Raw genomic sequence first — 121,398 nt, forward strand, 5'->3', positions numbered from 1 at the left:
AGAAGACATCTTCAAGTAATTAGAGTTAAACTTTATAGCAGCAACAAACAAAATATTTTGCTATCCGTATTAGAAACGTATTTAATTTTAGCGTACATATATTTCACACACGTAAATACTGTCTGTCAACCTCTATGATAGAGATAAGTTATATTAAAAGTATAAGTTGTATTCTACTTTTTTCCTATACAAGGTGCTTACGATGTATTAATTGTATTTTTAAAAAAAAATTACTGAAAAACTTTTAATGCTCTTTTCGGAAAGTTACACAAAATGTTAAGTGAGTAGGAGTATAGGACGTGAGCAACTTGCGGTCACGTCCGGAACTAAAGCCGCAAATTACAAGTGACGCAGAAGTTGTGTAACGTAATGGTTGCCGATGACGTTTTCTCAAACAGATGGCCAGAAGTAAAAAAAAAAAAAAAAAAAAAAAAACACTTAAACCCGCAGCATCTCTTCCTCAGAAATGAGTTAACACTTTGCCGGGCTACCGAGACCGCGTCTTACGTAACGATTAAAGGCCTTGGAAGGGGAGAAGAGGAAAAAAGAAAAGACAATACCACTCGTTCTCCTCTGCGCGACCCTGAAACGCCACTGGGCGACGCTTCGAATCCTGGACCGCGTCTTTATTGCACCGGCGGCGGTGCGGGGCTTATAAGGGGCCTGCGGTCGGGGGCGCGGCCACAGTTCCTCGCCAGCAGCCATGAGGACGATACTTACCTTCGGCAGCTGTGCCGCGTTCCTGCTGCTCCAAGCACCACCGCGCGCGACCGCCCTCAAACTACGTGAGTGCACGGTGGGAGGGAAATTCTGTACTTCCACAGAACATTCCTTCAGAAACCACTCGCCAAGAAATAGTTTGTAATACTACAAGAAAGATATTACAACTTTGTACAACGCATGGCTATGTTTAATTTGGCATATCGCACCCTGAGTACAAGACTATCGTAACTCAAAAAATTTAGTTTATGAGATATTTTTACCATAAGCAGGAAAATATCATTATCTAGGCACTGCAAGACTATCCCAATATTATATTTACTTTTACGGGACTTATGGCAAATAATGTAGTGTTGCACTCTGGAAAACATTATATAAGAATATGTGCAAGACTATGGCATCTGAGTTGTGATAGTATTGCACTGATTTTTGAGTTACTATAGTGCTGTACTCAGGGTGCGATATATGAAATAGGTTATTTGTTATACTACTGAGTATTTATTACGGAAATTGGCGTATAATTTAATTTATGTTTTATTTAAGCATATATTTTTTAACTGTGAAAAAAAAATAATCTTCAACAATTTGAATTTATTTTGTTGTTATATGCTTATTATGTCACATCCAAAACTGTAAAGCTATCTAACGATTGGAGATAATTAACAACACAAAGCATAAATACCCGGGTAAGAATACGAACCCAGTATTAGGCTACTGCTGGCACTATTTTGTAGTGATACAGTTGTTTTCATGTAAATGTATAAATAATAAAAAATCTCTTATTGTACATGTACATTTATGCTTTATTTACACACACACACATATATATACATTGTACATAGATTCCCTCTTCAGGTTCTTACTTTCCAAATGTAAAAATATTCTTAGTAAATAATTAAAACCTAAGAATATCGTGTTGGAAAGGTTTCTCAATAAACACAATAGGTAAAAAAATAATTTAAAATTTTATTTTGGTTCGAAAGAGTTTTTAAAATGAATAACTTTACAATTTCAAGTTTACTATGTTCAAAATAATTAGTAATATTTTCTCTTTAAAGGTATTTACAATTAGTGATACTATTTCTCTAAAAATAAACAATACATACATATTTTGTTTGCCTTTCTAAATTGAAATGAAATCATCAACTTATGATATTATATAAAATATCATTATTTTTATTTAGACACAGATATATGGCATAAGGTATGATTATAAAGGCTAACGATTAAATCCAAAACACACTCAGTTGCTGAATTGATCTTTGTATATCTAAAAACCAAAAATTATAAATATCTAACCTAGGTTCATCTTAGGTCATAGAGCTGCACTAATAAAGGATATTTCACACCCTTCATGACTAATGAGCATTGCAAGAGGTTTCTGACTGTTTCGTTCCGAAGTACGGGTGCGTCAAGTGTTACAGAACCGCACCAGTATTCTTCTGGATACTTATTTTACATAATTTTTATTTATATATACACATATAACCAATAATTATATTATTTATATATACACATATGACCATTAATTGTTATTGGCCTATATTTACATATTTGACTATTGCATCACTGACTTTCTTCATCAACAATAGACCAATGTCCAAAATCGTCTCCTCTGATGCTGTGATCAGGAATTACTTTGGTTAGACCACTACATTTATTTTCTTCGTGAATTTCGTTGGTCTGATTTCTGCTTGTAAAATATCTCCCTTGCGTTCTGAAATCTTTACAGTTGTTGCATAGGGTAAAAACTAAATTCATCATGAATCCTAATAGATACAATATTCATTTGGCACCGGAACCAGGAGCTATGCCTATAGAGGAGTCACATTGCCACATTCATTTCATAAACGAAATGGGGGGAAACACATAGTATTTCTGGGATGGAATCTGTATCCTGCAGAAACCTACAAGCCCATTGAGTTGGTGGACTCCTCCCATAAACTTGGTGTAATTCCCGACCGCATGAGGACAGATGATCTATAAAATGTGACAATTTATTCCTTGCTGTCAAAATGTTTTCATTTTCAAGAGTTTATACAGTTTTAGAAGTAGTGTCAAGATGAACTGCTAGGTTATCAAACCATTTAGTTCCAGGGATTTCCACCTGACCGATGTTTGCAACTTTCTCTTTTCGAAATGACGCGCCTCTGACTTTTTTATTCATTTCACTGTCAGAAGTGAAATTCCGGCCAGAAAATTTTGAGGGCCTAATTGCTCCCAAAGCTTGTGTGTGCTTTCTTATGCTAAAGGTGAGTAAACATTCTGGCAATTAATGTCATTTATCGAAATATATGAAACAATACTGTTGACTGCAATTTTTGGTATAAGTAGTTGAAAACCCTTTGAATTTGTCCCTTTATTCGATATTCCTTCCGCTGGGTCAATTCTGGCTGTATACACTTTGTGTACAATGTATTTCAGTATTACGAGGGCAAAACGTTTTTAACCCCATTTATGAGATTTTATTGGGGTTGAACTGCTTGAGGGGTGATTTTCCTTTGAATAGCAATATTTAATCTACCACACGAAGCATCATCTCTTTTCCGGGAATCTCCCGGATTTTTGTTGAAGTGACTGGAGCAGAGGTTTGATTTTCAAAAACCGGTCTCTCTCTTTCTCTCTCTCTCTCTTACACACACTGTCATTTAGAGTTGGCAGCTTTGATGTGAAAGCTTGATTTAAACTCTTCCCAACTATTATCATGCTTCACTTCAGCAACCTTGTCGACTAGAGTGCTTGTTGCCCAGAACAGTCTACTAAGTGGCAAACTATACACACGCATGTAACAACAAACATCTAAAAGCTTTTTTGATTTCTTTGGAAGATGCAGTCGGTGATATACTTACACTTTTATGCAAGCTTTACAAGTTAGACTATCCAACAGTGGTATTAATTTCGTCACCATTGAAAATCTGAAATAATTAGCAGGAAGCAAATGTAATATTTCTTCGATTTGTCGTTTCCACATTGGAAAGGTTTTATCGCTCTCATCATACCAATCTTTTTTTTTCTGGTCTCCTCTTCCTATTTTTTGAAAAGTCCTAAAATTAACTTTCTGAAGAGCTACTGCTAGTACCACCTGAAAAATAATTTTGCAAGAAATTACATGACTAACCTTTGAAATATTAGTTTCTGGATGATAATAATAATTATTACACCCAGTGATAGATGCTTTATTATTTGGAAAGTTGTATTTATTATTATTTATTTCATACGAAGTTCAGTTTATTTGAAATAATAGTTTTGATAATTATTGATACAATAACATTATATTTAATAATATACATTATAATCTTACCAAAACAAAAATATATTATGATTATTCGGTAAAATAGATTATGCTTACCTTCATCATTGCGAGCAGTCCAGGATAATACTCCGGATCATCATCGTTATCTTCAATGAAACTATCTTCATAGTCGTCAGGTGGAATGATGTAAATGTGGAAGATTTTTCTATCTCGTTTCCTGTGTAGTAAATTATACACAACAATGTTTCAAAATATTTTTGTTATAGAAATCTACTAAAATTTATAATTATCGGAAAATTACTACCTACATGCAAATATAATAAGTCGTTTCTTTATAGCCCAATGTGCCAGAAATTACACATAACATGTTTATGAACATTAACTACCTACCTGTGGGACACATCAGGTAAATACCTCAATTATTTGTCTAAGTATATACAAAAATTATATTATGTAAATATTGTATTTATAGTTATTCCAGACATGAAAAAGAATAATATAACATTTCGAATGCATGAATATTTAGCTTATCCAAAACAGATCTACAATTATTGATGTTTCACAACCAACGTTGCCAGACTTGATTGTAAAAAAAAGACACTTTAGTTTATCAATATATTTATTGTTCAGTATAAAGATATATATGGTTAATATAACACGTATTAGCAAAGAGATGCAGTGTTTGTAAAAAGACAAAACTAAAGCTTACAAAACAAAATGTACAATACCGGACAAATATATGTATTAAAAATTTCTTTGTAACATAATTTTCTTACCTTTTTATCAACATAGAGTTTCAATTTCAGGAAGTAGATACTTTTATACTACTTAAACGCTAATTTGTGTTATTTATGATACACGATTACTCCTGAAAATCTCCTTTCATTGGCTGGCACTAAAACCTATATGAGGAGGTCCCTCGTGATTGGTAACCTGAAAAATACTCCTGGCACACACACGTACGCACTCACACACGCACACGCACACGTATATATATATAACCTTATCACTTCCCTACTATTTCTTCATTCTCACCCATGAAGATGCTTGCTGCAATGCAGAGCGAAACGTCGAAAAAAACACTACTCCTGTGACGCTTCTGAACCTCATTAGTCGAAATAGCTTATCAGACAATATCAACAAAAGCCTGTAATGCACTTTCAAATGTTTAAGTTATTTTTAACAGAATGAATTGAATTTGTATTTAAATCTTTTAATTTATTTATAATTTTTTCAGCTCCGTACATCAAGCCATGTTCTGCTAAAGATCCTCTGCTGGACGAGTGTTCCAAGAGACATGGCAACGATGCAATTCCTTATCTCGTAAAAGGTAAATTTAAAGATATTTCAGAAATAAAACATTCTGTTATAAAAATTTGACAACAGTAGAAAATTTGTGTTTTCAAGGCTAGAATTTTTACATAATAAAGGGTTTTCTGTTATTTTAACTATAAGTTTTCGTTTCAAATTTTTAATTTTAAATTCAATAAATCTCTACTCAAAAATTGTTTTCTGAATAACTGATTACATTGATAATATTCTTATGACTAATATAAAAAATTAAATTTTTTTTTGTTGTTTTTGTTGTTTTTCTCCAACTAAATATAGCATATTATTATTTTTTGTCTTAAATAAGTTATATGAACTTTCAGTTTTTTTTGTAAAACTAAACCTCCTACAAATTTTACTGTTGACCATTTCTATAATTATTTCATCTTACTTTTATTCAATCCAGTTGTTAAAAACTTAAAAAATTACGGTTGACTAAAAACGTTTAAATGCTTACCAGAACAAAACTATTTCATTTTCTTAAATACAGCATAATTATGTTTTTTTTTCAACTCCTTAAACTTTTGGAATTTAATATATAATTTATATATTTTACTGTTGTATGTTTTAATGAAATTATGTTCAATTTTTTAGAATTATAATTGTACATCTGTTAATAACTAACATTTAATAAAAAGTCAAATTTAAATTATATTGTAAAGAATTAAAATATTTGTCATTAATATTGTTAAAATATATCTTATATTAAGGGCTTTTTAACATTTTATTTTGCTAATTTCCTGATGGTAGATCAAAGAAATCTATCCAAATATGTTTATTTTGTCCTTGCGGTATTACACACAATACACATTAGGTTCACGCGTATTTTACAGACATTACGATAAGTGAATGAGATTCCTTAGAGCAAGCACGTAGTTCACTATCTCCACTTAAATATAAAACTAATTCTGCATTAAAATATAAAAATATTCCTCATCTCTCAAAGTAATAACTATTTGAGGGTTTCATAACGTTGAAAAAAGGTAAGGTCTAAATATAAGAAATAAACAGAAGCTTGTAGGTAGTTTAATTATTTTTCTAAGGTTAAGATAGAGTACATCGCAAGGAAAATACCTCATGGAACAAAATTTTCTGTACTTTTACACAAGAATTCTTTAGAAACAAGTTGCCAAGAAAATGTTTGTAGTACTACAAGAAACATATTGTAAATTTGTACAAAACATGGCTATGGTTAGTTTTGCATATATTAAATACGTTTTTTTTGAAATAATATTGAGTATTTCTATCAAAATTGGTGCATACTTTATATTTGAATTGAGGTTTCGTTTAAGTATAATTTTTTCAACCGTGGGAAATATAGTGGAAAATTAAACAATTTGATTTTTTTGTTGGTTTCACTGTGATCATTAATGTGCGCAGTTGATACTGGAAAGCTATTCAGGGAACAGTTTACAAATAACTTAAACTGTTGGAGGTACTGGGACAACACAAAACACGAGCACAATATTACTGCGTGCGGACACTATTTTTGCAGCGATAAGTTGTTTTCACGCAAATGTAAAAATGAGGGCAATGGTGTATTGATAATGTGTATCCTCACAAAGGATACGATTGCAAGCAGATGATTGGTCGAAAGATGTATCGTAACAGTGTGAGGTGTGCGGCAAAGGTTTCGACGGTGTTGTTTGCAATTGTTTTGAAATAATTTTTTGAACATTTTAACTATAAATGCAGTTTAAGAGTTTAAAGATAAACATTATTACATCACTTAATTTTTTTAAACGATGAATTTATATTTGCAAAGCATCCGTAAATGCAAAAGTGTTGAGTGGAAAAATTGCTCTAAGGATATATGGGAGTGATTAAAGGAATAATTGTTTAATATAAACGGGAAAACGTATTATGCGGGAACGTCTTAAGCGGGTTTTACTAAATGTGATTTGATTCACAACAATACCATTTCCTGTTTTAAAATACGACGTGTAAATTACTCATACAGACCAAAGCGGCGCCACAAAAGCTCTTGCAAACAGGGCCGTAGAGAGGAATATGTGCAGAGCGCCTCTCGGAGCCGCGCCAAGGGTGGTAAATCAGGGGGCTTGCTTGTGTGACCGCCAGGCGACCCGCAGTACAAGATCCCTGTCCTCGACCCCCTGGTGGTGGAGGAGCTGCGGTTGGAGGACACGTCCAAGACGTCGGCCACCTCGCTGACCATCGTCATCTCCAACATGACCATCCGAGGACTCGCCCGGGCCAGGATACTCGGGAGACGGTGCGTACCTTCTCAGCGCTTTACCGCGAGGCACGCGCGCCAAATCGACGGGGCATAATCCTGGTCATTTAATTTTTATTGTTTTTTTAGATAGTGATGAGTCATAATCATAATTTTTTCGAATACGAATGTCAGATTCAAATCCCAAAAAAGTATTTAGAATGTACCCCTTGAATCCAAATATAAGTCGTAAAAGTCCAAAATAAAATAATGTACAAGAAATGGAAAACGCTTACTATGGTGTTGATAATGTTTTATTAATGTATTAAATTTTCAAAGTAATAAATTTCAATTTTTTTTATTTACATATTTTCTTGCTTTTGAAGAATCGTAACAGGAAAGGTGTGAAAGAAAAAAAAAAATTCCTAGTGAACTTCAGAGGTTATCACTGTAAAAATTTTTATTTAATTTATTTTCTCTAATTTTTTCTACAAATTTTTCCCTTGGATATTTAATCCTTCTAAAATTATATTTTTGATAGTATTTAAAGATTTGAGAATTTTTTTGGACCATTGTTGACAATGTTAAACAATTATTTTGTTACTAATGAATGACAACACAATTCCAAAATTTCGGTACAATAAAAACTTAAATAAATTACTACTAAGTAAAAAATATTTCTAACATATAAATCAAAACATAATAGAGTGTTTCAGAAATTAAAAATTGAATTAAAAAACATTATTACACGCTAGAAAAAGTTTTGTACGTGTTTTAATCAAACATATACAATATTCTAAACCATTAATTAAAATATGTTATGAAAACTAAAAATTAAGAGGCTGCTTTATAAGATGTTTCGTATTTAATTATTTGTAAGTAAAACCATTTAATTATGGTCAGAAAAGGGTTTTATGATGTTATTAGTTTAATGAGTTTCATTATTTTTAATTTTTTATCATTGCCAGATCATCAGTTATTGAAATAATCTATTTATATAGCTTTAGAAGAATCAAAATTAGCAGATAAGCACGTTTCTAATAATTTGAACTCCTTGATGTATTTTAATAATTCATTAATGTAACATATTTTTCTTTTTTTTCCTTTCCTTCCCCTTTTCCTTTCCTTTTTCCTTTCATATTCTTTCATGCATAGAATCATTGTTCTGGCATATTTCGTTCCTTAACACTTGAAAACGGGGTCAGCTATCAACATAAAGCATGTCAGTAACTGAATTCAGTTGTACACACATAAAAAAATGTGAAGTTATGATAAGTCTTATTTGCATGTGATCGATTGGCAAATATTTTCCCCAATATATTGCAACTATACATGTCTAACAGTGTTCTTCCGATTCAATATAAAAGTTTTAGACAATGCATGAATAAAGTTCTAGTTCTCTTGATTTTTCTTGGGCCATGAAATATGCATGTATGTGTGTATATATTTGGGACATGCTCAAGTGTGAGGGAAGAAGTATATGTTACAAACAACAATATTTCAAGCACTAAGTTGCCTAATACACTAAGAAAAATTCGTAAATTGACATGTACAAAACTTAGTAATTTTACATTTTTGTCGAGTAATTTATTAAAACAGGAAAAAATTATGCCATTTTGCATTAGTTTCTAGATAACAAAATTGTGCTACAGACTGAGGTGTTAATTAATTTAGATGTACATGTGAAATTACACGTGAAATTAAATATTAAGTTAATCAATGTCCTATTTGTTTATCATTCCAAAATAGTTTTCAATTTACACTAATTTCATTGAAAAAGTGTAATATTCTTTATTGTAGTATTTGGCTTAATACTTATACATATTAACAAACCCCCATTTATAATACAAACCATTATAAATTATTTGACCAGTTCAAAATGTCATTATGAACGTGGTACTTTCATTACTTTATTATTTATAACTGTGCACAATTTAAAAAAAGTGTTTATTTACCAAACAAATGCTAGTTATTTAAATATTGCTCCAAATTACATATTTTTATTGAAACATATAACCTACATAAAATATTTTATAGGTATATCATTTTATCATTATCGTTTGTGTAAACTTACTAACGTAGTTAATGTAAGTGGTGTTTGTCGTAGACGTAAATTTACACATACAGTAAGTTAACTAACTTACCATGAAGCAATAATCAACCAACAGGGGTGGCATATTTACCAAATAATTGAAAATGTACAGTTACACTTTTTGAAGTATATTTATTTGAGCATAAAAGTAAAAATACACCAACACATGTAATGATAAACATACGAAAATATTTTATATTTTCAGTTGTTCTGAGCTCACTGAAATTTTGTGAAAGTTTCCTACCTTTCCTTGCATTTATATAATTCATTTCCTCGCTAATATTGATATTTGCAGTTATGTGAAAGCTTTGGGAAAATTATGTTTCAGACATAATTTTGAGAAGAGAAGTATATTCACCGATTTCGTCACACCGCAGCTGGATGTTACTGCCGAGTACGATTTAGCCGGAAAACTGCTGAGTTTACCCATTAAAGGTCACGGAGATACCGATCTGACAATTTGTAAGTAATATTTTGCAATATTGTGGTTATTGTTTCATCAGAATATGCAAGTTAATTTTTATTAATATTTCCATGTTAAAATGAAATTTTAAATGTATTTGTATATTTTACTTTACAATCTAAAGATGAGTTATAATAAATGATAACAGATCAATTTTTAAACAAAAAAGTCTGTCTCTATGTCCACCAAGCAAAACGCTCGAAGCCTAGGCGATAAGTTGTTTAGCTACAAATATACGTAGTGTAAGATTTGTAGTTTTCTTTGTGAACTCATTAAATATATATCTTTAAATAATGCATGTATTAATCGGCATATACGACATGTACACAAAAATAAAATGCAGTGAATTTATAATTTCACGATGGAATGCTTTACGGACATATTTTTTTTTTCCTATATAACTAACATTATAACAATTTGAGATATCGAAATAAAAGTTAAGTTTTAATTAATATCTGTGTATCTATTTTAAATTTTTGTGAAATTCGTGTCAATAGCATCTACCGTGTTGTAGTTAAATAATTAATACAGAGAGACCCAAATTGTTGAATGCTATATTCGGTTCAGGTTACATTACTCGCTAACAGGAAAAGATTTTTAAGCGTAAAAAATCTTAAATCACAGACAAAATTTCAGCTCTTTTTATTTGTAACCTATTGATTTCTGCAGCTTCAGGTTAGAGATGGTAGCGTCAATGACATGATGATTTTTAAATATACAAAGACCACGCGAGACTGTTACAATGGTTAGAAACATTAAAACTTTAAAATATATAATGTTACCTTAGTTTGAATAAAAATTACTTATCCTGATTAAAAAATAATAATAACAGCGAAATGTTTCGTTTTTACGATACATTTTGAATTTTTTTTTGTGTATTTCGTTTATTGCAGCCAGCTTTGTTCCATTATATTTAAGTAAGCTAATTCACTTTTGAGAATATGAACATGGTAGGCAATATTTGTTTTCAGATAATTTGAGGGTCCTCTACGACATGGAATATGATCTTATAAAGAAGAAAAACGGGAAGAAATACTACCACATGAAAAATAATGATATGTCCTACAACGTCACAGGAGGTCATATACACCTAACTAATCTGTTCAATGGAGACAAAGAACTTGGTAAGTGCAAATCATTTGAGGCGTTGAGAATGAAAAGGAGGTTAATGCCATTAATGCTTTTTTTTTTTTTCAGGAAAAGAAAAACCAACTGAGTATAAATACACTACCACTTAATTATTTTATTGTATTATGATAAAATTTGTGGTACTTTTGGTTAATCTTCACTTTTGCATCTTCAGTAGATCCTTCTTTTATTGGGGAAATGACAATATGATGAAATATGGCACTTACCTCCTTTAAAATGTCTGTACCTCAGTTGTTAAAAAAATTATATTTTTTCCACTTAATTTGCACTGCTTTAGTTGTGTACATATTTCCATGTACGAAAAGGGATATATATTTGGTTTTTGAAATTCTTTCACCACACAATAAAACTTACACAATAATTCGTTTACCACAATCAATAGAAAAATTATTATATGATATATGTTTGCAAATATACTTGACATCAGGAGAGGAGTTTTACTCGTATGTATAAGCAATGCATTGTATTTTATTCATCATAACTGCAAATCGAACAACTATAGTTATATTTAACAAAAACCACTACGGTCTCCAAACAGTTTCTACCAATTCACCTGGGTAAATTACGTGTCCTCAACATACGAATCATATTAAACAACAATCAAATAAAAAAACATAAAGTCTCCAATAATAAATATGGTTTAAATCAACTAAGGCTGACAGTGTAAAATATGTTATGCAAAACGAAAATTATCTTCATTTATTTAGAAAATATTTGAAAAAACATTTAAAAATCTTTACTAAGCTTTTAAAGCGTTAAAAATTATTCCTTTTCTACACTAGTCATTGAGTCTATGGTAATTACGATTCCAGATTACTAAAACCTGGTTTATGACACCTTCAATCTCCTCCAACATTCGGGTACCAGTTAAAATTGCATTGCACTGACACCGATATTTTAGTCGATTTTCAATTTTTTAACCTTAATATTTTATCTGGGTGGCTCAAAAATATTCATATGTTCACTTGCATCAAAAACCACTCTTAAGAAATTACAATTGTGATTTTGTTGCCAATTTTTTTTGCAACGATTTTGTGTTTTATTTGAAGATGTAACATTAATTAATATTTTTTTGTATAGTTATATGTTGGCTATAAATATAAATTACATTTAAAAAATACATGTTAAATATTATAGCCAGGGACGAGAGAATTCTCTCGGCGATCGAGGCCTCCACACCCCGGGAAAGTTTTGGCACTCGGACTCTGTGTATTCCTCTCGAGACAGGCCTGCGGGACTTTGAAAATGTTTTGCAGGGGAGCCAGAAAATTCTCCCGGCGATCGAGGCCTCCGCAGCCGGGGAAACACCCGGCGCTCGGGCTCTGTGTCTACCCTTCGCAACACCCATTTCGGGTTATACAGGCGGGAGTGGTGTCTCGGGAGGGAAAAATACATGTTAAATATTATAGTTGCTTAATTTATAATAATTTTATCTACTTTGAAAAATAACTTAGGAAATCAAATCTTCATATTAAATATTATTTAACTTCAATTATGGGTACATAAATTAAACCTGGCCGTTAAATTCTTACGTACGTATTCAAGCATGAAAATAAAACAGTCAAAACTTAAAGCTTTCATTCATACGCAAAAAAAAAAAAACAAGTTTTTTTTTCCTTAAATAGTCATACCTACATTGTACTTTTCCGTCCTATAGGTAGCAGGTCAAATTGTATTTTTTTTTTCTTTCCGCGCTTCTTACGGTATGGCTAACGGCCACCTAACAATGAAGAACCACGACACTGTTATGTGAAATTGCATGAGAAAAACAATGAAATTTTAATTACAGCAGCCTTATGATGTTTTTAGTGCATTAATTATGACAAACACTTTATATGGACTACCAAGTATTTAGTTATTCAGTACTTGGATGTTTTATAAAAAGTACGTAAAAAATATTTACACTCTTAATACATAAGTGTGTCAAAAAATAAATAAAAATAAAAAAACTTTAATTAGTTACAGTAGTATGTTCATACCGATTCTGGCACAGTGTTGTTTTTATGGGAGTATGAGGCTTGAGGCTTGCTCATTTCGGGCTTGCCGTTCATGAGAATTTGGCCATGTTTGGGTGCGTCCGCCACCCGATGCTTATGATCAAGTGCTCATCGACCATCTTCGGGAACTTTCATCCGCTAAATCCGTAATCCTGCCCAACATTCAGCTGGTTGTGGACCAGGATACGCTAGTTCCTGACTCGGACCGCGTGCCCGGCCTGCAACGAACCTAGCTCATGCTCATGCCTTGTAACTTGCTTGCCTCATGCACTGCTAACCTCATTCCTTGAATCCCTCCATATGGCAACATTTGTAGCCAAGCTGAATTTTATCACGGCCACATTTCAAGGCTGGCTTCGAGGCTATATCTTTAGTAGAACGGAGCGATATGCGAATCATCATTCTTTACTTAAAATACAGCTTACTGCAGTAAAAAAAAAAAAATTCAAATGAGCATGTGGTGAAATCTGTTGAAAGAAGCGGAACTAGTTACACCATGTGCTATTTAAAATGGAACATAGACTCTTGCTTATTGCTTAATGAAAATTATATTTAAGGTTTTTTTAATTTCAATATAAACTTTCAGTATGCATCTGACATTATTCCAGAAGCTAACACGGATTCCGAATCGTTGCCTGTAGCTATGTCGAAAATTTACCGGAATCAGCTACATTTGTGTTCAGGCTACAAACGGGTCGAGGCAAGTAGGGCAAGTTGAAATTCAGGCATGTGACCAAAGACAGGCACCAGGCAAGACGAGTACGAGGCAACAAGGCATATTGTCAAAGCCAAACACCAGGCTAAACGGGCATGAGGCTGCTGAGTACGTGCTCAGGTGCAGGGCACAGGTACAATGCAAGTTAGGTTCGATGCAGGCCGGTCGCGTGGTTCAAATCAGTGTGCGGTGCAACTCACCGAGTTTCATAATAGTATGGCAGTCTAGTATTCATGTTCAGCCTTTTTTTATGCACGGGGCTTTAGCTATGCGGCTTTGCTTTCTTGCATTTTAAAATATATATTTGACATGCGTTCTGGAGTTTTTTATGCGATTTTTTTTCCAGTTTTGTTAAAGACAGGGTATTACTATGACTACCATAGCTATTTTTATGGTCACTCCCTTCTTGTTTCTTAAAAAAAAGTTTATTTGGGGTCAAGAAAACCAAGTGCCGACCTCCGCATGTGTACAGTTCTTCGATGCACGCCGGCTTCCGGTACGAGGGTTTCTCGGTTCGAGTTCGAGCATGAGTGAGAATCTATATTTGTCTAAGGCCGGTATTCCAAGACGCAAAAATAATGGTTTGGGTGTTGAATATGCTACGCCTTATACCCTAATCGTATTCCAAGTGCGTGATAGGACACTGCCAGTCACTTAATCTTTAGGGCACGGAATTTTGTGTCCTATCTGTTGCCGGTCTCATACCCAAATTCCGCGCATGCGCACAGCTTACTTTTTCGTTGATTTCGTCCAGATAACGGACACGCGTCTTGCGTCATTAACTCGTATACATTAAAATTTAGTGAACATGGGGGGACGTACGAAACATATTGGTGTGCACAATGAAAATTTATTAGAGCGAAACTATCCTGAAATATGTTTTGTACACAATAATGGTCATCAAAAGAAATATTCGCAACTTGGAAAGTTCTTCAGAAAAATTAGAAAGGTGGTTCAATTTTTTTTCTTTTTTTTGCAATTATTCTGATATCTCTAGGATTTTTGGCGTTAGAACTGTATCATTGGATGTGAAAAGTCAGCTATAATGTGTTGGAACAATTTTATAGCCTCGTGCAGGCCACCGTTTATTAAGACGGCTGCCGATGTGTTCCCGTATTTGTATTCGGTTTGGACCCGTTCTGGAAAACAGCCCACGAGTTAGGTTACGGTTGTACAAGGCAGTGCTTATTCGCTACCTCGCCCGAACGTTTTAAAATACCGCCCTAAGTCTCAAACCTTGTTACTGTCACTAAAATTGTCAAACTTAAAATAAAAATTGTTTAAAGTTAGTCAGTAAATTGTGGGTTGGTTGGATCGATGGTTATGAAAAAACCAATGAGAAAATCATATTTTTTTTAGTAAATAAAAAGAAGTGGTCGGATACTTACTGTTAAGTCTATGCGGGTTCTATACCCAGCGATGCTAAACACAGATATGTTTCAAGTGGTAATCGTGGTAGATGTAGAGTATTCCAGTGGGTTTCTTCTGGGCGTTCCTCTCTGTCCCCCTAGTTTAGTCCATCTTACCACATCGATGTCAGCAAAATGTCCAGCCTCAGTTCAAGCATTTATTTGGCAGTTTTAATATTTTTACTAATATTTCGGCACGTTATAAGCAACTGCTAAATAACTATATGAAGATTTTTAAATACTCATTTCGATTAAATTCTTAGTTACATTTAAAATGACCAGAAAAAGATTTTATTAAACATTTCCATTACAGTTTGCACATTTATATTGTTATTGATTTTTTACACATAACTCTATCCAATATATTTTCTTTTTATGTGACCGTTCGAAATTGCATAGCTTCTTAACCATACATATTTTATATTTTCTTTTTATGTGACCGTTCGAAATCGCATAGCTTCTTAACTATACATATTTTATGAATTGGTTTTAATGTTTCTTTAGTAGTTTAGTCAAATTCAAACTTTTATCTGTGACTTGTTGGCCAATAGTTAAACATATTCAGAGGGGTTTGAATAGTCTATTTTTGGCAGTGATACTGAAAGCAAATAGAAACATTTATGTTGAAACTCTACTTGTTCATCTGTGTGATGTCACAGAGACAAAACATGTCTCTGTTCAAAAATTGTAATAAAATAGTACAGGTAGATGTGGATAGATAGTCAAATTACTGGTTTACTGATATTTGGCCTGATTTTTCATTGCAAGCGTTATTTTCCCTTACGTTTCAGGCGATCGCATGAACGAATTCCTGAACGAGAACTTCATGGATGTTTTCGCACAAGTGGGACCTTCAGTTGCCGAAAGCATGAACGAACTGTTCAAGAGACTGAACGGCCACATTTTCAACTTCATTCCTTTCGACGAGTTCTACACAGACTTGCCGTCTGAATGAGGACACGGTGCGAAGACACAGGGAACAGGAACAACTAGTGGAGCGCTGTCTTCACAAACAAGCCAAAGTACAAAAAATTGTTGACTTTTATATCGTTTGGAGCTATAAGAGTAACATTTTGTATTAAATTATTTATAAACAATTTTGTAATCAATTATTTAAATAAATTTACATTAATTTTTATAAAACTGTGTGTATTTGACAATTAATCACATGATTACCTACCTATCAGTAACTCCCTTCTCTTGCAACTTCACTCTTACAAATATGAACTATATTCTATGTTAGTACAGTCACATTAAATGCCTTGAAAACACTGACACGAAGTTAAATGTTTGGTTTTTGAGAGGCTACTTACAAGAATTCCATAAATTCAAAAATATATGTGTATAAATCTTTAAGTTCACTTAATGTATACAATAATTTTTTTTATACTTTTAAACAGATTTTCTTTTAGAAACCGGCTGCCTAAATATGTTTGTGTGTAGGTATATACATATGAGTAGATAAAAATTACAAAATAAAATGTTGAATTGTATATAATACATTCCTGTGGAATATGTATAGATATGATAGTTTTTCATAAGAAGCAATTATTGTATCGATATGGTAGAAAATGTAAAACTTTTACTTGTATAGTCTGTGTTATGTAATTTGACAGTTTCTGAAAGAAATACCTGCCATTAGTACAAGAATAAAAGGTGCATAATAATACTGGAACGTAGACTATTGGTATTCCTTCTGACAACTGAAGAATTTCATAAAAGTTAAATGGCACCGACTATATCACTACAAAATGCTTTGAAAAATAATTTCCTAAAAAACTTTCCTTGTGAAGACCACATATATATTTTACAGTGTAATTAATAATGACAATTTGTTTCAAAAATATCATGTTTTTTTTATATCGTGAGTTTTAAGCTGAGCTTTGCTAAGTAGCCGTTTATTTGGGCAACTTACAATAATACTTGTAATAATATGTAATCTATACTTTCTTGTAACGCAAACTTAAATTCTACGTCTCATTACTTACAGTTCAATCAAGGTTATTGTTCGAGAACTTGGTATTTCAGAAAGGAAATACAGTCAAAGAACAGAAAAATAAGTAATACCCTGCTGAACTTTTGGTAGTAAAATTAATATGTTAAGTAAATTTGTATTTTTATAGACCATCGGAGGTTGAAAAAAAAAGCCCTCGTACATATTTTTTCCTTAGGAAATAAATTTTAATAATTGTAAATATTTCTGGTGGAAAACCCCTACAAAGCTTAAAGATTCTTTAAAAGGAATTCATAATGTTTGACACAAGATAATATGTTATATAACTTAGTCATTTATTATAAAATATTATTGCAGTCGCACCTCATGCCGCTATGTTAGTTTTCTCACTATCGCCTGGGATGTTAGTATAAAGCTGTCCGGTATTAGTTTCTAGTGTTTTTGATTTTAGTACCAATTGCAACAGAGTGATGCGTACATGATATGACATATGTAATTGGGAATTAATTATTCTTATCAGTATTTTTATTTTGTCGTCTCTTATTTCTTAATTGCTTAAAAATCTATTTGTGCTTGTATTTGATTGGCTCATGTTTATTTTCGACGTTTGACGTCTTCGGCATGTTGCGGCAATATAAACTCAGTGTGTGACGCTGGTTTACTTGGATGGGAAGAGGCCAATTCCCAGTGGAATCGGATGCCCCCACTACAAACCAAATAAGATTCTCTACATTTAATAATTAAAATCCAAAAAGCTAAAAATCCTGCCAGTGTATTAATACCGACTCGCAAACAAATAGATTTCATGATGAACCGAGAATAAAAATTGGGACATACTGGATAGTTTGAGTGGCAATCTCTGGGAAATTATAACGAGATCCAATGATAAAGCAGTTGAAAAAAGGACAACAAACAAAATGCAGAAGTAGTATAACATTGAGAAGTCTACAACAGGGTACTAGCGTGTGCTGCATGGTTGGGGTCAATGACCGGCCGCTATTTGGAATTTTTGGGAAAAATATTTCCTCTTATTTCTTCAACAATTACTAAAAATTAGTCAAAATGACTGAAAATTGTTCCTATTTCAAGGGAAAATTTCCCACTTTTAAAGACATTTTCCCATTTTAGTCCCCAAAAATGTCAGAGCCTTGAAAAATTCTAATAGCGGCTTCAGAATACTGAAAATTATAAATCAAAGCCGCTGATCCTCAATCGTGACCTGGCAGGAAATAACAGGACTTGCTCAATCACTTACAGCCTTGGTTCGTCTTTTCAAAAATTGTTTCAGACAAACGTATTCAGAACTATTTTAACGAATTCGATGATGTTGCCTCTAAGGTAGTTATGAATTTTTTTGTCCTCGTGCCCTTTTTTTCTCCTTTGCAATAATGGTTGGTCTTATCAAAAATTTATTCAGACACATGTTTTTGATTTTACTCATACGAGCTACAATAGGTTCAAACAGAAGCGTCAATTGTCATATTATGGGACTTTTAGATGTATCTTGTGTAACGTGAACACCATGGTAATATGTTATTTCATAAATATTAACATAGAGAACTTTTTTTGTGCTCATTTACTCTGGACCTTGTTTTTCGGTGGCAGAAACATTTTTTCACTGCACTTATAATTTTTCTTCAGGTGAATGGATCAACGCTTTCCAGAACGAAAACTTCGTGGATGTGGTCGAACACGTTGGACCTTCTGTCGCAGAAAGCTTGAACGTTCTCTTCAAGAGACTTAACGACCGCATATTCAAACTCGTACCGTCGTACCACGAGTTCTGCACCGACTGGCCGTCGGAAAGATTACGCAAGCACGTGATCAAGCACCTATGACATAGATACGGAGTAGGAACTACCTTAAAGCCACATTACCTTACCATGTTACCAGACTTGTAACAAGCGTTTATATAACGTTTGAAAAATAAGTTTTATATTTACGTGTCATAAGATATTTTATTATAACCCATTAATTTTAACATGTTTCTTTGAGAGATTTTGCGTCAAGCACAAGGAATGGCATGAACCAGAACAGTCGCCATCACGTGTTCGTTTACGGTAAACTGGTGTCCGTACAACTGGAGGGACTCATTCAAAGTAAAATGCAGGAAGCGCGCAAAAATAAATCAAGGTGTTTTTGATGCCTAATGACAGGGAATTATTGTTTTAGCTTCTAACAGCACCCCAGAATATGATACACAACTGACGACCGAAACCCAACAATAAAACTAATTTTGGTAGAAAATTAACATAGTTCACGAAGCGCCATCTAAATGTTCTAAAAAATATAACCGAGGCAAAAATGTAGGATTACCAGATATCGTGTCATATTTTTTGTAGCCTTGTTAACAGTCTGGCGGATTTTTTGAATAAACTAGGAAATTACCTTGTTTTTCAAAGAAGGAAAAGGTGAAAAATTATGGGAAAAATTATTTTCAGTGTGATATACTATAAATGATGTGAGTCAGATGCACTGAAATCTTTGTTGATTAAGAATGTGACTACAGTTTTGTTTCCAAGTCACTTAGTTTTTATTACATTACACTTGTTTGTTTATTTAAATTCAATATTAATTTTAAGTGTAATTTTAAGGCACTGTACAACTTTAGTAAGTATCAAACTCTGTTATCACTTATATTAATACATATGTAAATTAATATTGACAAAAAAATCTTCTCTCTCTTGTTTTTTACTGTAAGTTTGTTTAAAGTGCCCTCTTTTCGTGTGCAACTCACAAAGGAACCCTACAAAATTGCTACATGGACTAAGCAAAACGACACCCCACCTCTTATTTTCATTATACATCCTGATAATGAATAATTTGACGGACTGTATAAGTTAAAGTTATTGTATAGCAAAATAAAATTTATGTAAGCAATTATTATTTGTAAGCACACATGCTTAGAAGGATAGCAAAGGTCACATCAAGCATGAATGACGAAATATATAAACATAAATATAATCTGAACAAATTGTCAGAATTCGATGAAATTGGTTTTGTCGGCTTTCTATTTTGATTATGGTAACCTGAATGAACATAAATATTCAGTACTAGCTGCAGTACCCGGCGTTACCCGGGCTTAGCACAGGGTGAAGGGGACCATTTTAATTTGAATGTCAAGTGTGCAAAATAATTTATATCACTTTCAGATCCCGACAGACGTGCTGCCAGTGTATAGTTAATTACCTTAATATATTTTTTAAAAAAATTGGTGTTCTGTATGTAATCTAGACTCTATAAAGCACTATAAAAAAAGCTGAAAAATAAGAGATTACAAATATTGAAAAGATTCCATTATCTAGCTAATGCTCGGCCTGCATTGCAATGCCTCATTCAGTTTTGTTTTGTAATATGTTTGAAGTAGTTACACGTATACAAATCATCTATCCATCTCTCTAAATATATATTTATCTCTATCTACATCTATATATATATAAATATCTGTATCCCTCTATCTATATTTATCTCTTTATTTCCACATTTATACATATAAACCTCCCACTATCTCTATCTCTTATATATATAAATCTCTATATAGCTCTATACATCTATATATCTCTTTATCTAACCCATTTCATTCTCTATACCTCGCTCTATTTAACTTATCTCTCTCTATCTCAGTTTATATATATCACTCTATCTCTGTCTCTCTTTTATATTTAAATAAATTGTGTCATGCGTGCGCACTTATACAACTAAAACAGACGAAGTGCCGCTATGTAATATGAAATAAACACATTTTTTGAAACGATTCGTGCTCCAACTATTGCAAAATAGTTATACCATCTCAGAAACCTTCACGGGCATGCGCATAACAACTCAACAAAATTTCATCGCAATCTGATGAACGCATACGGAACAAACAAACGAAAATTAAAGATACGACAATCTCATCAAACAATTGTGCATTTAAAATTCAAGGCAACTCTATCTATTGACGAGGTTAAGAACCATACTGTTTTAGAGCCTTTATTTTGCTAGCCGCTGCGAGCTCCACTAAGCGGCCTGGTCTCTCCAAGGAGAAAAATGTTAATTTTCCAGACCTTACTATGTGTATGATCGTGTGGCAGACTTAGAGAAAAGACACTTACTCACTATTTGTATGTCTATGGCCTATCATTTTTTCTGTTATAAAATGAAATTATCACTTAGGGATGGAATTTCATAGTAATATGTGGTCTATGTGTTAATCCAGGTTATGAGCTCGCTGTAGGCCAAATTTCATCCAGATCCGTTCAGCCGTTCTGGCGTGATTGAGTAACAAACATCCATCCATCCAAACTTTCACATTTATAATATTATTGGGATAGAGTTAACCCACAAAAAATTCTATGGCTTTTATCAAATAAGAGCATGAAACAAAAAAAAAACATATAAAAAATTGGCTGTAAAATTATTCAGATCACATAAGAAAACACTCTTTAATAACAAAATTTAGAAACATTTCAATTTTAAATTATTTTTAACGAAAGTAAACATTCTAATTAGCATTTCTAAAATAAAATATTTAAATATGTTTCATTCAAAGATTTGATTATCGGAGATGTTATTCTCATGAGAAATTATTGTGATTTTACATCAAAATATTCTTCATGTATTTTTATTTTTTGGTTTAAAGTCTATATTTTATTAAAAATAGTTTCCATTTTTAACATATGCACTCTATTGACAATTTCCGTACATTCTGTACTCCGCAATGAAAATATATCAGCCAACAAAACCAACCCCATCGAATTTTTTCAAGCCGTTCAGATTCTATTATTGCTTTATATTCTCGTCATTTGTGCACGATGCGACATTTACGATCCTCTTATGGTAACAAAACCTTAAAAATATTTTGGTCTCCGAAATGTTCTAAAAACGACCCGGAGCTTATAAATTACTGGCAGGGCTTTGGATTCGGACCCATAACTCTCACACAATAGCGATTGAGGCCACTAAGGACCCTTGTTTTGTTAAAAGATGGAGTCTGTTAATAAGAAGGCAAGGACTTTAAACACATTGAGAGCTGTATTGTTTATATTTTGTGATAGCAGAAATGTGGAATAAAATGAAGATATTTAAACTATAGCAAAAATTATTTTGGAAATTTAATAATGAAAACTTTAATCCTAAGTTAAAACCATTATCACTTCACATAAATTGTATCTAATTAATTTTTATCTCAAATTTAAAAAAAATAATGTACATCATAAAAATCCAATCTCTAAATACAGGCGTCAAAACGAGCATGTAAAACATTTGTTCCTGTTTTAAATAAATAATTGTTTATAAATGCAACGTTCCAGTCTTCAAACACCTGATAGTTTACATAGTTTTTGGGTTACTTCAATTTGAAGTTCTTCTCCAAGGTGATTTACTTCTTGCATTCTTTACGGTTGAATGTTTTTCTCTCTCGATGGAATGAAGTGAAATTATGATTCAGTCATCTTCAATTTCTGGAGTCTCAGCTTCAGGTTCGTTGCGCCTGTAAGACTAAAAAATATATTTTATTTTAGCAAATTTGCACTCTAACTTTACGCGTAGAATTTATTACATAGTTAAGTAAAACGTAATAAGTAATTTACAAAAACAAAAGTATTGTGCACATGACTCTTTCATTTAATAACAGGGTACAAAGTGACATTAACATGCAAGAAATTGGAAAAAGAATTATGACAAAAGTTTCAAGAAAATACGCCTGTAAGCAAAGTGATAAACTTTCAAGTTGTTTACTTCATACTAAATAACAACCCAAATTTTCATGTTATTATTTTTCATATTCATTAATATTTAATAAATATCACTGAGACCAGAAGTTATTCATGATAAACTTCAACCTGGATAGCAGAAAACTTAAAAACAAAGACAACACAAAAAAGGATAAGTTGACAATTAGGTTTCATATTTATCAATCTATAAAAAATCTTTCCGGTCAGGCCAACATTTGTGAAGCCAGTGGTAAGGATTGAAAAATATTGGGATGAATTTCCCCCTTAGCGTCCTTCAAAAAAAAAAAACATTTTGAGTCGCACTTTCAATACCGTGCAATGGAAAGTGTCATATATTATATATTATATTTATATATACACTACCAAAAATATAATCGTGGCTACTCTTCTACGACAAGTAAGGTACCTATACGAGAGACTGGGTATAGCATGTGTCATGTAACTTTTCTCAAATTTCACCGTTCTCGATAGTATAAGCAATAAGTAGTCTGCGTATCTTTCTGCCAATGTTTTGTCATCAGTGATTGTAAACAATTTCAAGTGGTTGTCGGTGTTAGTAAACAAACATCATACTGTGCTTTGTAAGTGGTAGTTGGTATTTGGGTGCCACTAATAATTATTGTTCATACTTACATAGAATTGTTAAAATTTTATGTATAATTTCTTTTTTTGTTTGTTTTTGTCTTCTATGCGTTCGCACATTGTTCATACGATTGAGTTGAAACTTTGCAAACTTGACCTTCGAAACAAGTAGAAGGTCACACGCAGTCTTGGTGAGGTTTCGATAAAAAAATACCTTAAAGAAGAATTTAATTATTCTTGGTGAAATTTCGCCATTCCATCTTCGTAGTACAGACTAACCACGAAATAATGCGGGCATCGGTTCCATCCAGAGGTGACCTGTAAGTCGCTGCAACAGAGCGACGGGAAGACGGCCGTGTTTAAGGGGCCCGCCTACCTGGGCACACATACGGTGTGCAGAGCTTCAGGAAAAACAACGCGATTTCAAAACTACTCAAGATATCCGAATGGGGCCTATTTACGAATAGCATTTAAGAGTTCGCTGAGGACCGAAAAGTACTTTTAATTTCGGATTAAGTTTTTAAAATGTATTTTTATAAGCGTTAAAATGCCTAAAACGCGTGTTTTCAGAGTAACTTTTAGGCATAAAACAATCAGTACAGATTCTTGAAAGCACTTAAGGGGCTTGCATAACACCTTTATCTTCATTTCTCCGCCATATAATGTTACGGTCACCGCTCAAATTTCACAGTTATCCTGTGACGACGAGACGAATGCGCGCCAGTTCAGAGACTTGCGCTTAGAGGCTATAACGCGCTGGAAGCACCAGCGAGCGTCGCGCTTATCATCCCGCCTCACTAACACACATACACCCCTGACGAGGCGGGCCCCTTAAGGCCCCTGAGGTCAAAGCCAATGGAATAGAATCGTCATCCGCTTGAAATTAAAATTTTGTGGGTTACCTGCTTTTTGCGCCTGTAACTTTGCAGGGTTGTGTTCCCAGACATATGTTCCGTGAAAAAAATGTTTTCTTCATCTTTTGCCACATCTTAAATTTATGCCCAAAACTCTGTATAGGTAATCTGTAAAAATAGATCTTCGGGCCTTCAAGCTTCATCATGGTTTTGAAAAATATTTGTCATCAGTAAGTGCAATACATCATTTTGCTAATATTATTTATTAAATAATTTTTAAGTGACGCAATTTTCCACCAGTTGTTTTTCACAATCTCGACAGCCAGTGTTGATAGCATATATTTGGTTGGAAATTTTTTAGTCTCTCACAACTGGAAAAGGAGCAACTACTAAGAAAGAACTTAAATTTTTCAGTTTACTATAAAAACTTGTATGACGCATCAATCAAGAAACCATTATATATTTGAAAATGTTACTGAAAGATACAAGTGTAAGATTAATATTTCCATGTATTTCAAATAAGTTCATTTTTAAGAACTTCTTAACATAATTCTAGATATTTTTAATCGTTCAAAAGCAGAGATTGTTTGTTTATTTATTTTCTAATAAAAATCTTATTGCATATTTGTCCAAAAGAATTTTTTCATAACTAATATCTTAGAGTTATACCCAATTTTATGAGTTTAGCGAATTAGTTTAATTTTATTGTATTATTCTCATTTTAATACATACAAATTTTAACTGGTTATAATGATAAATAATATTAGCATCATCACTTTCAATCCAATTTTGTAAATTAGATTGATATTTTGTGTTTTAGAGCAATTTGAGGATCAAGATGCCAGGCTTACTTTCTAAGTTCGCTAAAAGATAAACAAATTTACCTCCTGTGCTTCTCTATACAATTCTTTTGCTACAGATGTTCCACATTCTTGTACCAGTTTGTAGAAATGGCCTTCGGGATTCAGCAGCAATAAGTGCGGGTGGCCAAATTCCTGTTGGTCACACATATCAATGCATTAAAACAATAATTTCCAATAAATATGACTGACAAATATCTGTACATTTGTTTTGTGACTATAATACATCTAAACGGATTTTGTTTGGATGACTCCTCTGAATGTTTGCATATGTGCCTAAGTGTAACATATTTGGCTGTATTACACCTAATGTTATACTGTAGTGTGGAAAAAAACTATTTTTAAACATAAAATATTTTCCTACTTTTTTCATAATATTTATTAATGGGTAAGTTCTTGTTACACATTAAACAGTGCGTTAAATTTGTCAAGCTAGTTTTTGCATGTCAAGAAGTTTGTGTCATGCCATTTAGTTTTAATATAAACATAAATTTTCATAATAGTCAAATGATTATTTTTAGCATTATAACTTACTATTTATGTATCTATGAAACTATAGGAATGATTAAATGCAGTAAGTGTGGACCAGTCTCCAATAAGTTGTTTTAATGCAACACGAAGATGGTGATGCATGATCTTATTATAAGTGTTTTTCTTAATTTCAGTCATTTGTTTGTGAATTTCAGCATGATTATTCAGCTACCTCTGTCAACTGCGTAAAAATTCAGTTTATTAACATTAGTAGCAAAATGTGAGCTCAATTAATTTAAATTTTGTTGTGACTGTGAGTGTAGTCATAATTTTGTATAATATTAAAAAACCTATGCAAAAAGAGGTTATTCGTAATTGACTTTGCTTAGTATTTTGGTAACAATAAATAGAATTCTAAAAAAGTCAAATTTTTAACGACGTCGTTTAAGCATGCATGAGCATGGTGTCAAGTGATGATGTCAAAATTTCGAAGAAAATTTTTATTGCATTAAAATCTGCGACACTTAAACCTTATGTATCTCGGAATGGCATGTAAATAGTAAACACCCTTACCACCATGGTGCCAGCACTCATCACCATAATCCTGTCGCAGCCTATGACGATCCTCGGATCCTGGGTCATCGTTAAGACGGTGCAGTCCTTGAACTTCTTCCTGACTGTCTCGTGTATCAGCGATGCCGTCCTGCAACGACCATCACGAATTGCCCATTATTTTGAATAAATTCATAATACAGTAATATTTATTATTTACAAAAAAAAAGTATTGTAAAAGTCTTTATTTAATGTTGTTATGAATAGTAATGGCAATATTTTATGTAATTTTTATCATGTACTGACAGCATGGAAAGGTTGGTGTACAGTTTTGGATGAACTGTTAGTATATAATCTTTGTCTTTGAAAACGTTTTTTGAGTAGCCTATATCATTCATAAATCAATAAAATTAGGTTTCCCCAAAACCCTGAAAAAAAGTTTTTGTTTTCTGTGAACAAAATTTTTATTTATGTATTTATGAATGATATACCAAAAAAAAATGGGGTTGAAAGTCTGAGGCTAAATACGAACAGTTAATCAAAAAACTTTATACCATACTATTGCAAGTATTCAGTACATGATTGGGACTGACATTAAAACTTGCCTCCTAGTTGATAAAAAAAAAACATTAAATATGTACTTTATTTATTAGGAAAAAAACCTTTTGAACAAACAATTAAATATGATTACTTTGTGAATTTATTAGAAATCGTGTGCTAAAACAATGAAGTGTCAGAAGCAGATGCCCCCCAAGACGAGCGGTAAGGCAGCCAAAAAGGCGGGCAAGTCCCAGAAAAAAACATCTCTAAGGGCGACAAGAAAAAGAAGCGCAAGAGGAAGGAAAGCGACGCAATCTACATCTACAAAGTGTTGAAGCAAGTTCATCCGGACACTGGCATATCGTCTAAGGCCATGAGCATCATGAACAGTTTCCTGAACGACATTTTCGAGCGCATCGCGGCGGAGGTCAGCCGCCTCGCCCACTGCAACAAGCGCTTCCACCGTCACCAGCCGCGAGATACAGACGGCCGTGAGACTGCTGCTGCTGCCCGGGGGAGCTGGCCAAGCACGCTGTCAGCGGAGGGCACCAAAGGCCGTCACCAAATACACACCAGCTCCAAGTGAGCTGGTCCGGTGTGCACCTGCTCACACTGCCGAGATGTTAACACTCACTGGAGATCCGCGTTGGCTGTGGCTTCGTCCATGACCAGGATCTTGTTGCCCGCTAGCACGGCTCTCGCCAGGCAGATCAGCTGCTTCTGCTCCAGGCTGTGATGGCCTCCTCCGCTCCCGACGGGAATCAGCAGGGTTCGCTCCGCATCTTTCATCCCAACCTGAACTCAAAAAAAAAAAAAGACGTGGTGTTTACTCCGATCAGTTCCACGTGGCTGTTAGTTGTGACTATGCTGATACAACCTCCATTATGGAAGTCACTAGGTTAGTTCTCATAAATTAATATGCCAGGTGTTGTAACTGGGCCATAAACTCCAGCTTCAACTGTCAATGCTACACGGTTAGAAAAAAAAATATTCACCTTAATTTCACGAAGAACGATGGTCACAAATGTTCCAAAGATTTTCGTTAATTTACGGTTATCTTCGTAAATTAAAAGGTGATGATTTGCAATGAGCACGAAAACACAAAAAAAAAATCAAAATCTCGCTGTACCACAGAAAAAAAAAACATTTAAAAAAAACTTGTTAATTCATCAGTAGAAACTCCCTTCGACTTAACACTTGCCTTTTTACCATGTTTATAGCTGAGCACGGAACTGCGAAGTTGAAAAACGGCGTAGTCTTCCCGAAGATTTCAGTTATCTGAGGTTACGAAGAACCCTTTGTTTATTTCAGGTAATTTCTTACATTTTTTTAAAAAAAAGTCCGTAAATTGACTGTATTTCCTAACAGTGCAACGAGGATAGCAGCCAGACGCCCTACTTCCTTCACTAGTTGCTACGGGACGTGTTCCGCCTGGCGCTGGTCCAGAAGTCTCACCCCTCCACTGCCGCTTGTCGCGGTGCGGCGCTGGAATGCGGTGGCATGTGTCATCGGTTGCCGTCGCTCGATCTACCCCCCACCCCCTCCCCCGGCGACCATTCACCAGGCGTCGTCTAGAAGGTTCGGCCGTCGCCCCCGATGCACGATGCAGTCGAAAGGTTCCGAAATGCTTCAGAACGCTTTCGACGACGGTCGAGAAGTGTTTTTTGGAGTCCGGCCGAGAGGTTTGGTGGAGGTACGAGCGGGGTCTGTGATACTGACGAGACAGACACATGCTGCGCCACAAGACGCGGTAATCATCGATGGTCGCGGAGATCACCGCAGGAAAAAAAAAATTGGTTGTCTGTAAAGTCGGTTTACGGACGATAGTTTAACGTGACAACGTCATAACAAAACATTGATGAAATGATTGCATACTTTTATGAATAAAATTGAATAATTTTTTTGAATTATCACTATTTTGTATGGATACAAAGAAGGAGTGAAATGAAATCTACAATTTAATTGATAAATTTACTTTTATTTGCACTCATTAATTCAAATATGTTTATTACTTTAACGAAGAGATTATTTTAACTATAACTTTTGTACATGTTTGCTATTTAACTTGTTCCAATCTGTGTTATTCTGTTAAGGAAAGGACGATGATAGGAAAAGTAGGAAACGAATGGGAGTGTTTCAAGTTTAATGTGCCTCAAAACAGTCAAATCGAGTGGAAGAGAGATAGATGCGGCGCAAGCGTACAATGAGCGTAACTGGACACATCGTAACGGAACAATGTGCGTAATGGGACAATTTTATCCTGCGTGCAGCCTGCGTTCATCGATTTATTAGACGTTGTCACGTCAAAAAGCTGCGTGGTTACAAACACAGCCTTTTTTTTCGTTTCACTACGACCATTTATGACGTTCTGTTGGTACGTTCCGTAACCTTTGAGTGTGAACACACACTTCGGACTGTATTTATCGCACCGGTGGTGAGAAAAAAATATGAGGTTAGCGATGTAACTTAACCATAATAAGTAATAAATGGTGTGAAATTTAAGTTGCACGATTTTCTTTTTATCAAGGAGCCAAATCTATACGCAACAACAATAATTAATGTAATAAATATTTGATGTTAGGTTCTGTTACAGTAGTATTTTTATCCAAGGTTTTAGTTTTGCTATGGAAATACAAAGGTGTGAAAAGGAGCTATAAAAATATTAAACTAGAACACTAGGTCTTCAGTTTTAAATCTTCCTTAAAGATGGCTGCAACCTGGCAAGCCGAAAGATTCTTCGAACGTGGTCTCAACTCGAAAGCCAAGAAGCAATGATGGAAATGATTGCACCCACCATTATCTTGAACCTATTTCCCAATACTTAAAAGTTGGTTTTTCACTAAGTTGACGGATGGACCAATGAAATTGTACTGGGGCATCTTATTTGTGTAGTGTCGGACTGGTGTTGGTGACGGGCTATTGCAATTCCAACTTAAAACACTGCGCTCGCATCACTGCAACAAAATGTACTTTAAAGTATTGAATACTTCAGAATTTTTCTGTCCTTTTTCGATATTGTGATGACATTGAACAAAGGTATTTTCAACATGATCCTGTAAGAATTCTTGACTGTTGAGTAAAATGGTGACGTAATCACATTCACGAGCACATTTCTGTTACCAATTGTGTGTGTCAATGTAACTGCTCTTACCCATTAAAAAGTATATTTCTGGGGAAATTACTTTTGAGTGACTTTTCATTCTTAAGATTACGAATAATTTAATGCTTTTATTTAGTACAGAAACACATTGGTACAGCAAGATGTTAGCAGGTTATAATGTCTTTAGATTTGATTATTTATAGTGTAAATAATTTTACTCTTTGATATGCTACAGTACTTACACTTTGTCCATGTTTGCTACCAGACATTTCTTGTGGGGTATTATTGGCGAAAGGAGCTCATTCCCCGTTAAATTCAGCCAAAGAGGAAAGCATATCGCAACACAGAGCGTTCATGGTTTGCTCTCGAATATCCGCGTCAAGCAAAAAATAATTTGTTAAATAAGTGTAAGAAGAATTACAGGTGTTGTGAGAAATCATTTCATCTGAAGGAAAAATCTGATAAAATGAACTAGGGTATCAGACAAAAATAATCAGAGGATTAATACTAGAACCTGGCTGGGTTTCTTCGTGTTCCACATTCCCTCTTTAAGAGAACACGTCGATTTTCGGGTTTCACGCTGGATCGCGACCCTTTGGAGAACAGAAGGGACCCGTAGCTCTTATTTCTGCTGGAAACTCAAATTATCTGACCCCTTTATTATTTTTATCAGTTAAGTTAATGCGTAGTAGACATCTGTTATATTGTCATAAAAATTGGGTAACTGCATCGTCGTGCAAATGCACACTGTAATTTTCTTTAATGTAACAAACATACATACATGTATAGTTACAGTTTATTTTAATTTGTACATTTACATGAAAAAAACGTTATCACTACAGTACAGTGCTCGTAGTAATATTGGGTTCGGGTTCTAACCCGGGAATTTATGCTTTGTGTTGTTCCAGTACCTCCATAGTTAAATTTAAAGGGCCAGTTTTTACTGTGGTAAATAATAACCAACTAAATAAAGTCAAATTTATTAATTATAGATTATCTTTTCCGTGATTTAAAAAATTTGCTTGAATTAAAAAAAAAATTTTTTGCCAATTTTCTTAAGAAATGATCAGTGTTATCTCGAAAAAAAAAGTTTTTATTTTTGTAAAAATTACGTCATTCATGTGTTGTACAAAGTTACAATATCATCCTGTAGTTTTACAAAATATTTATAGACAACTGATTTCCAAAGGAATCTTTCGTAAAAATACAGAAAAAAAATTTTCATGCATAAATCAAAGGTCTCGGTATACGGCACTTGGCAGGAGTAATTTCAAAAATGTAACAGAAGTCGCACGGAACGGAAATGCGTTAACCAAGTTGCTGCCATATTTGGCAGATAACACGAACCAAAGATGGACAGTATTTTAATAAAAAGCGAGAGTTTAATTTCTTTTCTTTTTTCTTGAAAAGGAACCGCTTCATTATATAGTTTAACATTTCGGTCTGCTCCGGCAGCGAATTCTAGCGGCGGTTGCAAAAACCACGCGTGATTCGCGTCAAGAAACGCAGCTGGAAACACAAGTTGCGCACGTGTGCCACGCTCGGAACTATTATGGTGTGATGAGACGGGAGCACGTTCACGTCCTGTCACTTGCGGGAAGCCTGAAGATGTCCATCAAGTTCTGTCCTTGCCCGATTGCACCCGAACAATTCACCTTCGGCCAACCTCGGGATTTTTTTTTATTTTTGCGCAGGAAAAATGAATTCAAATATTAAAAAGTGGTCGGTTAGGTCAGCTACATTAAAAAAAAACTTTAAAACACTATGGACGGTTAGTTAGGTTAGTATAGCCACATTAAAATAAACAGAGAAATATAAATATGTATGTAAGTAAACCCGAGGTTGGCCTAAGGTGAATATTCGGGCGTGTTCGAGCAGGGACAGAAGGCTTCCTGTGACTTATATTTCGTAACAAAATGCCTAGTTTGTAAGTCATTTATCTGTTTTCTGTCTTAGTTTCTTAGTTTTTTGGGTGCTGACTGGCGGCGTTGTGAGTGGTCAGTGCAACCACTCACCACCAGCGGCGCTTGCGTCCCTGGTCACTAAATCCAGTACTGGACAATTAGCAAAGCGGACCACGAGTCCAAGTGCCCAACCCCCGCATGGTAGATTCAATCTACTCTGGCCAACTCTTCATCCAGACCATCCTCTGTCTCCTGTACTTTCCTACACTTAATGCATGCAAACTTGCATCCCGCATGAAAGTGCCTAGGGTTTTCCCTGTGTCTATGCAGGTTTTACCTGGGACCTACCTATCTCTAGTTATAGTCTAGATTTAAGAGTGAGGGGAGTTAGTCATGGCAACAATCGCTGCCGTGGCTGGCCAATCCCCTCCTAGCACATGATGCATGCGACCCTCTCCCTGCATGGCTAATCCCAGCATGACTAGGCGTATAGGCTTCGGCCTGAGACGCACCTAGGTCCCTCCCTAACCCGGACCCCTCCAAAATACACTTAGTTTTAGTTAGGTTAAGTAAAAAAAAAAAATCCTGTGACTTGCCTCGCGGAGCGCGGCCCACAGCTCGCTGTCGCGCCGCCCGCGCTCCGGGTCCAGGTTGTCGCGCAGCGAGGCCGGGAACACGGCGGGCCGCGCCTCCAGCACGGACACGCGGCGCCTGAGGCGGCGCACGGACACGGTCCGCGTGTCCGTGCCGTCCAGCCTGGCGGCGCCGTCCGTGGGGGCGAGGCGCAGCAGCGCGGCGAGCAGGGCCGACTTGCCGGCGCCTGGCCTCCCCACCACGCCCACCTGCGTCACCACCCCGGTCACACCTTTGAATATATATATATATACTGTATAGAAGTAGCGAGTGGATAGGATTTACTCTACGTTTTTCAGGAGCGTATGATGAGCAGCTTGGGAACTTCACCGCTGCAGGGCGCTGCCGTAACCCCCTAGTATCGTCTTAGGTTGTTATTTTCACGTTAGAGCGCAGCACTGTCGCCCGCTGTCATTCCCCCGCACACCCCCCAACCCTACATTTACTGCAGCTCAAGGTCGTTCAACAGGAGGGGGAAGGGGTGTTTGAAGAGATCGACACTTTTCCGCTAGGGACCACCACAAGTCGATGCCCTAGAAATGGTGGCGATTGCGGCGGTGAATTAACCAACTACCTCAAACCGTATTAGAAATTTTAACCTGGGCTGGCGACTTCTATACAGTATATATATATTCAAAGGTCACACGGACTCGCTAACAACGACCGTACATCTTTAGAACAATGGCAACTCAACGGGTTTTACCCGCACGCAATCGCCGACTGCACCACCATCTGCGAATCTACAAACGAAGTAACATAATCGAAAGTTCTTGATGATAGACTGTATTGAAAAAAATAATAATTAGATCATCAACGGTTATTTTAAGTCCGATAACTATCAGAGATGCATGAAACAGTATTATTATTAATAATAAACTACTCAAGAATTGTTTCTTGCCAGGATGCTCGATATATTTTTAGAACGTTGGAAGTTATTTTTTTACTTTATGGACCAACTACATAGGTAATACCCTCTTATTTCTTCGGTAATTATAGAAGCAATCAGGTGGCAACACACTACCGTAAAAATCCCACATTTAATAAACAATTATATTAAATAATGAATAATGTTTTTTTACTTCTATTTATTATTTATTTCACAAATATAATCACGTCATAAACATCACAAATATTATTTAATTATAAGAATTAACGCTTTCTGCGAATTTACAAAAGAACTAGCTAATCACAGTAGCTCTATCTATCGTTTCAACACTAATTGGGTAGGTACATATCGGGCTATTTGAGTTGCCACCCGCTGCTTGGTAGTGAATGCACTCATGACAAACTGATGTATTGATGTATTGATGGGTATACTGGATTCTGGTTCTTACCCTTGCATTTAGCTTTGTGCTGTCCCAGTACCTCTAATGGTGAAAGTTATTTGTAAACCGTTCCCTTAATTGCTTTCCAGTATTAACTGTGCATAAGCTTAGGGTAATACAACAAATTAAAGTCAAAATGTTGAATAGTAGCTACATTACTTTTCCATGGTTAAAAAACAAAATATTTGTCAATAAACCATCAATTAAAATATAAAATTAATCGCAATTTTTTTAATATATGCAAAAAACTCATATCCATATTTTGCACAAAGTTAAAATACATTTTTTGTAGTATTACAATCTATTTCTGGGCAACTGGTTTCTCAAGGAATATTTTGTGAAATTAAAGAACTTTTTTTTCTATGTACCCGTCCATCTGGAAAATCTCTGGATGTGCCCTGATCCCCGGTGCTTACGTTCGTTCAGGTTATCATTCTTTCCCGACAGTTGCGGGGAAAGTCTCGCAGTGGCCTCTTCGACAAGGGAAAAGCTAGTTTCTTATACGGTGATCCTACACATCCCTTCTCAAGCGGTATGATTATGGAGTACATGATTATCCTAACTTCAGTAAGGTTGATTGAACCCAAGTCAGGCGGTTGAATAATCTACGATCGTGGGTATCAATTTTATGTTTCGTATTAAGTAATAATTATTGTTGAATTCAAGTTTTTATTTATAAAATTCTTATAAAAGTTTATATTTTTTGTTTATATGTTTGGGAGAGTTTACATATCTAGGTGATAATAAACCTAACTAATATGAAAGTAACATAAAAAAATCCGTAAAAACTAAGTTCAATTATTATTAATATTAATATTTTCACATAGGATTTTTTTTTTCAGTTTTGCACGTCATTTTCATTGCTACTGATTTTAAGCAGTATTTTTTTTTTCAAACTGAGTGTTGTGAGTGTGGCACACCTTTCAGGTATAAAAGTATTTCTTTTTAAATTTGATATTAGTTTTTCTCGAAAACAGTTGAATAAAGGGTAATACTACAACGCGACCTTTTACTTTACTTTTTACGTATGGAATTAAGGCTCCTTGTCAAAAACATTACGGGAAATAATTACGTTAACGAAAATTATGACGATTGCATGAATTTACTTCAGCGAACATACTTGCAGTGTTTGTTGAAAGTTGTTTTAATTATGTATTATCCAGACTCTTGGCGTGCCATCCTAAAAACGTTCTTTTTATTTTGAAAAAACGACTGGTTCAGCTGCAACTTCAACGGCGAAGCTCTTTAGACCCAAAGTCGTTAAATGTTTTCAACCTATTTTTACGTGATGAACCTGTAGCCAATGTTTTTCGTTTGAGTTAAGAATCATTCCTTACCTCTTAAAAATCTTGTATAAAATGTAGAGAAACATTCCTCTGACCTTAATAAATAATTTTTAATATGCATTTGCCACTGAGACGTATTCCTGTATTAATTATTTATGCAGAGATCGGAGTGTCTGCTCGATCTCTTTCATAAAGATGACACTGGAAAAAAACCTGTTTTTTTGTCCACTACAATAAACTTTTGTCATTATATCCATCACAGAATATTAAATTAAGACAAAAGAGGCATTTACAATGTCGATTGAATAGTGTATTGGTACTCTGAAAGATTTTGTTTTCACTATTAATAGCTTTTGTTAAAAATACAAAACTATCTAGCTGTCATCACAAAGTGTCAAAACAATTTAATAGAGACCAAAAAATGTGTTTTTTTTCCAGAGCTTTTTCGATTTTCTTCTACACACATCCGTGTTGCAGCTGCGAACTTCGATTTTGCATCCATAACTTCAGCTTAAAACAAAATTCCACTAAATGAGATGAAGATGCTTCATTTTGAAAACTCTCGCTGAACAGGTTCTCCCGCTAGATAGCTATTCATTTGTAGGGAAATCTGTGGTCCAACGAGCATGTTGACCTTGACAAGAAATTGCACCTTGAAGTCAATATTTACGTTAACAATGAATTTAATCTCCAACTGTGCATATTACCTGCGAGAAAACTCATTCAAGATCCTATTACCCTAATTAGGTGGTTATATGCACTCATATGCATGACTTTATAATAAAAAATTGCTATTGAGCTATATTATCTTCATGGTTGTCATTTTAGTTACACTCCTTAATCAAAAATAAAACTTACATTAACAAATGATGCACCATCTCATTGTTGTACGAACCCCGCAATTGTGCCAAAATTTCAGTGGGTATTAAAATATAGAAATGTAGTTTTAAAATATAACTTGCATCATCACTTATAAACTAAAACACAAACACATATAAAGACAAGGTGTGTCTATTACCTTCTGCCCCGGTTCTATGTTGACTGTCACGTCTCTAAGAGCCGGCGGAGAATCGCTGCTGTATCGCAAAGTCAGGTGATCAAACTGAATGGCTCCTTTAGACGGCCACGTAGGTGGTGGTTCGTTGCCTAAAATATACAAAAATATAAATAAATATTTAAATAAAGAAATCAGTGCGTCTGGCAAAATTAATTTATCAAACAATGAAAATCAGTGTCATTTGATTTTGTCTTGCTCTATGCTACAAATGTCATTTATATAAATATATATAATGAAAATAAAAATTTATGATAATTTAAGGGTTTTCTAAGATTCAAAAATATATTTTATCGTGAAAGTTAGTTTATTACATAACATAGCAAACGATAACCCTAAAAAAATATTTATGTAATTAAATTTTAATAAAAAATAGTTAATGATGTCACCAAATAATTTTACAAAATAAAGTCAAAGTATGCTTTCACATAGTAAGTTGTAGTGGTCAAGTAATGCACTTAACATACACGCCAATTCCCGTCTTATCTCTTTCATCCCCCGTCCCTTTTACAATCCTAAGGTGATCTAACTTCATTCATTTTAAAAGGTTTCTTTGCTTTTTCCTTTCTGGTATCCCTGTGCAGGCGCACTGGATCTCCACAGGGTTTAAAAGCATTTGTACCCAGCCTTACACCCTTTACTTCACTTCGGCATACTTCTTCACATCGGGTTCACTTCAAACTCACTCAGTCTGAACTTAGGTCTGTCTTGTGGCCCTATCGGGCTGACATCATAATTTATCTGCGGGCACACGTCAGAGCATAGGCGTGACGGCAAGAATATTGTGTTTGGTACGTCGTGGCCGTGCCCGTAATGTACCTTTGCCAAACTTAGTTACTGTTTCTAAATCGGTTTTCGGGCTGCCAACCTCAAATTTATTATGTTTCGCTTGCAAATGTAACTATATCAATATTATCTGTACTTGCATTCCTCCATGTAATATGCGTTGATGTGATGCGTTCTCGTGAGTAGATTATCATGATTTTTCCATGTAATGTTAAATGTCCCTTTTGCATTATTATTACTAACGATTAAATGTATTTTATTAAAGAAATTAATCGTTTAAAAGGATTGCCTGCCTCTATTGTATTGAGCGACGGCCTCGGTCACCCAGTTTAACTTGGCCTTAACGGTTTGTTATATGTATAGGTGTTTGCTTATGTTCACCTGCGTTGTGCATTAAATAAACTTTCTAAGACAGATTTCAGCTGGACCATGTAGCTTTGGCAGTATTTATTCTTGTTAATTATGATATTCATATAATATATTTATATTTTTTGGATGTATCTTCGTCCCGCGCCACGTATTATGTGGTGATAATGTTCAACTACGTCTGGATTATTCTTAAGAGACACACGTTTACACAAAGACCTCATTTAAATTGTATTTTAAAAGTTTCTCATTCAGTCCTTTAACTTCAAAGTAAACTTTCGATTATGATATTAAGCTGTAAATTATTACTCAGACATTGATAGGGTCATGTTTTTATGTGATGTTCATTAATTTATGGCATTCTTGTATTTAAAAAAATACATGTGTAAATTTTTCTCTAGGCATTAGTTATTACATGTGGACAGGAACGAACTTGTAAAATGTTTGTTCACTATTCTAGTAGAATGCTTTGCTTGTACTATGTGCATGAAGAACGTAAACCACATACCATTTTGTTTTCAAAACCGCTTCTATGAATTCCTTATTATTTGGGGATTTTTGCTGTATTATTTGTTATTTGATTCTTGTTTGTAGCCAATCAAATTATAATAAAATAATAATTCTCTTAACTGGCGAATCCGTATGTATAAATGTTATAATTTGCTAAATCACTGCCCTTATAGCAAATCACACACAAAAACACACACGCTTATTACTGGCTGCATTAACTGCTAATGGAAGTGGGGCTTGCCTTGTTAGACGATAGTTGATTGTGGCTTGGAGGCTACTAGGAGACTTAAATGCTGCTCTACTCTGTTACATGAAGCACAGCCTTGGATTGACGAGTTGCGCCGCGCTCAGCTCTGGGAGTGTTTGTCCGAGAATGACGTCGGTTATGAAGGCACTCAGACGGTGGCTGGCCTTCGAGCCAGATTAGTTGAACATGTTCGTGACGCAGGGAAGGCTTCAGTCGAGAGCCAGCAGCGGCTGACTCCAGAAAGTGTGGGTGTTCCCGCCAGCTCTCACTCCACCTTCAACCTTCAATTATTATTTTTTTCCTCTTCCTCGGATTGACGCCATGGAACACAGGATGGTTCTTCATTTCATCGGGGATAGCGAAATTAAAATTAAGTCTGTGAGGCAACATTTTTGGAAGTTCTTTTGTTCGAAAGTTAATGGACGTTATTTTTCCAAACTTGAGTTTCGCTGACTTTAAGCGGCGAATTTTATAACTAGTATCCAGCTAGAGTCTTAGGGACCTGTAAGAGAGATTTAGTGTCTAGGTTTAGCGACCTAGTGAAACTGACATTGTGCAGATCATCCTTGAAAATATTTCACCTTTAGTGCTGCAACACAGCGCTATGCTGTCCCCCTCCCCACCCTCCTGTAAAGGAAGCGCTCTGCAAGTGGGAAGGCGCGGTTGAAAATCGCCTATTGGCTGTTTAAACATATGTTGATTTTCCGCCGGTTGTTGGGAGTCATTCCTCGAGTGGTGTAGCTTGTCCCCTTCACGGATGGCGGCGTCGTCCGCAGGACAAGTTTCCGTCATGGAAAATTCCGAGTGGAGTTCGCCCCGAACGCTGGGCGCTGTCTCGGATGGCGTAACAGGCGGGCAGTGTAACCGCGCCCCTAGATGTGACGCAAGCGGCGTTGAGTCTCCGTGGGCCGTCTCGTGTGCCGAGCGCACGACCGACATTTGACCAGAGTGCCACCTGTTGCACTTTCGACCATGTCAACTACTGAATGTTCGCTCTCTTGCGTGTGGAACCTGGCTGAGCAAAAATGCTTTCGCTGTTGGCGCTCGGAGTAAATACCGAGCCAACTGCCTGGAAAAAAAAAAAACGCGTGTTGACTGGGAGCAAAAAAAAAGTCGTCGCAGTCGCAAAATCCGAAAATAAGTTTATTTCCCCTAAACTTGTAATTTATGTCATTATAAACATTGTTGATAAATTATTATTGCACTTTGACCTTTTAGTGTGCCGGTGTGTTGTTTTTGACGTGACAACGTCTAATAAATCGATGAACGCCGGCTGCACGCACGAAAAAGTGTCCCGTTACGCACATTGTTCCGTTACACTGTGTCCCGTTACGCTAATAAATTTACTAAAAAATTATGGTGATTCATATAATTGATGATAGGTATTTGATTATAATTTATTTATATGAAAACTTGTTCATAATTATATTTAAACTTTATAGCTAAACACCAATTTGTCACGTTAAACTATCGTCCGTAAACCGACTTTACAGACAACCAATTTTTTCAGTCGTTATCCGATGAGCTTAACAGCAAGCTGTTACCGTCCTACTAGGGTGATGGACCGGGGGGGGGGGGGATGGGGTGGGTGGACCTTACAGTTGTTTTCCTGTAAATGCACAAATTTAGAAATATGTGTAATTTTGAAGTGTGAATATTTCTGGTGCCACGTGTCGAAGATCCCGCCCCCACCTGTCCCGGGCTGCAGTCCCTCCTCCGGCGGCAGCGAGGCGTAGTCCAGCGCGCGCCGCACCGAGCCCAGGTGGGCGGCCGACTCGGCGGCGCAGCGCACGCAGTAGTGCAGCGTGCCCACCAGCAGCAGGGACTGCTGCACGGCCAGGCCCACGTCCGCCGCCGCTGCGCCCGCGGCTGCAAGCACCGGGAACAGTGGCGTGCCCAGCATTTTGCTCTTGGGGGGGGGGGAGGGGGGGTCAGGCAAAAGGCTATGGCCTTTCCGGGGGGCCTGAGGGGTATGGAATACCCCCCAGCTAGGCGGGGGGTCCGGGGGTCCTCCCCCGGGAAAATTTTGAAAAATACGTGTTCAATATTGCTGATTTAGGCTATCTAAAATGCAAAGTGAACTAAGTTTAATTAAACATTTATGCTTGTGTCATTGAATTAATTTTAATATCATACTAAATATTTATTTTTTTCATTTTATGAATTTAATATAAAAATATTTTTAGCCCTGGGGTGGGGGGTCCGGTCCCGCTCGCCCCCCCCCCCCCCCCCTCTATCTAAGCACGCCCCTGACCGGGAAGCCTACCACGTTCGTGCAACTTCGGATTTCTCTCAAAAATTAAAAAATTAAAAAAAAAAAATCGAAGGGTTAGGTTAGGTTAGGTCAGTCACAACATGCTTGGTTTCATTTGGAAACTTCTGATTTAGCGGCTGAAGTGGCGTTAGTACCAAAACGGCAAAACTTCGGAAATCTTGGGAAATTCTTGCAGGGAACCGAAACTACGTGAGTTGTAGGCTTCCCTTGCAAGCACCCCCTCACCCCCCCACCCAGCTCCGTGGTCCAGACTTGAGACTTGTGGGCTTCTACCGCAGACATTCACTTCAATATCCTAGTTTTATAACACAAGAAATAGCTGCGTGTACTTATGTACGTGCGTTTTTACTCGGCGTAATGGAAAAAAATCTAATTTTATAAAATTTCTTGCTAATAATTAACATAATTGAAATAATTAATGTACTGGAGTGATATTAGTAACATCAATTCAATTTTATTTAATTTTTTTTAAATAAACGCTCATTAATTATTACATTTAGTAAAATAATCTACATCAATTTTAATTGATAGTGAAAATAATTAAATATGCTGATACTTTATTCTAATTTATTTATATGAACTGCTTGTGAAACAATAATGTAATAATTTATTTATAATGCAAGTAAATGATGCATACGGGAACATAAATTCACTTATACAAATAAACTTGAAACATGTTTATAAACACAATTTCTATGACTAATATTCAAAATAAATAAATGTTTTAATTATATGGACCAGTATTCAGTATGAGTCACTAAAATATAAATTATGAAAATTTTATATATATAATAGTAAATATAATCTGCTGTTTTTCATATAAGTACTTTTATTTCATGTGATAAATATATGTTGAGGTGTTTGAAACAATATTTAGAAATTAAGTATGATTATAGTTTTCTTTTTAAAAAGAAAGGTAACTGGTTCAAATACTCGCTGAAAAAATCTCTACTATTCTCATGTTATTCTGATACATAATTAAAGTTTAAAACATTTTTTTAATTGTAACTTTTACGATATATACAATGTTTGCGAGTTATTGCGGGATTTATAGTTTTCTTCTTTTAAAAGTCCTAGATTTTGCCAAATAATTTAATTAAATATTCCAAAATCAAATCTAGAGGCTAAAATGTGTCTTGATGAGATATTTCAACAAAATTGGTAAATTATAAAAAAAAATCCCTTTCGGCACAGCCTTTAAGCGCAGGTAGATTTTGAAGTACCTATTTCTAATGGAATGTTTTGGAAACTTCTGAGAACTTATAACAGATAATTTTCAGAACTTAATGTATAGGTATATTTAAATAATCCACAACCTTGTGTTCGTTTGTATTTACTGTTATTGTGCTGTCTCTTCGTATTTAGCCCACTCCGTTTTCCTCTTTGTCGTACATTTGTTCTGAATAAATTCCTTCCAAGGAATTTTCTGTGCTGTCCAGACGTGTAATTTTTGACATCAGTTGATTTTGGCTTTTTCTCCCAGGGCCGTACCCAGAATTTTGTGAAGGCAAGGGCCCAGTAAAACCTTTATGATATATTTTTTACGAATAAGTTTTCTTTTAAATAGAATTTTAAAAGAAAATTGACTGTCACTAAAATCTCAGCGAACAGAGAACTTTTAGAACTCCAACTTCTGAACATAGAAATTTAAGCAAATATTTTACTTGAGAAGGAAAACTGAACAACTCGTATATCGATTTTTATTAAGTTATTAAAACTACTTTGTTCCTAAGTAAGTCATTAATACATACCTTACGTTAATATTACAAGAACATACATGTCAAGATTGTACGAAAGACGTATGCAAACCGGCATTAAACATAGATTATTTGGAAACTCAATTCCTGCAGTTTCTGTGTATGAGGCATGTTGAGTTATAATGGGGAGAAAACACATTATTGCAATCGACTCGATTTAAAACACAATTTTAAATAACGACTATGTACTGGAATTCAAAATTTAATAAAGTTTTTGCATACTACCTAATGTGACTTTTCGGCATTCAGGTTGAGAAATGTACATAACAATGTGTGTCTAAAGTTCAGGCGGTTGGAGAATATAATTTTAATAGAGGTAACAATAAGCAGTTTTCAAACAACTGCAAAAAAATCCAAAAACTTCAGATAAATACTTTGATTGCAGATATTTTAGTATTTTTACCTTTAACATAATATATTTGAAGTGGCACAAACCCATGAACAAAGTTGTTTAAAATATGCGTTGGAAAATTATGACAAGAACATTTAAAAATACATTCCCCCCTTTCTTGTTATTGAACATAGACATTTGAGTTATAAAACATATTAATATTTGCATTCGAATTTCATTGGAACTTAAATACTGATATCGGCCATGGCCTAGTTTCATCATCATTAATAATATTATTTTGATTATGTAAGTTACCATTTTCTAAGATGAGGAAGCTGTAGCAGACGCAGCCCACAAATATGTTGACAACGATGTCGAACCAAAAAGCGGAAGCTGTGACGGTGGTACACAAAAGGTAGAATGCTGAGGTGTGGATGTCCTGAAATAAACGTTAAGTTTAATCAACGTCAGTAGGCTACGTCACTAGAAGTATGCAACCATCTATTCTAGAACAGAGTAACTTAAACTAAGAGGGTTCCATTTTAGGAAGCGAGGGACCTAGGTGTTTCACAGGCCGAAGCCTATACACCTAGTAATGTTGGGATTAGCCACGCAGGGAGACGGTTGCATGCAACGCGTGCTTTGTTCTTTGTGCGGAGACTGGCGAGCCATGGCAGCGTTTGATGCCATGACTTAGACCCTATCTTAAATCTAGATCAAAGCTATGTTATGTTGGTCCCAGGTTAAAACTGCAAAGACACAGGGAAAACCACAGGCACAGACATAAGGGGTGCAGTTGGCACGCATTAATAGTGTAAGAGATTGCAGAACACATAGGATTGTCTGGACGAAAAGATGTTCATTGTGTAGGGGAAGCAAGCTTACCTGATAGGTGTAATAATCCATGCTCATCACCTCCTGGGATCCGCCAGCTCTGATTGTGGCTAATCCCTCCAGGGTGGAAGACAAGTGTGTTAGAACTGGCCCGCAAGCTATAAAACGAAATTTGTTAACGTTAAATTTCCAAGTATGCTGCGCTGTGGAAAATTTTAATACCAAGAGTAGATTCTGTACTTACTTGTCCCTTCTAGCCGCCGCATGGCTTGGATTGTTCTTGTGAATATATTGCGCATTTTGTAGATAGCAGCTGCCACAAAAACCATTGGCACTATGAGAATGTAGTTCGTAATCATCATCAGAATTAGTGCCCCGCTGATTACTAAACATATCTGTGGGTGAAAGCAATAATTTTACGACCCCTGGGATGATAATAACTACTGTAGAGAACATGTTTAAATTACCTTTCTGAGTATGAACAGGCTATTAAAAAAATATCACATAATTTTTACTTACTACTTTTCTCATTCCCAACAGTCTCCAAACCCCTCCATAACATTCATAACAAAAAAATAATTTCCACACTAATACTAACCTTAAAACTTCACACTGTAACAGTATATATTTAAATTGTTTATTAAATGAAAATAAATAAATTTTTGAACTATCGTCATGCAATCTATTTGTCACATATTATCGTGGAATATTATCTTTTCTCAATCTTTATCCTTTGTTTTTGCTTTTAATGGCAATTTTAATTAACAATTCCATAAATGTTACATAACTCATTAAGAAATGTACCCTTAAAAATTTACTATAGTGGTTTCCTGATAATGTGATTTTAAAATAAAATATTAAATGAGGGTTACACATATATGTACCACTTACCTGTATTGATTCAGTTAGTGTTCTGGGTAAAGTCTCGTCAATAATAGAAAAATCAGATGAGAGTCGTTTGAGGATCCGCTCTGTAAAATACATTAATAAGGACTCCTATGTGAAAAATTTATGTTGACATTTATTAGAAAGGTATTTTTAAATAATCAATAAACCATTAATATGTATATTAACACCTTAATTATTTTGAGTAATATTTTTTTTAAAAAATGTGTCACTTTTGCTATCACGGCTTGAATAATTGTTTATATAACCTTCATAATCATCATATATTGGAAATATATTTTTTTTTCATTCGAATACGACCTTTTTCACTATCCAGCAAAAATTTTAATCATGAATATTTTGTAACATTTTACAATTAGATAATACCGGTGTAAAAATATTTGAAGGAAAAAGTACGTAATATGCAATTCATGTACTTAAATACATTCACGTAATTTTAATAATGCAATAATGCAAAAAATAATTGTTACTCGCAGCCAAATGCTGCATTAAAAAAAATTAACTACTGCTACTTATATTAAGGAAAAATTTCTTGGGGGTGAGATGTGTTTTTTAGGCAATAGATTTTTTTAAAGATTAAAGTAAAACTAATAACCGTAGGCACCTGATTTATAAGGAGGAATGAAATAATACTTGATATCTGTGCACATAATTGTTTTAAGCACAGCTAGGTGACATTACATATTTTCACATAAGAAGTTTCACCAATTAACTTTTTTTTTAAAAATTAAAGTCCTAATATGTAAAGAAATAATATATAGGTACTAATTACTTGAATTAAGACTATTGTTTTCATATTATATTTCTCTCTGTGCAGAAGAGAACTGCTAACGATAAAAGTGTAAAATATGACTTATTAACTGGAAGAAATTTTTTTAAGTCTTCTTGCAAAAAATATTAAGTTTCAGTCATACCATGATTAACTGCATTTGAAAATATTAATCAATTTCGTTTGCAGTGTTTGAAAACAATCTTACTGTTATCGAGCTTAATAATAGCAACGATGATAAGTGTTGTAAAACGAGACATTCCTGGGAATAAAGAAAGTGCGGGGGTGGTCCTACAATCAGCGAGGTCGGCAACAGGGGCGAAGCCAGGAAGGGGGGGGGGTGGTTTAGGGGTTCAAACAGCACCACCCCCCCCCCCACCTTAGCAACCAAATCCTTAATTAATTTCTTATTCATCACTGAAACAAATTTCATATTAAAAATTAATAAAAAAAATTTTACCATTACGATATTCAAATTTAAGTACGGAAAACTGCTAAAATAGTACTGTTTTACACCTTAAAATCCAAATTTTCCCGGGGGAGGACCCATCCACCCCCACCCTCCCGCTTTAATACGGGAAGGGGGGGGGGGGCCATGCTTCCTAACACCCCCCCCCCCATACACAAATCCTGGCCACGCCACTGGGTCGGGGGACGAGAGCCGGCACCTGGCGGCACGCGGCGGAAGAAGCCCAGCGGAGCCCGCAGCAGCGCGCGACACAGGTCCGCGTGCAGCCGTCGGGCCGCTGCCACGCAGGCTGCGCCCAGCAGCAGAGACCTGCCCGCCGTCAGCAGCGCCGTGGCCGCCACGCAGCTTGCGAACACGCACAGCAGCGCCTCCCGGCCCGGCGGCGGCTGAGAGAAGGAGCTGCCCGTGCCGTTGGCCAGGTCGCGGGAGAGGTCCGGCGGCGGTGCGGCTCCCGCCGCCTCCAACCGCCCTCCCGCCAGGGAGCTGTTGGCGTCGTCGGGGCGGAACTCCTCGTACAGGCCTCTCACCTCCTCCTGCTTGGTCCTGCACATACACCCATCACTTGATTCCCACTCGCAGCTCTCAAAAATCACCACTATATTTTACCAGTGGTAGGTGACAACGTCTAACAAATCGATGAACTCCGGCTGCACGCACTAAAAAGTGTCCCGTTACGCACATTGTCCCGTTACGCTGTGTACCGTTACGTTGTGTCCCGTTACGCTCATCGTACGCTAGCGACGCATCTATCTCTCTCTCTCTTCCGCTCGATCGGAACAACCATCGATTTGGCCTTTTTTCGAGGCACATTAAACTTGGAAACACCCCCTTTCGTTTCCTACTTTTTCCTATCGTCGTCCTATATCCTCAACAGAATAACACAGATTGGAAGAAGTTAAATTCCAAAAACTTGTGTAAACGTTTTGGTTAAAATAATCTCTTCGTTAAAGTAATGAACATATATTTGAATTAATGAGTGCAAATAAAAAGTAAATTTTATCAATTAAATTGTAGATTTCATTTCATACCTTCTTTGTATCCATAAAAAATAGTGATAATTCAATAAAAATTATTCAATTTTATTCATAATCGTATGCAATCATTTCATCAATGTTTTGTTATGACGTTGTCACGTTAAACTACCGTCCGTAAACCGACTTTACAGACAACCAATTTTTTTTGTTATGACTTCATCTTTCCCATTTGTATTTGCCAGTTTACACACAAACAGCAATGATTAATGTATGAGCAACTGCACTAATTTGAACTTAGGAAACTCCTTACCGTTCGTCTCCCCACCCGTCCAAATATTTTTTTTTTTTAACCCAACTTTTCTAGGACTTTTTCTTATGGGTATTGTAGGAGCGCCGAGTTAACCAGTGCATCTTTGTTCACATCAGCTTAATTTGGTTGTTCTGTAGGTATTGACTATTTATTAGTCCAAGCGCAGAAAAAACAACCTTCTAAGAGCTCGACACTTGGCTGCCAACGACGGACTCCTAATAAGGAAATGCCGGGACGCCGTTAAGACCGAACAAAGGACCTAAAACTATAAGACAGGCGATCTCTCTGCATTCGGCATCATCCATCTACTGCCATCGATGGCAGATTCAGGAAGTAGCTCAAGCGAGAAATAAGAGTACTTTTTTTTTTTGGCAGCCACGTCGTTTTGTTGTTTTGGAATCAAACCTGATTAATTTTTAGATGATCACCAAACGTATTGTGACTAACATGCCATAGAAGTCTGCGTTATATAGCAGCAGTTTATATCATGAAATCGTTAAAATAAAATAATTGTTATAAATTGTTTGTCCTGACAACATTATGTGCATTTTTCTTCCTCCATTATCTACATAAATTCAACATATATTCATCATGGGTGCTAAATAAATAGCGGACTATACATTTCCAGGTCTCTGGTCCAATTCACAGAGATATCATAGAGCTGGATTACAGACGTAAGTGGTAAAACAAAAGTTAAAATTGATGCAGCCTTGCACCATATGTACTTTTTATTCAAAAGTAGGCGTAAAGTGGAGCTCATGACCGTAATATAAGAAATGGAATAAACCAGGTTGATTCCTGAAATGGAATCAACTTGTTGTCCACTTAAAATATAATTAAGGTTAATTCTTGTCTCCATCATTCGAGGCCATCATTGACTGACAATTTTTCAACACAATTCTCAAACTCAGCTGATGTATGCAAAACTATGTGGGTTTGTTTACTAATGGCATGCCAAAAGACGCATATTTTGTTAATATGTAATAATAAAGTTGTAAATTCACACATATCAAATTTAAAATGAACTCTTAACGAAATAACAGAACAACTACCGGCACTGTACTGAAACTCCGACTAAACTATAGTCAACACAAAAGTTCATAACTATTTATAAATTTCTATACTTTTGTCTCAATTTTGTTAAGGACACGTTACCTGCCATGATTTTGCAAAATATCTTCCAGACGGTTACATAAAACAGAAAATTATATATCTATTTTGGGTACATAATAGGCGAAATCAGACCAAATAAATGTATAGCTAGGAGGAAAGTTTAAATTTAAAAAAAAAACCTTCAACTCCCTTGATACAAAAAAAAATTGGTTGTCTGTAATGTCGGTTTACGGACGATATTTTAACGTGACAACGTCATAACAAAACATTGATGAAATGATTGCATACTTTAATGAATAAAAAAGAATCATTTTTATTGAATTATCAGTATTTTGTATGGATACAAAGAAGGAGTGAAATGAAATATACAATTTATTTGATAAATTTACTTTTATTTGCACTCATTAATTCATATATGTTTATTACTTTGACCGAAGAGATTATTTTAACTATAACTTTTATACATGTTTGCTATTTAACTTCAAGATCGTCGAGAATGTTTTACGCTTTTTTACAATTACACATTTTACGACGAAGTTTGTTCGTTGTGAAATTAAACGTAGAATTTAATAAAAATGCCCTTGCAGTTTATAAAATAAGTATTAGTAAGTTTAAGAAAAAATTTCGGCTTTAATCTCCAACCCAGACGCTCGTTAGTACAAAAACGTATTTGAAAATTCAACTTTACTTTTAAATAACCGTACCAATTGTGCTGAAAATCGGTGGACGATCGTTAAATTAGGCTACATAATATTAATAATTCAAACGACGAAAACATGATTGAAAAGTAAATCGATGGTTGTTCCAATCGAGTGGAAGAGAGATGAGGTGCAAGCGTACAATGAGCGTAACGGGACACATCGTAGTGGGACAATGTGCGTTACGGGACACTTTTTCTTGCGTGCAGCTGGCGTTCATCCATTTATTAGACATTGTCACGTCAAACAATCCCTTTTGCCACAGTCTATAGGCTTAGGTGGATTTCGAAGCACCTATTACTTCTGCATAAGTTCTGTAAACTTCTATAAACTTCTGTAACAATTTAAGAACTTAATGTACATGACATCCCATATCCCACTAATAATATAAATGTGAAAGTTTGGATGGATGGATGTTTGTTACTCAATCACGCCAGAACGGCTAAACGGATCTGGATGAAATTTGGCACAGAGATAGATTATAGTCTGGAATAGCACATAGACCACATATTAGTATAAAATTCCATCCCTTAGGGAGTGAAAAAGTGATAATTTCATTTTATAACAGAAAAAACATAGGTCATAGACATACAAATAGTGAGTGAGTGTCATTCCTCTTTGTCTGCAATACGATCATACACATAGTAAGGTGTGGCAAATTCATATTTTTCTCCTTGGTGAGACCAGCCCGCTTAGTGAAGCTCGTAGCGGCTAGCAAAATAAAGGCTCTAATAACAGTTTTGTTCTTAACTTCGTCAATAGATAGAATTGCCTTGAATTTTAAATGCACCATCGTTTGATAGATTTGTCATGTCTTTAATTTTCGTTTGTTTGTGCCGTATGCGTTCCTATACCATTAATCCGATTACGATGAAATTTTGGTGAGTTATGTGCATGCCCGTGAAGGTTTCTGAGACGGTTAACTATTTTGCACTAGTTGGAGCACGAATCGTTTCAAAATAAATAATTTTGCACATTATTGGGCTTCGTCAGTCTGCGCAACACTCGTTCATCACGAGAGGAAGAAGCAGCTTAATGGGTGACGTCATCATGCCCGTCACCAGACCGCTTCGCTGAGATGACCGAGTACCGCGACACTCTGGAGAGTATCACTGGTTCGAGTCCCGCATTATCAGTGAGGGCTATAGTATTTTGCCCGATAAGGCATTCGTACATCAGCCCCTGTGGCCTAATGGATAAGGCGTCGGTCTCCTAAACCGGCGATTGTGGGTTCGAGTCCCACCAGGGGTAGAATGTTTCTTTTTTCATTCAATAATCAAGCAGATAATTGATATTTTAATAAGTACCTAAAAAAAAAATTAATTGTCTGCAAAGTCGGTTTACGGACGATAGTTTAACGTGACAACGTCATAACAAAATATTGATGAAATGATTGATCCAGAAGAAAAGGAAATATCATATTCGGCCTGAGAATGAGCCGTAATAGGTTTTTGCACCCAAACCATTTAGGGATTAAAAATATTATATTCTATGAGGAAGAATTTTATTTAAATTTTTCTATCTTTTGTATGATAAAATCTACCCTTGCATAATTTTATGAATCAAATTGAATCAAATTTTTTGAATTATCACTATTTTGTATGGATACAAAGAAGGAGTGAAATGAAATGTACAATTTAAATAATAAATTTACTTTTATATGCATTCTTTAATTCAAATATATTTATTACTTTTGAAATGTTGCGTGCGCCGTATTTATTTTTAAAAGTACAAAAAAAAAATTTGCAGCTGCCGAGACGGCCACGAGACCGTATTGAGAATAATTGTTTCAGATGGTATAAATTAATAATACTCCACGCACGATATTTGTTTGAATTTCTTTTAACTAGCATATTCTCTGTTGGACTCGAAATATTTACACGCTCGTGGGCTCATAACTATAATACGGTGTGTGATTTAGTTGATCAAATAATAACTCATGACAAATAATTACCAATGTCAAAATAAAACGTGAAAAGTATCATGCCAGCAATAAATATTTAGTTACACAGCTAAAACAATACTCATACAACACTGTTTAAATATACTGATTTACTCTAGTAATTAAAATAATACGTACTTGTAAGAACGCCATTTCCTTGCGAATATACTCCCGTGGCGCGGTGCACAACAATAACCTCGAACCAGTACGCCGCCATGTGGCGGCCGAGTTCTCTGTACCGTCCACAACATACCAGAGAGATGCCACGCATGCGTAGTAGTGGGAGGGACATCCGTAGTGGGACATCCGTAGTGGGACATCCGTAGTGGGACAATGTATCGTGCGTGCAGCCAGCGTCCATCGATTTATTAGACGTCACGTCAAAAATTTCAAAATTTATCACATTTAATGTGTTTAATTTATATTATATAGCGGCACTTCGTCTGTTTTTGTTGTATAAGTGCGCACGCATGACAAAATTTATTTAAATATAAAATATAGACAGAGATAGAGTGATATATATATATATATATAGAGTGAGATAGAGAGAGACAGAGATTAGTTGAGATGGAGCGAGGTATAGAAAATGAAATGGGCTAGAGAAAGAGATATATAGATGTATAGAGCTATATAGAGATTTATATATAGAAGATATAGAGATATTGGGAGGTATATATGTATATATAAAGCGATAAATAGAGATAGAGTGATACATAAATATAAATATATGTAGATGGAGATAAATATATATTTAGAGAGATGGATAGATGATTTGTATATGTGTAACTACTTCAAACATATTACAAAACAAAACTGAATGAGGCATTGCAATGCATGCCGAGCATTAGCTAGATAATAGAATCTTTTCAATATTAGTAATCTCTTATTTTTCGGCGTTTTTTTCTATAGTGCTTTATAGAGTCTAGATTACATAAAGACCACCAATTTTTAGATATAAAAAGTTAAATAACTATACACTGGCAGAACGTCTGTTGGGATCTGAAAGTTATATAAATTATTTTGCACACTTGAAATTCAAATTAAGAAGACAATTACTAAATACATTTGATTTCGAATGTCTCCTTCAACCTGTGTTAAAAAATGATTGATAAAGCATTTTCTCATATTCCATGCAGCAAAAATGTTTCGATTGTTTTTAACAATGCATCCACCATTGTTTATCTTAGAACGAATTTCATATTATGCCTACTAATATATTTATGAATTTTGTTTGTCATTTAAAAACTATTTTTTATTCTTTTTACGTATATGTAAACTTATAATAAAATGCTTTGGACCAAGGCTATATAATATTAAAATTGTTTAAAATATAATCGAGCTGATTTTTAAAAATTGTAATTCCTGTTTTTACAAAAATTGTTTGGGCCAAAGTTTTTGGGTAATGTTTAAATTTTACAATAAATTAAAACGGACTTGATAATATACTTACTAAACAAGTTATGGTACTTTTCATGTCTTGTTTCCACCCATTGCAGTAATGTTAGGTTACTTAAAAATGTGGAAAACCAGGTCCAAAGCTTGCTCTTATCGGAGCCATTTCATTACATGGTTTAAAATTTTGACCTGCGAATTGAATGATTAGATTGTTGACGTAGCTGCTCCGAAAGCAAATTCCAGCGGCCGGTGTAAAAAAAAAAAAATACGCGAAATGTAATAGTTGAAAACTCAATTCACGTAGTATTTTTACCATGCTCGGCGTTACTTTGAGGAATTCTACGTTAAATTTTCGTATTCGAGTTTCGTATTTCAAGTGTGTTTGCAACAGGCCCTCCTACCTCGCCCAAAGGGGAAAACACGAAGACCGGACAAAGAGATATTAATTAATACACAAACACACATAAAACATTTCGATGTCAAATGTAAAAAAAAAGCACAGAAAATTTCGTGTGAACCAACAATATGACAACAATGTCACAGCTCGAAAAAAAAAACACAATGGGATGACAATGACGAAACAGTTGAGGCCACTTGCTGGGCCTCAGTCTTCCTGCACCCCCTTGACAATCTGTGGGGGGAGGGAGGTGATCCGATACAGGGTGTGATCCTGGGTGAGGGTGTTGATGTTGTTGGGTGGCAGGCCCACGGTGTTACCACCAGCTGTATCTGGGGAACCCTGTCCTCCCGCTGCCAGCAATCAATCTCGCTCAAACACGTTTTCGACAATTCCCTACGGACGCGCGTCGAGTGGACGGCGCACCCACCAGAAGGCGACCCAGTAGTCGGAGCCCGAGGCGGCGGCCTGGCACAGCAGCAGCAGCAGCGCCAGCCCCGCGAGGCGAGCGGCTCCGCCCCCGGACCGCAGCCAGCCGGCGCGCGCCGCCGCCGCCCTGTCGCCGAGGAACGGGGACTCCGAGGCCTCGCCGCCTCCCGCGACGTCCGCCTCTTCGTCTTCATCGCCGCCCGCGCTGCTCTGGAGCACGCACCGGCCTTCTTTCAATCATTCCTTCAACGGGGTGTCACACAACACAGCCAGTGGCGTAGCCAGGATTTGGGTATGGGGGGGTGTTAAGAAGCATGCCGCCTTCCCCCCCCTTCCCGTATTAAAGCGAGGGTCCGGGGGTCCTCCCCCGGGAAAATTTGGATTTTAAGGTGTAAAATAGTGCTATTTTTAGCGTTTTCGGTACTCAATTTAAATATTCTAATGGTAAAAATTTTATTAATTTTTAAAATGAAATTTGTTTGAGTGATGAATAAGAAATTTAAATAAAGATGTTGTGCTAAGGGGGGGGGGGGGGGGGTGTTTGAACACCTAACCCCCCCCCCCCCCCCCCGGCTACTCCCCTGAATACAGCATGTCCATAAAATAATGTTCCAGTTTCAATGTTACAACAGTTTGATTTAGACTATTTACAACAAATATTTTTTAAAAAATTTTCAATTTGTGCACATTTAGTGATTCGGCACACATCCAAACCTAAAGTCCAATTCTTCGCACAACAGCAAATTTTTTGCTTAATTTGTGTTTTTTTTTTTTTTGTCTTTTGGTTTTTTTTTTTTGTAGTTTTCTTCTACAGACATACATGTGCTTAGCAATGGCTTATGTCCAAAAGCTTACATAAAGACATGCACTCCATTTGCAGAAATCTTTCAAAGATAACACAATACAGTATGTCCATAAAAGAATGTTCCAGTTTCAATGGTGTATTACAACAGTTTATTTACACTATTTACAACAAATATTTTTTAAAATTTTTCAATTGTGCACATTTAAGTGATTCGGCACACATCCAACCTAAAGTCCAATTCTTCGCACACTTTGGTTAACTAGTCCGGAGTAATGGAAGCAACATATGTACTCTTCAATTCTGTGTTCTCAACTATGGCAAATCATTAGGTAGCGTCGATACGTAAACGCGATCTTTTATAAAGCCCCGAAATAAAAATAAAAAATCGCATTGCATTACGTCAAGAGAACGTGGAGGCCAGCGAATAAACAGCTTTCTGTCGTCTCGACCATCACGACCAATCCAATGGTCCGGGACTTCGACGTTCATCCACTCTCGTTCAAATAGATTGCAATGGGGAGGAGATCCATCCTGTTGCCGAATAAGGCTTCCAGATTCAATAACTGCTAATTGGGAAAAGAGCCATTCTTTCGCGCTGCCAGCGAGAAAACAACAAAGCTGTATTCACGCATGCGCTTATCTGAAACTGTATGAGTTACTCTTTAATTGTGACCTTGAACCAATACTTTACAACGCTTTCAGTTAATACTATAAATTTTATAACTGGGATATTGTTTATGGACATACTGTACATGAATGCGACGGAAGTTAAGGAACGGAAATGTGTAACAACCATGGTGCTGCCATTCGTGGCGGATGGTGTGAACCAGAGTTTACAAAGACAAAGGGAAACCTTATAGAATTAACTGTTTAATAAATTTAAAAAAATGGGCAGTATTTAAATAAAATTTATTCCGGGTCCAAAGCTATTTTGCTCACTATACGTCATAGAGAAAACACGAAGACCGGACAAAGAGTGATTAATTAATACACAAACACACATAAAACATTTCGATGTTAAATATGAAAAAGCATAGATAGCACAGAGAATTTCGTGTGAACCAACAATATGACAACAATATCACAGGGAGATAAAGTAGAAACCAGTTTTCACTTCTAATCATAAGACTTTAAACAAAATCAGGTTTCACCAAAATCAGTCCAGTGGTTTTTGCGTGATGCTCAAAAAAACAAACAGACGAACAGGCAGACACACAGTTGTGGTTTTATTTTTATATCTCGAGCTTCCTTCATTGCAGAGATGTACCAGTTTTTAAGTCAGATCATAAGCGTATAAACAAAAATGTTTTATTTAAATAGGGCCAGTAGTTTTTGCGTCAATCTCGAAAAAACAAACACAAACAGACAACATACAGTTTTATAATTATGGTGTATTACCTTGCATTTCGGCGTTAAATGGTGTATTGGCATATTTTTTAGTGTTATTTCGGCTTTATCGCTGTTCACCATATAATATTTTCCCTACACATTGCTCTCACTTCAGCGTTTGATTTAGAAATGATGCTAAATTGTCTCACCTGAGTGGAAATGTAAGATATTTCTCTCGTTAAGGAATCGTGAATGTGTTCTTCCACCTCTACTTCGTTTTTGGTTAAAATAGTCTCAAAGTTGAGCTTGCTGGCTTGAAGCTCTTGATAAGTTCCTTGAATCTCAATCTGCCCCTACAAAACAAAATGAGTGACATTATGTAATCGTTCTGGTCAAAACCAACTTTAAAATTTATTTTAAGTCCGAAAGAAAAACAAGTTAAAAGATATTGTAGTAAAACAAGCCAACTAATATACTATCATCAAGTTGTCTACGCAATGAGTTAACTAATTTGCTTTTAATTTGATGGTACGTACACACATATATAAGAGAACCAAGAAACAGCATATAAAACTTAGCAATTAATATCAAAATTTGCTTTATTTTTACTATAACTTTAAGGCTGGAGTAGTATGTAAATGACGGTCCGGGCGCAGGCGCCAGGCGCTGGTGCCGGTGCCGGTGTCCGCCATCTTGGATTGTGACGTCACGGCGGCCATCTTGGATGGTTGTGACCTTGACCTTTGACCTTGACCTTGAATTTGATCCTCAAAAATCGCCAAAATCCGCCAAAATTGGGCAAAATTTGCCCAAAATTCCTCAAAAATCGCCAAAATTTCCATTTCTGTGGAAAAAAGTTCCGCCAAAAAATCTCAAAAAATTCCACAAATTAAAAATTTCTCATTTCGAGGGAAAAATTTCCCGTTTCGAGGGAAAAATTCCCGTTTTTAGTCCTTAAAAATCCCAGCGGCTGAAAATTCCTAAAACTGGCTTAAGCATCCTTAACTCAAGCCTCAGTTAAGCCATTTCTAGGAATAAGGATACCATGGCCGCCATCTTGAATTATGACGTCATCGTTGCAATTTCCGTTACGGCCGCCATCTTTAAATTTATTATCCGATTTTAATGAAAAAAATTTAAAATTCATAAAACAAATTAAATAATAAAATTTTTAATAAAATATTTAAAAAACAATCATTTACGACACGGAGCTCGGAGTCCTCGGTTCGAACCCAACGAGTGCAAAAAAAATAAAAATGGCGACCGATCCTTCCCCCGAGGTGGCTGCAGGCATACTGACTCCCACCACTTTTTATCATCATCTAGTATGACGTCATGGCCGCCATCTTGTCTTCGATGCTGGAAGCCATCATCATTGTATCGTCGGCTAGAGTGCGCCGATGACATGTTAGTTTAATTAGTATCCGCAAGAGTGCAGTAATCATTTATTACTGTGACATCCGCCATCTTGTCATTTGGCCGCCATCTTGAAAATCCGTAATTATTTAGCTAGAAATTCGGGAAAAGTTCCAAAATTCATTAAATAAATCACTCATTAATTTACATATTGATTCGATCGATTCCCGTCCTCGGTTCGATACCCGATCGTTGCAATAATGTTTAATCTTATGTAAAAAAATAATTTAAATAAACCATGTTCAACATTCTTAAAGAGACTTTAAATCCTCTACTACCACCATCCTATCCGACATCAAGACCACCATATTGGAAATGTGTAATTTTAATGCTAGAGATCCGGGAAAAAGTTCAGAAATCATTAAATAAATTTCCGATCAATATACTGATTAATTAGATCGACTAAGATCCTTGGTACGATCTAGGATGATGCAAAAAAAATTAAATATATCATCAATTTAACATAATAGTAACAGGTTCGAGGAATTAAACACCGCAAGTTCTTTTACAAACATAATATTTATTACATAATTTCTATTCTACTACAGGATCACTTACGAAAGCCAACAATCTTATAATCATTTAGTTCTGCAGCGGTGTGAAATGACTAATTCTTAGCTCCAATCGGTTTATACTAGACAGAGTCCAGCCAGAACCTTTACAGACATAGTCCACCTCTTCTTGACAGAGTTTCTGAATACCGTTTTTAACAGTTTGCTTCACATCGTTAGAACTGTAAATTACTGCAGCAGATGTCTTGAATGCACACTTCTTCACTTCGTCATCGAACGGATATGGCTTTCCATATATACAGTCCAACCACAAGTTATATTTCAAAGGTCCGTTTGTTGCTACATCATCAGTAAGCTGATTGATTATCTTCTGTCTGATATCGTCAAGAAAATTACAAATGTCCTTTGACTCACCGAACGTATTTAGATAATAGTAGTCTTTCAACGTTCCACGAAATGCAGACTGCGCCAAGTAGAAGCCATTATCGTTCACTTGTAATGCTACGAACACAGTCTTAGGTTTAGTTCCATGTTCAGACGTCATAACAATCGGTTGCTGGGCATCTGTTTTTTTGGTTGTACGCTTTCGTGTCTCCAATCTAAAGCGAGGAGTCGAAATGTCGGCAGGTAGTTCAGCAGTAGGAGCACAGACTCCACCTTTACATTTTTTCGCATGATGTCGCAAACTGTCAATTCGAGTAAACCATTTAAGGCACTCATCACATCGAAACTTCATGCGAGAAGGATTCTTCGCGCATTTGCTCCGCTCATGTCTTCGTGCATCATGGTAAAATGCGAACGACGTATCACAGTAGCTGCAAGGATACCGTGGTGATGAAGACGATCCTTTCAGACCCGATCCAGATACAGGCGTTGCAACAGTAGTACCATTTCCAGGCATTCTCTTATGCACATCGATGCATCGTTGTTGCGCCGAAACCTTTACTTTCTGCCGCACAGCAGGACCTTTGCATGCCTTCATGTGCGTTTTCATATTATCTTTTCTGGCAAACTGCTTATGACATTTCTCACAAACAAACATTTTACGATATAGGTTCTTGGCACATTCGCTCCTCTCGTGTCGCCGAGCATTGCTGTTGTTTGAGAAAATCTTGTCACAGTAACAGCACCGATGTTCGCTAGTTGTCAAATCAGCATCCATTGAAGTCTCCATCGAGGTCGTATCGTCGATCGTCGTGGTTTCCTGCACATCCAGCTCAGTAGTCATTAAGCTATCTTCTGCTGGTGGTATCACATCTGTTGAAATCTCCTCCAATGTTGACATCGTCGTCGTTGCCAACGGGATCTGCTCCACCATTGTCGTCGCTGTCGTCAAGGTTCCCGTAGACGATGATACAACGTCCATCGAGTTCGGCGTTAAAGTAGGTAAATATGCCATCGAGTTCTCAAGAACAGGTAATTACGCGACTTATTCACCAGATGAAATAATCTGGGTGATCCTTACACCGTCGACGACAGTAACAAACTGAGCGACCTGCTGTCTAGGACTCGCTTATATACATGCACCGGATGGAATAATACGCAAGTCAAATCAAGAACCACTTACTATAATACCAGAGTCAAAACAACATTAAAAATAGAAGGACCATCAACGAAAAGGCAGCACATTTGGAAGCACCGACAACGAAAAGGCAGCACCGACAACGAAAAGGCAGCACCGACAACGAAAAGGCAGCACATTTGGAAGCACCGACAACGAAAAGGCAGCACCGACAACGAAAAGGCAGCACATTTGGAAGCACCGACAACGAAAAGGCAGCACCGACAACGAAAAGGCAGCACCGACAACGAAAAGGCAGCACATTTGGAAGCACCGACAACGAAAAGGCAGCACCGCCAAAAGAAAAGACAGCACATTTGGAAGCACCGACAACGAAAAGGAAGCACCATCAACGAAAAGGCCGCACCGCCAACGAAAAGGAAGCACATTTGGAAGCACCGGCAAAGAAAAGGCAGCACCGCCCACGAAAAGGCAGCACATTTGGAAGCACCGACAACGAAAAGGCAGCACCGACAACGAAAAGGCAGCACATTTGGAAGCACCGACAACGAAAAGGCTGCACCGACAACGAAAAGGCAGCACATTTGGAAGCACCGACAAAGAAAAGGCAGCACCGCCAACGAAAAGGAAGCACATTTGGAAGCACCGACAAAGAAAAGGCAGCACCGCCAACGAAAAGGAAGAACATTTGGAAGCACCGACAACGAAAAGGCAGCACCGCCAAAAGAAAAGACAGCACATTTGGAAGCACCGACAACGAAAAGGAAGCACCATCAACGAAAAGGCCGCACCGCCAACGAAAAGGAAGCACATTTGGAAGCACCGGCAAAGAAAAGGCAGCACCGCCCACGAAAAGGAAGCACATTTGGAAGCACCGACAAAGAAAAGGCAGCACCGCCAACGAAAGGAAGCACATTTGGAAGCACCGACAACGAAAAGGCAGCACCATCGACGAAAAGGAAGCACATTAATTTGTCATTGACTGCAATATTCATTGGTTCCAATATTCATTGGCTCCAATATTCATTGGCTCCAATATTCAATGGCTCCAATATTCATTGACTCCAATATTCATTGGCTCCATCAGTCATTGACACCTACAGTCTTTTGGTTCCAAAAATCTTTTGGCCCCAAATATATTAGGCTAGAATTCTTCGAGTCTAAGAGACTATGAGACCACATGGCTACGAGTCTAAAATGATCTAGCTGGTTACGAGTTATACATGGCTTGCGAGGCTACAGAGCTACGAAGTTTCTAGTACACAGGTTTACATGACTGCGAGGATACAGGACTACAAGTCTGCAAGAGTACTTGACTACGAAGGTACTCGTCTACATGACTCCAGTTACCGCATCTGTCTTCGACAGAATTTTCTCTTTTGCTCCAACTGCTCCATCAGCATTATGTTATAAGATTACAAGGCCTCTTGCTTACCTAGCTTCAAGTCTACGAGCCTCCAATGTATCATGACTACGAGACTACGAGCCATGAGGTTACGAGTCTATGCGATTGCGAGTCTTCTAGGTTACGTGATCGCGAGGCTTTAGGACTACGAAGCTTCCAGAACGCATGGTTACGAGACTGCGAGGCTACAATTCTACGAGGTCCCAAGACATCCTGGCTACGCGACTACGAGCCATGAGGTTACGAGACTACGTGACTACGAATCTTCAAGTTTACGAGACTGCGAGGCTACAGAGCTACGAAGCCTCTAGAAAACGAGTTTACGTGACTGCGTGGATACAGGAATACAAGTTTGCATGAGTTCTTGACTACGAAGCTACTCGTCTACAAGGCTCCAATTGACACATCTGTCTTCGATGGAATTTTCTCTTTTGCTACATCTACGCCATCAGCATTATGTTATAAGATTACAAAGCTACTTGCTTACGTAGCTTCAAGTCTACGAGGCTCCAATACATCATGACTAAGAGACTACGAGCCATGAGGTTACGAGACTATGCGATTGCAAGTCTTCAAGGTTACGTCATCGCGAGGCTATAGGACTACGAAGCTTCCAGAACGCATGGTTACGAGAATGCATGACTAATTGGCCGCATGGCTACGAAACTTTATGTCTCTAACTGACTACAATAGCACTATTCAGTGGTGAGAGTTAATTTATTTCATGCAAAGGTACTTGCTGCAAGCAGTTCCGCTTTTCAACATCAGATGACATCACGTTTTGCTTGCAGGTAAAATAATATTTATTTATTTTATGCGGGATGCGGGTTGTTCACTATCGATCGCATAAGAAGAATGGCATCGATAGTCTTCAAGGAGAAGGAAGTTCGTCCTTCCTGCTAGTGCTTCTCAGATTTCTCACGGTCCGCCATATTGGATTGCGACGTCACGGCTGCCATCTTAGATGGGTGTGACTTTGACCTTTGACCGAAACCGCAGGAATGATCGCAAGCACTCGGATTAATCATCAAAATATTGATAAGAATAATCAGGAGCACACGGACAAAACCATCATAATATTGGCAAGAATAATCAGGAGCACACAGAGAAAAACGACACACGTTTTCTTTGATATCATAAAATTACAGAAAAAAAATATTTAAAAATAAAAATAAATTAATAAAAAATTTAAAATAAAAACAAAAAATACATAAAATTCTGGCTTGTACTAGAACTCTATCTTTGCTCAACAATGATAAGTTTACAAGCTAGCAGAATCTGTTTATGTATTTTTTGGAACCAAAAGACTGTAGGTGTCAATGACTGATGGAGCCAATGAATATTGGAGTCAATGAATATTGGAGCCATTGAATATTGGAGCCAATGAATATTGGAGCCAATGAATATTGGAACCAATGAATATTGCAGTCAATGACAAATTAATGTGCTTCCTTTTCGTCGATGGTGCTGCCTTTTCGTTGTCGGTGCTTCCAAATGTGCTTCCTTTTCGTTGGCGGTGCTGCCTTTTCTTTGTCGGTGCTTCCAAATGTGCTTCCTTTTCGTTGGCGGTGCTGCCTTTTCTTTGTCGGTGCTTCCAAATGTGCTTCCTTTTCGTTGGTGGTGCTGCCTTTTCTTTGTCGGTGCTTCCAAATGTGCTGCCTTTTCGTTGTCGGTGCTGCCTTTTCGTTGTCGGTGCTTCCAAATGTGCTGCCTTTTCGTTGTCGGTGCTGCCTTTTCGTTGTCGGTGCTTCCAAATGTGCTGCCTTTTCGTTGTCGCTGCTGCCTTTTCGTTGTCGGTGCTGCCTTTTCGTTGTCGGTGCTGCCTTTTCGTTGTCGGTGCTTCCAAATGTGCTGCCTTTTCGTTGTCGGTGCTGCCTTTTCGTTGTCGGTGCTGCCTTTTCGTTGTCGGTGCTGCCTTTTCGTTGTCGGTGCTTCCAAATGTGCTGCCTTTTCGTTGTCGGTGCTGCCTTTTCGTTGTCGGTGCTTCCAAATGTGCTGCCTTTTCGTTGATGGTCCTTCTATTTTTAATGTTGTTTTGACTCTGGTATTATAGTAAGTGGTTCTTGATTTGACTTGCGTATTATTCCATCCGGTGCATGTATATAAGCGAGTCCTAGACAGCAGGTCGCTCAGTTTGTTACTGTCGTCGACGGTGTAAGGATCACCTAGATTATTTCATCTGGTGAATAAGTCGCGTAATTACCTGTTCTTGAGAACTCGATGGCATATTTACCTACTTTACGCCGAACTCGATGGACGTTGTATCATCGTCTACGGGAACCTTGACGACAGCGACGACAATGGTGGAGCAGATCCCGTTGGCAACGACGACGATGTCAACATTGGAGGAGATTTCAACAGATGTGATACCACCAGCAGAAGATAGCTTAATGACTACTGAGCTGGATGTGCAGGAAACCACGACGATCGACGATACGACCTCGATGGAGACTTCAATGGATGCTGATTTGACAACTAGCGAACATCGGTGCTGTTACTGTGACAAGATTTTCTCAAACAACAGCAATGCTCGGCGACACGAGAGGAGCGAATGTGCCAAGAACCTATATCGTAAAATGTTTGTTTGTGAGAAATGTCATAAGCAGTTTGCCAGAAAAGATAATATGAAAACGCACATGAAGGCATGCAAAGGTCCTGCTGTGCGGCAGAAAGTAAAGGTTTCGGCGCAACAACGATGCATCGATGTGCATAAGAGAATGCCTGGAAATGGTACTACTGTTGCAACGCCTGTATCTGGATCGGGTCTGAAAGGATCGTCTTCATCACCACGGTATCCTTGCAGCTACTGTGATACGTCGTTCGCATTTTACCATGATGCACGAAGACATGAGCGGAGCAAATGCGCGAAGAATCCTTCTCGCATGAAGTTTCGATGTGATGAGTGCCTTAAATGGTTTACTCGAATTGACAGTATGCGACATCATGCGAAAAAATGTAAAGGTGGAGTCTGTGCTCCTACTGCTGAACTACCTGCCGACATTTCGACTCCTCGCTTTAGATTGGAGACACGAAAGCGTACAACCAAAAAAACAGATGCCCAGCAACCTATTGTTATGACGTCTGAACATGGAACTAAACCTAAGACTGTGTTCGTAGCATTACAAGTGAACGATAATGGCTTCTACTTGGCGCAGTCTGCATTTCGTGGAACGTTGAAAGACTACTATTATCTAAATACGTTCGGTGAGTCGAAGGACATTTGTAATTTTCTTGACGATATCAGACAGAAGATAATCAATCAGCTTACTGATGATGTAGCAACAAACGGACCTTTGAAATATAACTTGTGGTTGGACTGTATATATGGAAAGCCATATCCGTTCGATGACGAAGTGAAGAAGTGTGCATTCAAGACATCTGCTGCAGTTATTTACAGTTCTAACGATGTGAAGCAAACTGTTAAAAACGGTATTCAGAAACTCTGTCAAGAAGAGGTGGACTATGTCTGTAAAGGTTCTGGCTGGACTCTGTCTAGTATAAACCGATTGGAGCTAAGAATTAGTCATTTCACACCGCTGCAGAACTAAATGATTATAAGATTGTTGGCTTTCGTAAGTGATCCTGTAGTAGAATAGATATTATGTAATAAATATTATGTTTGTAAAAGAACTTGCGGTGTTTAATTCCTCGAACCTGTTACTATTATGTTAAATTGATGATATATTTAATTTTTTTTGCATCATCCTAGATCGTACCAAGGATCTTAGTCGATCTAATTAATCAGTATATTGATCGGAAATTTATTTAATGATTTCTGAACTTTTTCCCGGATCTCTAGCATTAAAATTACACATTTCCAATATGGTGGTCTTGATGTCGGATAGGATGGTGGTAGTAGAGGATTTAAAGTCTCTTTAAGAATGTTGAACATGGTTTATTTAAATTATTTTTTTTACATAAGATTAAACATTATTGCAACGATCGGGTATCGAACCGAGGACGGGAATCGATCGAATCAATATGTAAATTAATGAGTGATTTATTTAATGAATTTTGGAACTTTTCCCGAATTTCTAGCTAAATAATTACGGATTTTCAAGATGGCGGCCAAATGACAAGATGGCGGATGTCACAGTAATAAATGATTACTGCACTCTTGCGGATACTAATTAAACTAACATGTCATCGGCGCACTCTAGCCGACGATACAATGATGATGGCTTCCAGCATCGAAGACAAGATGGCGGCCATGACGTCATACTAGATGATGATAAAAAGTGGTGGGAGTCAGTATGCCTGCAGCTACCTCGGGGGAAGGATCGGTCGCCATTTTTATTTTTTTTGCACTCGTCGGGTTCGAACCGAGGACTCCGAGCTCCGTGTCGTAAATGTTTGTTTTTTAAATATTTTATTAAAAATTTTATTATTTAATTTGTTTTATGAATTTTAATTTTTTTTCATTAAAATCGGATAATAAATTTAAAGATGGCGGCCGTAACGGAAATTGCAACGATGACGTCATAATTCAAGATGGCGGCCATGGTATCCTTATTCCTAGAAATGGCTTAACTGAGGCTTGAGTTAAGGATGCTTAAGCCAGTTTTAGGAATTTTCAGCCGCTGGGATTTTTAAGGACTAAAAACGGGAATTTTTCCCTCGAAACGGGAAATTTTTCCCTCGAAATGAGAAATTTTTAATTTGTGGAATTTTTTGAGATTTTTTGGCGGAACTTTTTTCCACAGAAATGGAAATTTTGGCGATTTTTGAGGAATTTTGGGCAAATTTTGCCCAATTTTGGCGGATTTTGGCGATTTTTGAGGATCAAATTCAAGGTCAAGGTCAAAGGTCAAGGTCACAACCATCCAAGATGGCCGCCGTGACGTCACAATCCAAGATGGCGGACACCGGCACCAGCGCCTGGCGCCTGCGCCCGGACCGTCATTTACATACTACTGGCTGGATGTCACATGCCATATTGATTTGTTTACGTTCTCGTCATTACTAAGTTAAAGGCTACTTCTGTAGGTTTAATACTATGCCACTCTTGCATTTGCTGTTTTGTCACAAATATTTACAACAGATATATTAATAGGTATTATAAAGGGTGTAAATAGTAGCACAGGTGTTAATAATAACAAACACTTACCTGACATTTACACCCATTTTATTACACTTAATGCATAAACGTTAACATATTTATGACAGAGAGTAATAGTGCAAAAGAGTTAAGAGTGTTAGATTTAGATAAATATCTCTTAACTAATAGTAATGATGATAAAATGGAAAAAATATCAACATGGCATGTCAGAACCAGTCTTAACACGAACCATGATTTTGGCACTCACTCACGTTGTTCATCACCACGATATGATCAGCTCTTTCCACGCACTGAAGCTGACTGGTGACGATTATCCTCGTCTTCTTATGTAGGTATGAATATATACAGTCTTCAAGTATGTGCTGACCGATATGACTGTCTATGGTCGACAGGGGATCGTCAAGCAAGTATATGTCTGACTTGCGGTAAACTGCTCTGGAAAAAAAGGCCGAATTTTCTTCATGATGTTGTATTCAAAATCTGCCAAGATATAAAAAAAAAATATTTTATGGAATTTAGGTTTCACATATCCTGGAAGTCGGGGTCATTAGAGGTGTAAGTAGAATAAAAACCTTATATGAAACGGGTTTTGGAGATTTATCTGACAAAATACACTATAAACCAATACATGGCAGCTTCACGATTTTTGTGAGACAAATGTGCTTTTTTTTTACACCAGTCCAATTTCAGCATTTATGTGCAGTTTTAATTTTTATATTATTTTTATGAACGTTTTTAACTTTATTAAAAAAATATATATTCTTTTAGGAAACCATTATTTACCATTATAAAAATTTACTGAAAGTATAAACCTCCAGTGCTTGGAATTATTTAATAGAATTGAAAAGTTTTTGTCACAAGATAATAAAATACATTATTAAGCTATTAAACAATAAACATTTATTGCTGTGCCACACAATCACCTGTTTTGATAGCATAGTGCGGTCTGTCAATGATCTATTGTGTATTTTACCTGATTCCTCAAACATAATGGGGTACTAATGCCAACATATGAATACCACTCATGATTAGGATGGGGGGGGGGGGTGTTGTTTACCACCAGATTTTTTTGGTAACTCAATGCTCTTAGCCTAAGCCTTTCCGCCTAGGGACTCCCAAGGGCTTGGATATGGAAAACGCCATGTACGCGAATCCGGAAAGCCGTTAGAGAGTTGGCTATGGTGAGAGGTTGAGGCTACCCATCCCAGCATCATAACCATCTCGTCCCAGCTAGCTCTCTTCAGCTGACCAGATAGTTGGCTGTGTCCCAAGCCCCTAGACCTTCTCAGTGCTGCTGGCGCCTACCTCTATCCATCACGTGACACTGGGACTCCTCAGTCACCCAGGGAACCCGTGGTCCGGTGGAGGCCTATCCCACCTCTCCTAGCTGTCCGGCTAGTAACCGGAGCTGTGTCGCTACTCACTGCGTCAGCTCTTCACAGGCCCAAGGAACCCTTAGAGTCTGCTCCAGGCAATAAGAGCAGTGCGAGACCTGCCCGAGCTGATCCTGGGCCGACAGAGGAAACCTCAGCGGGGATCCATTCACAACAAGTATCATCCCGCACTGCTACCAACTTGGTGGTGTAACCGATGTTGCGAGGAAAGAAAAGTATGTACTTTTAAGTAGATATCCTAAGAGTTTATGATCGGTGGATCTAATAGTTATTTTCATGAAGTTTTTTCTCCAACCAATGGGATCATTTGTCGGGTGGCTAGTTGACTCACTAAAACAAAGAAGACCGCTACGGTATGGCCGAGGTTGGTGGCCATTGGAACATACTGTATTTATGTTTAACGGGATAAAATTTAGTTTATTTAATAATGATATTGATTTTAAGCTTGTATTTTACTGTGAGCAAGAATGAATGTTGAAGTAAAATTAATTTATCTATTTTTGTATTGTTGTCATAGTGTGTTTATTTTATTGTAATAAAATAAAAATGATTGTAGTGAAATAATCGGTCTTTATTGTTTTCAGCTAAACACCTACGACCCCCCTTATCCACCCGGTAGAGAGAGAGAGAGAGAGAGAGACCTTTCCGAGTAGCTAGTTCTACCGATGCTATTGTCCCCCACTTGTAGTAAAAGTATTAAAGGTATTTGTTTTCAGATGTCAGTGCTCACTTAGGTGGACTGGCGACAGTTCTACGCCACAATATACTAAGAAAAACTGGCGAGAGAGTCCAAAATAACCTAATGGCAAAAGGTGTTAACTACAAAAATATTAGTAGATAAATTATTAAATTATGTATATATACATTTGGTATTAAAGATGATTAATTTAATTTCAAGCACTGAAAGGGGGAAGGGTGGTTTCCCTCCCCCGTCGATAAAATCTGCATACTGGTTATAAATATATTTATTTTTAGCAAAGAAAGATATCTTCGTTATCATAATGTTGGTACTATAAGTATTAAACAGATATAATGTTCACACTGGGAATACCTTCTACTCTCTTTATGACTGTGACCTAACAACAACGCCAGGTTTTCGCACAAAAATATTGGAGCTATCGGTTATTAATTAGTATCTAATGGATTTGGCTAAACGTCGCCATGTTGTTCACAAAGGTTTAAGGCGACGGTACCTTCGATATTATACTTGAGTCCGAACCACCCAATTACAAACTACGTGCCAATGAACCTAAATCACGCCAAGAAGCTGTAATTGAGTCCGCGATCGACAACACATTAGCTCGACGTGTTAGCGAACATGGCCACAGAAGAACCATTACAAGAGATCATGGAAATATTTAATTATTTGGTAGGCTTCAATACACTTCGTATATTTCTGCAACATGTTATCACCTTACTGGCTCCGTTTGGCAAAATAAACTTTCAAGGCTCTTTAATTTGCCAATGAAAATGAAACTGTCAATTTGCACTCTAAATTATTCTTTACTAGCTTTTACCCGCGGCTTCGCTCGCATTGATCCATTAAATAAATATCAGAGATCATTACAATATAAATGAATCAATAAAATATATTTCTCTGCAACAAAAAAAATAATTTTGAATTTTGAATTTTGACCGTCAATAATACAGTGCAACGGTATTACAGTACTCAGGGTTGGAACTTCATAACTGGAATGCTAGATGGCGTTGAAGTAGCTAGATTTTGACATTTTTTGACAAATATTTTTTTAAATCTTTTGTAAAAAATTATTTTTTTCTATAAAAAGTATCCTATGTTACTTATAATACCTCCAAGAAAATGTATACAAAGTTTCATGATGATCGGTTAAGTAGTTTTCGCGTGTGAAAGCGTAACAAACAAACTTACATTCACATTTATAATATTATAGTAGGGATTCTCAGTGACTCTCTACAACCCAACAGTTCGTGTGCCCCAATCCTGAGCCTTTGCACTTTTAGTTACGATCCATGACTAATCGCCTCCACTTGGCCTACTTGCTGTGAAGAAGTTACACTTCACGAGGATCTGAGTCGTGTAATGTGTTCACCTCGCCAGGTTGATCCTCGCCCTCTGCCCCGGGCCCAGAGACGCGCCCTTCTCGCCGATGATGGTCTTGTCGCCGTCGGGCAGCAGCTCGAAGTCCCTCTGCAGTGCACACACTCTGACGACCTCCTTGTACCTCCTGGGCTCGTAGGGCCGGCCCAGCAGGATGTTCTGGCGCACCGAGCCCACGAACAACCACGGCTCCTGCGAGGCGTACGAGATGTCCCCGCCGACCGCCGCCGCGCCGCTCGATAGGGGCAGCTCCCCCAGCACGGCTTGCAGCAGCGAGCTCTGCAGGCGAGCGCGTCGTCATAACTTCCTTTATTCCACTCGTGGGGGTTGTCTTGCGTTCAGAATCATTCCGAATCGCAGATTCTATTACATTGTAAGTCATATTATATTCAATTTTGGTCACAAATTTTACGTCGTCTTACATTACAGGTCATCTTACATTAAAGGTGTCGTCTTTCATTAGAGGTCATCTTACATTAGAGATGTCGTTTTACATTTTATTACACTAGAGGTCGTCTTACTTTTGAGGTCGTGCATCATTTGAGGACGTCTTACATTATTTTAGGTCGCTTACACTTGCGGTCGTCTTACATTTGAGGTCATCTTACATTAGAGATGTCGTCTTACATTTTATTACATTAGAGGTGGTCTTACTTTTGAGGTCGTGCATCATTTGAGGACGTCTTACATTTTAGGTCGCCTACACTTAAGGTCGTCTTACATTTGAGGTCATCTTACATTATAGATCGTCTTACATTTGAGGCAGTCTTACATTAGAGGTCGTCTTACATTAGAGGTCATCTTACATTAGATGTGTCGTCATACATTAGAGGTCATCTTACATTAGAGATGTCGTCTTACGTTTTATTACACTAGAGGTCGTCTTACTTTTGAGGTCGTGCATCATTTGAGGACGTCTTACATTTTAGGTCGCTTACACTTGCGGTCGTCTTACATTTGAGGTCATCTCACATTATAGATCGTCTTACATTTGAGGCAGTCTTACATAAGAGGCGCCTTTCATTTTAGGTCGTCTTACATTTGAGGTCATGCCTCATTTTGGGTCGTCTTACATTTTTGGTCGCTTACATCTGAGATCGTCTTACACCTTTGTGTGATTTCTCTTCCCGAAACTCTCATTATTCGTATCCGAAAGATAAAGTCTTTCTAAAAGGTTTTAAGAGATAGAAATTTCTATAATTAGGCTATAGACAATGTTTTTATGAAGAAAAAAAATTGAGTCTTGAGCATAAAATGTTTAGTAACTGGAATTATTTGAATCTCGCATCACCTTACCTTCCCAGAACCAGGAGGACCAATCACAGCGCATAGTTTCCCATGCTTCACGCTCAAGGATATCTTGAATATTGTCTCGCATATCGCGCTTGAAGTCCACCTGGCCGTAGCGTCGACTAACGTCACGTCTGCTTTCTCGCCGTGCACAGTTCCGTGTCTGCTTGCACATGTGGCCTTGGATTCAAATTCTTTTTCCAGTAAATATTTCTGAAAAAAAAAACACATATACACAAGTGATGTAAAGTGAATACAATTGAGAAAGGTTTAAAGCACATTATTTATATTTCTATTTTTATACAGTAAATATTTTCAAAAAATCTATGTTACAAGTGCATAAAATTGCTTAAGTTTAGATTGTAATTACCTATATATTTCGCTTTTTTTCTCGAAAAAATCTTACCCAGCTTAAGTTTAACTAAATTTACTAAAGAATTAAAATAAACACTTATCGACTCTGGAATATGAAATGTTATCAACATTATTTATTTAGTGAGAGCTACATGAATAGGTCGCACACACCCACACAAGAATGTTAATTCATAACCATGTTTTTTTAAAATGTTAGTAAGATAAATATTTAATATAGCCATATATCTTTGCCTTGATTCATCTATGATATGGAAGATAAGCTTATCATATTCTATTTTTTTCTTCATTTTATTCATGCACTGAACACGTTGAAAATTAATATTTACAATTTTTTTAAATAAATTTCGATATTTATTTTTTTTCTGTATGATTTCGTGAATTTTAACATAATTCTTATAAAATGTATTACTGACCTGTATTCTTTTGATTGAATTCATAGTTTCCGACGCTATTTGCACCGCGTTTGGAAATCGAATTGCCATATTTCTGTTGAGAATGTGGTAGAAAGCTGCGATGGAGAAAACCTGAAATTTAAAATAAGTATTAAAGAAGATGTTTCTCTTAAATTAAATCATTGTAATGTCATAGATATCATAAAATGCATTACTGTAGTATTTATCAACAGCTTTTTTGTCTTTTTTAGGAAAAATTTTGATAACTTATTTATCTAAAAAAAAGTATTAGGCCTACTGAGAAAGTTAATTTTCATATTCTTAAAATAACAACACTAGAATTATTTGTTCCAAATTATTTTGCACATCACACTTTTTTCTTAAATTATTTGTTCTAATCAACTGATGAATTAAGTTTGAAATTTTGACATTATATTATGTAGGCTACACCATAACTCATTATCCTGTTAATGGTTACTTATAAATATATATATTTTTTAGTCAAGGCTATTATCAACAGGTAAGGTTTTAAGTTTTACTGTTATGCTCAGAAGCACAACACTAACATCTTGAACTAAGGGCTGCGGTCGCTGAGTGGCTTTATTACTTCTATAGGCATCCACCTCATCACTCAATAACCTTTGTAAACGACAGATAAGGTAATATACAAAAATGTCCCATCAAGATTGAGTAACTAGAGCAAAAATGTTATTGTAGATATAATCAAGCACGAACCCTTGTAATATTGACATGAACGAAATATATTATAAGAATATCACGTATAATGTGAACGAAGTGCATATTTTACTGCAATTAGAGTCTATGAAACATATAGCTCTCTTCCAGCTACTGTCCAACAATATACAACAAATCATATCCTTCTTTGCTTATTGCAGATTTTTATAAATAAATATTTTACAAATCAGATTATAGAAGCAATTTTGTAAGTATTAACCACACGCGGAAACACATTAAATGAGTTTCAACGATACAATCAAAAGGTAAAAAAAAGTGGCATCAAAATGCAATAACCCAAAATAGCGCAGCCACACAAACCCAAAAGGGTATTTTGGTTGTGCTCAGCATGATGTACGACCTGTTGTGATATCAATACGTTCATACACCCCAAAGGTAATTAATAAAATGCAATTCGCTCAGCGTTGCAGAAACACAATGCGTAAGGATGTGCTGTTTTACATATATATTATCTCCTTTGAATTCATTATGACACTCTCAGTACAATACACAACCATGTCATCCACTTGAGTTTAGCTAACCACATTTCTATGTCATATTACGGCGCTACCAAGGCACTGTTCGTTGTTCACACTCGCTTAGACAAATATTGCGATGAATGGAAACGCTCAAAAAGACGCAAAAATCTAGTCAATACGTTAAAAGATGACGTATCCTTACGATGACAAAATAACTCCCTAAAATAACAATTTCATTTTTGCTCAAGTGAAATAGCGTATTTAGCCTTATTTTGGTTTCAAAAGAAACTACATGGCCATTACCACCCGGTGTTATAAAAACAGAATTACCTGTCCTTTCCTATTACTGGGACATTCTGTAGCGTTACGTAACATATTTAAAATGATCTAAAGTCATTTAAATTATTTATAAGTTTTTATTTCAGTGAAAAAGGCAATGAAACAAAATAATAATGACATGTATATTAGGCTATTTTTAACTGGTGTGAGCTGTAGCAATGACAGCGTGTAAGAAACCAAGTCCGATCTTTTAGTGATCCACAAAAGTTAATACCCCTCAATGGTCTCGGCGTTGCGTTCCTCAACAGCGCTACGTGCAAAGCAGAGTGGCGTACAACAGTAATATTGCCAACGACAGAGTGGTGGCAGTATGCACTAAAGGTGGGAAACAAACTTTTCGTAAAGCGAACACTGTCTGCCAGTTAAAATGAATTAAAAAAAATAATAATAATTTTGGTAAACGCTGCAAACTTATCTCGAAGTAAGTAGAACTACTAGTTGCGAAAATATGATAATGACTTATATGTTCAATCCAACCGTTCCGAATCTAAGAACGTCTTTGTGATGGTTGGAAACACAAACTCCATAAATTTTATAGTCCATAGTCAAATTTATATCAGATAGTTAAAGAAAAAACTTCTTGCGCAACCTGCAGCCAGTTATGTTTCAAAAACTATTTCTTCGGGAACGTTCTGAAAACTTCTGGAACCTCCTAGAAATGTTTGGAACATTCTGAGAAATTAATGTACATAACAGCCTATATATTCTCTATCATTCCAAAATTAACGATTAAACATTTTCTCATATTGCATTTCCCGAAAATGTTTAGAATATTTTAAATTCAATGCATCCAGTATTAACTTGTAACAAAAATTTTAATATACCTAAAGTTATGATTTTTACCTTCAAAAAAAATATTTAATACCTTGCACTAATAAGTATTTGTATAAAAATTTGTTTTGGACAGAGGTTAAGATAGTATTTAGAACGTTTATAAGGAAATTTGAATATTTTATAACCAATTTTTTCCACCCTATGGAGCAATAATAGATTGGCAAACATTTTTTTTTTAAAGTTTTAGATAATTTTATAAGGTTTACAAACAATATACCTATAGTATTTTTATAACGTGCTTATACTAAGGGAGTTACGAATGTTGTATGTCCTTCAACCACTGTTTTTTTTACAACCCGCGAAGTATTGGTTGATTGTTTAAAAAATTATTTCAGACTAATGTTGCAGATACTATTTAGTGTGTTCACAATAAATTAAAATTGATTTTAAAGTGTAAATTGCAGGGTTATAATAATTAATATATTTTTTATTTCAGCCCCAGTAATGGTTCGCCAATCAAAAATTGTTTCAGACGTTCGTTTAAGTAAATATTTAAAAGTTTTACAAACAATATGTGCCTACAAAAATGGTTTTCATATATTTTTCCAGGCCATTATTTTTTTAATCACTTACATTTATGTATGGGCGTATCATTTTTGATTTGTTTTTGTCATTACTTTATCGTGATATAATATCTTCATAACTTAGAATGCGATACTATTCATATAAAGTGAGTAATAGCGATTTTTTGTTGTGATAAAATTCTTCCTAATTTTTACCCCTTTGTTCGGAATTTGACCATTACCGAATTCAACAGAGATATTACATTACTTTATTTATGTGCTAGTTAGAAGTATTTGTGAAAAATTATGGCAGTTATTCGTGTCCATACAAATAAGCATGTGAAAAATAAAGGCGTTCAACCACCCAACCCCACCCTTTTCCCCAAATAACAATGAAATCGCATTGTGGCAGCGACAAAATTTGCGGATGGTTGTAGAACTTCGTTCAATTAAACACAATTAACACGCTTAGTGTTCTAGAGTAGATACTTTCTCTTTTGTTTACAGCGGAAGTGTCGTTGAGCTCCAACTTCATAAACCTTATGTCAGCCTTGGGAAGAACTTCAGACCGTAAGACGTTATGGAGATTTTCAACTCATTTCGCTGAGACGAACCTGCAGCTGAAGTTTTTTTTTCGGTCGAATTCAGACTCACCCTGCCACGGACGTATTCTCGCGGTCCGCGTTTCACGCATTCTATCTGGTCCCGGGTTCGAAAGAAGTTTCAAGTAAGTAACGTGCCAGCGACGCACCTTGTCGGCCGTGATGTCGTGGTTGCCCAGCAGCACGTAGGCGCCCAGCGTCAGGAACAGCGCCACGCGCTCGGGCAGCACTATGAAGGACACGGCGAGACCCCGCAGGTGGGAGGCCTTCAGCATGAGGTCCGTCTCTCTCCTGGCGAGCGCACGGCAAAACAGAACTGCTCTGAAGTACCTGCTTGCGGACCGCGCCGCTGCAATGCTTCAACATTGATCGCGACACTGCAGCAATGAACAAGCTGTTCGCAGTGGCTAGAAGAAAAATTCGATCCTGCAACTGGCGATGTTAAAAATTTCATTCAGAATTATTAAATAGGCAGTAAATAATTATTTCTACCTTTTTGTCTAATGTTTAAATTTATTTTAATTAAAAATTCGTTTGGTCAAATCTATTGTATTTTTATTTAAGAAATATCGCCTTTATTTAAAAATTAATTAAATTTTTAAGAGTATACAATACAACACATATTAATACAGATGATAAATCTACTCTGATCAAAATTATAATTACTTTACATAAGGAAACAAGCCACAAATACATTAATTTAAAAGCATTTTAAAATACTAAGCAAAACAAAAGATTTTTCAGATGGTTAACTTATTTATTTAAATCTCTCTTGACATTACGAAACCAACGTTTATTAATTTGGAATCAGGACATATTAAACTAATTAAAACAGGTTTGTATAGTAAAAAAAACTTGTTTTGTTTAAATTGATAATTGACAACATAGGCAAAATCCATATGATGTTTAAAGGGCATCCGGTATTCATTAAATCGTTTCTAATCATAATAATTTTTGAGGTATTTTCTATCGTATTACAATAAAGAAAAGGCCATTTTGTCAGTACATCTCTGTAAACGGCATTTAGTAGGAGTAATTTCGCGATTGCGACGGTAGTCGCATGGAGCGGAAATGTGTAACCACGGTGCTGCCATCTGTAGCGCGTGCCGCTAATCGAAGTTTACAGAGCCAAAAGGAAATTTCAAAGTAATAAATGTTTAATTAATTTTAATAAGATGGGCGGTATTTTTATAAACGTCCTTGTTGAAAATTAGGTCAAAAAAAGGATTTCATTTTTATTTTTATTTTTTTTCCCGCTTTTATGGGAACCATTTCTTTACATAGTTTATCATTTCGATCTGCTAATCAAATGATTCAATATTTGACGTAGCTGCTCCATCAGCGAATTATAGTGGCGGGTTCCTAAACCTAGTTTAAAATACAATTTATGTAAGTATATGTATAACGCTCGGCATTATTTTAAATAAATCAACAGCAATATTTGTGTCCAAGCTTAGGAATTTAAGTTTATTTGCAACATGAAAACACATGAATTCGCTCATTATCGAGGTTAGATGCTACACTTTTCTGGCGTAAGTTTATTTGCAACATGAAAACATATGAATTCGCTCGTTATCGAGGTTAGATGCTACACTTTTCTGGCGTGTACTGAAAGACTTGCAAACAATTTTTTTTAACTTACCTAACTTTCCGCTTTTAACTAACCTATTTATATTTCGTTTATAAGATAAAAGAGTACGGTAAGTATTTGTATTGATCATTTATCAACAGAGACGCTCAACTAACTGGGACCTTCAAGGTTTAAGTAGACACAAAACCAATAAATAACCCGGTACTCCTAACTTAAAATTTCTGAAAAATGGAAGTTATCCACTGCCTTATAGCGCCTTGTTGCAGGGAAAGCTTTGGCCACTAGGAGACTTGGGAAAACAATCATCCTGAGCACGGTACTGCGTGCTAGGTGGTGCACCTTCTGGCCAAGTCGATCAGCTTCTCTATGTGTGTCTCCCAGGCCAGTATCTTGATGGACTGCATGCCGTTGATGACGTCTTTTATCAGCCCAACCCTCTCGCCAGTCTGGGACGTGATTTTTCTGCGTAGCCCAGCTGTGCACTTGCTTATCATAACTGAAATAAAAAAACACAAATATATAGATCTATATTAATTTTGTGTCAGAGTGATTTTATGTATACTTTTATTTCTATTTTATGCTTAAAAAATAGCGTATAGTTGCCCTGTGATAAAACCTGGTGTCGCGTTAAGGGGCCCGCCTAGACTGTGTAAATGAGGCGGGATGATAAGTGCGACACTCGCTGGTGCTTCTAGCACGGTGTCGCCTCTAAGTGCAAGGGTATGAACTGGGGCGCAGTCTTCTTGTCGTGCATAGAGCATCTATGAAATTGAAGCCGTGACCACAACATTATTTGGTGGATAACAATTCTGATAACAATTGACGGGCGCCGCCAAACGTTAAATATGATTCCACCCGCCCGTCCATCAAAAGTTTGAGTTGGCCATAGTTGGCTTAGGATAGAAAGGAATTATTTTGGGCCCTCTTATTTGTTGCAAGTTACGTGATTAGGCGGTAGCGGACGAACGGAAATTATGAAAAATTGTAATTCCGCACAAGTTAAAAAATGTGGTCTATAATGTGTGGTTTTTTGGCGTTGCCAGAGGTCATATAGCACGGTTAGGTTTATAAACTTCACAAATGTTAAGGGCGTAAGGAAGAAACACGCAAGGAAATTATGATTGTTTGTAAAACACGCGAGAGACAATATATAACCAACTTTACAACTTAAAATGCCTAAAACTGAAGAAAAAAATTCCGGTTGGTCTACTTTCTTTACGAAATTTTTTTTTCACAAACACATTGCGACACTCTAGATAATAATAATTTAAAAAGTAATTTACGTTCTCTCAAAAATTTTAATAGATGAAAACGTGATTCATCTCTATCTTTAAAAGTTTTAGAAATATTTTGCTTTAAATAAATAAGGCGGAAACGCAAACCGAAACGCAAGAAGTTTAAAGGTTGGCTGGTGCTGCTCAGCGTATTTTATGGTCGCAGTTTATAAACGGGTATTTAAGGGTGAATAGGCCCATACATCTTGCAATATCACATATTTTCATACTGCTTGCAATAAAGTTTCCGTTCGATTTTTTTTATTTGACATCACATATGACAGCTTTGGCTACTTGCTGAAATCGACACTTTTGAACTGGTATTATTATTATGATCGATTTAGTAGCCTGCGTGAACTAATAAGTTATTTCCTCTCGGTCCTTACAGACTATAGCCTGCAACAAGGCATAGGAGGTCTGGGAAATATAATTTATGGGTTCACATGAAAAAAATTTGGGATATATTGTTAAAAAATTATAATGATAGAAAAAATATGAAAAATTTATGATGGCGTGGTTTTAATCACTCTTTAAATAAGAGGCCGTGTAACTTAGTATACGTGATAGAAGTGAAACTTCTTTGACCATTGAAACCTCGACAGGGAGAAAAATAAATAGATGAATAAATACATATTAGCAATATTATTACGCACTTCAAAATAAGATCAAACCCTTTAGTGTTGCCCTCTGCCCAAATACTCCCTAAAGTAGGGGTGGCTTCAGGCGCAGGCGGGTCCCTACCGCCGCGACACGCCTATCCCTGCAGCACGGCAGGGTTCAACCTGAGCCGCGCGCCGCCACGTGGAGCCCGCGGCCCGCCAAGTTCTCTGCACCGTCCGCAACCTAGTTTCCATTCTTTTTGCTTCATATAGGGTTTTCCCTGTGTCTATGCAGGTTTTACCTGGGCCCAACTTATCTAGTTTTAACTTAGAATAGTCAGTGAGGGGAGTTAGTCATGGCTAAAACGTTGCCTTGGCTGGCCAATCCCCTCCTAGCACGTGATGCATGCTTCCTCTCCTACATGGTTCATAACCTGCATGCTTAGAGCGTATAGGCTTCGGCCTGAGACGCATTTAGAGTCTTCCCTACCCAGACCCCTCCCAAATACACTTAGCAATTAGTAAGGTTAAGAAAAAAAAAATTATGTTTCACGAACACGTTGCATTGAAATTCGGCCTTGAAATTTTACTCTCATCGCGCCCAAAGAAGTTTCACTTCAAAACGCGGTCGATGCGCAGTTCATGAACCCGGCCAGTGAAAGAGGCCGTCGCCCCTCACTCTGTACGGGGACGGTCTGCAGGAAGATGGCGCCGACGCCGATCAGAGCCGAGGCTCCGACGGACCGCCAGGCGATGGCGGCCACGACTGCCGCCTGCACCGGCGCGATCCACACGTAGTGCAGGAAGAAGGTCGACTGCTCGAAGCGCTTCAGGTCCGAGGACAGCACTTCCACCAGCTGCACGCTCGTCGTCTGGCCCAGCGCCGTCTTGCTGACGTGGAGAGTCTGCGAGAAGAGCGCGCGGGGTGGGTGGATACATCCTTTCAACCATCCTTGCGATTGGGAGGGTTCATTTGAAACATTTCTAAAGTGAAACGTCTTTGGTGAGGGGACTACCATTTTCGAGCTTAATTTAAAACATTTCTAAAGTGAAACGTCTTTGGTGAAGGGACTACCATTTTCGAGCTTAATTTAAAACATTTCTAAAGTGAAACGTCTTTGGTGAGGGAACTACCATTTTCGAGCTTAATTTAAAACATTTCTAAAGTGAAAGGTCTTTGGTGAAGGGACTACCATTTTCGAGCTTAATTTGAAACATTTCTAAAGTGAAACGTCTTTGGTGAAGGGACTACCATTTTCGAGCTTAATTTAAAACATTTCTAAAGTGAAACGTCTTTGGTGAAGGGGCCTACCATTTTCGAGCTTAATTTAAAACATTTCTAAAGTGAAACGTCTTTGGTGAAGGGACTACCATTTTCGAGCTTAATTTAAAACATTTCTAAAGTGAAACGTCTTTGGTGAGGGGACTACCATTTTCGAGCTTAATTTAAAACATTTCTAAAGTGAAACGTCTTTGGTGAGGGGACTACCATTTTCGAGCTTAATTTAAAACATTTCTAAAGTGAAACGTCTTTGGTGAGGGAACTACCATTTTCGAGCTTAATTTAAAACATTTCTAAAGTGAAACGTCTTTGGTGAAGGGACTACCATTTTCGAGCTTAATTTAAAACATTTCTAAAGTGAAACGTCTTTGTTGAGGGGACTACCATTTTCGAGCGTTACGAAAATTCCGATCGCATGAGGGAATTGGTTAGGTACGCGGTGGTGTATTTGGCAGGGGAGTGGTAGAAATGACGCAGCACACTTTCACACTTTCATGCCTGCATACTTGCATACTTGCACAATTGTTAAATGAACACTCCCATACCTGCACACTTACATAATACTTGCTCACTTACATACTTGCTTACTTGCTTACTTGCACACTTTACACCTGCACACTCGCATTACTTGCATATGTTCATTCTTTCACACTTGGGGGTTAGCATAATTTAGCTCTCGCATACTTGCGTGTATTTTTTTTTATTTGCGACCTGATCCAAAGAGGATTAAGTTACCTATAACAAATAATATAATAAGCAAGAAGTTTCACTTTTATCACGCGCGGACTCCATGCAGGATTTTTTTTTAGATACAAGGCATTATTGGATTACACTTTATGTGATAGATAACCCTAAGAACATGCAAAAAGATGAATAAGCAAACAAACAGAAACGTGCCAAAACAGCACAGATAATTCAGTGTAAATTGTAAATGAGAAGCATATCACCGCTCATATAATCACAGCTGAGAACAGCGATACAGTTGCAACAAGAACAGTAAGTACAGACAAACCGCATCGTTGGAAAACACATCGCTAATAGACTAACCCAAATATGCCAAGTAGTATATAATAGCCGGAACTAGATCTGGCGCTGGCGCGTGGTGCCGGTGCCGGTGTCCGCCATCTTGGATTTGTGACGTCACGGCGGCAAAAATTCCTCAAAATTCCTCAAAAATGACTCAGAATGACTCAAAAATTCCCGTTTTAAGAAAAAATTTCCCGTTTTCGAGGGAAAAATTCCCATTTCGAGGGAAAATTTCCCGTTTTATTCCTCAAAAATCCCAACGGCTAGAAATGTCCTGATAGAGGCTTAAGCATCCTTAACTCAAGCCTCAGTTAAGCCTCTATCAGGATGTGACCTTGACCTTTGACCTTGACCCCGACGGCCATCTTGGATCCACCATCTTGGATGACATCATTTCGTTTTCTCGAACATTCCGGCATTGTGTTATCCGCCATTTTGAATTATGACGTCACCGTTGCAATTTCCGTTACGGCCGCCATCTTTAACTTTTTTATTCATTATCCGATTTTAACGAAAAATTTTTTTAAAATTATAAAAAAATTTAAATAATAAAATTTTAATAATTTTTTTTTAAAAATCATACATTAACGACACGGAGTTTGGAGTCCTCGGTTCGAACCCGGTGAGGGCAAAGAAAAATTAAAAATGGCGACCGATCCTTCCCCTACGGTGGACGCAGGCATACTGACTCCCTCCACTTTTTTTTTCAAAGCATAAATATATCGTCAGGTAGTATGACGTCATGTCCGCCATCTTGTCCTCGTCTGCTGGAAGCCATCATCAGTGTATCGTCGGCGAGAGTGCGCTGACGCCATGTTAGTTTAATTCTTATCCGCTAGAGTGCAGTAATCATTTATTATTGCTGTGACACCCGACATCTTGTCATTTGGCTGCCATCTTGAAAATCCATAATTATTTAGCTAGAAATTCGGGAAAAATTCCAAAATGCATTAAATAAATTTGTAATCTATATACTGATCGATTAGGTCGACTAAGGTCCTTGGTACGATCTAGGACGATGCAAAAAAATTAAATATAACATCAATTTAACATAATAGTAACAGGTTCGAGGAATTAAACACCACAAGTTCTTTTACAAACATAATATTTATTACATAATGTCTATTCTACTACAGGATCATTTGCGAAAGCCAGCAATCTTATAATCATTTAGTTCCGCAGCGGTGTGAAATGACTAATTCTTAGCTCCAATCGGTTTATACTAGACAGAGTCCAGCCAGAACCTTTACAGACATAGTCCACCTCTTCTTGACAGAGTTTCTGGATACCGTTTTTAACAGTTTGCTTCACATCGTTAGAACTGTAAATTACTGCAGCCGATGTCTTGAATGCACACTTCTTCACTTTGTCATCGAACGGATATGGCTTTCCATATATACAGTCCAACCACAAGTTATATTTCAAAGGTCCGTTTGTTGCTACATCATCAGTAAGCTGATTGATTATCTTCTGTCTGATATCGTCAAGAAAATTACAAATGTCTTTCGACTCTTCTAACGTATTTAAATAATAGTAGTCCTTCAATGTTCCACGAAATGCAGACTGCGCCAAGTAGAAACCATTATCGTTCACTTGTAATGCGCCGAACACAGTCTTAGGTTTATTTTCCTGTTCAGACGTCATACCAATCGGTTGCTGCACATCGGTTTTCTTGCTTGTACGCTCACGAGCCTTCAACCTAAACCGAGGAGTCGAAATTTCTGCAGGTAGTTCAGCAGTAGGCACACGGACTTCACCTTTACAGTTTTTCGCATGTCGACGCAAATTATCAATTCTAGTAAACCATTCATGACACTCATCACATCGAAACTTCATGCGAGATGGATTCTTCGTGCATTTGCTCCGCTCATGTCTTCGTGCATCATGGGAATATGCGAACGACGTATCACAGTAGCTGCAAGGATACCGTGGTGATGAAGACGATCCTTTCAGACCCGATCCAGATACAGACGTTGCAACAGTAGTACCATTTCCAGGCATCCTCTTATGCACATCGATGCATCGTTGTTGCGACGAAACCTTTACTTTCTGCCGCACAGCAGGACCTTTGCATGCCTTCATGTGCGTTTTCATATTATCTTTTCTGGCAAACTGCTTATGACATTTCTCACAAACAAACATTTTACGATATAGGTTCTTGGCACATTCGCTCCTCTCGTGTCGTCGAGCATTGCTGCTGTTTGAGAAAATCTTGTCACAGTAACAACACCGATGTTCGTTAGTTGTTGTCGATTCGGCATCCATTGAAGCCTCCATCGAGGGCGAAACGAAGTTCGTCGAGTTTTCCTGCACAGCCAGCACTACCGGCATTAAAGTCTCTTCTGCTGGTGGTATCGCGTCTGATGAAGTCTCCTCCAGTGTTGTCGCCGTGGTTGTCAACGGAATCTGCTCCTTCTCCGTCGTAGATGTCGTCAAGGTTCCCGTAGTCGACGGTACAACCTCCATCGAGTTCGACGTTAAAGAGGGTAAAGACGCCATCGAGGTCTCAAGAACAGATAATTGACACGACTTATGCACCAGAAGAAACAAACTAGACGATCCTTACACCGCCGATGTCAGTAACAAACTGAGCGATCTACTGTCTAGGACTCGCTTATATACATGCACCGTATGGAATAATACGCTAGTCAAATCAAGAACCATGTACAATAATACTAGAGTCAAATCTACAAAATTAAAAAAGAGGATCATTTGATCGAAAAAAAATTCGATCTCTCCAATATACGCCAGGCTCCAAGAGCTACAATTCACGTCATCAGATCCATCTACATTTTGCTCCTATGCTTCAATTGACCATTAGCTGCAAGTTCTCCAACAGCTCCATCAGCTCCAACACGTAATGTACGTAATGTACGCGCAATACATGCAATTTACGTACAATAAATGTAATGATTACACAGTACACACAGGAAACGGAACGTACACACAGTACACACAGGAAACGGAAACGTACACACAGTACACACACAGGAAACTGAACGTACACACAGTACACACAGGAAACAGAACGTACACACAGTACACACAGGAAACGGAATGTACACACAGTACACACAGGAAACGGAACGTACACGTAATTTACGCAAAGTACACGCAATGTACGCAATGTACGCAATGTACACAATATATATGCAATGTACACACAATGACTACGCTTCGTTCGCGCAGGACAAGCATTTAATGAAAACGAAGCACGTTTGGACGGAAATTCTATAAAACGAAAGCTCATTTAACGAAAAGGAGGCACATTCTCTCGTTCATTCAACTTGGTAGGATACGATCGTCAATGATAAGTTAGGATATAATCTCTCCAACAGTCTATGAATCCAACAGTTTATATTTCCATTAGCCATCGACTCCAACAGTCATTGACTCCAACAGTCATTGGCTCCAACAGTCATTACCTCCAACAGTCATTGGCTCCAACGGCCTTTTGGTTCATCAGCTCCAATGATATTTGGTTAGAATGCTACGACTCTAAGAGACTATGAGACTACAATTCTACGAGTGTACAAGACTCCTCCAACTACCTTCAAGTGTACAAAGCTCCAACTACTTCAGCAGCATTATGTTATAAGATTACATGACTGCTTGTTTACATAGCTACAAGTCAACGAGGTTACTTGGCTACGTAGCTACAAGTATACGAGGCTCCAAGCCATCATGACTACGCGACTACGAGCCATGAGGTAACGAGACTACGTGACTACGGGTATTCAAGCTTACGAGACTGCGAGGCTACAGAGATACGAAGCTTCTAGAACATACGTTTACGAGACTGCGAGAATACAGGACTACAAGTGTACACGAGTACTTGACTACTTCTTAGCTTCATCAGCTCCAAATGGCTCCAACAGGTCCAACAGCCTCCAAATGGCTCCAACAGCTCCAACAGCCTCCAAATGCTTAACACAGCTCCAAATGGCTCCAAATGCTCCAAACGGCCTCCAAATGCTTGACAGCTCCAACAGCCTCCAAATGCTTAACACAGCTCCAAATGGCCCCAAATGCTCCAAACGGCCTCCAAATGCTTGACAGCTCCAAAAGGCTCCAAATGCTTCAAAAGGCTCCAATTATCGCATTTGTCTTCGTCGGCATTTTCTCTTTTGCTCACACTGCTCCAACAGCATTATGTTATATGATTCCATGGATACTTTGTTACGTAGCTACAGGTCTACGAGGTTCCAATGCATCATGTTTACGAAGCTTCCAGAACACAGGGTTACGAGACTGCGAGGCTACAGGACTACGAAGCTTCCAGGACACGAGGCTACATGGCTACGAGACTACATGACTCTAACTGATTACAATAGCACCACTCAGTGGTGAGAGTTAGGTTATCTAATGCAAAGCAAATTGATGCAAGTAGTTCTGGCTGTCATCAACAGATGTAGCCACGTGTTGCTTGCAGGTGAATATTAATTAGTTATTTTATGTGGGATGCGGGATGCTCACTAACGATCGCAAAAGAAGGAAGGCTTCGCTAGACACCAAGGAGAAGGAAGTTCGTCCATCCTGTTAGTGCTTCTTAGATTTCTCAGAGATTATTTGACTGAATAATGATATATTTTTTTTAAATTTCCACCTGATAAAAATTTACAAGTGCTGATTTATTGGCAGAATTTCAATAATTAAATGCAACCTTGAATAAAAAATGACATGACTCATTAAGTAAAAAATTCTTCATGCAGAGATCAATTCCTCATCAGTAACCAGAAGCACTCGGAGAAAACCATCAGATGTCTAGTCAGGAATAATCAGGAGGACACGGAGAAAACCATCATAAAATTAGCAAGAATAATCAGCAGCACACGGAGAAAACCACCAAAATATTGACAAGAATAATCAGGAGCACACGGAGAAAACCGCCGCAAGTTTTCTTTGATATCATAAAATTTCAGGAAAAAATAGTAATAAAAAATTAAAAAAAAATAAAATAAAAAAAATACATAAAATTCTGGCTTGTACTAGAACTCTATCTTTGTTCAACAATGAGAAGTTCACAAGCTAGCAGAATCTGTTTATGTATTTATTTTATTTTATTTTTTTTAATTTTTTATTACTATTTTTTCCTGAAATTTTATGATATCAAAGAAAACTTGCGGCGGTTTTCTCCGTGTGCTCCTGATTATTCTTGTCAATATTTTGGTGGTTTTCTCCGTGTGCTCCTGATTATTCTTGTCAATATTTTGGTGGTTTTCTCCGTGTGCTCCTGATTATTCTTGTCAATATTTTGTTGGTTTTCTCCGTGTGCTGCTGATTATTCTTGCTAATTTTATGATGGTTTTCTCCGTGTCCTCCTGATTATTCCTGACTAGACATCTGATGGTTTTCTCCGAGTGCTTCTGGTTACTGATGAGGAATTGATCTCTGCATGAAGAATTTTTTACTTAATGAGTCATGTCATTTTTTATTCAAGGTTGCATTTAATTATTGAAATTCTGCCAATAAATCAGCACTTGTAAATTTTTATCAGGTGGAAATTTAAAAAAAATATATCATTATTCAGTCAAATAATCTCTGAGAAATCTAAGAAGCACTAACAGGATGGACGAACTTTCTTCTCCTTGGTGTCTAGTGAAGCCTTCCTTCTTTTGCGATCGTTAGTGAGCATCCCGCATCCCACATAAAATAACTAATTAATATTCACCTGCAAGCAACACGTGGCTACATCTGTTGATGACAGCCAGAACTACTTGCATCAATTTGCTTTGCATTAGATAACCTAACTTTCACCACTGAGTGGTGCTATTGTAATCAGTTAGAGTCATGTAGTCTCGTAGCCATGTAGCCTCGTGTCCTGGAAGCTTCGTAGTCCTGTAGCCTCGCAGTCTCGTAACCCTGTGTTCTGGAAGCTTCGTAAACATGATGCATTGGAACCTCGTAGACCTGTAGCTACGTAACAAAGTATCCATGGAATCATATAACATAATGCTGTTGGAGCAGTGTGAGCAAAAGAGAAAATGCCGACGTAGACAGATGCGATAATTGGAGCCTTTTGAAGCATTTGGAGCCTTTTGGAGCTGTCAAGCATTTGGAGGCCGTTTGGAGCATTTGGAGCCATTTGGAGCTGTGTTAAGCATTTGGAGGCTGTTGGAGCTGTCAAGCATTTGGAGGCCGTTTGGAGCATTTGGAGCCATTTGGAGCTGTGTTAAGCATTTGGAGGCTGTTGGAGCTGTTGGAGCCATTTGGAGGCCGTTTGGAGCATTTGGAGCCATTTGGAGCTGTGTTAAGCATTTGGAGACATTTGGAGCTGTCAAACATTTGGAGGTCGTTTGGAGCATTTGGAGCCATTTGGAGCTGTGTTAAGCATTTGGAGGCTGTTGGAGCTGTTGGAGCCATTTGGAGGCTGTTGGACCTGTTGGAGCCATTTGGAGCTGATGAAGCTAAGAAGTAGTCAAGTACTCGTGTACACTTGTAGTCCTGTATTCTCGCAGTCTCGTAAACGTATGTTCTAGAAGCTTCGTATCTCTGTAGCCTCGCAGTCTCGTAAGCTTGAATACCCGTAGTCACGTAGTCTCGTTACCTCATGGCTCGTAGTCGCGTAGTCATGATGGCTTGGAGCCTCGTATACTTGTAGCTACGTAGCCAAGTAACCTCGTTGACTTGTAGCTATGTAAACAAGCAGTCATGTAATCTTATAACATAATGCTGCTGAAGTAGTTGGAGCTTTGTACACTTGAAGGTAGTTGGAGGAGTCTTGTACACTCGTAGAATTGTAGTCTCATAGTCTCTTAGAGTCGTAGCATTCTAACCAAATATCATTGGAGCTGATGAACCAAAAGGCCGTTGGAGCCAATGACTGTTGGAGGTAATGACTGTTGGAGCCAATGACTGTTGGAGTCAATGACTGTTGGAGTCGATGGCTAATGGAAATATAAACTGTTGGATTCATAGACTGTTGGAGAGATTATATCCTAACTTATCATTGACGATCGTATCCTACCAAGTTGAATGAACGAGAGAATGTGCCTCCTTTTCGTTAAATGAGCTTTCGTTTTATAGAATTTCCGTCCAAACGTGCTTCGTTTTCATTAAATGCTTGTCCTGCGCGAACGAAGCGTAGTCATTGTGTGTACATTGCATATATATTGTGTACATTGCGTACATTGCGTACATTGCGTGTACTTTGCGTAAATTGCGTGTACGTTCCGTTTCCTGTGTGTACTGTGTGTACATTCCGTTTCCTGTGTGTACTGTGTGTACGTTCTGTTTCCTGTGTGTACTGTGTGTACGTTCAGTTTCCTGTGTGTGTACTGTGTGTACGTTTCCGTTTCCTGTGTGTACTGTGTGTACGTTCCGTTTCCTGTGTGTACTGTGTAATCATTACATTTATTGTACGTAAATTGCATGTATTGCGCGTACATTACGTACATTACGTGTTGGAGCTGATGGAGCTGTTGGAGAACATGCAGCTAATGGTCAATTGAAGCATAGGAGCAAAATGTAGATGGATCTGATGACGTGAATTGTAGCTCTTGGAGCCTGGCGTATATTGGAGAGATCGAATTTTTTTTCGATCAAATGATCCTCTTTTTTAATTTTGTAGATTTGACTCTAGTATTATTGTACATGGTTCTTGATTTGACTAGCGTATTATTCCATACGGTGCATGTATATAAGCGAGTCCTAGACAGTAGATCGCTCAGTTTGTTACTGACGTCGGCGGTGTAAGGATCGTCTAGTTTGTTTCTTCTGGTGCATAAGTCGTGTCAATTATCTGTTCTTGAGACCTCGATGGCGTCTTTACCGTCTTTAACGTCGAATTCGATGGAGGTTGTACCGTCGACTACGGGAACCTTGACGACATCTACGACGGAGAAGGAGCAGATTCCGTTGACAACCACGGCGACAACACTGGAGGAGACTTCATCAGACGCGATACCACCAGCAGAAGAGACTTTAATGCCGGTAGTGCTGGCTGTGCAGGAAACCTGACGAACTTCGTTTCGCCCTCGATGGAGGCTTCAATGGATGCCGAATCGACAACAACTAACGAACATCGGTGTTGTTACTGTGACAAGATTTTCTCAAACAGCAGCAATGCTCGACGACACGAGAGGAGCGAATGTGCCAAGAACCTATATCGTAAAATGTTTGTTTGTGAGAAATGTCATAAGCAGTTTGCCAGAAAAGATAATATGAAAACGCACATGAAGGCATGCAAAGGTCCTGCTGTGTGGCAGAAAGTAAAGGTTTCGTCGCAACAACGATGCATCGATGTGCATAAGAGGATGCCTGGAAATGGTACTACTGTTGCAACGTCTGTATCTGGATCGGGTCTGAAAGGATCGTCTTCATCACCACGGTATCCTTGCAGCTACTGTGATACGTCGTTCGCATATTCCCATGATGCACGAAGACATGAGCGGAGCAAATGCACGAAGAATCCATCTCGCATGAAGTTTCGATGTGATGAGTGTCATGAATGGTTTACTAGAATTGATAATTTGCGTCGACATGCGAAAAACTGTAAAGGTGAAGTCCGTGTGCCTACTGCTGAACTACCTGCAGAAATTTCGACTCCTCGGTTTAGGTTGAAGGCTCGTGAGCGTACAAGCAAGAAAACCGATGTGCAGCAACCGATTGGTATGACGTCTGAACAGGAAAATAAACCTAAGACTGTGTTCGGCGCATTACAAGTGAACGATAATGGTTTCTACTTGGCGCAGTCTGCATTTCGTGGAACATTGAAGGACTACTATTATTTAAATACGTTAGAAGAGTCGAAAGACATTTGTAATTTTCTTGACGATATCAGACAGAAGATAATCAATCAGCTTACTGATGATGTAGCAACAAACGGACCTTTGAAATATAACTTGTGGTTGGACTGTATATATGGAAAGCCATATCCGTTCGATGACAAAGTGAAGAAGTGTGCATTCAAGACATCGGCTGCAGTAATTTACAGTTCTAACGATGTGAAGCAAACTGTTAAAAACGGTATCCAGAAACTCTGTCAAGAAGAGGTGGACTATGTCTGTAAAGGTTCTGGCTGGACTCTGTCTAGTATAAACCGATTGGAGCTAAGAATTAGTCATTTCACACCGCTGCGGAACTAAATGATTATAAGATTGCTGGCTTTCGCAAATGATCCTGTAGTAGAATAGACATTATGTAATAAATATTATGTTTGTAAAAGAACTTGTGGTGTTTAATTCCTCGAACCTGTTACTATTATGTTAAATTGATGTTATATTTAATTTTTTTGCATCGTCCTAGATCGTACCAAGGACCTTAGTCGACCTAATCGATCAGTATATAGATTACAAATTTATTTAATGCATTTTGGAATTTTTCCCGAATTTCTAGCTAAATAATTATGGATTTTCAAGATGGCGGCCAAATGACAAGATGTCGGGTGTCACAGCAATAATAAATGATTACTGCACTCTAGCGGATAAGAATTAAACTAACATGGCGTCAGCGCACTCTCGCCGACGATACACTGATGATGGCTTCCAGCAGACGAGGACAAGATGGCGGACATGACGTCATACTACCTGACGATATATTTATGCTTTGAAAAAAAAAAGTGGAGGGAGTCAGTATGCCTGCGTCCACCGTAGGGGAAGGATCGGTCGCCATTTTTAATTTTTCTTTGCCCTCACCGGGTTCGAACCAAGGACTCCAAACTCCGTGTCGTTAATGTATGATTTTTAAAAAAATTTTATTAAAATTTTATTATTTAAATTTTTTTATAATTTTAAAAAAAATTTTCTTTAAAATCGGTTAATGAATAAAAAAGTTAAAGATGGCGGCCGTAACGGAAATTGCAACGGTGACGTCATAATTCAAAATGGCGGATAACACAATGCCGGAATGTTCGAGAAAACGAAATGATGTCATCCAAGATGGTGGATCCAAGATGGCCGTCGGGGTCAAGGTCAAAGGTCAAGGTCACATCCTGATAGAGGCTTAACTGAGGCTTGAGTTAAGGATGCTTAAGCCTCTATCAGGACATTTCTAGCCGTTGGGATTTTTGAGGAATAAAACGGGAAATTTCCCCTCGAAATGGGAATTTTTCCCTCGAAAACGGGAAATTTTTTCTTAAAACGGGAATTTTTGAGTCATTTTGAGTCATTTTTGAGGAATTTTGAGGAATTTTTGCCGCCGTGACGTCACAAATCCAAGATGGCGGACACCGGCACCGGCACCACGCGCCAGCGCCAGATCTAGTTCCGGCTATTATATACTACTATGCCCCTAAACAGATAATCTCAGCTACGCAATAAAAAAATACCAACGTACAAGTGAACCCAACGATGAAACTAAACAGAATTATATTCTCTGCGATTGCTTGTAATGTGGTGTCTAGATTATCGGTTTATCATCATCATTGGGTTACAATTATGGCGCTGTGTTGTCCACAGTTGTTGTTTGTCAGTATTTGCTGTTTTCTTTTGCAGTCGTCTCGTCGTTATTAGCCCACTGTTTTCGTCTGAGCCGTGTTATTCTTCTGATTACTTCCACGGCATTCTCTGTGTTGTTTGTACATTTAACATTTGACATCAGCCGATTTTGGCTTGTTTACTGTTTGTTCGTGTATTTAACTTTTTTTTGGACGTTCTTGGTATTTCTTTATGGCATTGAGTGTAAAATTTTGCATCGCTTCAGGAAGCTCTGACCTTCCTGTAGACGAGCGAGCAGCAGGCCGCCCGCACCGCCATGCCCAGGGCCAGGTTGCCGCAGTTGCAGTGGTGCCCCAGCACGGCGGCCGTCAGCCCGCACAGCACCAGCCCCGCCGCGTGGCGGCTCGCCTCCCCCCACGAGCTGGTCGCGTCGGGCCCGAAGTGCTGCACCAGCAGCTTCAGCAGCACCGGGCCCATCACCCTGCGCGCACCACGCTCCTCTCACGCTGTGCCACGCATGCACAGTCCTCTATCTACACCAGCACATTGCCACGCTCTTCATACATAGTCCTCTATCTATACCAGCACATTGCCACGCTCTTCATACACAGTCATATCACTCTATGCGTTCTCTTCATACACAGTCCTCTCAATCTATACAAACTCATTACCTTGCTCTTCATACACAGTCCTCTATCTATACCAGCACATTTCCACGCTCTTCATACACAGTCCTATCACTCTATACCAACATCACACCGCGCTCTTCATTAACAGTCCTCTCAATCTATACAAACACATTACCATTCTCTTCATACACAGTCCTCTATCTATACCAGCACATTTCCACGCTCTTCATACACAGTCCTATCACTCTATACCAACATCACAACATGCTCTTCATACTCAGTCCTCTCAATCTATACAAACGCATTACCTTGCTCTTCATACACAGAACTCTCACGCTATAACAACATTATACCACGCTATTCATACACAGTACTCTCAATCAATACCAACACATTACCAAGCTATTCATACACAGTATTATCACTCTATACAAACATCATACCACGCTTATCATCCACAAACCTCTCACTATATGCCAACATCACACTACGATCTTTGTCGATAGACCTCTCACTCTATACATACAAAATTAATTCCAAGCTCTTCGTCCACATACATGTCACTCTACATACAACGGTACTCACACGCTCTTCATCCACAGCTCTATCTCTTCCACGATCTTCGTCCACAGACCCGTTACTCTACATACAACATTACGATCTCGCACTTCAGCCACGGATTTTTACATGATGTCATGATCACATTCTCAAACCACAGACCAGTGATTCTTCACACATCATGATCAACGACTCATCGGCAGATCTATCACTCTACATGCAAAATATATATCTCAATCTTCATCCACAGCCCTATCACGATATACATAAATCATGACAACGCTCTTAAGCCATTGCCATGTCACTATCCATACATCATGATCATGTTTTTAACAGACCAGAAACACTTCGTACAACAGTACGACCATGCTCTTAATTTGGATAACAACAGCAGTTTTATTATAGCCACATCACTATAGAAGCACCATGACTATAAACCTATTTCCCTACATCAAACATCACGACCTATAACTCAGCGAATATCATGGTCATGCTCTTCATACACAGCCTTCTTAATCATTAATTATGTTACAAACATTATGACAATGCTCTTCAAAACAACATGTCACTCTAGGTATTTACATCATGGCTAGGATATTCACAGGTTTATATATCGCGACGACGTCCTTCATCCTCAGTCATATCGTTCTACATGTAACATCATTACCAAGATCATCACAGCCCTATCAATCTGGATGTAACATTGCAACAACGATTTAATCAACAATATTTTCTTCATCCACAGCCAAATTAATCTATAGACAACATAAGACATATATTTTTTATGCGCAGTTCTTTAACTCTACATACGTACAATATCATGACGACACTCTAATTCCACAACCCTATCACTCTACATACATCAAGTCTAAAGTGTTCTTCAACAGCTCTAACAATTTTAACACTGACATATCACTCGTATATAGCCTTGATGTTCGTTCTCACACGCCATGTTGCTAGTTGAAGTGAAACTTCTTTGGGTGCGGTTAGAGTAAAAACTGAAGGCAAAATTTTAATACGTTTTCGTGAAACATTGTTTTGAAACGTTTCTGACATGAAAAGGACTGATAATAGGTACTTGGCCAAAGAGATATAAAGAGAACACTATGCTATATATGTTGAAAGGCTCGTTTCGTTTTCCTCTTTGTACGATGATTCGTCCTCCGCCAAAAATTTAGAACCAAGTGAGATAGATAAACGAAAGAAAAAATACAGTGTGTGTGCGCATGAGTTTGTTTCAGAAATTATATATAGATATCCTATACAGTCAGCTGTGAATGCCTGGAATTTTATATTTGCTGCCAGTGCGCTCGCGTTCCTCTTTGTTCAACCAGCAGCGTAGAGAGCGCTGTTGAGACAGCCCCTGCTTTCCCGCATATACAGCACTACCTGTTATGTATTTCATTTTTCGTTTAGAGATTTAGACTGTTCCAAATGACAGAATTGTTTGAAGAAACAGTAACACACACAGTTTTAATTACCAAAGAAGTTTCACTTCTATCACGTGCACTTAGTTACATGCGCTCTTTTTATTATATTGTATTTGTTATATTTGAGGGTTTATCTTTACATTTACCACGACAGCTCTTTTATATGTTATGTTTCGTCCAAAATTATCTCAACACATATTTAAAAATAGTATATATACAACGGTTTAAGTCACGAAGTGTTTATAATTATTATCAGTCCCAATAGGTAATATTGATAGGAAAAATATTTATTAAATACTTAGTTGGATAATTTTTCATCAAATAATAAATTCATTATAGCTTTTAGAAGAAATTTTCAGGAAAATCCCTTAATTAATCTTAATGACGAAAACTATAAATAATCTACTTTGCGTTTAAGACCGAGACTTATGTTAATCTTTTTCAATGTGATTATTGTCGTGTCCGACTTATAAATCAGCCTTTTTCCATTATGTATCTAGGTTTTTTCCAATTCGTTAAATAATTTTTACAACATTGTTATTTAAAAAAAATTGACAAATATTCATAGTCAACTTTTTCTGCTTGATGTAACATTAATTAAGTTTAATGTTATTTCACAGCTAAGAAATGTACTAATTTTATCTTTCTTTGTAACATTTTTAAAAAAAATTCTCTTTATTAATTAATAAAATCCAAACAAGAAAAAAATTAAATACGGTGTGTGTGTTTGATTTTTGAGTGTGTTTTGAACCCATCAGCTAATAATTTTGCATTTTTGTTGGCGTTAAATCTTTTTTTTACATTATTATCTGTCGAAATCGGATTTTAAAAATTTTGACAAGTGAATACCTACCAAAATTATAAGTAATAGTATTGCAGAGTTGAAACATTCCGGATTCAAAGTCAATTCTAATATATACTTTATGGAGTCATTATTTCATCTCCAAGATAAATTTTGTTAAATCATCTTTGCTCTGTGAGCTTGGCTACCAAGCGACGGGAGGAACTCACACAAACACACAGTTGTGAATGAAAAGCCCGCAGCCATAGAGAATGAAGCGAACGTGGAAAGTCCTCCAGATGGCGTTCAGCAGTTTGGGGCGTCTTTGATTGGTCCGCGAGTCCTCCAGCTCCGCGAACCAGTTCCTTGAAAAAAAAAAAATTGTTTGTCTGTAAAGTCGGTTTACGGACGATAGTTTAACGTGACGTCATAACAAAACATTGATGAAATTATTGCATACTTTTATGAATAAAATTTAATAATTTTTATTGAATTATCACTATTTTGTATGGATACAAAGAAGGAGTGAAATGAAATCTACAATTTAATTGATAAATTTACTTTTATTTGCACTCATTAATTCAAATATTTTTATTACTTTAACGAAGAGATTATTTTAACTATAACTTTTATACATGTTTGCTATTTAACTTCTTCCAATCTGTGTTATTCTGTTAAGTATAGGACGATGATAGGAAAAGTAGGAAATGAATGGGAGTGTTTCCAGTTTAATGTGCCTCGAAAAAGTCAAATCGAAGGTTGTTCCAATCGAGTGGAAGAGAGATAGATGCGGCGCAAGCGTACAAAGAGCGTAACGGGACAATATGTCATCCTTTTTCGTGCGTGCAGCCGGCGTTCATCGATTTATTAGGCGTTGTAACGTCAAAAAGCAATGTCCTGCTGAGATGTACTGACAGAAGGAACTCAACCGAGGCAGAGTCCAGCAATAAACAGCCTATAATTCTCACCACAGAATCTAAGTTCCCCCACGTAATATCGTTACGGGGATGCTATACTGTCGAAAATTTTCACCTTAAATTTACGAAGAATACTGACTTTCAAATTATTCAGGGATTTTCGTAAGTTTAAGGTTTATTTTAAAAACAATTACGTACTGAGCTTTCTCATTTTTAACGTAAATCAGCAATAATAATCTTATTTAATAACAGTACGCTCGGAGTCATTTTTAATATACAGTAAACACTTTTTTTTCTTTTCTTTCCACACTTGTGTTCAACCTGATTGAGGTTAATTCTACTACTGGTTTGGAAGACCAATCTTTTAAGTTTGGCACACTACATGGTTCCGCCGCTATATAGCAGTGGGGTTAAAACAGAGTCACGTATTCATTTGTTTTAATTAAAATTTATTAATAATTTTAGAACTTTAAATTAAAATATTATATGTGTTTAAAACCTTCCAATACTTATGGTTTTTGAGTTACAAAGTATTAATCTCTCTCTTAGTGTTTTTAAATTTTAAAGTATGCCTAGTGTTGTTTTACGTCCATGTACTAAACCGGTGTACGGAAACTGCAATGCTAACATTTCGATATAAATAACTCCCTTATAGGAAAAAATAGTATAATTATGCAACCGAAAGATCCTGAAACTAAACAAGTTAAACATAATTTATTATTTGTGTGAAATCAACTTTCATATTTATGATTGTAATAAAAAATACACAATCACCTTAAATACCATCCTCACTTCCTGGTTACAGGGGCGTTAAGCACTGAGCACGCTGCATTAAGGGTAGGTTTACAATTTACTGCAAATAAAAATCACCCTAACCATGCAGATTTCTTTACATAAATATCGTAGTACATTCCTCTGTTCTTCCTTGCTCTGTGCTCGGTTGCTGCGACAGCGCACCTAGCGGCAGAATTTTTCCCAGTGCCTAGCTGCCCGTAAGAAACCCATGTTTACTTCCTGGCCTGTAGTGGAATTAACCTTGCCCTGGCTTTGGAGAAAACACTGAACTCAGAAGTCGGCATCAGACGTTGTTTGTACAAATATCCGGTTATCTGAGAGTACGAAGAACCCTTCGATTATTTGAGGTTAATTATTCGTTGGAAAGGCCCTAAATTTTAACTGTTATTTCTATCAGTGAACAGACGAGGCAGGCCTGTGTTGCGAGGCTGTTAGAGACGAGGCAGGATTGTGTTGCGAGGCTACTAGAGACGAGGCAGGCATGTGTTGCGAGGCTGCTATTTACGAGGCAGGCCTGTGTTGCGAGGCTGCTAGAGACGATGCAGGCCTGTGTTGCGAGGCTGCTAGAGACGAGGCAGACCTGTGTTGCGAGGCTGCTAGAGACGAGGCAGGCATGTGTTGCGAGGCTGCTAGAGACGAGGCAGGCTTGTGTTGCGAGGCTGCTAGAGACGAGGCAGGCCAGTTTGTCCGGTGCGCCGGCCAGCCGGAGGTCCATGGGAGGCCTCTCCTCACGGACAGTGACGACTGACCGTCATCGGGGAAAGTGTGGCGGCGCGGGATAGTGAGCAGTGCGAGGCAGTGTGTTGGGAGCGACTTGGGTCCTCTACTAACAGCAGAGAGAGCCACTGTCGAGCCGAGTTCCAGCGGGGAGAGTGAACAGTGGACTCGTGAAAGTGTCATTTATTTGAAGACAGACATTAAAATGGTTATAATTTAATTACAAATGTAAAAACTTACTAGTAAATAAAATAGCAAGCAATAAATCATCTTGGCTTTTATTTTCTGAACTATGAAATAAAGGTAATGTATGTATAAAGTAAAGTATCTGAGTCCATGTTAACCCAGGTTCCAAAAGTACCAAAACATTCGCCCAGAAGTACTAAATATAACATGTCCATTAATGAGATGAGAACATGAAAAGGGAAACACTTAAAGACTTTCATACAAGCGTGGAACTACTCTCTTTAAGTGAGTAGTGTCCTTAATTATTTTTCTTCTAACACGTCGTGTCTTGCACATCATTTTTAATGAATTCATAATATAACCATATGTTATTTATCTAAAAAAAATTGTTTATTTTTTATTTTGATAATGGTTTTAATAAAATAAAAAGGCAACTTTTTATGTCAGTCCTAGCAGGTACTGAAATCATGAAATCATGTGGTACACAGTTTGGGAACAACTTTTGGCATGTAGCCTTCGTCTTAAAACACTTTATTTTCGTTATAAATTTCATAAAGCGATAAAAATTAGTGTTCCAAAAAACATGGAATAACTTAGGTTTCAATGGTTTTTGAAAAGCTTTATTTTTGTTTATTTAATTGAAAGATATCCTAAAAATAAACCTTTTAAGAATAAGAATACAAACAAACGATTAATTTAAAACTACATACCGTATTATTTCATGCTAAACACAAGGACTGACATAAAAAATTGCCATAAATTCATAAAAAACAAACACTCTCGCAATGCTGATTATACCCTTACATGCCCCACCTCGTGCGTATGCAACTACCGCGCTTCGAAGGAAAACAGAAACTGAATCTAATATGTAAAATAATTTTCTTAAAAAAAAGTATATCATAAAACCGAGATAAACGGGAAAAAATATAAATCAAAGACGCCATATTTTGTAAATGCCTTCAAGATATGCAATTTTTCAAACCAATAGCTTGTCGATATTATAACAAAGATGATAATGACAGAAATACAGGATTACGATCCGAAAAAAAGAATGAGACATTAACATTACGTTACCCGTTGCAATTGAGACGAATAAAGAATCATAAACAATGCTACAGGCGTTGTTATGGAGACGAAGAAAGAATAAACAGTGCAAGAGCCGTTGCCGTGGAGATCATCGGAAAAACGTTCGTCAAAATCGTTAAAAAAAAGTATTTCGAAACACAAAAAATTCTTCAGGGGGCCATCAGACGCCTCCCGAAGAGTCCACGTGCCAAGTTTCAGGCTCCAGGCCTCGCCGTCCGTAGTGGCCTGTGATTGGCTGGAGTCTCCGGCCAATCACAGCACACCTCGCGCAGCCGAGGCCAGACCCCAACCCAGTGGATGGCGAGAAAATACTGCCTATGCTGTTACATTGCGCTGGGCAGATTGTTCTTATATTTGGTAATAAATATACCAGCACAATACACACATGTATGCTGACAGTTCACACACCTATATTAAGCTATATTACATCCCGTTACAACATCTTTGCTAAATAAAAAGCGTAGGAAGTTGAGGCTAGGGACTCGTGATGAAGGACCAGGTAATTACGCAAACTGCCGACTGCCTTTTTGCTGGTTACAAGTGACCTGACGCTCTATCCACTCCTGGGTGTGTCCCGATGCACCAAATCACGGTTTTTTTATTTAAATTAATTAATCGTAGCTCATGAAGCGTAGATGTTGTTGCTAAGGATTTTGCAATGACAGATTGTGATAATTTCGCTAACTGCCTACAACCATTGACAGGCGACAGGTGACCTGACGCTCTATCCATTCTGGAGTGAAGCCCGATGTAGCAGATCGCAATTGATTAACGTAATTAAATCCAATTATGTCTAAACAAGCGTACACTAAATCTTTAGTTTAAGCTACACGAGCTGGCTGGCAGCCTGGCGGGAAACGAAGAAAGTCGCCCCCAACAAACTAGTAACTCCCAAAACCAATACGGACAGAAATGTCCTAGTTCCCGCCCATTGCTTAGTAGTTTATTTCTAATCTGCCCAACTCTTCTTCCGGAACCATTCCTCTGTTTCCTGTGACCAACCTGCCTGATATTAATGCATGATTTTTGCATCCCACATGAAAGTGCCCAGGGTTTTCCCTGTGTCTATGCAGGTTTTACCTGGGCCCAACTTATCTAGTTTTAGTCTAGAATAGTCAGTGAGGGGAGTTAGTCATGGCGCCCATCGCTGCCATGGCTGGCCAATCCGCTCCTATCACATAATGCATGCTACCTCTCCTGAATGGCTTAAACCCTGCATGATTAGAGCATATAGGCGTCGGCCTGAGACGCACTTAGATCTCCCTAACCCAGACCCCTCCAAAATACTCTTAGATTTTAGTTAGGTTAGGAAAACTATTAACAGTATTTTTTCTCGTTCGTAATTTACAAGCGGATCCAATCTGTTAAATTAAGTGAACAGTTGTCATTGACAAATTGAGTAGGTAAAGTATATGTTGTAAAGAATATTGAGATAGAGTTAAAAAAAAATCTAGTAATACGTATCCTGAAACTGAAGGTAGTTTCTAAAATTTGCTTGATTCAGTGGTTAAGAAAGAATTCTATGTTTTAAAATTTTTGGCCCAAACGAAAGCTGGTGCTTCGCCAATAATGGAGATTTAAAGTGACAAAACATTTATCTTAATGTCATGAAGCTTACGCAGTTACCGAGAGTAACATTTGAAAACATTTTCTTGAACAACCACAACATTTAGTAACAATGTGCTCTTAATGGCATTTTTTTTTGTTTCGAAGTTCCACGAGTGAATACCAGGTCATGCAAACAGCCCAATATTGAAGGAAAACTGCATGTCCTTGGATGTCCTTTAAGACTTCGGTCACGACGTTTAACTCACCGTTCAAGTTTGTGTCCCAGCACTATGGACTTGTGGACAGGCAGCGTGTCATACAGGTCGGAGTAGTCCAAATCCTTCTTGGTGCCCTTCCAGAAGAGATCTTTCAGCCACCTACCGACATCATATAGTCACGATCGTCCAGGGTTGGCTTATTTAAACCACAATCGTTAAACCACGGTTTAAACCATAGTTTTAATCAAGTGTTTTTTTTTCTTAAAAAAAAAACATTTTTAATATATCTATAAATAGAATATTTTAACAAATTTTAACGAAAAATCTAATTCCACTCTAATAAAAAAAATAGTTTTCTCATTAATGTTTCTTGTGATTTACGGGAATAATTATATACTGGTCAAGATCTTATCATTAAAATTATATGGATATGTTGTAACTTCTAACCAGCTAAATAATACTCTAATATTAAACTAATTAGTAAATTTTAGTCAAAAGTGTAAAAAAAAAGAGGATACGAATAAATTTATTATCAAAAAAATCTTATTTTGTGGGAAATACCAGACTGTACTGTATGTAAATGCCCATTCTGTTGGAAAAACTCATTCTATGCAGAATTATCATACTGTGGGGAAATACCTTTTTCTGTGGTTATGTCCCTGACAGATGTAAAGATTTGCTAGACTTCAATTCTTTAATGTTACAAGTTTTCTGGTTGAACAAGATTGGCAGAAAGCAGGATGTTGTATGGCTTTTCAAGTGAACATGCTGAGAACTAAAATAACTTATGTAATAAAAAAGCGAGTTTAAACAAAAAAATTGTTTTGAACCAAAAAACATTGATTGTTTGGTTTAAAGAAAAAATTACCAACCCTGCGATCAGCACAACAACGTTATCGGAACTATACGACCATGGTAAGCTCGGACGATCGTTGGCTTTCAAAATGCACAGATGTTAACATCCGCGCAAGAGACCCCCTTGCATGCATGCACACACGTAAATATATTAGAGTCCGAAATTTTAAATATGCTGGTGAAAGTTTTCGAAGAGTTATCTGAAATATTAGTTGATATGAAGTATCAAGTATTAAAAGTAAAATTCGCAATGAATTTTATTTTAATGCAATTGCTTCACAGAGTTGAATCTAGACATCAAATACACTGACAACCGAATCTTTCATTCGTGAGTTGAGAGTCACACATACATCTGGCATGTATTCGTTTGTAAATTCAAGTTAAAAATCGTCTTAACTGTTCACTAAATAACCCTGGTGACACTTTTGGCCGGACACATGACCATTCACAATTAGCGCAACATGAACGATGGCGCTTAAATGCTTTCAGCCAGCGTCCGAAGTGCCTCAAGCACTGAATCAATTATACAAACCAGAAAACCAGCAGCGAAAGTGGATTTGCTGTCAACTTCGGGTTGACGTCATGATTTTTTCCTTGCTCCATCTCACACTCGAGCGCGGTGCCAGCAAGTGGCTTCAACGTCGCAAACGCCTGCAAACAATAATGATATGAATATTCCCATATTAACATAAAAATGCTACAGAACATGCAAGGCAGTGTAGTTGTAGCTGTAATTTGTCTATCGAGGACGGGGTAGTCTGGAAAAACCTAATATCCATTCACATGTATTCATACGTCCACATTTTAACATTTTTTTCTGTTTTATAAGTTAAAGGCATGTATGTTACGTTATGGTATGATATAAAACTAATTTTATCGCAAAAATTATTGTTTCTTTGGGGGAGGGATAAGTTTTTGTATTACTAGGTGATCGTAACTTAAATGAAAGATTCGTTAGGTTAAGTCAATAACATTAAAAATATTATTTTATGCTCACAAAATTGTATTTTTAATTTTATTTTAGACTACGAAGTTGCACGAGCGTAGCGGTGAACTTCGTAATGTTCGGGAGTGTTCAGGTGTTTCTAGCTCAATGAGTCAAAGGCTTACCGGTCAATTCATTGGCTGCGACAGAACCGCGAAGGGGGGAGCAGGAGGTTTCCCCACCGTATGGCTGCCACCAGCGAGGATCCACGCATATTTAGAACCACACTACTTAGAACAGTCATAACTTATAATTCTCAAATTTATAATGATCGTAACTTATAAACACGCAACGCTGCTCACGCAAATTAGAAACGTCGTAGGTAACTTGCAAAACCATAACTTAGAACTGTCATACATTGGAAACACGTAACTTAAAAGCACACAACGCCAAACAACATACCTCACAAACTGTGTAACTTAGAACTACCACAACTTAGAAACACACGTAACAGAACTGTTCGAATTTTGAAACACGCGAGTTTGTAACATACAACGACGAATCCCATAACATAGAAATGATAAAACTGAGACAATAATATCTCACAAGTAATACTGCTTAGAAAATCTCAATTTCTGACTGTCATAACTTAGAAACGTACCCAACACCCTGAAAAACTCTGGTTTGTAGGATTGTGGTTAAACGAATTGTTTTATTGATTAATGAGTTGTATTCAAAAAATTAAGTAATGCATGTCAAAGGCTACGCACAAACGATTAATAAAAAACTGTACACCTCACGATTACACGATTTTGACTCATGCTAGAGTTGACATAATAATTTTCCTTCATGTTTCTAAAAACTATTAAATAAATATTAATTTGTTCATAAAATATCTTATAAACAATTAACGATAGTAACATGAATTTATTTTAAATAAAAAACCAAACACGAAATTATGGAAGCAAATATTTAAGGATAGCCCCCCTTTAAGTTGCGCGCGTGAGGAATGAAATGAGAGTGAAACGATGTTAAATCTTAGCGTGTGAATGTTTTTATGTTTTGTTATTGAAAAGGTCAATATGCCCCTAAATAAACTCTAACACTGACTGACAGACAACTCATAGCGAAAACCGGTGGATCTAGAGTTTCCAAATTTGGAGGAAATATTTCTTGAGTACCCTAGGGGTGCACTAATGTAGGATGTTTTTTGAAATTCCATCCCTAAAGGAGTGGAAAATTGTGTATGAAGAGAAATGCCACTAAATAACTTACTCATCACGAATTATTAGGAGCTATATAACGTACAGATTTGACATTTGGAACGTGTATTACTTTTGTGACTTAGACATCCGCCAAGAAAATAATTTACAAAAATCAACTCTCAGGGTTTCTGGGGCGTTAAAGATCAACATTTTCCTGTTTTTCAACGCTATTGCATTGTCTGTGTTTTCTTCTTTTCCATGACAACGGCTATAGCATTTTTGATGCTATATACGTTTCCTGGCGACGTATTTTACATTGTAATTCTTTACTCACTTTCAGATATTAATCAGGTACCAAGCGGGTTGCGAGGGCAACAAAGATTAAAATTTTTCCGTCTTTCATGTGTACGTCCTTTAGACTTGAAACTCTACAGGGATATTCTTAATATTACTTACATACTCATAAACTGAGCACGGGGTTTCGAAAAATCAGCTCCCAGTAAGATTTTTAGGTGCGATAAAATTAAACATTTTACTTATTTCAACAATACGTTCTACAAAATTTTACGGCGTGCTAAAGATAAAAATGTCCCGTTCTTCAAGTATATTTCCTACTGAGTTGAAACTATGCAGGGATGTTTCTTATATTTCATAGCCATCAACTATGACCGAGGTTTTCCGAAAATCAGCTCACAAGGGATTTTTAGCCCGGGTAACGCTGGGGAATTCAGCTAGTATTGTATACGAAGATTTTTAAAACAATTTAATTGTTTGAATAAGTATATGCACATTCTTGTTTATAATATTTGCAATTATTTGAATTACATGCTACCTTTATTTCTTCAAGTTACAGCTAAATTTAATTCTTTGTGCACTGTAAATTATTTTAGGAACTGCTCATTTAAATATAAGCCAGAATAAAAATTTCTTTATACACTTTTTTTAAGCTAAATATGTTAAAAATAACTCTGCTCCATACTTTGACTAAAAATATGGAAGAACAGTGACGGGATTCAAAGATAATGAATAAAATTTCATGATCCTTCCCACTCCAACTTTATATGTAATAATATTTGGGTCGCCCCTGATTTACTACAGATAAAGTGATAGTCAAATCACGCCGTATAAGAGCAGTAATGCAAATTCCATGTGCAAATGTGTCCAATATTCTCGATTTATATATATATATAAACATATAGTATAACTTACATTAGTGCATAAGTTTCTAATATGACATGTACATATTTTCAAAGTCCTATCTAAATACAGACAATAAGAATTCATGGAATGGGAATTTTGATAATTCTTAGGACATTCTCTATTGAAATTTTTCCATCTCATGGGAAATATTCAAAAATGCAAAACTTAGAAACCCTGGACAACACCGCAGACAGATGGATTCAACGATGAAACTAAACAGGTATTATGGACCACACAACGACAACAAAACAAACTAACACAAACTTTAAATGCCAGAAAGCACAAGAATCCTGTCAAAAGAATTCAGTCTTTAAAAAATAAAAGCGTTGACGAACACAGTGGGCTAACAACGACGAGACAGTTTCAACAAGAACAGTAAATGCAGAAAGACAACAAACCTAGACAACACAGCAAACATGCGAATACAACTATGAAAATAGAAAGGCATTATAGAAAACAACTACAACAGCGCCGACGAACACAGTAGGATTCCTATGACGTTTCGGGAACTGGCATCTGTTCCCGTCAATAGGCACAAACAGAGGGTTTGACATCGTTGGATCCATCTGTTCGCTGTTGCCAAGGGTTTTCTTATTTGGCATTCTTGAATTATTTCCGTGAAAACCAGTGCAAAACTGAAGTGGCATATTGTCCAAAGAATAGGATTGAATTAAGAAGGCGCATTATTTGCCAGATTCTCATTTTAAAATTTCCTTTTGCGGAACCAATTTTTTATAAACGTTTCATGAACTCATATGAACATAACATTTCTGGAAACTACAAAACTGTGTCCAAGAATATTTTTGCTCCGTCTGGCAACAGCGCACACCCAAACAAGGACAGCGTTAGTGGCAGGACTCAGGGACGTTGCCAGGATTTGTGAAGAAGGGGTTCCATTACACCATTGAAACCTTTTTTTATGAGTAAGTTTTCTTTATAATTGATTTCTAAAAGAAAATTGTCACACTTTAATCTCAGGGAACAGTAGACTTTTAGGAGTCTATCGTTTACACATAGAAATGTACGTAATGAAATAGCTTGAGAGAAGAAAACTGAACCTTTTTTTTTAAATCGTTTTAATACTTTTTTTCTTTAGTCATTTGTTTGATGATGTCGTCAAAACAAGTAACATATACATATATATTAATTTTATTTAAAACATGAAACACGATTTTCAAATTTGTATGAAATACATGCTTACAACTAACACGTGTGCAAAACAGCATTAAATAGAGACTCCCTGCCGCTTCTGCGTATGAGGCAAGTTGGGCTAGTTGTGGGAGGAGATTACATAATATATTGTAGCACACTTTAAGGATTACAAAAAAAGAGCCCTCTGTAACCTTATGAGGCTTAGTTGCTGTAATTTTCTTATTCTGTTGTCAGGGGGGTTGGACAAGGGGGGGAGTCAGGACAACGTGGACCTTGGCTACGTCCCAGCAGGAGTCGTGTATTGCAAAGAGAGAGAGAGAGAGAGTGAATGCAAGCAAGGGCGTAGCCGGGGGGGGGGGGGGTAAGTAAGGGTTTAACCCCCCCCCCCTTTAGCACCAAATCTTTAATTAATTTCTTATTCATCATATAACAAATTTCATATTAAAATTAATAAAAAAATTTACCATTACAATATTTAAATTTAAGTACCGAAAACTGCTAAAAATAGCACTATTTTACACCTTAAAATCCAAGTTTTCCCGGGGGGTGTCCCGCTTTAATACGGGGAAGGGCCATGCTTCTTAACACCCCCCATACACAAATCCTGGCTACGCCACTGAATGCAAGTGACACCGCACAGCTCCACGTTAGCGGGCACAACGGGAGGAGGAGGCCTACTCACGTGAACGTTCCGTCCTTCCCTCGTCCCAGGGCAACCGATCACTGGACGTCCCGCGCCTCCGGGGCTTATCTCTCACGGGCGACGCCAGGGGAGATAAGCCCGAAGAAGCTGCCTGCCGATAACGCCCGCAGCGACGCCGCTGCCACGTCATCCACTTCTGGGACGACCGGCAGGTGACGAGGGCGGGGCCTCCAAGATTAACTTCCTGGATGGGGGCACGGAGCTACGGCGTGCAAGGTTATTACATACAGTATGTGACGCATCCTGTCATTAGTTTGCAGTGGGCATTCAAATGGGCGTTTACTTTCTCTTTCCTATGCACGATTTCTGCTGAGAGTTCTTCTGTCCTTGTTTCGGTGTGTTGGATTCCCTGATGCTCGCCGTTGAGCACAAAAGATTTAGACACAATTTTGTAATGGAATGAAAATTTCTTTAATCTCTTTCAGAAAAAAAAGTGTTTTTAAGGTAGAATTTTGGAATGAGAATTGTGGAAATACATTTTCCTGGTGTAGTTATAATAAGATGTAATTGAAAGACGCCATCTTGGTTTCAACCGTGCGAAGCACTCGGAGTACATCAGCAGAAATCACGCCAGGAATAATCAGGAGCACATGGAGAAAACTAACCAAAAAATGAAAGGAATATCAGCAGCAGTCGGAGAAAACCTTTCAAATACTAACAGGAATAATCAGGAGCACATGAAGAAAACCAAAGCACGTTTTCCTAAATCAAGATAATTAAATCTAAAAAAATAAACAATGAAAAAATTAAAAAAATTACAAAATAAAGAATTCTGGCTTGTGCTAGAACTGTATCCTCGCTGAATATGGGAGAGGTTCACTTGTTGGCAGAAGCTGTTATTTTATTTATTTTTATACCTCTTTCAATTTTGTTTTGTAATTTGTTTCTAGTAGGTAGGTGGCATTATTTAACAGTCTAAATATGGGTTGCATTTTACCCATCTATATATAGTATTAGTAAAAATTTTCGCAAAAAAGAAAAATTAGGGGCAAACATTATTTTACATCAAGTATTTATTAAAATAAATAATAAGTTTTAAAAATGTTTTTGCTTGTCGGTTCTTTTGGTAATCACTTAAACACTAATTAATGTATTTTCAAGAATATTTATTTTTTAATAAAAACTCTTGCTATCTCAAACACTGGGAGTTATGTAATTACGAAATCCCGTCCCTTGAATAACAAAATATTGTAATAACTAACCATAGCTCTGAGCCTAATCAAGCCCAATTAAGGTTGTTTGTAACAAATATTAAATACGTAATAATTACCAAATTCATTTTACTATATTTTTTTGTGATTCCGCCCGTGAGAGGTGAGAGCAGGGTAATTTTAGTTTAATAAAGTTAAAAATTATATCTACCAATCTACCAGAGCTGTAAGCATATTTACTGTAAACGTAGGCTACCATGCATTTTTCATGTTTCTCATCTCAATAGCCAGGCTTTTTTTTACTCTTATTTATTTTTTGCAAAACTAATAAACATTTTAATCTGCTTTTTTAATATGGATCTGAAACCATTCCAGACAAGTTAATATGATGTATGTTAATTATTTCCTCTTGGAGAAAGAACTGAATTTTTCATCCAGCTGTCAGATCTACTCACCTAACTAGCTAAATTATAATTGACGAGCTAATGCAATGTGATGTGTGCTGCCTACTCAGTGGGACAGACCGGTAAGAAGTTAATTGTAAAACATATCAAGACTTTATTGCAGCGCTGTGGCATAGGTGCGCTGCTGAGCGAAGGTAAAGACTACTCTTGGTGACGTCACGAACTTGAAAACAGACCCGGAGTCTAGAGGGTGTTGCCGAAGGCCTCTCAAAGTCTACGGCCACCACTGGCTCTGAATACTTTGAAGGTTTAGCGGAACTTCTTTGTAGCAAAGAACTGGCTGTTTTTGACGTGAAAATGTTTTGCCGAGGGGGCTGAAATTTTCGAGCGTTACGAAAATTCCGATCGCATGAGAAGACTAGTAAGGTAAACAATTGGAGGGGGGGGGGGGAGGGAACCGCGAGAGGAGGAGAGTGTGTCAGTGGCGATGTCACTCCAACGCATGCGCTTGCGGTCGAATGGGAAGACGGTATAAAATGCGGGGGGGGGGGGAGGGTTAGTTACGTAACGTGACATGCTATATGCTAGTTCTAACTGTTGGAAGAGGAGACGGTAAGAGAGAGATAGAAATGACGCAGCAGTAATGCTACGGAATTATCGTAACGCTGCTTGTGTTCATCTACTCCTCAGTTTTCGTAACGGCTAATGATTGACGCTACCATATTTCTTTTCTTTTATTTAGAGTTAATACCATTTATTTATTTGTGTGGAAAAGAGATATTGATGTGTGCGATTAACTTAATACCACTACTACCAGGTACGGTAAAACAATTCATTCTGTATTATTATCTAGGAATTTAGAACGTAAATCCCAAACTTTGTGTCTTATTTTGAAGATCATAGGCCAATTGTGACTTTGTTAGACACTGAAAATTCTGCTGATAATGAGTCATAAAACATGAGAAACTAATTTATATAATTTATTCACGTTTATGTCGAATTAAATAACGAATTCTTTGTCAAATATATTTGGAAACATTAACTTTGAAATTTTTTCATTTGAGATCATGGCCGCATCTTTATAATTTTATCTCTTGCTCAATTAAAAAATACTAATCATTTATCTCTATCTACACCTGATAAGCAAGAAATTTATCTTATGTCGCGCGTGGACTCAACTCACACTCACACACATATATATTTTTTAATAATTGTTTGTATAAGTTGCCATTTAAGATGGTTTTACAATTGGAAATTAATAGTTAAGAATTAGTTGTATAATTAATATGTGACTCTCTGTATACTTGTTGAAAGATTTGTGATTGTCGTGTAGGAATTTTGACGGGTCGTGTGTGAATCATATATTTACTGAAGATTTGATAGAAATGGTTATATTTCATATTTTTCCTTGATAATTGTGTAAAGCACAAATCAGAGCACAATATAATGTGTTTTTGGCACGAAATAATGTTTCGGTAGGAAAACAGATTATGAAGTAGTTTTAAAGGAGTACGAAATACGGAATTTTGCTAAGAAATGTTAAGATACTTAGAAGAACAGTGCACAAAACATTTAACATAACTCTGATTGGAATATTTATTTTGTTTTAAGATTTCTGAAATTGATTATTATTCATATATTTTTTAACTGTAAATACATTTTATGCTGGTTTGGAATATATTATATTACAGTACATGAACTAGGATTTATACTTTAAGGTTAAATATATTCGATTCTGATTCGTGCACGGTTACGAAAATATATTGTTGCAATTTTTAGGTTCATTCGTAGTCATGTTTATGATATTTAAAGTAGGTATATAACCAAATTTACCATGGATAAAAATGTTACGTTGAATAAATTATCAATCAGCAATGATTCCAAACCGAAATGCACTAAAAAATGCAGACGATACCTACGAATACAAAAATTCAACTTAAATAACATGGCTGCTTTCTCGCCTATTTTTATTGGCTGGAATTAAGACCACTAATTCAATAATAAACTGTACATTCCTCAACCATATGCCTTCCTGCATGCAGGTAATAAATTTCACTTCTTTAAGCCCATTTTATGTTATTTATTGGATGCATCAGTTAACTTAGCCCTGCATTAACTGGCTGCAATTGTGTAAGTGACAACCCGAATTAAACTTACTACCTTTTAACCCGTTACCTGATATCATTAAGTCTACAACACTTTTTAAAAGAAGATTTTACTCTGTACAGTCCAATCTGTGATTTTAATTTCGTACTGATATATATTTGCACGAGGCGAGTTATTTTTTGACGTGAAACAACTTTCAGTTCGGTAAGTAAGGAGCCACTTGCTAAAACTGCATGCAACGAAAACATATCGCCTCGGTGATGACTGATAGCTCTATGACTACGTGCCAAGGGCTATTCATTTATATATCGTTCAGTTGAGCAAAGTAGCCATTACTCGTGACCTCTGACTCATGCAGCTAGATGGCGCCAGCGCCGCGTGACATGTCGCATTTTGGGCTAAAAAATAACACTTACAATACTTTCGTTTGCTTATAACTAGTCAGTACGTCAGTACGTATACAGATGAAGACGAAAGAGTTGTGTTTGAATTCGTAGCCCTCTAAGTATGTCAATTATTAATATAATTAATATTAAGTGCCCATCAAATAGTTACTTCAGCTATGGTGCCTCCTAGACGTCAGAAACAGCGGAAAGCGGCAAAAACCTAGTTATGCAATATTTATACAATAAATAAACTTAATGTGTATATGTCATTTGGTTTCATTCATTTCACTATTTACCTGTACACCCCTCTACCTTACATCTCTTTGAGCCGAGCATAAGATGTTACACGGAAATAAATGCGGTAGCGTATCTGATACCACCCTACCCTAAGTTTTTTCCAGTGCAACACTCGCTATGCGAACTATTTATATATAGACATATATACTTATGCGTCTGTCGCAAATCTTGGAAAAGAACATTTTTGCGGAGCAGTGTTTTAAGTCGGACTCCCTTTCATTTACTAGCCGATTGGACTCTAAGTTTTCTTTAAGACTGGTTAAACACCGTTGAGGGAGTAAAAAAAGGTCCTGATACCGAAAAAGGTGTACGTATTATCAACGTTTTACTAATAACATTAAATAATATTTCATGATTACAACACATTAATGCATTTAATATAGCTGTCAAGGTTTCAGCTCATCTAACTTCAACATTCTACGTCGATTTCACTGTGAAAATACAATTTAATTACCTTAAGTCCTTGATGATAATAATAATAATATTACAACATTTACGTTAAAAATAGTATGGGCTGGCAAATAACAGCATCGTAAGGATTACAGGAAACAATATTCCGGGCTTTTTTTTAAAATCAAGAGCCGTTTCAATACTAAGTAGTCACTATAATTAAGTTTATATTAGTCGGCTAATTAAAACCATTATCAAGAAAAAACTTAAATGAAAATATTGAAGCCCACTAAAAAAAAAAACTATGTGCCTCTCCACAGAGTAAATTACGTGAAGAATTAACATCATAAAAAAAATTGAAACCGATAATTATGCCTTTCAGAAAATACAAGTTACATACATGAGACCCAAACTTTATTTAATTCAGAAAAAGAATTGAAACCGGTATTTAAGATTCTCATAAAATTTAATTTACAGCAGTATGCGAGGCTCAATACAAGTTAACAACCCCAAAAAAATTATATATTAAATAATATAATGCGGTTATTCCAAGTATTATTACTCGCCTCCAATTATTAGTCGTGACGCTTCTTGACACCAGAAGCGAGTATGGGGACTCGCTTCGCAGACTAACGAGGCCAACGAGTGGACATCATCTTCATCATCTTGTTGCGGTTGATTTACTTACTGGAAGAAAATATTCGCATCTCAGCGAAGTAGTCACCATACTCCTGAACTAAGAAGTGCAGGCTACATACAATAATTACTTGTTTTCATCTTCATGTACCTATATAAAATTAAAAAATAAATCAACTATTTAGATTTTAAAAAAGTGTTGTTTTATTTATCATTATATGATTTCTAACTTAATACTCTGTTCTCGTAGTATTCTGTCGTATCCTACAATCATATCCCGCCGATCGTATCCTACCACATCCCGTGATCGATAGTATATCTGTGACAAGATCATGTCCCTGTGACGAGATCGTGCTCCTGTGAAGAGATCGTATCCCTGTAATGAGATCGTATCCTTAATGATATGAACTTTTCTTAACAAAATGTGCGTCCATTTCGTTAAAGCTACGTAGTCCAGCGCTGTAGTCAGGACTGAAGATTTTTTGTTTCAGCACCTCTTGGTATTGTATTAGTGTAGATCCATACAATTAGGTCTGACAGCTCGAAGATTCATGTCTGCTTGAAAAAGGTAATTTTTTGTTTGAAAGAATGCCAAGTATCGAAAAAAAGTCCTCTTGTTTCATATAAACTTGGTCTAGATGCCTGACATTGTATATTACCTGCTTAAAATGTTCGCCGAGTATCGACGAAAAATATATCTCTTAGTTCTGAGACGCTTAGCCTGCATGAAGATTGGCGCAGAGCCAAAAATCAGTAATTTCTTGGCTCAATTTTTCAACTTTTATTTATTAAAATATTTTTGCTTTCCCATAAGCTAGAGGACCTCATCAAAATTTATTTTCTCAGCTATACCACCCAGGGCTATACATATTAAAACTTTACTAGTGGGTCTTAGAGAGTCTCAACGTCTCAGCAGACGCTCACACGCAGCGTAGGCTAGCCGAGTCAATTTTATCTCGCCGACATGCAGGAACAGGAATGATAACTCTCCCTGCCTAAAGTGTTTTCCACCTTGTTTCTCATGCAAGGGTACCTGCCTCGTCAGGCGAGCCTAGCTCGCTTTCCCAGGCTCGAGGCCCTGGCGAGCAAAGCGGATGTGCTGGTCTCGGCATATAACAAGCACTTCCCCGCCACCCCTGGCCCTCGTAGGTTTTCTGCTATGCTTCCAGAAACCATGACCGAGGCAAGGACCATGCCCTTTCCCTTGTCAACCCCTCCTCTCCTATAGGAACAAGCCACGCCTATGCTTGCGCTGTAACAAAAAGTGGAATGGTTACATGATAATTTCAAAATTTTGGGTGTTACTAAAATTGCAACATTCGGGTATTGGGTTGCTCGATTCAAAAATGGCAGAATGTTCTAGAATACAAAATGGAGGGAAAACTAAATGGTGAAATCCAAGATGGTGGATTCAAAATGTCTGCTGGGGTAAAGGTCAAGGTCATTCAAGATGGCCACCGTGACAACCTAATTTAAGATGGTGACCATAACGAAAGTGCAATGGTGACATCATCGTCCAAGATGGCCGCCGTGACATAATGTTGCTTAGTCATGAGCACATCCTCAATCCTGAGCCTGGAACCTGTGCCAGTATGTCCGTTTGCATACTAATCATAGTGATATATATTTTTCGTCATCTGAATGAATCTGAATGATTTGAAATTGAACAGAAATCGAACCCATAAACGGTGTGAACCGTAGCTATAAATAATAATGCTGATGTAGAACTCGGATTTAAAAAAAATATATAAGTTACACAGTTATATACTACCAAAAACCTATTATAAGTGTCCATGAGTGAAACGCAGGAAGGTAATGTGACTATGGATCTATGACTATACAATAGTGTAGGACATGTGTGTAATTGGCCTAGTCATGGGCAATTTCGGCATTTCACCCTCTTCGCTGGCGTTCAATATCAATGTGTTAACACGGTCACAAATATATAGAAGAAAAAAATAGTTAAAACAGGATTTATATCAAATAAAATTTTATTTGCTGAAAGTAATTAACACAAATTATATTCTTGGAATGTATGTGATGTAACATTAAGGAATGCAAATATTTACATCCAGTGTTTTCAGTAACAAGTGCCATTATATAATCGGCATCCATAAGAATTTTATTTTTACTGTCAAAATTACATTTGGGCTATAAACGCTAACAACTCTTCTACTCCATAAGTTACCACACACACACACACACACACACCTACACACACACACACACCAAAACACACACACACATATATAACCTATGAAAACTCTTCTTTATATACATACTACCTACAGGACTAGGCTTCGCATGGACATATAAAGTTATTTATAAACAATATTGGTTAAATAAATTTGAAATTTAAGGCCGAATACGAAAATAAATAAATTCAAACACAATAGTTTAAATATAAGTATTATTTAAAAAATAAAATATATTAAAAATATTTATCCATCCGTACGAAGCCGGGTACTGCATTCATATCAAAATAATCTTTTTTTTTCCTTTCAAAATATTGCAAACGAAATTAATTACAAAAAAACACACTTAAATTATATAGTGAAAAACAATTTTGTTAATACGTATTCTATGAAAAGTTAAGACATAAGAGAAAATAATATTAATTAAAACTTACTATCTATTTTAATATTAATCAACACTTATTATCTACTTGAAAAAAGCAATGCTTTACAGGACTTATAAGCTCATAGAAAAACTAGGATAAATATTGAGCCAGTGATTATGGTAACACATCTCTATAAACAATGTTTATAGATCTATTATTTAGTGCCAAAACATATAAAGTTTGTGCACTGAACACTCGTGAACGTGGAACATACACCTGCCCGTGAGAAAAGCATGCAGTGAGTAAGTGCAACCCTGCCACTTTCAGTGTTTTACCCTGTTACTTGTCATGATAAAAGCCGCATTTTTAACTGAAAGGGCAGGTTGTTTGGTATTATCGGAATGCGCGTATAATAAATTCTTCTTTTTTGACAGCTCCTTTGCAGATCATGGCCTTTATTACGTAATTTCTTATACAAAATGTAAACTGGTGCCATTACACAGTCTCGGAGCTTCAAGGTTGCACATTAAGAGCACAGGCACACCAACCTTAAGTTTGATTCTGTGTGATGGTACCCCTGGAATATCTAAAAAAATTCCGAAACTATACAGGAAAGGAAGTACTGTCACCAGCTGTCATGGCGGTGTCTACTGAAAGGTAGATGGAGGTTTCTTCAGCAATTTTTTCCCTAATTCTCCAGTTGACTTTGTTAAGTCTTTTTTTTTATTCAGAATGGCCCTTTTGCAACGCCAACTTTCTTCACTAATGTTTTCTCGTATGTTTGGAAAGACACGGTTAATTAGATATTCTTCTGAGCTTACAACTATACAAAATTCATTTGTTAAATGAACATGTTCTTCAGCATCTATTGGCACACGGCCTTCACCTAACTGCAGCTATCTCGGGGCACACGCTCCGAACTCTAAATAACTAAATAATTCAACTCGCATGATTGCGGTCATGTGTATCTTTTAAACGTTGGCCCAATTTTCCGATGCCTTGAACACGAGTTTGTCTCATCGGCCAATGTGTCCTTGTCTATGACCGGTAGAGCCTGTCGGTAATCGTCCACGAGTATAACCACCATGCCACCCGAGCATGAACACCTGGTTGCCATGGAGGTATTGCAGACTTCTCTTTAATGCCTCGACGGCTCGTTTGTGGTACATCGTACATTCGTCCCACACAATCATCGTACATTGCTGTAGAAAAGCATCCCGACTGCTTTATCAGCATGAGGGTGCTGCTTCACTTGTAAGATTTAATGGTAGCTTAAATACCGAATGTGCCGTGCAATTGCAGTTAAGTAGAGTCGCAGCAATTGCAGAGGATGTACCTATTTTCTGGATTTTGAGCAAGCAAAAATTTAATAAGGAACATTTTTCTCGTGTCACCTGGTACATCAAGGAAAGTAATTCATTCCAGATTCTCAGCGCATTGTATAATTGTATCGTTGATGACTTTTTTCTCAGGAAAAACAGGGGAGAGTGTCATTTACACGCCTCTCTAAATCTGCCGCATCTTAACGAGGCTCTCTCACTACATCACTGGACAAAACTCCATTTTGGTGAGGTGAAGGTAAACCGAAGTCTACAAGAGATTTTACCGTCATTGACACAACTTTATTTTCAATATGCTTCAAGGCTTTGTTGTAAATAATGTTTTCATCGATGCCTTGAAGTCTTCTAAGGACGCTTCTTTGTACTTCTTCCTTAGCTGAAGTGGTTTGGACAGCCTACAAGTAATAATTAAAATCGTAAATAATTCTCTAAATTTTTCAGGCGAATCACACAGCACAGCTTCCTCCATGGTAGGGTCCCAATGATAACCGTCTTCCAAAAGACCCAAGGTTTCACACGCTAGCCTGAAGGTGGCGTGCTCTTTTCAGTAGAAAATTTTCTGTTATTAGAAGCTCATTGGTCCCCGCATGGGGTTGAGCGACATCCGCAAAAAGTAACACTCAAATTAGTAACGTGAACAGTGTATACCTGCCCGAGTGCGTCACCTTTTTTAACACCTGACCAATTATGTTAGGTTTTGTTGCTATCCCACAATAACTACACACTTTGTCGGAACTAAAAGTACCTTATGTCCTATTCCAGGACCTGAAGTAACTATAGGTATACCAAATTTCATGAAAATCTGATCAGCCTTTAAGGAGCGAGTGAAGATTCCCATCCAACTGGCATTCGCTATGAGTTATCAAAATTACACAGAGTTAATCGGTAATCACTTTGTGTAGCAGTTTTGGGAAAACTATACGTGGTTTGCTCAAGATTCAGCAAGCCAGATTAAGCTCTGATAAGCAAAGGATAGACATTAAAGAAACTAAAGTTTTGCAACAAAATGTTCAAAATATATTGTTTGGTTTTTGTTTTCCAACTAAATAAAAACCACTGTATAAAATTGATTTGGGGAAAACTTATCCCCAGCTCAACAAAAGAAGCCTCTTTGCTATGAGTGTAAATGTGATGCCCGTAACTTTTCCTTTCCCTCCCGGATGTGTCTTGGTAATAACACCTGAAGGTAGGCGTCCCGCAGCTCTGCATTTTACGTAGCTGTTGTGCTACATCACTGACAGTATAGACTGCTCCGCATTGCTATTACGTAAACCCCACATGGCCCGGACGCCCTTCCGTTGTGAGGCGTTGTACGATTGTTCTCGGCGGTGCTCGGCGAAGAAGTTCGTTGGACCGCCGGGTTTATAAACCCATCTGGCGAGGGAGAGAGCAGCGATTGGGACTCAGTGACGCCCAAGAAAGGAAACACGACCAGACTTCGCGCCGAAACCAACACCATACCACTTTGACCGCCGCCCTGCTACGTGACTTCATGCTATCCACGACACCCAGCGTTACCAAGTGGCCTGAAACAATGGTATCATCCATTTTGGTTATACTTGAGGATCTGCTTAGAGCTAAACAGATGGGCAAGCTGCCGACCATCACCACGAAGTCGACGGACTAGTTGCCAAAGGTAACTCGCCCAACGAGTGGTACGACACAGGTGAACTAGCTCATCTAACTCGTTCGGCGTCACAAGAAACAATTAGGAAGAAACAGGCTGGCCGGTCAAGGGCAGGGAAAATGGCTTTGGTGCCTACAAGTAGTTTTTGGTGTCAGTATTTTTCAACAGTTTAAGGAAGCAAGGTGTAACATCTCGGCATGTCATTGCCACGCCTGTATTTCATGGTGATATTGGTACTGATTAGCGCCATGCGACTGGAGTGAAGTGACACACGAGTTGGTCAGTGTATCTAAAGAGCGAGTTGCTTTCGCTCAACAGCCACAAGTTCAGAATCTGGGGTGAGTCGCCGCTGGATCTGCTGTGACGACTTCAGGCGGGTTTACATGCATCGGCAGTGTGCCGCCGCCAGCGAAGACCGAGTGGAGCACTGTAAGGGAAGGAGGTTGCTACTCGGTGGGTGAGTAGGTGATCCGAAGAGGACTTGTTGTGGGGGTCCACTAGGAGTCGTCGACGATGACATTGAGGTGAGTGATAGCTAAGATGTGTCAGTATGGCTACAGATTGGCTATTTCATTGGAAGTTCTTGTTTACTATAATTTAGAAATAAGTGAATGCAATATTTTCAAAGAACAATTATTTTTGAAAATTAAAATCCCCTTCTTCAGTGGAGATCATTATTGTGCTCATGAACTGTTTTATATTATTGGGTTCAAAATCTTAGTTACACATTAACTTTACGTATGGGGCTAAAAAATATAAATAGTTGTTATACTGGCTGTTCCCCCATCGGTTATTGTATCAGTATTATATTTCTATATTGCAGCGGTATCATTTTTGCATAATGTATTGTGTAGTATTGTATTTTTATAATTATTGATGTTGAATAATGTTAGTAGTGTATTTGTTCGGCTGGAAGCAAATTTAGCTATCATTTAAACATATGTAGCCAGGTATGTATTATAATTTAAATATTTATCAGTGGCGATTTCTATATTATGTTTGAAAAACGCTCTGCTTTACTATAAAATTTTACAAGGTTTTTAAATTCATTTGTAAATCAGATAGTGGTAATAAATAAAGAGTCTTAACATATTAATGCTTAATTAAGATATTTTGAAAAAAACTTATTGAGACTCATTGTTAGGTATTTGGGGATTTTAATGCTGTTGCTTAAATTATTATCTGTTGTTTACCTACTTTTGCGGTTGGAAAGCGAATAAATGTTGGAAGGTATAAAACATTAACAAGAAAACATGTGTAATGTCGGGAATCTCGTGTGTTAATTTTTTAGTTTGAATCGCATTGCCAATAAATTTATCTTGCTAGCATAATTTTTGTTCAATGATCAAAAAATATACCTAGTTTACTCTCTTGAGGGAAACATCTTCACTGTATATACCTCCCGCGCAATGCTGGGTACTCACTGGGTGCTGATTTGGTGCTCACAATTATGATTCATGATGTGGTTTTGTATTCTTTAGACCCTCCAACATCGCCAGTAAGCGGAGAAGCTGCCATGACCAGTACATCCCACCAAGTCTGGACAGATTTGAATCCTTCCTCAGAGTTCATTTTTTATTCAATGTGGTATTAAAATACGAATTTCCATGCCGTAATATGTTACATGTGTTTGGAAGACTACACGTATATAAAAATTGGAATGTTTGCATTCGTTAGCTAAAATGAATGTCGGAAGTTGGTTCCAAAAAAGGTTACGACAAGATGGAATGTACTGAACACTTTTTGTAAGGTGAAATTTTATGGTATCAAATGAAGAGCATAGCAAATAAACGTAAGGAATACGAGGGTAAAAAGTATGCAACGGTGTAAATCACAGTACGATAAGGAAAATTGTTTTTATGAAAAATAGTAACATTTCAGCCAAAGCACATAAATATATTTAAAAAAGGTTGAAATTATGTTAAAATAATCCTTCCTTGTCCTTAGTTTTGTGTGTTTTTTTATATAATTTGTTTATAGGTCCAAAAAAGCGTCAAGTTGGTAGACGTAAAGAACTTAAATACCTCCATCACATACTGTAAAAGTCTTTGCAATGTTACGAAAAAATTATTTGACTCCCAAATGCCAGCAAATTTTCTTGTAACTTTACGAAAATAATAACGTATATTTACCGTGGAAGACTAAAGCGGGAGAGATAGGAGGGATACCACCCTTTTCCAAAGTTATGAATAAATATCAGTGAAGACATCATATGGTAGTGTGTGAGGAGCCTTGTCACTTACAGCTACTACTATAGGCCAATTACAGTAGAGTAGTTATCGCCAAATAAACTCTATCGACAACGGCGATATTGACGAGTATTAAGGACTCAATAATATCAAGTCAGAAGAAGTTTAAGTGGCGTCCGGGTTGGATATGGTGACCCACTACAGGTGTCAGCAGTGCCGTACCTAGAGTGATAGCTTCCTGCACGACGAGAGACTTCATACAGTCTTCTACTTGAACCGTTACAGCGCGCTGTAGGAGAAAAGCCCAAAAACCTGGCCAAAACCCCAAAAAATAAATTTTCGAAATATAGGTCAGTTGAGTAGTCATTCAGGTAGAGGACTAGTAACTGAATTCTATTGTGGAAGGGGAAGCCCTTTAAGTGTATACCTGCGCCGCAGCGTCAGTTGGCAGCTAGTGTTCGTGAAGAGTGTACGTGTCACGCGCTGAACAGACGAAAATAACGCTGACTTCAAAAACCCATAACTTTAAAGTGACGGGTTTAATTTCAATTCTGCAACATGGAGGTATGTAGAACATGTTTTTACATCGGTTGAATCTAAAGTTTATGTATAAATGATTGAAATGTAGTATAGCCTTCGGCATAAATAAAATTGAATAATTTTGAAAACTTATATTTTCAACGGTCCGAAAAGTTATATATTTTGTCACATTTTGCAAAGCTCCTAGTCTCGGCCTTTAGTTTAATGTATAAGCTTTCGAAATTTACAAGAGTTACCTGCGGAAAACGTGCGTCTTGTCCGTTATGATTTTTTTCGCATCGTGCGGTAGCCGAGCGTGCACGCGGCACTATTGAGCAGCCTCTGCGCCTCTACCTGAGAATGGGTGAAGTAGCATCATAACGGACAAGACGGCTGTTATACGCTTGAAATAAATTATTTTAATATATATGTATGTGTATATATATATATATATATAAATTTTCTGTGAATTAATTGTGATACTTATACGTATGCATATATATATATATACATATTAAAATCAACCACATAAAAATGTCTTAAATATGAATGAAATGTTATAACATTCAAATAAAATATTTGAATATACATATATTATATAGTAAGCAAAGCTTTCTTTTAACCAAATCCATGTCAATATTTTCTGTCTAATTTTTTTAAAATTATTTCAATTATTGCGGTTATTTATTTGGTAAAATAATGTACATTGTTCAAGTTTTTGTATTAATTGAAAATTTTATCTTTTCCTTTAACACCAATTTTCTACAATTTTATGTCTTTATTACAGGATCCGGTTACAAAGAATTGGTGCTGACAAGGAAAGAAGTATTTCTGATAATCAGCGAGCATTTATCCGATAAATTCGCTTCCTTGATCGAATTTATGGTAGAAAAAATTTCCAAGGACACCGGACGTACAGTTGTAGTGCCTGAGGACTCGAAACAGACTTTTTCGATACTCTTCAATCAAATGAGAACGAGGTGGCAACAAGCTCACAGAACATCCTGTGTATTTTTCAAGAATAACGGTGAATGGCTTAGCAAGCAGGTATGTTTTGCCGCACCTACAGACACTGTAGTAACAAGCCCGGGTAATACGGGCGGCCGCCCGTCCCTTGAGTTTACAATGTCCAGTGAAAGATCTAAACGAAGGAAGACCCAAGATATTCGTACATCGTTCAACTCGGTCGAGTTAGCATACGCTACTCAGATGAGCCTTCGCTCTTCAGGACAATCCGACGCCGCAAAAGTTATTAAGGACGTAACAATGACGAGTCCTTTAAGAGCTTCCAAGTATCGTAAAGCTTACTCAGCAACGGATGAAATTACTTTATCCGAAGAGGCTGCACTTTCCGCTATGATTGAATATAAATTCTCCAAGAGTACTTACCAGGGAATGAGAAGATTAGGGAAGGAAAATAACTGTAAGCTATATCCGTCTTACGAAAAAGTGATGAAAGCAAAAAAGCGTTGTTATCCACCACGTGATGCAATCAGGATTACAGAGAGTAGTGCAGAAGTCCAACTACAGGCACTATTAGATCATACAGTTGAACGTATTTTACTCGTCCAAAATGTACTCATTCAAAGATTGACTCCAGATAATGTTCGTAAAATGGACTTGATTTGCAAGTGGGGTTGCGATGGAAGTTCTGGGCAAAGTGAATATAAGCAGATGTTCAGTGATGACAGCAAATCTGATGCGCATGTATTCTTTACTTCAGTCGTGCCATTACAACTCGTGTGTTATGATCAACAATCGAAGGAAGAAATAGTTGTTTGGAAGAACCCCAGACCCTCGTCTCCACGATTTTGTAGACCGCTTAGACTACTGTTTCTACGCGAAGACACAGAGTCAACACTTAATGAAGTCCAAATTGTTAAAGAACAAATACAGTCACTTCGTCCATTCGAAAGTGTAATAAATGGAAAAGAAATCTCCGTAATGTACAAGTTGTTGTTCACCATGATAGATGGTAAAGTTTGCAACGCTGTATCATTGACGAAATCTGCTCAACGGTGCTATTTGTGTGGAGCAACCAGCAAAGATTTTAATGCCATCGACACTGTATTGCAAAGGGAAATCAATGAAACAAATTTGAAGTTCGGATTGTCGACGCTGCACGCGTGGATACGGTTCTTCGAGTATTGCTTACACGTGTCTTACAAACTCGGCATTAAAAAATGGCAAGCTCGAAGTGCCGAAGAAAATAAAATTACCCTGGAACGCAAGAGGGCCATTCAAGAAGGATTCAAGAAGCAATTGGGTCTAAATATCGATCGCCCAAAGCCTGGATACGGCAGCAGCAATGATGGCAACACAGCTCGGCGATTCTTTGAAAATTCGACGGTTTCCGCTGCGATAACGGGGGTCAACGAAGAAGTTATTAAACGCTTGTACGTAATCCTACAAGTTATATCGTGTGGCCACGAGATAAACTGTGAAAGATTTGAACAGTATGCTATTGAAACGGCAAGAAAGACCGTTGCATTATACCCTTGGTACTCCATGCCTACTTCGGTGCACAAACTATTAATTCATGGTCCAGTGATAATAACTCATGCTCTATTACCAATCGGCCAATTATCCGAAGATGCTCAGGAAGCTCGAAACAAAGACATCAAACGATATCGAGAAGATTTTGCGCGAAAAAGTTCCAGGGTTAAAACTATGGAAGATGTTTTTCATCGGCTCTTAGTTACTTCTGATCCGTACATTTCAAGTGTCAGAAGACTACCACAGAAGAAGCTGCAGAGTTTGTCGCCGGAAGCTGTAGCGATGTTGATCGCTCCTAAAGTGACTGCTGCAGCAGACGTATTTTGCGCAGAGATTGAAGCCGTGCCGGGAGTTGTAATAGATACAAACTCGGATAATGATTCTGACTCCGACTCCGACTCCGATTACGATTTTGATTAAGAATAAAATATTCTATTTTTGAAACGTTCCGTATGTATTTTGGAAATAAAAATAATAATTGCGTAGAATACACTGTTCACGTTTATTTTATTATGATGATTTTTTTCAATATATTAATG

At 37.2% G+C, this 121,398-nt stretch overlaps 3 protein-coding genes and 1 non-coding gene across 4 annotated transcripts; 2 read left to right on the top strand and 2 right to left on the bottom strand.

The window, feature by feature from the left end:
• Window positions 1-583: 583 nt before the first annotated feature.
• LOC134531809 (protein takeout-like) lies at window positions 584-16,443 on the top strand. Its single transcript, XM_063367757.1, has 6 exons — window positions 584-785; window positions 5,211-5,303; window positions 7,382-7,535; window positions 9,896-10,029; window positions 11,002-11,154; window positions 16,092-16,443. The coding sequence occupies exons 1-6, from the start codon at window positions 704-706 to the stop codon at window positions 16,253-16,255; spliced, it is 780 nt and encodes a 259-aa protein (XP_063223827.1). The 5' UTR covers window positions 584-703; the 3' UTR covers window positions 16,256-16,443.
• Window positions 16,444-22,447: 6,004 nt separating this feature from the next.
• LOC134532268 (probable multidrug resistance-associated protein lethal(2)03659) lies at window positions 22,448-44,196 on the bottom strand. Its single transcript, XM_063368686.1, has 11 exons — window positions 44,127-44,196; window positions 43,480-43,630; window positions 43,287-43,393; window positions 42,717-42,840; window positions 39,731-39,907; window positions 36,094-36,221; window positions 32,428-32,673; window positions 27,462-27,622; window positions 26,309-26,438; window positions 25,289-25,399; window positions 22,448-22,732 (listed from the first exon to the last, which is right to left on the bottom strand). Exons 2-11 carry the CDS (start codon window positions 43,595-43,597, stop codon window positions 22,679-22,681), a joined length of 1,356 nt encoding a protein of 451 aa, XP_063224756.1. The 5' UTR covers window positions 43,598-43,630; window positions 44,127-44,196; the 3' UTR covers window positions 22,448-22,678.
• Window positions 44,197-44,607: 411 nt separating this feature from the next.
• Window positions 44,608-115,576, bottom strand: LOC134532269 (ATP-binding cassette sub-family C member 4-like). The gene is made up of 16 exons (XM_063368687.1): window positions 115,490-115,576; window positions 104,814-104,942; window positions 100,106-100,224; window positions 98,767-98,877; window positions 90,130-90,334; window positions 77,849-78,074; window positions 75,636-75,792; window positions 73,855-73,996; window positions 70,235-70,345; window positions 69,453-69,659; window positions 68,149-68,435; window positions 64,937-65,120; window positions 54,981-55,124; window positions 52,639-52,847; window positions 45,579-45,922; window positions 44,608-44,624 (listed from the first exon to the last, which is right to left on the bottom strand). The coding sequence occupies exons 1-16, from the start codon at window positions 115,574-115,576 to the stop codon at window positions 44,608-44,610; spliced, it is 2,679 nt and encodes an 892-aa protein (XP_063224757.1).
• On the top strand, window positions 49,653-49,725 carry Trnar-ccu (transfer RNA arginine (anticodon CCU)). Its single transcript has one exon. It is a non-coding gene; the product is annotated as a tRNA-Arg (tRNA).
• Window positions 115,577-121,398: the final 5,822 nt, after the last annotated feature.

This window comes from Bacillus rossius, chromosome 5 (assembly GCF_032445375.1).
Source record: "Bacillus rossius redtenbacheri isolate Brsri chromosome 5, Brsri_v3, whole genome shotgun sequence".
Lineage (NCBI taxonomy): Eukaryota > Metazoa > Arthropoda > Insecta > Phasmatodea > Bacillidae > Bacillus > Bacillus rossius.

What these genes read in the sequence shown, in the direction of transcription:
- LOC134532269 (XM_063368687.1), bottom strand. Translation starts at nt 115,576, where the DNA reads ATGGATGATACCATTGTTTCAGGCCACTTGGTAACGCTGGGTGTCGTG. An exon ending in GTCCTCCTGGTTCTGGGAAG is followed by an intron (nt 68,436 to 69,452) that starts GTAAGGTGATGC and finishes GCTCGCCTGCAG; the next exon opens with AGCTCGCTGCTGCAAGCCGT. An exon ending in ATATCGTGGTGATGAACAAC is followed by an intron (nt 55,125 to 64,936) that starts GTGAGTGAGTGC and finishes TTTGTTTTGTAG; the next exon opens with GGGCAGATTGAGATTCAAGG.
- LOC134532268 (XM_063368686.1), bottom strand. Translation starts at nt 43,597, where the DNA reads ATGATGATTACGAACTACATTCTCATAGTGCCAATGGTTTTTGTGGCA. An exon ending in ACATAGAACCGGGGCAGAAG is followed by an intron (nt 32,674 to 36,093) that starts GTAATAGACACA and finishes GTGGTGACGCAG; the next exon opens with GTGGGCGTGGTGGGGAGGCC. An exon ending in TGTGGGCCGCGCTCCGCGAG is followed by an intron (nt 27,623 to 32,427) that starts GCAAGTCACAGG and finishes TTTTGAGTTCAG; the next exon opens with GTTGGGATGAAAGATGCGGA.
- LOC134531809 (XM_063367757.1), top strand. Translation starts at nt 704, where the DNA reads ATGAGGACGATACTTACCTTCGGCAGCTGTGCCGCGTTCCTGCTGCTC. An exon ending in GCCAGGATACTCGGGAGACG is followed by an intron (nt 7,536 to 9,895) that starts GTGCGTACCTTC and finishes ATTATGTTTCAG; the next exon opens with ACATAATTTTGAGAAGAGAA. An exon ending in AGATACCGATCTGACAATTT is followed by an intron (nt 10,030 to 11,001) that starts GTAAGTAATATT and finishes ATTTGTTTTCAG; the next exon opens with ATAATTTGAGGGTCCTCTAC.